At 45.7% G+C, this 114,298-nt stretch overlaps 5 protein-coding genes across 5 annotated transcripts; 1 reads left to right on the forward strand and 4 right to left on the reverse strand.

Moving 5' to 3' along the window:
• The first annotated feature begins 14,644 nt into the window (after nucleotides 1-14,644).
• Nucleotides 14,645-23,469, forward strand: LOC118080988 (zinc finger protein RFP-like). Its single transcript, XM_035107072.2, has 7 exons — nucleotides 14,645-15,138; nucleotides 16,460-16,555; nucleotides 17,594-17,830; nucleotides 19,289-19,311; nucleotides 20,329-20,447; nucleotides 21,653-21,685; nucleotides 22,398-23,469. The coding sequence occupies exons 1-7, from the start codon at nucleotides 14,692-14,694 to the stop codon at nucleotides 22,907-22,909; spliced, it is 1,467 nt and encodes a 488-aa protein (XP_034962963.2). The 5' UTR covers nucleotides 14,645-14,691; the 3' UTR covers nucleotides 22,910-23,469.
• A 1,984-nt stretch (nucleotides 23,470-25,453) lies between these two features.
• Nucleotides 25,454-53,234, reverse strand: LOC118080117 (uncharacterized). The gene is given in 14 exon segments (XM_060270947.1): nucleotides 25,454-27,845; nucleotides 30,751-30,897; nucleotides 32,420-32,538; nucleotides 33,265-33,287; nucleotides 33,947-34,177; nucleotides 34,572-34,667; nucleotides 35,783-36,328; nucleotides 43,876-44,390; nucleotides 46,201-46,233; nucleotides 48,812-48,927; nucleotides 49,570-49,592; nucleotides 49,896-50,126; nucleotides 51,753-51,848; nucleotides 52,284-53,234. Coding segments are annotated over 14 exon segments (3,240 nt in total). The 5' UTR covers nucleotides 52,716-53,234; the 3' UTR covers nucleotides 25,454-27,213.
• A 2,955-nt stretch (nucleotides 53,235-56,189) lies between these two features.
• On the reverse strand, nucleotides 56,190-76,134 carry LOC118080118 (E3 ubiquitin-protein ligase TRIM7-like). Its single transcript, XM_035105048.2, is given in 16 exon segments — nucleotides 56,190-58,044; nucleotides 58,460-58,492; nucleotides 59,365-59,486; nucleotides 60,557-60,579; nucleotides 62,367-62,597; nucleotides 63,290-63,385; nucleotides 65,908-66,387; nucleotides 68,203-68,336; nucleotides 68,339-68,542; nucleotides 68,545-68,745; nucleotides 69,945-69,977; nucleotides 72,143-72,264; nucleotides 73,681-73,703; nucleotides 74,090-74,320; nucleotides 75,486-75,581; nucleotides 76,107-76,134. Coding segments are annotated over 14 exon segments (2,424 nt in total). The 5' UTR covers nucleotides 74,294-74,320; nucleotides 75,486-75,581; nucleotides 76,107-76,134; the 3' UTR covers nucleotides 56,190-57,526.
• Nucleotides 76,135-81,830: 5,696 nt separating this feature from the next.
• Nucleotides 81,831-88,264, reverse strand: LOC118080119 (E3 ubiquitin-protein ligase TRIM7-like). The gene is made up of 3 exons (XM_060270801.1): nucleotides 87,137-88,264; nucleotides 86,321-86,442; nucleotides 81,831-84,545 (listed from the first exon to the last, which is right to left on the reverse strand). Exons 1-3 carry the CDS (start codon nucleotides 87,268-87,270, stop codon nucleotides 83,830-83,832), a joined length of 972 nt encoding a protein of 323 aa, XP_060126784.1. The 5' UTR covers nucleotides 87,271-88,264; the 3' UTR covers nucleotides 81,831-83,829.
• Nucleotides 88,265-90,945: 2,681 nt separating this feature from the next.
• On the reverse strand, nucleotides 90,946-110,108 carry LOC118080120 (E3 ubiquitin-protein ligase TRIM7-like). Its single transcript, XM_060270949.1, has 14 exons — nucleotides 109,687-110,108; nucleotides 108,513-108,608; nucleotides 107,901-108,193; nucleotides 106,813-106,914; nucleotides 105,573-105,694; nucleotides 104,863-104,895; nucleotides 102,894-102,958; nucleotides 98,299-98,844; nucleotides 97,581-97,676; nucleotides 97,037-97,267; nucleotides 95,986-96,008; nucleotides 95,277-95,389; nucleotides 94,608-94,640; nucleotides 90,946-92,772 (listed from the first exon to the last, which is right to left on the reverse strand). The coding sequence occupies exons 1-14, from the start codon at nucleotides 110,101-110,103 to the stop codon at nucleotides 92,258-92,260; spliced, it is 2,685 nt and encodes an 894-aa protein (XP_060126932.1). The 5' UTR covers nucleotides 110,104-110,108; the 3' UTR covers nucleotides 90,946-92,257.
• Nucleotides 110,109-114,298: the final 4,190 nt, after the last annotated feature.

Below are 114,298 nucleotides of genomic sequence, written 5' to 3' on the forward strand. Positions count from 1 at the left end.
TGCCACTGAATACCAATTGCTTAAGGGCAAGAGCCAGAGGGGGCTACAGTCTTCATGCCATGCTTGTGGGATTCCCAAAGGAATCCAGCTGTACACTCGGGGGGGGGGCAGGATGCTGGAGTACATTTCATTTCAGCTGGGCTCTCCAGATACACTCCTGCCATTTTACATAAGGCAGGTTCTGGACACAAGCCAACTATTAATAATGGCAACATTCAGAAACCAGTGAGAGAGCCTTGCTATTCAGTAACAGGATTGAAAAGTAGCCTTCATTCATTCATTCATTCATTCATTCATTCAACAGTGTTCCAAAGAGAAGATCCCATGCAAACCTCTTGAACTGGAATATGCAGGGTTGATACCATCAGAGTGGCACTGGGAGACCTCATTTGTTTTGCTGTGTAAGGGAATAAGATATTGTTAAGTATACAAGCAGGAATTGAAAACTAGACAGCCGAGGGAGAAGAGGAAAGGGAGGAGAAAAAAGAATCAAATAGGAAAATGTGCAATTTAGGATTAGATATAAGGGTTGAAATGTGAATTGGAATATAAATTTCTAATATAAAGCAGTAAATAGGAGAAAGTAGGGACACGGCTAGGAAGAAGAGCGGGAAGTCAACTTATCTGGGGGAAATGTATCAAATTTGATGTATTGATAGGTTAAAATTTGGAAAACCAATAAAACTATTTGGCACCAAACAAACCATCAGATTGGCTAGCTCACTACCAAAAGTAATTCCCCCTCTTTGCATGGTATTTGTCTTGCTTTGCCACCTCATTACCAGTTGGGAGCAGTAGTTCCATTTATTTGTCTGGCTCTCATCTGCATGGCATTGTGATGCCTTTGTCTCTTGCATTGCTACGCCTTCTCATTGTATGTGATGTCCACCAAGATACACTAAAGTTTCTGGCAAAATAAATACCTCACGCCTTTCATATTCCACGTGATAACTTTTTTAAAAACTGCAATAGACAATTAAGGCTACTCTTTCTAGAGTTTCAATCCTTGCCTGTCTCTTGCAAGGGAAGTAATAGTACCACTGTATTCTGCTCTGGTCAGACCTCACCTGGAACACTGTGTCCAGTTCTGGGCACCACAGTTCAAGAAGGATACTGACGAGCTGGAACATGTCCAGAAGAGGGCAACCAAAATGGTCAAAGGCCTGGAAATGATGCCTTATGAGCAACAGCTTAGGGAGCTGGGTATGTTTAGCCTGGAGAAGAGAAGGTTAAGGGGTGATATGATAGCCATGTTCAAATATATAAAAGGATGTCATATAGAGGAGGGAGAAAGGTTGTTTTCTGCTGCTCCAGAGAAGCGGACACAGAGCAATGGATTCAAACTACAAGAAAGAAGATTCCACCTAAACATTAGAAAGAACTTCCTGACAGTAAGAGCTGTTTGGCAGTGGAATTTGCTGCCAAGGAGTGTGGTGGAGTCTCCTTCTTTGGAGGTCTTTAAGCGGAGGCTTGACAGCCATCTGTCAGGAATGCTTTGATAGTGTTTCCTGCTTGGCAGGGGGTTGGACTGGATGGCCCTTCTGGTCTCTTCCAACTCTATGATTCCTGCTGTAAGAATAAATAACAAGGAGCAAGGTTGGGAAAAAGCAGGCTTTATGTGTATTATTACACTGGAGGACAGCATTCCCAAATGGGTCTTAGTTGCTTTCTTTGCCTACACAGCTTTTATGTTTACAATGCACACAAAAGCATGAGAACAACAAACTAAATTGTAATTACATCAAAATCCACTGTCATCTGTAGCATCTCCCTAAAATACAAATCAAAGTTGAACAAAGAGGGGGGTGGTAAAGAGGGGTATCAAAGAGGGAATTGGCCTCTGTGGCTGGTTGTGAATAAGCTGGTTGAGTGATGTTTCCCTTTATTGGTGCGCCTAATACTAACCTGATTCTCTTGCTACTGTTTCTTTCCAGGGCAGAGATACAGGCCTTTTGATCTCCCTTTCTGTTGGGGCTGCTTCTGAGTGCAGGAGAAAAGAACTCTGTTCCATTTGTGTCTCACTGCAATAGTAAAGCTATGGCTGAGAGCCCCAGGAAGAGGCTTCGGTTTGAAGCTACTTGCCCTATCTGCCTGTCCTACTTTGAAGATCCTGTGACTCTAGGCTGCGGACACAACTTCTGCCAAGCATGCATCTCTATATGCTGGGGGGAGGCTGGCACAGAAACCAGGTGCCCACAGTGCCGAGCAACTGTCGGGCGGGATTTCAAATCAAACTGGTCTCTAGCAAGCATTGCTGAAATTGCTCAACAGCTGAATTCCATGGGCCTAGAGGGGCCAAAATGTGTGACGCACAAAGTGCCCATGAATTTATTTTGCAAGGACCACGAAATCTTCTTCTGCCCTCTGTGTGACGCTGCGCAACAGCACCCATGCAAAGCTGTGGTTCCCATAGACCAGGCTGTTGAAGAATACAAGGTAAGAATACTACAAGAAGAATACACCAAAGTGTTGGTACTGACCTTTAAATCCCTAAATGGCCTCGGTCCTGTATACCTGAAGGAGCGTCTCCACCCCCACCGTTCAGCCCGGACAGTGAGATCCAGCGCCAAGGGCCTTCTGGCGGTTCCCTCATTGCGAGAAGTGAGGTTACAGGGAACCAGACAGAGGGCCCTCTCGGTAATGGCACCCGCCCTGTGGAACGCCCTCCCAGCAGATGTCAAGGCAATAAACAACTATTTTACATTTAGAAGACAACTGTTTAGGGAAGTTTTTAATGTTTGATGCTGTACTGTTTTTAATATTCGGTTGGAAGCCGCCCAGAGTGGCTGGGGAAACCCAGCCAGATGGGCGGGGTATAAATAATAAGTTATTATTATTATTATTACATTTGATAGAATATGGGCATATAACCAATGCTACATTCTGAGAAATATCCAGGGCCAGGGTTCGAGGGCAGTGAGAATTCATACTCTTGCTTGTGGGAAGGCTTTATTTCTGACCCCAGGTGTGCGAGGTGACTTTGCAGGTGCAATTGTATGGGGAAATATGTGCTCCCACACCAAGCTGCCTGTGTATTAAGGCCATCTTTCCCAGTGCCAGCACTATTATATATCACATTGCATATGATGTTTTGGGGATGGCAGTCTTGTGGGCTAAATTTCCCCAACACTGGGCACATGCCTCAGCAGCGGCGTAACTAGCTATTCAGGTGCCCGGTGCAGTGCACGTGTCCTGCAGGCCGGGGGCGGGGCAAGCCAAGGCAGGGTGTGCTGCGTGGAGCCTCTTGGCAGCCTCCCCCCAGCTGTAGGGTGGCTGCGGCAGTGGGCAGACGCAAGCAGCGCGCTGCTCGAAAAAGCAGTGCGGAGCTTGCAGGCAGTCTGCTCACCGCCTCCCCCTCAGGAGAGATGCGTGGCTTAGGCATGCTCCAGTGGCATAGGAAGGGGGATGCGGTGGGTGCAGTTATTAGTAAGTGCCATGAACCCAATTTTTATTTATTTATTTAAAAAACACATTTTTTGCCATTTTGTCAGCCCCCTCAGTGATGACACCTACCGCACCCCCCTTCCTACGCCACTGCGCCTCAGTAGGCCTCTCTGACTTTGCTCTGTGTTTCATGTGAGCTACTCTGACGTTGTTTGACACGCATTTAGTAAACCAAACTGTTTCATTCATTTTTTCCTGCTTTAAAAATATCTGAACTGTTCCTAAAGATCAGTGCAGCCTAATCTAAACATCTGATTAGCAATAATAATAGTAGTAATAAAGCCAAGTAATATGGTTTAAATATTATATTTAAACAATTTAAACTTTTTTGCGGTATGTGTGTGTGTGAATTATTTTTGGGGGGAGACCTGTAAACACATGTCAACTCAGTGGCATGACTTGGTATTGTTTAAATTTTTAAAATGAAGGTGCTACAAACTGTTAACATAATAATTCCAGCATGTACTGTAAGTATTTTTATATATATATTTTATGGATTCTGTAGCTGTGGTTCCTGCATTGTAAGGGGCTGAAGTTGGGTCCCTTCTAACTTGACAATTGTATGATTCTATATAGTGTTTGTATGTGCATTGATGGTCAGAGAAGTTGGGACTCAGAGAGTCCTTCTTACAGGCCCTGCCACATGAACAGGAGCAAGGTTATCATCATTTCTTTTTTCCCCTTTGTCAAATAAGTTTGTGTGTGTGTGTGTGTGTGTGTGTGTGTGTGTGTGTGTGTGTGTAAATCTCTCAAAATCAACTAAATTTGAACTTCTTTGAACTTCTGCTCTTTTTGCCAGGATCGGATTTTTCGCTGCCTAGAAGTTCTGAAGGAGGGGAGAGAAACCATTCTGCAGTATACAGACAACTTGGAAAATGAAAGCCAGGATCTTCTTGTAAGTGCCGATTTATTAATTAAAATTATATCTCTCTTCCTCCCAGAGGAGTCCAGAGACCACTATTTGTTGGAACTGAGCAAGTAATGGAACCAACAAGATGGTTAAAAGCCATGAGGCATCCCAGCCCCTCAGCGTTACGTGGTTTCTTTTAGAAATTATAAGAATATTTCACAGAAACATGGAGTGATATCTTAATGATGGACGTGTTGCATGTTTTTAGTAAATTCTTCCCTGCTGGACGTTGATGCCATTTTGTATGCCCTTTGTATGAAATCCTATCTCTCTTGATGGTGCAAACATGGATTATGCTGGCCTGATTTTCTGCTCTTTATATTCCGCTTTTTGCAGGAGCAAATGAAAAAAGTGAAGGAAAAAATAGTGGCAGAGTTTGAAAAATTATGCCAGGCTCTGAGAGATCAAGAGAAACTTCTTCTGCAGGATATGGTAAACGTGGAGAAGTCTCTTGCAGTGAAAAAACAAAGTTGCCTGTCCAGGTTCTCTGATGAATTGGCAAGTCTTGGAGGTTTCATTCAGGATATGGAAGAAGTGCGTCAGAAGCCAGAAATTGAATTCCTTAAGGTAAGAAGAGTAGAAACAAACTATCCATTAGGAAAGCAAACTCCATATTATGGCGTTTCTCCATCTATATATACCGTACCATATCAAGGAGCCCAGTTTTATGATTGTGGTTTATGAGGTTTGTAGCCAGTGTGGTATAGTGGTTAAGAGTGGTAGACTCGTAATCTGGGGAGCCGGGTTCGCATCTCCGCTCCTCCACATGCAGCTGCTGGGTGACCTTGAGCTAGTCACACTTCTCTGAAGTCTCTCAGCCCCATTCACCTCACAGAGTGTTTGTTGTGGGGGAGGAAGGGAAAGGAGAATGTTAGTCGCTTTGAGACTCCTTCGGGTAGTGATAAAGCGGGATATCAAATCCAAACTCTTCTTCTTCTACAACATCCCAGATAAATGTCTAATTTCACTTCACTGTGGATCAGTCTGATAGAATAGGTTTGTATTTTTTTTAACTCTCAGGTCATGTGTGTGCTCCTAATGCCCTCCTAATTAGATTAGATTAGATTACTGTAGATTAGATTTCTTTATTGCCATTGTCTAATTACAATGAAATTGGATGCTATCTCATAAAAACAAAAGCAAGAAACAAAATTTCAGCCACACATCACATGCCTACAAAACTCTTCAGGTCAATTATTTAGTTACAGTATTTAATTAGGGTATTTTTGCCATCATTCCCTGCTTGTGGCCTTCCTGGAGGCACCTGCCAACCTCATGTTGGGAAGAGGAGGATGAACCCTCAGTCTGGTCCAGCAGGACTCTTCTGATGTCCTGTTTCAGACTATTATTCTTACTTTATATACCATATTTACTCGAAATGTGCATCTTTTTGGCCAAATCATGTCACAAAAATTGGGGTGTGCATTAGATTTGATGGCACCAGCAAATACTTTTGGGGTTTCAAGGTTTTGAAAATTGAGGTGCGCATTTGATTAGATGGCATATTAGATCTGCTTAAATGAGGTAATGCTGTACTTTAGCTCTCTGACAGTAGCTACCCCCTACAGAGTCTGAAGGAGTCTTTATAGTACATTGAAATCTCTGTTCTTTCTCTCTTCTTTCCGTAGGAAGCTAAAAGCATATTGCAGAGGTAAGTGGATCCCACTAATTTCTTGTTTACACATTGTACTTTTCATCCTTGTACAGCATTCCTATTTCTACTAGTTTGCTTCTGTTTCCACTTGTTTGGGGTTTTTTGTTTTGTTTTTAACCTGCCTTAAGAAAGGCTTTCTAGTTATTTGCTGAATTCTACCCTACCCCCCATTTATTAATACAGCAGATCAGTGCTTTTCCCCCCTGGGGGAACGCAGGGGTACACATACCCCTAAACATTTTGTGAATCTAAGTTTGGCTTCATTGAGGGGAATTATTTTAATATGAGTAGGACAATGAGAGTACAGTGGTACCTCGGTTTATGAACACACTTGGTTCCGGAAGTCTGTACTTAACCTGAAACGTACTTAACCTGAAGCGAACTTTCCTATTGAAAGTAATGGAAAGTGGATTAATCCATTCCAGACGGGTCCGCGGAGTACTTGACCTGAAGCGTACTTAACCTGAAGTGAACTTTCCCATTGAAAGTAATGGAAAGTGAATTAATCTGTTCCAGACGCTCCACAGAGTACTTAAACTGAAAATACTCAAACTGAGGCGTACTTAAACCGAGGTATGACTGTACCCCTAAACATTATTTTAGGAAAAAAGCGCTGCAGCTGATGGTAGTCTGGGTGTCGTGTTCATCTTTCTCCTCTTTCTGTTCACATTAAATCAATCTCCAAGGGTCTTTTGCATGCACTTTATTTAGATTCCTTCTACTTTCAGTCTGTTGGTTCTATTGAATCTCTCAGGTGGCTTTTGTTACCATGTTACCCTTCTGGGTCACCTGGAAAAGGATGGAGATTGGGGGTTCTTTGTTGAAATGGCTCTGCTCATTCCTGAGAAATAGGACTCAGAAGGTAGTTCTGGGCTTAGACGTGAAGCTTTCTGCCATTCCATTGTAATCCAAACCTTTCTTTTGCTTTCCTTGGGGATTCTGAATTGCATCAATGGAGGGTTAATACTGTTTTCTTTCCAGATATGATAAGAAGAAGCAATTTGAGAATCCATTATTTTTCTATACCGTGCTGAAGTGGAGGATTGAGGAAATTCGTGATAGAAATGTCTGTCTGAATAGTATCGTGCAGGAGCTAAGGGGTATGAAAACAGGGGTGGGGCACTGGATCTTTCCACAGGAGCTGGAACCAAAAGTGGGAACGGCCGGCCACCTGTCAATCTTGTGATGTCATTTGGGGTTGGCTGGCTTAACTGCTGAGCTGCAGCAGCTTTGGCATGAATTGTGTTTGAGTTTTTTCTGTGGCTGATGTCATACAATTCTGTTTTGTTAAGTGCCAAACCTGGCAGGCCTAATAAGGTCCACTGGTTGGAGGCTCCCTGCAATTGTATTAACGAATAGCTGCAAGGATTTTATACTGTACTGGATATTATTTTTTATTTATAAACCGCCTGGTATTTTTGAAATCTCTTAATCAGTGCAAAATATAAAAACAGTTTCATTAAAACAATAGTACAGTCTAAACCCAATAAAATAGTAGCATGAAAGTATATATCTGACTAGGGCATGCTTGGAACAGGCCCACTGAAATCAATGAATCTAAGTTGGTCATGTCTATTAACTTTAACGGGTCTACTGTGGGTGAGGCTAGCACTGAACGCCACACAAATAAAGCAGGAATTCAGATTTCTCGAAACACATACAAACAAGGTCTGATGTTATGCATCAGGAAAAGCAAATCTTTACAAAATGTCTGAACTAAATAAAATAAAATTCTTTCCAGTAGCACCGCAGAGACCAACTAAGTTTGTCATTGGTATGAGATTTCGTGTGCAATTGATGATTCCTGCTTTGTCCAAGGCAGAGAAAGGACATTCCATAATATAGAGGCAGCGATAGAAAATGTCTGTTTCAGGGTCATCACCCTATGACAGGCATGTTCAAAGTCCATTTCAGGGACCTTTGGGTTTAATCTGGCCCCTGTGACAGTCTTATTTCCCCTAAAGTTCAACAACTTCAATCCTAAAAACAACAACTTTGAGGTAAAATTGTAAAAAAAAGCTCAACTTCAATCCCCAAAAAGGTCAACAACTTTGGTCGGCCCTCACGCTTCATCAAATCTGGCTCTCTCTGAAAAAAAATTGGGCAGCCTTGGCCTATGATATTCGGAACAGTTTGGTGCCATAGGTACAACTTCCAGATGATCTAAATGATCTTGCAGATGTAGGTGTGGAAAGCTCTAGGTTAGCGTGGGGCTTCTGGAAAGAAATGTGGCAGCATCCTTTCCTCATGCAGAGTGGTTGGGACCTGTGCATCTACCCCCCCCCACCCCCGTGTTGCTGGACTACAACTCCTATCATCCCTGACCATTGGCCTGGCTGACTGACTGAGGCTTGTGTGAGTAGTAGTCCAACAACTTCCGGGGGGGGGGGATTTCTAGCTGGAGTGTTCCTCCCAGAGCTGCCCTTTAGACCTAGCACCCATGCTTTCTCCCACCCCAGCATAATTTACATGGGCAGGATGGTCCTTGGACCTGGATGAGTGATGGGGAGGCAGCAGAATTCAGGGAAGAAGGATCCAAGAGTTGGCAAACGATGCTGAGCACTCATATGGGCCACACAGAAGGCCTTCGTGCGCTTTTGGGCTGCCAGTATTTACTCCTAAACAGAGGGAGCAGGACATTCCATCCCACATATATTCTATTTTGTTTGTTTTCTAACAGAGACTCAGTATTCTGAAGCTATTGAGTGTGCATACTTTTCCTCGGGTTTCTCTTTTTGTGCGTGTGTTTTAAAATTTGTGCTTTAGCAAACCCCAGAGTTACATTAAGCATGCTGAAGCCCCTGTCTTGTTCCTTGTAGGCATATTCTTGTTTCAGTCAGCACTCAGTTTATCTATTAAAGGGAGTGATGGATGGATTTTAAAAAAATATTTTTGTGACAAATGCAATTGTGTGACATTTTATCTCTGTTTTCTTTTCTCTCATTCCCCACCCCCACCCCGGCCCCCAGGTGGTCTAACTGAATTTAATGCAGCCACAGGTAATTTTGGGGACTGGTGGAGGACCAAATTCACAGAAGGGATAGGGAGGTCTTTTTTTTGCAGAAATTTGTTTGATTTGTGTTTCATGGGGGTTGCCAGTTTAGGAATGTTAAACAGATTAACCCATAAGTCAGGCACCCCCAAACTGCGGCCCTCCAGATGTTTTGGCCTACAACTCCCATGATCCCTAGCTAAGAGGACCAGTGGTCAGGGATGATGGGAATTGTAGTCCAAAACATCTGGAGGGCCGAAGTTTGGGGATGCCTGCCATAAGTTGTTCACATGCAAGAACATAGGAAAAGCCTCATAGCCTGCCTTGCTTGGGAATTCCATGAAACCAAATAAATCAGTACAGCTTTTAACATCGGTGCAGTTTTGAAAGATTCGGTCTACCATTTTGGTTCAAAACGGCATCCAACTGTATAAAACCTTCCTTCATTTCAGGAACCATAATACAAAGTTTGGTTGCGATATCTTAAGAGCTGCCCGAATGCAAAGCTAAACAGAGAAACCAATATGACAGATGAGGGCAAAAGCCATTTTCTGCTCTTGCTGTCTAGCAAATGGTACTCGGAGGTTTGCCCTTTTGATCCAAAATGATTAGTAGCCATTGTTAAACTCATTCCATAAATTTGTCTAATCCTCTTTTAAAGCCACCTAAGAGCTTATTGTGAGGGCTGGGCCCTGCTGAGGCCGTCACTTGCAGTCTTGCCTGTACTCCTTTGTGGCAAGTGTCTTTCCTTGACTGAGAGACGTTTCTGTTGAAATTTTACCTCAGAGTTTTACCTCAGAGGAATGAGAGTTGTTGTAAAAGGACTAATCAAAAGACATTGAAGAAGAATTAGGTTACCTTGGTAATCAATATATCCCATAGCACATACACCTAACTATAAATCTTGAGACTTGAGTCTCTCTCTTTGGACTCATCTGCATTTTTCGACTTACGATGTTATAAATGCGTTACAACAGTGTGGCGCCAGATGGTGCCATAGAGCTGAAATCCCAAGTCAATGAGAATTTCCATTGTAAGCTTTTATAACGTTTCTTTTCATAGTGTTTCTATAGGTGTATAGATCCAGCCCTTTGCATTCTCTTTCCCTTCCCTCACAGATTTCAAATTCCTATTTTCTAACTGCTCTTCACTCACTCTTAATGGATTCTTTACTGCTTTGGAATGCTCCTGTCAATCACAAGCACATCCTCACAGACTTTCTAGCATTTTCCCTCAGCCCAGCTCCGTTTGCAGCATCAGAGCTGGGCTGTAAGAAAAGTGTCTGAAGCAAGAGAACATGAGAAATGTGACTTGAGCTTTTAGGTAGCATCTGATTTCCTTCCCAAAATATCTGGTATGTGGCAATGCATAATTTTGTCATTCACGTATATACGTATGGCAAACAGATTTGCACACATAGAATCACAGAATTGTAAATCTGGAAGGGAACCAAGGGTCCTTTATTCCACCCCCACCCACCCCGCATTGCAGGAATCTCAACTGCACCATCCATGACAGATGGCCATCAAACCTCTGCTTAAAAACCTCCAAGGGCAGGGAGTCCACCAACCTTTGAGGAAGTCTGTTCCACTGTCAACCAGCTCTTACTGTCAGAATTTCATAAGTTGAAATAAAGCCCTTAATTATGTTTTTTATTTCTCTCTCCCCCCCCCCCCGGCCCCAATCCCTCCAGAACCTATAACGTTGGATCCAAAGACAGCTAGTCCACAACTCATCGTGTCCAAGGACTTCAAAAGTGTGAGACATGGAGGCAAAGATCCAGATCTGTCCACAAATCCTGAGAGAATCTATGACGACTGGCCTTTTGTGATGGGCTCCAAGGCCCTCACAGAGGGCAGATATAGCTGGCAGGTCTTTTTGGGAAGTGGAGGAGACTGGGCTGTGGGAGTCTCCCAGAAGAATGGTTCCTCAACTCCTAAGAGAAATGAGATATGGCAAGTTGGGAAGTGGGATGGGGAACATTGGGCCTCCTGCCCCTCATGTTATCAGGATCATTCTCTGCCTTTCAGTGAGGAGATCCAGAGGATCCAAGTTGTTCTGAACTGCAGGGTGGGACAGCTAGTGTTTTATGACGCCGATTCGGGAGCTGAGCTCACTGAATTCAAAGATGTCAATTTTGGTGGGCGAGATGCATTCCCCTTCTTTCGACTGTCTGAAAAGGGGTATATCGCCCTCATTTCCTAAAGGTCTGCTCTCGTAGGATTTTCTGATGTTATTGTCCCGGTTGTTGTTGTTTTTAAGTCAAACTTTTTATTGGACAAGAGCAGCTATGATAGTTCTGCAAAGGCCCAGACCAGCTTCTAGTCAAAGTCTCTGAAGCTAACTAATTGAAACCGGAGTTTGTTTTTCTTTGCCTGCCCTTTCCCAGATTTCCCCCGGCAAATTATTTCTTTAAAAAGAAGACGTAATCTTATTGAAAATAATACTTTATCCTAAGCAATGACAGAATAGTTTTTATACAGGCAGTCTTTCAGGACCCCCAATTCTGCTTTTAGAGTACACATTTTGAGGTAAAATCCTGTTCAATATGGCTTAGCAATGATTTCAGCCTGTTTCACTTTCCTCTCCAATATCTCGCCCTTCCCTCAAAACGCTTGGGTGCATTGGGTTGTACATTATTCCCCCCTACCCAATTCAGTTACAACTCTGTAAAGGAGGATAGGCTGAGAGAGAGAGAGAATGACTGGCTCAGGGTTCACTTTATTTATTTTACCATTTGGGAGTAGACCCCACACCAACAGGATTTTCTCAGGAGCTTTCTTTTTTTCTTTCCAGATGTGTTCTGGAGACTAATGGGATGGAGTAATTCCTTTTGTAATGACAATGTCCCCCTCCCTTCTTGATATGTACACCCACATTGTGGCTGAATAAAAGGATTAGTCTTTTAAGATGTCTTGGTGGTGTTTTCGTTGCAACAGACTAAAACTGCTGTTCTATTCACGGAGCAGACATGGGACAACTGGAGTGGAGAGTTACCTTCTTCAAACATTAAAAACTTCCCTAAACATGGCTGCCTTCAGATGTCTTCTAAAAGTCAGATAGTTTATTTCTTTGACGTCTGGTGGGAGTCCGTTCCATAGGGCAGGCGCCACTACTGAGAAGGCCCTCTGCCTGGTTTCCTATAACCTCACTTCTTGCAATAAGGGAACTGCCAAAAGGCCCTCGGACTTGGACCTCAGTGTCTGGGCTGAACGATGGGGGTGGAGGCGCTCCTTCAGGTATACTGGGCCGAGGCCATTTAGAGCTTTAAAGGTCAGGACCAACACTTTGAATTGTGCCTGTGAGTTGTTACAATGCTTCGAAGGAAGGACAAAGTGCCCCGTGTTCACACCTAATCCTAACTACTGATTGTTGAAACAAGCAGACTTCACAGCCCTTGGTTTTAATTGGGCTTGTTTTCTCTCCTATATTCTGCTCTGGCTGAAGCCTTCAGCTAGGAAAACACACAACCCGAATCTGGATCTCTGAGTAGCAATCTTCACACACATGCCTGAGATAGGACCAAGCCGAAGCACTTATCCAAGATGGCAAACAAACAATAAGAATAAATTCGATAAAATTAGACATTCTCACATTCAAAACTGCTCAGCCTCTTCCTCAGGTCTAGATGTGCCAGTGAAAGGCACACCATCCATTTAAATCACATGCCTCCCCCCCCCCCGAATTCTACAAACTGGTTTGTTAAGGGTGCTGGGAATTGCAGGATAAACAATAGTTCTCAGAGTTCCATGTTTCCCTCTGCAAAAAAATAAAATAAAAAACTATGATGCGCTGGTAGAACCCCGAATACAGTATGCAGGGGGAGCAGAGGGGAGCTGCTTCTGTCAGGCAAGTCCATTTGCTTGCATTGATGGAATGATGCTAAGCCGAATACAATGGTACCTCTGTTCAAGTACACAATTGGTTCCAGAAATCTGTACTTAACCTGAAGCGTACTTAACCTGAAGCGAACTTTCCCATTGAAAGTAATGGAAAGTGGATTAATCCGTTCCAGACGGGTCTGTGGAGTACTCAACCTGAAGCGTACTTAACCCGAAGTATGAGTGTAATTGGTTCTGGAAGTCCGTACTTAACCTGAAGTGTACTTAACCTGAAGCAAACTTTCCCATTGAAAGTAATGAAAAGTGGATTAAACTGTTCCAGATGGGTCCGCGGAGTACTTAAACTGAAAGTACTCAAACCGAAGCGTACTTAAACAGAGGTATGACTGTACAACCCATTGTTCTTATAGTATGGTAAAAGGTAAAGCAGTGTTTCTCAACCTTTTTTGGGCCACGGCACACTTGTTCCGTGAAAAAAATCACAAGGCACACCACCATTAAAAAAGTTAAAAAATTTAACTCTGTGCCGCCCTATATTATAATTATGACTGTAAGAAACACTTGCCAAATATTGCTTTCTGGCGGGTCAGTGTTGTGTATTGGCGGCCGCCAGGCTCGTTTGCACTGAGCTTTGGGAAAGAGGAGAAGAAATATTGCTTTCCGGCGGGTGAGCGCTGCATATTGGCGTCCGCCAGGCTCGTTTGCACTGAGCTTTGGGAAAGAGGAGGAGAAATATTGCTTTCCGGCGGGTCAGTGTTGTTTATTGGCGGCCGCCAGGCACGTGACAATGCAAATCGCCCTTCTCGTCGCCGCACGCCGCGGTACACCAGCCAGCGTCTCGCGGCACACTAGTGTGCCGCGGAACAGCGGTTGAGAAACGCTGAGGTAAAGGACCCCATGACGGTTAAGACCAGTCAAAGGCGATTATGGGGTTGTGGCACTCATCTCGCTTCAGGCCGAGGGAGTCTGCATTTGTCCACAGACAGCTTTCCGGATCATGACTAAACCGCTTCTGGCGCAATGGGACAACGTGATGGAAACCAGAGTGCACTGCAGCAGTTTGGTCATCAGGTTGTAGAAGTCCATTTTTGCTCCTATTGGTAAGGGTAAAGTAAAGGGACCACTGACATTAGGTCCAGTCGTGACCGACTCTGGGGTTCCTGTGCTCATCTCCTGTTATTGGCCGAGGGAGCCGGTGTACAGCTCCCAGGTCATGTGGCCAGCATGACTAAGCCGCTTCTGGCGAACCAGAGCAGCACACGGAAACGCCGTTTACCTTCCCACCGGAGCGGTACCTATTTATCTACTTGCACTTTGAAGTGCTTTCGAACTGCTAGGTTGGCAGGAGCAGGGACCAAACAACGGGCGCTCACCCCATCATGGGGATTCGAACCCGCGTTCCTATTGGTAGATGGCAGCAAAAAACAAACAAACTCTGCAGCTCCTGTAACAAAATAGAAGTTAAAGGCTAGGCGAAGCAAAGTTGACATTCTATGCGCAGTGACTGACAGCTGGAAAGGTGTGCATGGCGCCAGTGGCCGAGCTTCATGCTCCAGCACGGGGGCGTGGCGGCGGAGAGCAGGCGGGGGCGGGGCTGGCGCGCGTCCTGGGGGCGGGGCGGGGAGCCCCATGGAAGCCCACCGGGACTCCTCTTCCTCCGCCAGTGCATGGGGGATCATCTGAGTGGAAGGGGCTTTGCTGGAACAATTTGTTGGCTTTAATTTAAAAATAATGGGTGAGTTGTAACATATAGACAGAATTTTCTAAATGTTTCTTCTCTTCATTCATGCCCATCATTTGAACAGGAGTCCCCTTTAAGAGGCTGGTCGTTGGCTGTGCTGGCGATTTCATGCCGGGCGGGAGAGATCCTGAGTCATTCACAGCCATGGCTGCTGCTGCTGCTGCTGCTGCTGGTGGTGATGCAAATCCCATCCAGGATCTCTGTCATGAAGCCACTTGCTCCATCTGCCTGGAATATTTCAAGGATCCAGTGATCATCTCAGGGTGTGGGCACAACTTCTGCCGAGCCTGCCTGACCCGGTACTGGGGGGAGTTGGAAACTGGGGGATCCTGTCCTCAGTGCAGATATACGGCTCAGCGAAACAGCGTCAAGCCAAACCGTCAGCTGGCAAATGTGGTAGAAATAGCCAGGAAGCTCAACCTCCAGGGGGGAAAGGGAGAAGGAAGAGAGCAGGGAGTCTGTGAGACGCCCCAGGAGCCCCAGAAACTCTCCTGCAAAGACCACAAACCCCTCATCTGTGTGGCATGTGATAAATCCAAGGAACATGGAAACAAGGTAGGAGAACTTCATTCTGGATCTTGGTGATTTGTGCGAATAGCTGTTGATCCTTTTTGGGAAGTTTTCTGAGGCTGCAGTTTACATTCTTGTGTTTTGGTATGTAAATAAGTGCATGGGGAAGCCTTAGACAGACAGACAGACAGACAGACAGATAGATGAGAGATAGATAGATTCTTTCCCTCCCTGCTAGTTCCCAATTGGTGCCAGGGTTCCAAAGTACGAAGATCACAGGATGGTTCACAGCATAAAAATACAAAGCGAGAACACAAAATAAACAAGAACAAAAACAAACCAGTAACCCTCCAAGCCAAAGGCCTGGCTATAGAAGAACGTTCTTTTGTCTGGCTAGTGACAAGTGCCCTCTCTTCCACCATGTCTCGAAAAAATCATGTCACCCTTTCTTTTTTCACTCAATTCCTATCAGCAATAGAGAAACAGGGAGGTGGTGTAATGCCCTTGTGCTCTGTGGGGAACTGTGTTACAAAGATGTCTGCAAAAATGGCATGAAGGCTGGCAACATTAACCCCACCACCTGGGAATCCCTTGCAGACGATCGCAGAGCCTGAAGAGAGTCAGGTTGTGTACACCGGCTCCCTTGGCTAATAACGGGAGATGAGCACCGGAATCCCAGAGTCGGTCACGACTGGACCTAATGGTCAGGGAGGAGCGCAGAGAGAAGAAATGCCATGGTGCATTTGTAACAGCAAAACCGGACGCCTTCATCTGCCCCAGTTGCAACAAAACATGTCTCTCCCATATCAGTCTCTACAGCCACAGCTGGCGCTGTAACACTCCAACAGTTTGACTTCACCCCCGAAGGCGCACTCCTCCGTTGTTTCCCGAGACAGAGGGATGCCATCAACAACAAGCTCCCTCAACTGCTTTGGGTTGATCTCTCACCTGCTGCTGACTCCTTCCCACTTTTTAGCAGTCCTTCAGGGCTCTACCTGCAAACAGGGAAGTCTGTCGGGGTATCTCTCTGTATGTATGCATTTTGTGTTCTGTCTTTCCCTCTGTGCTGGGAATGCACTACTGAAGCAAAACTAGTGTCGGTTTCCCACAGGCATTTGGTTGGCCACTGTGAGAACAGGAGGCTGGCCTGATCCACTGGGCTGATCCAGCAGGCTCGTCTTATGTTCATAATTCTTACCTAATGGAAGAAGAAGAAATTCTTACCTGATGGTCAGTGTCTGTTTCCAGAGGCTGTAAGGCCTGAGTTATCCCCAGGCACTGGAAGGGATGGCAGGAAGCAAGCCTCTTTTCCACCTCCTCTCTCCTCTTTCTCACCCACCCATTTGAGCTCATATTTTCTCCTCAGGATCTGATCTGTACTCGCCTGGAGGTACTGAGAAAAGAGAGAGAGAAAATTCTGGGATACAAAGCTGACATGGAAAAAGAAAGCAGAGACCTGCTTGTAAGTGTTGCCTCATTTTCAACTACTGCTGCAAGGGGAACAAGCAGGGCCGTCTTAAGTATATTTGGCGCCCTGGCGCAGTGGTGCGGCGGATCCCTCCGGCGCCCCTGCCCCGCCCCGCCCCATTTCCCAGCGTGGCGGGCGGACGGGTGCAGTGCACAGCGCGGCTGCCAGGGGCACAGCTCCGCGGCGGGCGGGCGGGCACAGCTGCGCGGCGCCCCCCTGGCAGGCGGGCGCCCTGGTGCCCTGCACCACCCAGCCTGGCCGTAGAGCCGGCCCTGGGAACAAGTACTTAAATCAACAAATGTTATTCTTTTCTGGAGTAATATAAAATGAAGGCATCCCAAAAGTTCTTCTGTCCTGCTTTGCAGAGCTATCGGTTGTTTGGAATTGTCCTGGGGCACATCTACACTCGTCGTTTATAACGTTAAAATGTGTTATTAAAATGTGACACCAGAGCGAGCCTTCAATAATGGAAAATTGCAATTCAGGATTTGTTGTTGTTTAGTCATGTCTGACTCTTCGTGACCCCATGGACCAGAGCACGCCAGGCACTCCTGTCTTCAATTCAGGACTATAGAACGTTATTTTTTATTTATAAAAAGTTTAGCAGATCAATGTATATCCACCCCTGGTCTCCTGTAAAAATTCTTAATGAAAGGCCTTTCTAAGTTTGGGCTCTTGTAAATCTTTAGGAAACACCAACCCTCTTTAAGTGTTAAAGTAAATATGTGAGGGGGCTGAGGACCCTGGATTCCCGCCTCCCCCCTCAATGTGGAAGGCAGTACTTTTGTAGCAACACTTATGTCTGTGTAGGTTCCCATCCCATCACCAGCATTTACTGAAGTGCCTGAATAAGGCCTTATTGTTTTGATTGTGGTCTGTAGAATATCTGAGGTGCCCTTCCAGTGGAATTCTCCCCTGGAATCTTCAGATGAATGAAGGGCAATATGCATATTTAACAGATGATGATGATAATTCCCATAACCTACCTCTTGATGTTCTGCTTTTTCTCCTCTTTCCAAATGCTTCTTTTAGCTTTTAACAGAAATGGAAAAACAGAAGACGGTCGAAATGTTCAGACAATTACGGCAGTTTCTGGAAGAACAGGAGCAGGTTCTTCTGGCTCACATGGAAGAGGTGGAGATGGAGATTGCAAAGAATAGGGAGGAGCAACTGGCCAGGCTCTCCTGGAAACTCTCCTCTCTCGAAAGGATCATGCAGGAGATGGAAGAGAAACACCAGCAGCAGCAGCCAGCAAGTAATCTCCTGCAGGTCAGAAACAGCCTCGTCATGGAGAGGCACCTTGCACTGATTCCAAACCTTGGAGCGCTTGTTGTTTAGTCGTTTAGTCGTGTCCGACTCTTCGTGACCCCATGGACCATAGCACGCCAGGCACTCCTGTCTTGCACTGCCTCCCGCAGTTTGGTCAAACTCATGTTCGTAGCTTCGAGAACACTGTCCAACCATCTTGTCCTCTGTCGTCCCCTTCTCCTAGTGCCCTCAATCTTTCCCAACATCAGGGTCTTTTCCAAGGATTCTTCTCTTCTCATGAGGTGGCCAAAGTATTGGAGCCTCAGCTTCACGATCTGTCCTTCCAGGGAGCACTCAGGGCTGATTTCCTTAAGAATGGATAGGTTTGATCTTCTTGCAGTCCATGGGACTCTCAAGAGTCTCCTCCAGCACCATAATTCAAAAGCATCAATTCTTCGGCGATCAGCCTTCTTTATGGTGCGCTTAATTCACTTAAAAAAGCAGCGGAAAGGAAGTGGAGTCTGGAGCTGAGAGCCAGGTCTCTCATCAGAGTGAAGCAACATGCCTTGGTAGCAAACTCTCCTAGAGGCCTATGGGATGCCCGCTTCTCATTGCCAAGCGCCCACCACAGGAAGTGGCGGTAGTAGCTGGCTGGGCAAGGAAGCGTCAACAGCGGTGGAGGTTTCCCAAGAGCTGCTGAACCTCTCGCCACCTCCCTGCCACCACATCACCAGCACCACAACTACCCACACCCTCATATCTCCCCCATCACAGGCGCCGCTCCCGCCACAACAGCCACGTCCTTCCCTTTGGCCCCAGTGGCTGTGGCGGTCCTCTCCTCTCCTCACCCCCGAGGTGCCATCTTCCTCCTCTCCCTCTTGGGGGCAGCCCAGGGGTCGCCCCCCCATTCCCCCTGTTTTAAGTCAACCACCTTCCAAGTCATTAAAAGGGCACCACTTTCCTTGTTGACTTAATTACCTCATGTGGTTTCCCACCCAACCCCATGGGAAAGCAGGAAAAGCAGCAGCAACAACAACAACAACAACAAAAACTGCCCTCACATTTGGGGGAAATGACACCCCCAGTCCTTGTGTGGTGTGTGCTAGGCAGGCCAGAGGGCCAGAGTGAATCCTAGTCAGGGTCTGAGGCAGGGGTCCCCAAACTAAGGCCCGGGGGCTGGATGCGGCCCAATCGCCTTCTAAATCCGGCCCATGGGCGGTCTGGGAATCAGCATGTTTTTACATGAGTAGAATGTGTCCTTTTATTTAAAATGCATTTCTGGGTTATTTGTGGGGCATAGGAATTCATTCATTTATTTTTTTCAAAATATAGTTCGGGCCCCCCACAAGGTTTGAGGGACAGTGGACCGGCCCCCTGCTGAAAAAGTTTGCTTACCCCTGGTCTGAGGCATCTTCATAGCATGGCCTGAGGCAAGCACTGAATTCCTTCTCCTCTCTCTCTCTCTCTCTTTCCTTCTAGGGTGTTGGAAGAACCTTGCCGAGGTAGGTGGATCCCACTCACGGTGGATATCCTGCTACCACCAGTCACCCCCTCCCTTGCTTCCCTTACCTGTCACTATTTCCCTCCACTCTCAATTGCTAGGAGGGGAGACCTCACAAAAAAACCCCACACAATAAAACAGCTGTCTAAAGCAGGCACCCCCAAACTGCGGCCCTCCAGATGTTTTGGCCTACAATTCCCATGATCCCTAACAGGACCAGTGGTTGGGGGAGATGGGAATTGTAGTCCAAAACATCTGGAGGGCCGAAGTTTGGGGATGCCTGGTCTAAAGCAACATTGCCTTCTCTGTTTGCTCAACGTCTAGGTCCAAAGTCAACATGGGGGTCCCCTGGATGGGCTTTGGACAAATAATTTGATTTGGTTGTACTTCTGTGGAAGGTCCTGCTGGACCTCTGCTCTAAAACCAGTTTTCAAAATATATGTAGCTTGTCAAAGCCAAGGTCCCTCAAGAAACAAATATTTGAGCTTAACTGTCACCAAGAGGAAGCTGTTGGTCTCCATGAGCACACCTGTCTCACGAGGCATCCATGCGGTGGGGCTACTCACAAGGGGGTGGACTATATTCATGGTGTAATTTGCAACTTCAAGGTGCCACTCATGTTCAGGACGGAGGTTATAAGGAACACCTCAGTTTTGCCAACAGCAACCGCCATCTTTCTCTTCTCCACATCTCACTGGGGTGGGGGGAGGGTGTCAAATAGAGAAATAAACTGTGATGTGCTGTCATAACACAGTGAAGTTGGAGCAGAGATAGCCTGAGCAGGGTGGTAGTACATGACAAGTGTTCTTTCAGGGGAGTTGCAGAGACATGGGGTGGTCGTTTTGGCCCTCAGGTATCTAGCTTTAGAGTACAAACTGCTGCAGTGATGAAGAATCTCCTCCCCTCAGTGTCTCACTCCCCACCCTTGACTTTCTCGTTTTTTCTCCCTCCTCTCAATTCTTTTCCTTTGCCAAGAATTCTGTGTTTGTAGGAGTTAATATTGGTTTTTCTCCGCCAGGAGTGAGAAAATGGAGACACTTGTGAATCCAGCAGCCTTCCCTCCAGAGCTGAAGCAGAGAATCACAGAATTCCATTATAAAAATTCCTCTCTAGAGGAATTCATGAAGCAATTCAAAGGTAATGAAGAATGACTGAAAGGATTTTGTGCCGGGCCTTATTTGACTTCCAAAATTAATGTCTCGGGTTCTTATCATATTTTATTTTGTTCTTCCTACAGACAGCAGTAGCACCAGCAAAGCTTCCTTTTCAGGGGCCAAGACACCATTTTCACCCAGAATGCCTTATATACGTTGTTGTTCTGGGGCACTGAGGGAGGGGGGGAGAAATTGGGGCTGCCACAAATCAAGGCCGTTTGCACTAAGCATATAGCAAAGCCTAGGTATTCTGCTCCAACATGTGTCAGTTTACATTTACAAATAATCTCCTGTACCCACACTGAATTCCAATCCTCATAATAATTGCAAGCCCAGATAATCTTTAGACCTCCTTTCTGCCCATATTTCACTGTACAATACTGACATCTGCTAAAAAGAGCTTCAGAGGGAGCCACGTGAAACTTGTTTACATATCCTGACTTTTGCTATGAATGACTGCAACTTGCTATTTCAAGTTTCTGCATCCCGGAAAAGATCTCCCTCCATTCCCTTCCCGTCACGGGTTGCATTCCATTACAGAAAGATTTTGGGGCAAAATACCCACCCACCCCACTACATAGCAACAGAATCACAACCCCTATCCTAACTAATAAATCCTGGATGAGAACGAGAACCTGCGGAACGAGCAGTGAATACTGGGCAGTATCTTTACCATTCTTCATTTCCAAATTTTTAATACAGTGGTACCTTGGTTCTCGAACTTAATCCATTCCGGGAGTCCATTCAACTCCAGAAACCATTCGAAAACCAAAGTGTGGCTTCCGAGTCGCTGCAGGAGCTTCCTGCACTCAAGTGGAAGCCGTGTCGGATGTTGTTTCCAAAAAACGTCCGCAAACTGGAACACTTACTTCTGGTTTGCAGCAATCGGAAGCCAATTTGTTTGACAACTAAGCCATTCGAGAACCAAGGTACCACCACAGCTTATTTTATGCTGTTGGTGTTAAGTACACTTTGCCACTTCTGAGTTACACATTTTTAGTTAACTTTAATCTGTTCTCCCTATGCTTTTCTTGTTGTTAATTACGTGTTCCACTTTATATTTTACTCAAAAGAAGGAAACAAGATATGATTTGTTGCGAAGTGATTGTTCTTGTACAATATTTATTTCAGGTGCAACCTCGTAGAGCTTCTGATTTACCGTATAACCTATCTTTATTTTTCTCACAGACACTCTGTTAATGAGACAACAGTTTCAGAAAGGTAAATTTTCTATGGAGGATGACACTTGGGAAGGGAATGGAGACTGGTGTTTCGTTGGTGTCAAACAGATTTCGGAAACACCAACTGCTTTATTATCGTTATGAGCCCTATAGGGGTGTTTAGAGGGGATGTGGCAGAAAAGGAACTTACTGGCACAACATGTATCCAACTGTTGAGAAATGGTGATAAAGGAGATTTCTGGGGGGGAAATAGACCCCAAATTTTGTCCTTCATCAATTTGGATGGATTGAATATGGACTTAATATAAAAACAGCTTACAATCCAGCTCCATGTTGCTTTGCTGGATACTGTCTTCTCCCATCCCTGTGGATCAGCCATGACAAGTGGGTTGGACCATCCACTTACCACTCAGATGACTGACACTTGCTCCCGCAGAAGAGCTGAGTAAATGTTTTCTAGGTGGTTTTGCTTCTTGTATAAGACCGCTTGATGGACACAAGGGGCACATTATAAATATTTCGAATAAAGACAACAGAAACCCAATTCACTGAGATTTATTGTGGGCAGGTCTTGGAAGGAGGAAAGGAGAATCCCAGTCCTGGATGCAATGCAAGAAAATCCTGCTGATTTGAGGTGGATTGTGATTCCTGGGGTGTGTTATGTATCCAGATGCCTGTCTGTCTCTCAAACTGATTCCGCCTCTCCTCCTCTTTTCCTCTTCTCCCCCCGCCACCCCTCCACCTTTCAACAGCAAATATAACTATGGATCCAGACACAGCTCATCCTCTGCTCATCCTGTCTGAGGGTGGTAAAAAGGTGGAATGGGGAAACAGACAGCAAGAACTGCCCGACAACATTGAGAGATTCAACAAACTGACTTCGGTGCTGGGACGTGAGGGATTCACAGCAGGGAGACATTTCTGGGAAGTCATTCTGGGAGGGGAGGGAATGTGGGCTTTAGGGGTCTCCAGGAAGTCTGTGAGGAGAAAAGGCTTCTTTCCCTTCAGTCCCGAGAAAGGATTCTGGGCTGTAGGAAAGATTAATCATGGGTATTGCGTCTTGAACCCTCCTGATTACCTTCCTCTGAGTGGGGAGCCTGAGAGGATCCGAGTGACTCTGGACTATCAGGGGAAGCAAGTGTCTTTTTTCAATGCTGAAACAGGAGCCCTGATCTACACATTCATGGGAGCCTCATTCTCTGATGAGACCCTCCTTCCTGTGTTTTGGGTGAAAGAGAAAGCCTACCTCAGAATTGTGGGATAGCCAACCTCATATAACCAACATGCTTAAGTCTAATTAATGTACTAAGGCAGGCAGCCCTCCAGATGTTTTGGACTGCAATTCCTATCATCCCTGACCACTGGTCCTTTTAGCTAGGGATCATGGGAGTTGTAGGCCAAAACATCTGGAGAGCTGCAGTTTGGGGATGCCTGTACTAAGGGGTTAATGTGATAGAGTAAGCTGTCCTGCCAGGCTTAGCTAGGGCACTCCTTCGGAAGAAGATAGGCCAATCAAAGCCTTTATTCAACATCAGTCTACCCGAGAAGCTCAATGTGTAAGGTCAGAGCAGGTTGCTGCAGCTCAGGCCGCATGGCTGTTAGAATCATCTCTTGAGTTCCTATACCAATAATTTAGGAGCTTTCACCATTGTAACAAAGCCAGGTTTTACCGCCTGTGTTTTCTGACTGATGTATGGAAAAACACATGAACCTGACCTCTGAAGAGTTTGTAAGTAAACCAATTTTTAACTTACCAGACGTGTGGCCTTTTTCTATGCTAGGGGAAGAGGGGAACTTTAGAAGGAACTTAGAATGACATATTGTAAAGGTCTAACAACCTATATTTCCATGCTTTACTTTGCAGCAAATTTTGCAGTTTTAAATCTCTGCTGGGAGATAACTCCCCAAAGAGTACTTGCCCCAGACTTGGACCTTAGCATCCAGGAACTCTCCTCTTATTTTTCCTTGCCAGCCAGCAATGATTACTTAAGGAGACCCAAGATATCTACTAGGCTTAGATGGAGTTTCTGTCCAGATCAGAATGAATGATAAAATCAAACATTTGCCAAGAGCGTGCGCACACACACACGCACACACGTGCACACACATATATAATGGGGGGATACAAAGATTAATGTCAAACATATTTTTATCAAAATGAAAAAAAAAAACCTAAATAAGAACACAGACCCAGAAAGAGATAAGAAGAGAAAAAGATGAAGGAAAAAGGAAAGAGGAAAAAGAGAACTTGCGGTTCATCATCTGTCAGCTATATACAGAAAATTATTCTACACATCCACTCCAAGAAATCACCCCAAAATCCACTTTCTATAAGCCAACATTATTTTCAGTCCTCAAACCCAGTTATCATAAGTTTGTTTTCTTTGTCACGCAAAAAGTCTATGGCATTTCCAATCTTTAGTAAATGTGGACAATGATTTAAATACATCATTTTTGCTAAGTCCAATAATTTTAACCACCATTCCTCCATGGTAGTTAATGTTGAATTTTTCCATCTTTGTGCATATGAAAGTCTCACCACTGTGATCATATATTGAAATAAGGTTCAATAATCTTGCATTTGCTAAGAGCGTTTTTGACAGCTTTGTATAGCATCTTGGGAGAGGATTGGTTCCAGTAACAATAATGTAATAACAAAAATGGGCTTTGCTTTTTCATTCCCTTTTGTGGAGCTCCTTTTGCTTAGTTCTTAAAGAGATGGCAGTGGTTTTAAAAGTCACAAATAACCTCCCCCGTCCCTAGGGCACGGCCTCTAGCCTATGAATTTCAACGTTGGTTTTATTTCCCCACCCCGTCTCTCCCAATAAGACTTCCATTAGCTGTTAAAGATGCACACAGTGTCACAAAATTGTAGAATTTGAAGGGACCCCAAGGGTTATCTAGCCCAACCCCCTGCAATGCAGGAATCTCAGCTAAATCGTCCATGACAAATGGCCATCCAACCTCTGCTTTAAAACCTCCAATGAAAGAGTGTCTTTATGAATGGAGGAGCTGTGAACCTCTGGAGTTCCACCTGCTGATGTAATTCAATGAGTTCATATCATTCACAAGGGCTTAGCTCAGTTTAGCTTATTGTACAGGGTGTCTTCCATATATATGGAATATATATATATATATATATATATATATATATATATATATATATATATATGGAATAGTGAACCAGTTGGACGACTTTAAAAGATTAGGCCAATTCATGAAGGAGGCTCTGGGTGTTTTCCTCCTGCATTTTGAGACAAGTTTTTTTTCCCTGCTTCTCTCTCACCCCTCACTCAGTTCCCCCCAAAATGAGGCTCTTTTTCTAATACAGTGATACCTCAGGTTACAAATGCTTCAGGTTACAGAAATAGTACCTCGGGTTAAGAACTTTGCTTCAGGATGAGAACAGAAATCATGCTCTGGTGGTGCGGCGACTGCAGGAGGCCCCATTAGCTAAAGTGGTGCTTCAGGTTAAGAACAGTTTCAGGTTAGGAACGGACCTCCAGAACGAATTAAGGTACCACTGTAGGTTGAAGTGCTCCCCCGACACAGAATAATGTTACCACCAAATTTACTCTTAATTCTACCTAGCACACTAGTTTTGTTTTAAATACTGAGTTTAGTTTCAATATTGTGGCCTATAGGAACAGGAATTGTGAAGTTGGCTTCCCAATTCTTGCTCAGCTCCTGGTGTTCAGTAGGTGGCCTTGGGCTACCCACTCTTCTCATATGGTTGTTGCAACACTAAATTGGGATAGGAGCATTCATGGCTTCTCCCCTCCCAGAGTTTGGCAGAGGAAGAATAAGACCAGACCGACATTTTTGTGAGGTGGAAGTGTGACACAAAAACCATGCAAAGAGAACCCTTTTTTTAAATGTAAGTAAACATCTGTACACATTTAAAACATCACCAAAACATGTTTATTATACATTATGCAAAGGAGTAATCAGAGGTTCTCTCTGCAGGTAAATATCTGGATCTGCTCAGCTGTGGTTCACCTGTTAGAAATCTATGAAACTGTTGCTGGCACCAAAAAATACCCATTTCGCAGGGGAAAAACCAGTACTGCTCACCGCCCCCAAGGCAAAATATTCATATATAACCCCCCCCCCCGAACAAATAAAACACGGACCAAAATAGCTAATGCTCCCTGCCGAAACAAGAAACCTCCCCAACCAACCCAAGACATTTTTAAAAAAATGAAAATCAGGAGGGACATCCAGGGACCCACAGCAGCCATGCTGGGGGCCCAGTAGGGATGTATTCTCCCACTGTGAAATAATGTTCCCTTGCATCAATCAGATTTAGCTATACCTGCTTCAAAATAGGTATCCCCTTCTCTCATAGGCTACATCTCATTTGGTGCTTGCTAAACAGACGCGTGTGGCGCTGTGGATTAAACCACTGAGCCTAGGGCTTGCCGATCAGAAGGTCGGTGGTTCGAATCCCCACGACGGGGTGAGCTCCTGTTGCTCGGTCTCAGCTCCTGCCAAACTAGCAGTTCAAAAGCACGTCAAAGTGCAAGTAGGTAAATAGGTACCGCTCCGGTGGGAAGGTAAACGGCATTTCCGTGCGCTGCTCTGGTTCACCAGAAGCGGCTTAGTCACTCTGGCCACATGACCTGGAAGCTGTACGCCGGCTCCCTCGGCCATAAGAGTGAGATGAGCGCCGCAACCCCAGAGTCGGTCACGACTGGACCTAATGGTCAGGGGTCCGTTTACTTTAAACAACAAATAAGTAGGCCTCTTTGAAGAAAGGTGTTTTGCCTAGAATGTCATGCTGGTCTGCCTGCATAGAAACTATGAATGTTTTCTTTCCACTCCATCTCACTAACAGCTTGTAAAGGTTTTGTGAGGTAGGCAGGTAGAGAAGAAAAATAGAAATTAAGATCGGGGTGAGAACAGATACATGGATCTTCTCAACAACCATGATGCGCAATTACTGCCACTGTAAGAAATAAAGGTATAGCAGGAATTCTCAGATTGCCTATGAATGGAAGCTCATGTTGGCTTTTTCAGTTCTGTATTTGGACCAATATATACCAAACTGCAGGAGGCAGTGGAAGACAGGAGTGCCTGGCGTGCTCTGGTCCATGGGGTCACAAAGAGTCGGACACGACTGAATGACTAAACAACAACAACATATAATTAATCAAAGTAATGTAATTAATTTGTGGTATTAATAGTCACTCCTGGGGGAAAGCATCAATTAAGTCTTTACAAGCCTGGTTCCACCATGAAGTACATCAAGGAGCAAATTGATGGAGGCAGTGTTGCTGTGGCTTTTTGCCCAAACTAGAACTTTGAACATTGCAGTCTGGGTAAAAAAAGATAGCAGCCATAACCACAGATACTTTAAGAGTCCTCAAAACCCTGGAATGAGTCCTGGGTCTTAAATAGAATAGTTTATTATTATTATTAAGCACTAAGTAACAGCTGCTCTCTCTCTCCTACTAGGACTACTTGGGCCCACGAAGGGTGGATGTCCTTGAATCTGGGGCCTGGTTCTCTCAGACCTATAAAGAAGGCGCCCTGAGGAGCACGTTCCCACATTGAACCAAATAATTATCAGGATCCCAACAGAGCGATATCATCATGGCCTGTGAGGGAGCCATCTCCAGGTGACAGAGTGAGGTGGGCTTTGTCCCTGAGAAAAACCAAAGGCAGAAGTGTCTCTCCAGAAAGTGAGGCACCGGAGAATGTGAAGAGGGGAACTCCACTGTCAGCGTCGAAAAAGGCCACCCGACCCCCTTCAACGTTCAGAAAAACTCGGATCCTCTTGAGCTCCCCGCTCAGGGTCAGAGGAGAATAGTGGGGGTTGTTGGTGGCAGAGTATCTATTGCCCAGCTTCCCCACAGCCCAAATCCCTTCCTTCGAATTCAAGGACAGCACACCCTTTCTGCTCAGAGATTTCCTGGTGACCCCCACAGCCCACCCTCCGTCACTTCCCACAGCAAATTCCCAGAAGTGTCTGCCTGAGGTAAACCCCTCGCGTCCCAGCACAAAAGGAGTCTTGTCGAATCTCTCCGGGTTGTCCGGCCGCTCTTGGCACTCATCTCCCCATCTCAAGCTTTTGTGATCCTCAGACAGGATGAGGTTGGGATGAGCTGTGTCTGGGTCCAGAGTTATATGTTCTGTTGGGGATTCGGTGGGGTTATGAGGGAAGGAAAGAGAAGTCACTTTAACCAGGAGACAGATTTAAGACCTGATACAATCTCAAGAATGCTACTCCCTCTCAAATCAATAGAATTTCCATACAACCAGGGCTGGATTAAGACTTTAAGAGGCCCTAAGATTTTGCCGCCCCAGGATGCGGGTCATAATATTAATTATGAGCTATGGGAGAATTTATGGACAGTAAATATGAATCTTATGGCATGTTATGCAATAATAATAATAATAATAATAATAATAATAATAATAATATATTATTTATACCCCGCCCATCTGGCTGGGTTTCCCCAGCCACTCTGGGCGGCTTCCAACAGAAAAATGAAATAAAATAATCTATTAAACATTTAAAGGCTCCCTAAACAGGGCTGCCTTCAGGTGTCTTCTAAAAATCTGGTAGCTGTTTTTCTCTGATGGGAGGGCATTCCTCAGGTCGGGCGCCACCACCGAGAAGGCCCTCTGCCTGGTTCCCTGCAACATGGCTTCTCACAACGAGGGAACCGCCAGAAGGCCCTCGGTACTGAACGATGGGGGTGGAGACGCTCCTTCAGGTATCCTTCTTCATTAAAAGAAAATATGATGAAAATGACCCACTTATGGTACTTAAACACCTGCCAAACTAGTGAAAATATATAAAACAGAAAAAGCAAATGTTGGAAATGCAATGAAGTACAGTGGCACCTCCAGTTGCGAACAGGATCCGTTCCAGAGGTCCGGGCAGATCCCGAGGTTTATGCAACCCGAGGATCACTGTTATACGTGTGAGTGCAGCGGTAGACCGCTTCTGCGCATGCACGCAGGGCGAAACCTGGTCAAATACTTCCAGGTTTGCCGCTTTCACAACCTGAAGTTTACATAACCCGAGGGTTGCATAACCTGAGGTGCTATTGTAGAGGGATCTTTTTTCCACATGTAGTGGTCCTGTAATTAGGGAATTCTGGGAAGTAATTTACAATGTGTTTTAAAAGATATTTAAAAAACACCTTCCCCCCTAAAGCCTGAGACATTCCTCTTGGGAATGGTAACAACAGAAGTCCCTAAGAAACAAAAGAATTTATTATTATGTGCCACCACTGTGGCTAGAATCTTATTGGCACAAAGGTGGAGAACGAGTATGGCGCCCACTAAGAAAGAGTGGCAATTTAAAATGCTTCAGTATGCTGAATTGGCAGGTATAGGATAAGAGAAAAGGATAAAAGGAGGACTGGAAAATGTTTATTGAATATTTTAAGAACCAGTATAAACAAGTAAAGAACCTAGCAGGTATTGAGTAAATCCAGCAGAATAGGAGCTAACAGAAATTAACAGAGGAAGAAATGTGAAGATTAAAGATTTGGAATACCTGAAAAGCAAAGAAACCAGGGGAAGGGGAAATGGGGGGGGGGGTCACCAGGTATTTAGTTGTATGCAGTGATTGGTATGAATAATTGGTGGTGGCTGGAGGGAAGGGAATGTGGGATGTGAGTATTTTGTTTCTGTATTAAAAATGCATGAACGATTTTGGTGCTCTCACATCTATCCAATTCAAAATAGAAACACTAGTAAACCATATATCATTTATTATTACTATTACAGTATTACTATTTTATTATTATTATTATTATTATTATTATTATTATTATTATTATTGTGTGTGAATATATGCAATTTTTCCATTAATTGTGGGAGCCTTTTTTGTGGAACGTGGTTTTGCTGCACCACGTGGTCCGTGGCAAATCCAGCAATGGAAAATTTCTGTGGTGCCTGCCTTTCCTTGAAGCCCTAAGCAGGCCCTTATTTAGCTTAATGGTTAATTAAGGCCTGCATTCAATGCATTCAGGATTGGGGCATTTCCCACAATTACCTGGACAGCCACTGTTAGGAGTGGATTCGATGAGCTTGGACCCCCTTTGACCTCAACAATGTGCTGCCATTAATGTCATGCTACGGAATTCAAACTACGATTAGGATGTAGCATGCAGTTGTATCACTGATCCCCCCCTTTACTCCAAAGAAAGCACAGCCTTCGAGACCTGGATTAGGTCTGGTCCGTGTGGAATAGTGTTTTAACCCTTTGTCGCCTATTGTGGCCCCAACCTGAACAGAGACCTCCTCCCACAAGCAATTTGTTGGTATGCAGGTACGCCTCAGGTCAACAGCAAAGGGCAAAGTCCCCACAAACTTCCTTCCCAAAGCTGCCCCACCACCACCATGGCTGAATCCTAAATCAGATCGGGGGACTGAGCTTACTTCTGGAGCCGGAAAAAAGCTCTGGCACAGCCGCCAGAGGAAAATATAGCTTGATCCTTAGTCTGATCCAGTAGAATAAGTTCTTTTATCTTCCTGACAAAGGGCTTCTTTTGGGATGAAGGGTGGGATAAAAATATAATTTTAATAATATTAATACAGTGGTACCTCATGTTGCAAACAGGATCCGTTCCGGCGGCCCGTTCGCAACAAGGCTGCAACATGAAGCGCCACATCTGCGCACGCACGTGACGCAATGCAGTGCTTCTGCGCATGCGCAAAGCGCGATTTAGTGCTTCTGCACAATGCACACAGGTTACGGATGCGCCAAACCCGGAAGTAACCCGTTCCAGGACTTCCGGGTTCGGTGAGTCAGTAATGTGAAAAGACACAACATGAAGTGGACGTATCATGAGGTATGGCTGTAATGATACTTATACAGTGGGACCTCAACTTACGAATTTAATCCGTTCTGAATGCACACTCGTAGGTCGAAAACTTCGTAAGTCGAGTTTCCCACAGGAATGCATTGGAAACGGAAAAATCCGTAAGTCGAGGAAACCGCATCTAAAAATTTGTTAGTCGAGGAAACCGCATCTAGCCGCGAACGGGTTTTCCGTTCGGATGTCGAAAAAATCGTAAGCGCGTCGGATGTCGAGTAAGTCGAGGTCCCACTGTATATCAATAGCCATGGAACTTTCCCTTAACTTTCCACGGATGGTTTCAGAGCCACCAGGACAGAACCATGAGATGACAATGAAAGTTCTCTCACAAGATTCACCTCCCGTAAATGTTTTCCCTCAAAAGCCGCCAAAATTTTACCTTCTTGCACCTTGACTCCAAATACCAGAGTGTCTGCGAAGGGAAAAAGAAGAGTGAGAGATTAAGATCACACTGCCGTGCCTAAAGCAAATCTTGTCAATATCATTTCATACATTTCCCCCCCCCCCCCATTTCAGTGGGAGGGTTAAGTAAAAACTGGAACATGTTTTTGATGGCGGAGAAGTATTCCCCTCAACTCTAATGTGACTCCTCCATCACCTTAAATTCAGCTCAGCCTCCTGAATTCCCATTTCCTCTCATCAGACTAAGAAAAGTCTGCAGCAGGCAGGGCCGGCCCTATGGCCAGGCTGGGTGGCGCAGGGCGCCACGGTGCCGGCCCGCTGGGGGGGGGCGCCACACAGCTGTGCCTGCCCGCCGGCCGCTCCGCCGCATTTTCGGCAGCCGCGCTGCGCGCTGAGCCCACCCGCCCGTCGTGCAGCAGTGCCCGCGGCAGCCACGCTGCGCACTGCACCCGCCCGCTGTGCTGGGAAACAGCGCGGGACGGGGCGCCGGAGGGATCTGTCACACCACGGCGCCAGAGGTGCTTAAGACGGCCCTGGCAGCAGGCCTGGGTCATTGTTATTTATTTATTCATTTATATACCGCTTGCTTGCCCAAATGGCTTCTCAGTGGTTTACATGTATGAAATCAATGATAAAAATATAAGCAATAAAACAATGTCATCAAAACACTGAAACATACATTCTAAACTAAAATATAATAACAAACGAGGCTAGGAGTAATGTCTCTTGATAGAGATTGTAGTTAATAAGGAAAAGGTAAAAGGTAAAGGACCCCTGGATGGTTAAGTCTAGTTAAAGGCGACTAAGGGGTTGTGGTGCTCACCTCGCTTTTCAGGCTGAGGGAGCTGGTGTTTGTCCACAGACAGCTTTCCGGGTCATGTGGCCAGCAAGACTAAACTGCTTCTGGTGCACGGGAGACTGTGACGAGTGCCAGAGTGCACAGAAACCCTGTTTACCTACCCGCTGTAGCGGTACCTATTTATTTACTTGCACTGGTATGCTTTCAAACTGCTAGGTTGGCAGGAGCTGGGACAGATCAGGATTCGAACTGCTGACCTTCTGATCGGCAATCCCAAGAGGCTCAGTAGTTTAGTTAATAACACCTGGCTGGAGCCTGTATTCACTAGTCAAGGTTGAACAGCCAACACAAGTGGTTAATGTTCTTTAAACGTATTATAAATTAAAGAAACTAATTATTAATTAGCAAGCAGCAGTTCTATTATATTTTGAAATAAATGCCTAATGTCCCTCAGTTACCTCAAGCCCTTTTCACCTCTTAGTGAGGAAGCAGGAGGCAGTTTTATTTTATTGGGTAGAAAAATCCCTACAGGTTTCCCCTTTTATCTCCACAAGGAAAAGGAACAGAAACTTACTCTTCTTTAAAAAAAATAAGGGAAGCCGAAAATAACTTTCCTTGCCACCCTTATAAGCTGCAGCTATGACTGAGAGCCGCCCCCCTCCCCCGGCCTCAAGCTCACTTTTGGACATGTAAGATGTTCTGTATCAAATCTTTGCATCCATTTCCCCCTTACCTTTGAACTGCTTCATGGCACCCTCTAGATAAGAGGTTTTATCGCAGAAGTCCCAGATCCTCCACTTCAGTTCAGGAGAAAAAGCCTCGGGATTCTCGAATGCCTCCTTTTCCTCACACCTGGCAGAACAACCATGTTAACCCATTGTCCATCCAACCCCGTATTCCCAAATAAGCCGAAAAAGAAAAGGATGTGTTGGGGAGACACTTCAGAGAGCCTGGAGGCAGAGAGGGGGGTGTATTGGCAAGGGGGCAATTGCCCCTCAATGATTTTTTCATTTTGGGGGGAAATGTAATGAAATTTATATACCACTTAGCTTTTTTTAAAGCCTCTAAACAGTTCACATAACATAAAACATTCACAGGAATATCAGCAGGCTTATAGAAAAAAGTAGACAACCTAATACCAATAATAAAACGGACAAAACACAGATAAAATAAACGGTTTTAAAAACAAATACACATAATAAAATAGCGCGGTCGAACATGTGAGGGAAAAATAGTAGCTCCATATGACACTGGCATGCTCAAAACTATTTAGCTGCCACCTACAGTCCAGGAGAAGGAGAGTGCCGTATATTCCGCCATATAAGACTGGGCGTATAAGACGACCCCCGACTTTTGCAGTTAAAATAAAGAGTTTGGGATATACTCGCCGTATAAGAAATATGACCTGGCATATAAGATGACCCCCGACTTTTGAGAAGATTTTCCTGGGTTAAAAAGTAGTCTTATACGCAGGAATATACAGTATCTACACACACACACACCACACACACAAACAAACACACACACACACCATGAATATGATGGTTGGTAGTGCCAATTGCCAGTTAAGCCACTTACCTCTGCAAGAAGCTTTTAATATCCTGCAGGTGAAAAGAGAGAGGCAAGGGAGAATTCAGTGTTTGCAGCAACCCACACTACAACGACCCTTTCAGCATTGAGACTGGTGCCCTCTGGGGACAAGGTGGCAGGACTTGCCAAGACAGCCCAGTCAAAAGCTGTAAGCCACCTTGAGTCCCATCAGGGAAAATGGTGGGGTATAAATATATAAATGTAAATATATACAGTAGACGGCTTTGGCCCTATATACCTGAAGGAGCGTCTCCACCCCTATCGTCCAGCCCGGACACTGAGGTCCAGCTCCGAGGGCCTTCTGGCGGTTCCCTCACTGCGAGAAGTGAAGGTACAGAGAACCAGGCAGAGGGCCTTCTCGGTAGCGGCGCCCGCCCTGTGGAACGCCCTCCCAGCAGAACTTTTAGAAGACATCTAAAGGCAGCTCTGTATAGGGAAGTTTTTAATACTGTGGATTTATAATTTGTTGGAAGCCACCCAGACTGGCTGGAGCAATCCAGATAGGCGGCAAATAAAGAATAAATTATTATAAATTATGTCTGGCCTGTGTCTTGAAATCTGGTAGTGCCTCTGACTTTCCTGAACCGGGCCCCTTCATTTCTTGAGTGGTTGAAGGAGCCACACAATTGCTAACTGGAGAGCAGCCCAGGCTGCGCTTCCACCATTTTACCTGCAGGAGCTCGCCGGCTGTCTGCTGGCGCTTCTTCTCCACCTCCCGGAGGACGCACTCAAGGGCAAAGAGTTCGCCGGACAGCTGGGCCATGCGCTCGTCTCTCTTCCACCTGATCTCCATCTCTGCTTGTTTCAGCTGGGCCAGCATGAGCTTCTCTTGCTCCTCCAGGAACTTGCGCAGCTGCCTGAACTCAAGCAACGTCTTTTTCCTCTTCGCTTTTGTTTGCTTCTGAAATAGGCAGACAGGAGGAGGAGAAAAGGAGGCGATCCCCCCCCAACAATGCATCCAGGGAGATCAACCTGGCAGCCCCACCTCCGGCCTACACCAGCTCCTCACCCCCAATACAGTCGTACCTTGGATCTCGAACAACTTAGTTGCCGAACCTTTTCGGCTCATCGAAAACTGGAAGCGAGTGTTCCAGTTTCCGAACTTTTTTTTGGAAGCCAAATGTCCAATGCGGCTTCTGATTGACTACAGGAGCTTCCTGCAGCCAATTGGAAGCCGTGCCTTGGTTTCCGGACGTTTTGGAAGTCGAACAGATTTCCAGAACGGATTCCGGTCAACTTCCAAGATACGACTGTACAGATATAGTCCTTCACTTCTCAATAAGAGCAACACTTACAAGCAAGACTTCGCTTTCCCTTTTTGTGTCTTCTTTGTACGACATAACTTTCTCCCTCTCTTTCTTCAGAGTCTCCAGGCAGCTGTAGAGACGATCCTGAAAAGAAACGAGGGAATGTTAATTTAATATACGTGCAGGAATTGATTGATGGATTGTTGTCTGAAAAGAAATTAAGTTTTATTTTTTAAAAAGCAAGTATATTATAATGTAAGGTTATTTTTAGTGTTTGAAGTTAAACTAGGATTAACTGTACCCCTTTCCCTTCCAATGTCTCAATAAATGAAACTGATCTGTAAAAATGTTACGAGAGACATTGCACATATTTCTGTAAACCAAGAAAATCCTTAATAAAAAAAACTAGGATTAACTGGGGAATACGATGCAGCACCAGCAACCACTGACACATCCAGTGGGGCATGTGGGAAGTCAGTTTTTTTTGGGGGGGGGTGTTTAATTTGTTTAGATTTAGGAAAATATTAAATTTGTTTTAATTTAATTTGTTTCAATTTGGCAAAAAATGAAAATCAATGAAACAAATGTGTCCAAAGGAACAAGGAATTTCATTTTGGTCAACTCTTCATTCACTATATATAGTCAAATCAAAAGCATCACTTAAAAAGACTTAAAGCATAGGCCAATTTAGGGCATCTTGAAATTTTCAACCTTCAAATTCTAAGAATGAGGGGTGTTAAAAAGTTTTAACATAACTTGGGGGTTCAAAAGGTTTCTGTTGTTGAATTAATATAATTTGGTTTCCCTTGGTAAGTAATATATGTGTGGCGTGGCATAAAAATCATTAGAAATGATTGCCAAGTAATTGCAGTTATATTATTATTATTATCAAGCATTACCTGACATTTTCAGAAGGCAAAATTGGAAATCTATGGTTTCCTGAAGCAGTTTGTGTGCAGCTGCTTCAACAAACGTAGACCTACCAAGCTAAATGTCGTCCAATCACAAAAATAATAGCACACACCCAAAAATATAACTTTAAGACCACTCACTGAAAGTTTTTGCAAAAATTAAGTTTCACCCCCTAAAATGACACTCCCTACCGGACCATGCCTGTAATCAGACCAATTGATCACAGCAAAACCTGCAAGAGTAGCTTGGATTTTTTTCCCCCAGCAAAAGATAACAAGAATCAACATGAGCTATATTTGGCATTCCCAAGAAAATGAAATGGATGCCATTATCAAGTTATTTCCCACCTTGTAACCTTGGACAGACTCCTCCGGCGGAAGCAGTGTGTGTGTCCAATGTTCTCCGGATTCTCGACAAAGCGCACACACCAATTTCTCGTCCTCTTTGCAGAACAGGCTGAGCTTTTCACCGTGGCTCTTGCACAGCTCCCTCTCCCCCAAATTCAGTGGAAGGAGTTTAATCCTTTCCACGATATTTGCCAGCTGCCAGTTTGCCCGGAACTTCCCTTTCTGGAGGATGGTGCTACAGACGGGGCACCTCAAGGTCCACAGGACGTTCCAGTTCACCGTGTGCTCCTTGATGCAACCCCAACAGAAGCTGTGGCCGCAGTTGACGCTCACAGGATCTGTGAAATACTCTTTGCAGAGGGGACACCTGGCTTCCTCCACTATGTAAGCGGACGGCTGAGCTGAGGCCATGGTGGGCAGAGACCCTCTAAGCCCCGTTGCTAAAGGATGTAGCTTGCGGGCCCTGTTAAGAGAACAGCAGGATAGCAACGGACTAGAGAAGGAAGAAATAACTCTTGTGAGATAATATTGTCCCCCATCCAACCACTACAAAGGCTCTAATTCTGCATGTTATTTCTTTGCCAATTTTATTTGCAACCTGTTCCTCATTGTTCACACAATCCCAGAGCAAGGGACAATATTAAAATACAGTGAAATAATATTTAGTTTAACTGCGACGACTGCATGCAACACACAGTCGTACCTTGGATCCTGAACCCCTTGCGAATCAAAGTGAAAGGTTTTCTGCTGCTCCAGAGAAGCGGACACGGAGCAATGGATTCAAACTACAGGAAAGTAGATTTCACCTAAACATTAGGAAGAACTTCCTGACAGTAAGAGCTGTTCGACAGTGGAATTTGCTGCCAAGAAGTGTGGTGGAGTCTCCTTCTTTGGAGGTCTTTAAGCAGAGGCTTGACAGCCATATGTCAAGAATGCTTTGATGGTGTTTCCTGCTTGGCAGGGGGTTGGACTGGATGGCCCTTGTGGTCTCTTCCAACTCTATGATTCTATGAAACGTTTTGTCTCCCGAACGCTGCAAACCCGGAAGTGAATGCTCTGGTTTGCAAATGTTCTTTGGAACCCGAATGTCCGCCGTGGCTTCCACGGCTTCCAATTGTCTGCAGAAGCTTCCTGCAGCCAATCGGAAACTGCGCCTTGGCTTCTGAACGTTTTGGAAGTTGAGCAGATGTCCGGAATGGATTCCATTCGACTTCTGAGGTACCAGAATGGAGAATGATGCCTCTCTACATCCCTAGCACATCCCTCAAGATATACCTCTCAGGCCACCCTCTCTCTTCTTTCTCGCAGGTTCGATGCACTTTTCCTGCTGTTGTTCCCTAGATATATGGGTAGCAAAGCTATTGAAGAGGTGAAAGAGTTCCAAGCACAGAAAATGGGGCCTGTGAATGACCATCAGCTCTGCTATCTGGGGCTGATAAGAGCCAATGGTCAACAATGTCTGGAGGGGGCCAGGTTGGGGAAGGATGAAGTTTTTGATGGTAAGAGCAGTTCCTACAGTAAAATGATCTCCATCGGAAGATGGTGGCCTCTCCTTCCTTGGAGGTTCTTAAGCAGCAGTTGGAGAGCCATCTGTCATGGATGCTTTGGCTGAGATTCCTGTACAGTAGGGGGTTGGACTAGTTGACCCTTGGGGTCCCTTCCCACTCTACGATTCTGTGACTCAATGAAAACGGCGTACCCAGAAATTCAGGGTTAGGATTTAGGTACTGGCTGACTGTAGCAAAACCTCTAACCTCATCGCTCAGCCTGGACACTGAGGTCCAACTCCGAGGGCCTTCTGGCAGTTCCCTCACTGCGAAAAGTGAGGTTACAGGGAACCAGGCAGAGGGCCTGCCTTGTGGAACGCCCTCCCATCAGATGTCAAGGAAATAAACAACTGTCTGACTTTTAGAAGACATTTGAAGGCAGCCCTGTTTTGGAAAGTTTTTAATGTTTGATGTTTAATTGTGCTTTTAATTCTGTTGGGAGCCGCCCAGAGTGGCTGGGGAAACCCGGCCAGATGGGCGAGGTATGTATGTATGTATGTATGTATGTATGTATGTATGTATGTATGTATGTATGTATGTATAAATTATTATTATTATTATTATTATTATTACTGTATTCCAAATATTTAATTAAGTATTAAACAAGAAATGACAGTTGAAAACATTTAACAATAATACATCAAGATAACATAGAGAGGCACGGCTAAACAAAAATATTTTAAGCTTATTCAGCGAAGGGACCTGCCTGGTGTCAATAGGTTTCACAATGAAAGCTGATCTGGAGATCTCCTGGAAGAAATCCCCAAGAACTGACTTCCTGCAGTAAGGAAGGCAAAGGGGAAAACAGCACTTGCTTTAGGCAACTGTCATCTGGCCTCCCCGCAAACAAACCAAGAAAAACACCCAGCACCGCAGTTGACAACGACTAATCCTCGCAGCAAACAAGACAGAAGGAATGCTCAGCAGCAGGTGACTGGAAGGGCTTCTTTGCAGAGAATGAGCACACAAAGGCCTCTTGTGATCAGCGCTGCTGACCCACCAATCAGCGTGCAAATCGGGACTAGCCAGCGGCAACTCTCCGGCGCGATCCTAACCCCACTTACCTGGGTAGGCACAGTTAGGATCCCACCGCTGAGCGCCCCTCTTCTCTCAAAGAAGGGCAGGGCAGCGGTTCTGTCGTATCCCCGCCCTGCCCTCGGGTTCCAAGAGAGGCGCTTACGCATACGAATACATCTTGGCAGCGGTGTTAACCACAGAGTCATAGAATTGTAGAGCTGGAAGGGATCCAGAGGGTCATCTAGCCCAACCCCCTGCAATGCAGGGATCTTTTGCCCGGTGTGGGGCTCGAATCCCTAGAAAGCATCTATTCCATGGCAGAACCAGTACTGTCGAACCAGTAATGTGATGTAATAAATAAGGCACCTTCGTGGGTGCCTGCTTACCTGCGTGCAACCTGTTCAATCTAGGGAGACTTTCTCCTCGCTTCTTCCGCCCTCCTCTGCTCTTGGGCTACAAGAAGAGATACGTTCTCCGACCTGCACCCCCCCCCCGCCTGCTGCCCCTGTTTCCTCTCTCCAGATCTCTTGGATCTGCCGTAGCTCCTGCTTCCTCAGTTCTCTGGACCCAGCCCTCGCTTGCACTCCGCCCCTGGACCGGTTAACCCCTTCCTAGCACTCCCTCCCGAAACAGGAGAAGGCGTGCATGCCAACAGCTCTTTTGTTCTGTTCATGGAATCGGAGAGTTGTAGTGCTGAGAGGGTCCAGAGGGTCATCTAATCCAACCCCCTGCAATGCAGGAATCTTTTGCCCGATGTGGGGCTCGAAACCACGACCCTTACTGCCTTTGCATCCCAAGGAGCTTGGTCAAGGTGGCATGCATGATTCTCTCCCTCTGTCTTATTATTTCCTGCAACGGCCCGCAAGGTTGGCTTGACTGAGAGACTGTGGCTGGCCTCAAAAGTCACCTGGTTTGAGTGGGGTTTTGAACCCTAGTATCTTGATGTGGGTGGCGCTGTGGGTTAAACCACAGAGCCTAGGGCTTGCCGATCAGAAGGTCGGTGGTTTGAATCCTTGCGACGGGGTGAGCTCCCGTTGTTTGGTCCCTGCTCCTGCCAACCTAGCAGTTCCAGAGAAGTGGACACGGAGGAATGGATTCAAACTTCAAGAAAGAAAATTCCACCTATACATTAGGAAGAACTTCCTGACAGTAAGAGCTGTTCGACAGTGTAATTTGCTACCAAGGAGTTTGGTGGAGTCTCCTCCTTTGGAGGTCTTTAAGCAGCGGCTTGACAGGCATATGTCAAGAATGCTTTGATGGTGTTTCCTGCTTGGCAGGGGGTTGGACTGGATGGCCCTTGTGGTCTCTTCCAACTCTATGATTCTATGAGTTCGAAGGCACGTCAAGTGCAAGTAGATAAATAGGTACCGCTCTGGCAGGAAGGTAAACGGCGTTTCCGTGCGCTGCTCTGGTTTGCCAGAAGTGGCTTTGTCATGCTGGCCACATGACCTGGAATCTGTACACCGGCTCCCTCGGCCAATAACACGAGATGAGCGCCACAACCCAAGTCGGTCACGACCGGACATAATGGTCAGGGGTCCCTTTACCTTTACCTCATGTCCATCAACTCTTAAGCCACTGTACCATTGTTTGAAGCCCCCACTCATTTGCAACCATAATTTACAGTTCTAGACAGGGAGAAACACTTTATTTTTAAAAAAATAATTGCTAAAGGTAATTGCTAAAGATGATTAAATTTGAAATTCAGAAAGGGGGGACTCGAGGAAGTCACTCAAAGAGGTGAAGGAAAAGGATGAATTGACAAAAAAACATATATATTGTTTGTTTTGTTGTTTTGTAGTGTAATTAGATGTTTTTATGTACTCGTTTGTGTTGTTATAAAATGAATAAAAAAACTGGGGGAAAAGAAAAAGGGAGAAACCCTTTAGACTTGCTGGATCAGACCGAAATACAACAAATTGTCTCTGAAAACCTGAAGGTGAGGGTGATGGGAACCCCCTGTTACATTCCAAGCGATGAGAGAAAAGAGCTGACCCTGCTTTTTGGTGAGTTTGTGGTGTCTACGGCTGTCTCTATTTTTTAGAGAGAGAGGGAGGGGGGGGGAATAGACATTTACTGAGATTAGGGAAAAGCGAGGCCAGCCTGCCCATGAGGCAAGGTGAGGCGATCACCTCAGGTGGCAAACCCAGCCTCCTCCACACACCTGCCTGCCTCCACCATGCCTGGTAATATCCCAGAGATGGCTTCCTTTGCTGCAGCCCCTACATTGTGAAATCGCCTCCCCTGAGAGTGATGCATATTTAGTTATTTCATTTATATTTCACCCCTTCGCCCAAGAAGCTCCATGTAGCATGCATGGCTCTCCTCACCCTCAACTGAATCCCCATAGCAGCCTTGCGAGGTAGGCCACCCAAGGCCTACCCTGTGAACATTGTGGTGGACTGCGGGTTTGAACCCTGGCCTCTCAGGTCACTGCACTCAGAAGCAGAAATGTGAATTCACCCTAAGAAATCACAATATACTTTTAACGTGGGCTCCCCCCCCCCCGGCAGTAGCTCTCATGTGATTGGCTGACTGTGAGTCACATGAGAGGCATTCCGTTCTGTTGTGACTGTTATTCTAGTAACTGTCGTTTTTTAAAACTGCCTTCTCTCTGTGTATGTGAGAGAGGCTGGCTGCTGAGAGAGGCAATGTTGTGTCACTGATCTGTCTGATGTGTCTGATGTGTCAGTTCCCTCGCTGCGAGAAGCCAAGTTACAAGGAACCAGGCAGAGGGCCTTCTCGGTAGTGGCACCCGCCCTGTGGAACGCCCTCCCACCAGATGTCAAAAAGAAAAACAACAACGAGACTTTTAGAAGAAATCTGAAGGCAGTCCTGTTTAGGGAGGCTTTTAATGTTTAATCGATTATTTTATTTTTCTGTTGGAAGCCGCCCAGAGTGGCTGGGAAAACTCAGCCAGATGAGCGGGGTTTAAAGAATAAATAAATAAATATATTATTATTATTATTATTATTATTATTATTATTATTATTATTATTAGAAACCTGTGCAGGAGCTCTCTGTAAGGAACAAAGAGAACACTGCTGAGGTGAAAGTAAAACTCTGACACAAGTCTCAACAGTTATGTTCTTAAGTCTAAGTAAGAAGAATTTAGTCTACAATTCAAGTGGGAGCATACCCATGTTTGAATAAGCATGAGATTGTAAATATATTCTTCTCATATGTTCATGGAAGCAAAGTTCTTCTGAATATAAGTCTGGACATTGTATAATGGTGTAGTGGTTAAGAGCGATGGACTCGTAATCTGGGGAACCAGTTCGCTTCCCTGCTCCTCCACATGCAGCTGCTGGGTGACCTTGGGCTGGTCACACTTCTCTGAAGTCTCTCAGCCTCACTCACCTCCCAGAGTGTTTGTTGTGGGGGAGGAAGGGAAAGGAGAATGTTAGCTGCTTTGAGACTACTTCGGGTAGTGATAAAGCAGGATATCAAATCCAAACTCCTCCTCTTCTTTACAAAGAAGCTATCAATCACCTAGAAGAGTTATTTAGCTTCTTAGATGTAAGCTACTCTGTTACTTTGGATATCATTAAAATTTGTGGAATCCCCTCCCCCGACAGTGATGTTTATTTATTTATTTATTTATTTATTTTTTAAATTAATATCCCATCTCTATTTATCTTCCTGTCATCATGGGGTTCCTTGGAGGAAGGGTGTGTGTGCAGCATCTGTGGCTGCTGTTTTTCTGAGTCTGAAATGAAACACGAGCATATATACTTTTGCGATGCTGCTTCTACGAGGAGGTGCGAGGTGAGCTTATCGACACTATACTGGCAGAGCTACCTGGACGCTCAGATAATTTCTATATAGAGTGGCTTCTTTCCGACGCTAACTCTAATGTGTCAGCGGAGGTAGCCAAATTCTGTGCTAGAGTCATAAAAATTCGGTCTAATCTAAATAGCAGTGTCCAAATATATTCAGAACATCTTCAGGACTAGCTAAAGAGGACCCAGTGTTATTAATTGCTGTAGTATACCTCCCTAAGTAGTAACACTCATTTTAATCTGTTTTCTTTTAAACAATTTTTAAAACCTATAATTATTGCCTATTTTTAGATTATTACTGTTTTTCTTTTATTGTTTTATGTATTGCATATTTATGTGTGCTGGTCAAGAACCATAATCAATCAATCAATCAAAACATGAGCAATAGGAAGCAAAACCTTTAATAAAACTAAACATCTCAAACACATGAAACACACCCCAGAGTCATATATATACAAAATATAAAAGCAGAAGTGCTCCTTGAAAATCTGTAGAACGGATTGCCTAATCCTGAACTACCAATTATACTAGGGAGATGTCTCACCATCCCCTAGAATTTGCTCTGTCTTCTCAATATAACTTTTATTTAGCAGGCTCTTCATTTCCAGAGGGACACTGGCGCAAGAGCCGGCAATAAACCCAGATGCCAACTTTGCTGCCCCGTACACCCGGACAACATCATTATTGGCCCCAATAACAACAAGCATACCATCTCAGGCCTATTTAATTGTCCATCTTCCAACATTATATATGCCATCAAATGCCAACAGTGCTCTCTATATTGCACAAACAGGACAAACCTTACGCCAGAGGAAAAATGGCCATAAATCTGACACCAGGAATCATAAACCAGAGAAACAGGACTTCAGTTTCCCAGGATATTCTATACAAGATCTTAAAGTAGCTCTAAAAGAATTTTAGAGATACACTTGAAAGAGAAGTTGCTGAATTACAACTCATTACCAAACTAAAAACTATGGAGAGACCTGGTCTGAATAGAGAGATTGGATTCATGTCCCATTATACATGCTGAAGGTACCGGTAATTTTGGTCATCTATCCCTTTAAGAATCTTGTAACCAACTGTCATCATTAACAGTCATCAATAGTTATAAGGTTGTAGCGACCTCTGCTTCAGAATATCTGAAGAAGTGTGGATACACACGAAAGCTCATACCTAGAAAGCTTATACTTAGTTGGTCTTTAAGGTGCTACTAGAATTATTTTTTAAAAAATTGTGAAAGATTCTTTTAAAGACTGTCTTAAGACAAAAAAGTCTTGATTCTCTTAAGGGAGTTCTTTTTGGATCATCTTTTAATATTTTTTTTTAAAAAAAACAAAAACAGACCAACATGGCTACCTATCTGAATCGTTTCCAGAGGGGACGCTGATGTAGAAAACCACATCGGTGACTCTGAATAGAATGGAAGAAGACTGACTTTTTAGTTTTTGCACTTCAGGATCTGCCTCAAGAGATTAATGTTCTCTCCAAGGAGAAGCCAGATTTGCAGGTGAGCGATTGGCTAGTATTTGTGTCAGTCATGATACACCTTCCCATTTTCAGGCCGGTGACGTGGACGGTAATGATTGGGTGACTCTTGTGTCAGTTAAGACACCAACCTGTTGGCCCTCCCTACTCTCCAGTCATGCTCACTACATGGGTCAGTGAAGGAGCTAAGCAAGCAAAAAAATAATAATCAAGTCCTGTTTTGATGTACGTCTTATGTTTGTTTTTCCCCCGCCCCTTAGGCAGAGAGTGTCAGGTGGGCTTTACGGGGCACCCAAAACAAAGGCAGGAGGGTCTCTCCTGAGAAGGGGGCTGCAGAGAATGTGTAGAGGAGGGCTGCCGTATCTGCATCGTAAAAGGACACCCGTCCCCCTTCACAGTTCAGGGTCACTCGGATCCTCTCAGGCTCCTCGCGGAGGGTCATAGCAGTGTGGGAGGTGTGGGAGGCGGCCTTGTATTCGCCTGACCACTTCCCCAGACCCCAGACCCCTTCCTCAGGACCGAATGTGATCTGACCCTTCCTCTTCACAGACTTCCTGGCCACCCCCACAGCCCAGCCCACCTCACTCCCCACAACGACCTCCCAGAAATGTCTTCCTCCTGTGAACGCCTCACGTCCCAGCACATAGGGATGCTTGTCGAATCTCTCGCAATTGTCGGACAGATCTTGATCCTCATCGCCAAATCTCACTCTCTTACGATCCTCAGACAGGATGAGGCGGGGATGGGCTGTGTCCGGATCCAGAGTTACGTTTTCTGTGGAAACAGATGAGGAAAGGGAAGAGAAGCCGGGAGACGGGCTTATGTCTCGACACGTGACAGGAATAACATTTCCTCCCGAATCAGCAGGGCTTCTATGCACTGCATTTGGAAACGAGATGCTTCCGTTTGTTAAAAATAACAATTCACATTTACACGGGGCTTTTTAGTTCTTCAAAGCATTTCACATATGCTATCTACTTTTAAACCTTACAAAGACCCTTAAGGCAAATCCGTATTATTATTCCCATTTTTCAGATAGGAGGACTGAGGGTGACAAGATCAATCGGTGAGTAGGTGGCAAAGGGGGAGATTCAAAGCAGGGAGTCCCTGATTCATAGCTCAATCTTTTCAGCCAATGTTCCAACAGAGACCTCGCTTGAAACCTCTGGAAAAACTGCCAGCGAAAGATATCCTCCTTGTGAGGAAGACCCAGGTTTCAAGTATTCATTTAAATTACTTTCTAACCTGCTATTTGAGGCAGTTCACCAAAAAAAAAGTCAACAGAGCTATTTCTGTGCTTTCCCACAATGGGGGTGGGTGGATTACTTAGGCTCTCTCGACACTCCCCAAGTGAAGTGGCCAATTTGAGTCTCCGTAAGCACCTGTTTGGGTCACCAGCCCCCAGGTTATGTGGCTGGGCTTGGGCATTTTATTGCCAAAATCCAGGTCTGGGGGGGCTTGCACTTGGGGAGCAAGTCTTGACGCTTCCCTTTTCTGGCTGTTGGAATATCCCTTTTGTTGGTGTACAGCACTAGGCCAGGCTGAACGTCTGCCTCCACATCCAGCAATTTCTCCCTCATGTTGGGAGATTGGGGGTGTGGGCAGGGGAGGGTTAATGGAGCCAAAAACGTCTGCCTTCATAGTCCTGGCAAAGTGCCTGCACACAGGTGAAACTCGGAAAATTAGAATATCGTCGAAAAGTGCATTTATTTCAGCAACACAACTTGAAAGGTGAAACCAATATATGAGATAGATGCATGACATGCAAAGCAAGATATGTCAAGCCTTTATTTGTTGCAATTGTAATTATTTGTCATTAGGCGGGTCAATTATAAATGGAATGTAATTAATGAAATGTCGTAGCGATGTTTATTTTTGTATTATTGTAACTATTTGTTTTATTACTGTGGAATTTCCAAAAGAAAGCATTTGTAAAAATTAGAAGAAAAATAAAAAATAAGAAGTTGCATTACTGAAATAAATGCACTTTGTGACGATATTCTAATATCCCGAGTTTCACCTGTACATGGTTTTTCTTAGAGAGAGACCAGGCTAAATGATTATGGAATACCTGGAGATCCTGAGAGAGGGAATGTTCCCCCTGCGAGTGATTATGTCATCCCAATGTCTTGGCATGAAGAAAAACTGGCATTTGAGTGAGAGACAGAAAGACCTGAATTTTGGCTGTGTTGGTGCTAGCTGCCTCTTCCTGAAGGTCTGATGCAGACTTGGCTGCTGGAGAACTAAAGCAGCGAACCTATGCTCAACCCATGTACATTGGTGAATGAATTTAAAGGCCCCCATTGAGAGACTCAAAGGAAACCCATTGGACTGAACTGTGCCAAAAACGCATGTGAAGGATAAATCCTTGGAACTTCTCTTTCCCATAGTGATGTGGGGGTGATTGTACCACACCCAAATTAAAATATATAGGTTCTTCTGAACAGTGAGAAGCCTGCGAAGGCAGACAGGGAGCACATTTTGGGAATAGAGCCCCACTTTGTCCAGCGGCCTCGTCTTTTGAGAGGCGGATATCATCTCCTCTGGAAATATGGGCCACCATCAGACTCCAAAAATAACATACCTTGCTGCAGCTGAAATCCAGATCCCAGAGATTCTGTGGAAGAAGAAAAAAGAACACTGTCATCCTCACAACGAATCTGGTAACAACACCACAATATTGCAGCATGCAATAATAATAATAATAATAATAATAATAATAATAATAATAATAATAATAATTTTTTATTTATACCCCGCCCATCTGGCTGGGTTTCCCCAGCCACTCTGGGCGGCTTCCAACAGAAAAATAAAACACAGTAATCTATTAAACATTAAAAGCCTCCCTGAACAGGGCTCCCTTCAGATGTCTTCTAAAAGTCTGGTAGTTGTTTTCCTCTTTGACATCTGTTGGGAGGGCGTTCCACAGGGCAGGCACCACCACCGAGAAGGCCCTCTGCCTAGTTCCCTGCAACTTGGCTTCTCGCAACGAGGGAACCGCCAGAAGGCCCTCGGTGCTGGACCTCAGTGTCCGGGCAGAATGATGGAGGTGGAGACTGGACCTGAGGTATACTGGACCGAGGCCATTTAGGGCTTTAAAGGTCAGCACCAACACTTTGAATTGTGCTCGGAAACGTACTGGGAGCCAATGTAGGTCAATGTAGGACCGGTGTTATATGGCCTCGGTGGCCACTCCCAGTCACCAGTCTAGTTGTAGTTTCCAGGTCACCTTCAAAGGTAGCCCCACGTAGAGCGCATTGCAGTAGTCCAAGCGGGAGATAACTAGAGCATGCACCACTCTGGCTAGACAGTCTGCAGGCAGGTAGGGTCTCAGCCTGCGTACGTATAAGTGAGGACAAGGATGATATGTTGGTGCCAAGGTTCAGCCCTAACCTTAAAACATCACGTTTTCTCAGTGAGAGAGCAGGTCCTCCACCCAGAAAGTCCCCCCCCTAATCTCCAGCATCTACAAGGAGCCTCTTGCTCTTTTACAACCCCCCCCCAAGGTCATAATAAAAGAGGGGGCAGCAATCCAAACAGAAGTGACAGGGTTCCACTGCCCAGCTACCAACAGACTCACAGAACTGTAGATTTGGTACCCCAAGAAGTCATCTAGTCCAACCCCCCTACAATGCAGGAATCCTGCCTACAGCCATCCCTGGGTGGGCTTGAACCAGCCACCTTCTGGTTAACAGCCAAGATGCATATTGCACCACCTGAGATTTGTGCTTGGGAAATGTGAGACTTGGGAAATGCATGAGATTACGTCTCAGCACCTGTGCAGATCCAAGGCCTGGATGAGGCCTTGGGAAAGGACGGATCCTCCAGCTCATGAGCACAGGGGCTAAGTGATTTGAGAAGTCCCCTCTTCGGCAAGGGGATGGGGTGTTTTGGCTGTTTCTTCGAGATGTTTGCTGCCGTTGGGAAGATGGGCTGTTCTTTAGCAGTGCCCACTGCTCATGGCAGGGAATGGCCGTGGCCTCGTAGAAAAGCACCAGCTTTTACACACAAAAGGTGTGAGGGACAGAAGCTATAGGCAAGTCCCTCCCATCTTGAGTACCAGCTCATCTCCCAGGGCCAGTACCAGTGGGGAGGGAGAGAGCTATAGCGGAGATTCAGGAAGTGGTGTCCGAGGCTCAGGCAAGGTAGCGGAGCCCATGCCCAGCGTGGGAAGGGAAGCGGGAGGCAAGGGAAGGAGGCCGATCCCGCCCACCCCGGAATTGCGCCGTAAACGAAGGGGGCGGAGATTCAGTATTCCGAGACTACTTTGCTGGAAGAAAATGCGCGAACCTCCATTCGGAGGTTCTGACACCTGACCGACAATATGTACATAGTACTGCTCTGCACTGTAAATACTCAGCACTAATAAAAGAATGAAAAGACAACGCGTGGAGGAGTCGTTACTCTAGAGTAGCCGCTAACGCGCCTGTGACAAAAGGTCTCAGATTCAATCCCTGGAATCTCCAGGAAGAGATGGGAGAAACCCCTGCCTGGAATCCTGGAGTGGCTGCCACCCAGTGTAGACAATACTGAGTGAGATGGAGCAATGGCCTGACTCAGCCTGAGCCAGGTCCCTTTGCCGATTCACTCCCTGCTCCTATCCTTAAGCAATGGCAGATGCCGAGGGACTAATTGGTATAAAGGTAAAGGGACCCCTGACCATTAGGTCCAGTCGCGGACGACTCTGGGGTTGCGGTGCTCATCTCGCTTTACTGGCCGAGGGATCCGGCGTACAGCTTCCGGGTCATGTGGCCAGCATGAGTAAGCCGCTTCTGGCGAACCAGAGCAGCGCAAGGGAATGCTGTTTACTTTCCTGCTGGAGCGGTACCTATTTATCTACTCGCACTTGATGTGCTTTCGAACTGCTAGGTTGGCAGGAGCTGGGACCGAACAACGGGAGTTCACCCTGTTGCGGGGATTCAAACTGCCGACCTTCTGATTGGCAAGCCCTAGGTTCAGTGGTTTAACTCACAGCGCCATCCGCATCCCTACTAATAGGTATAAATGAGCAGAATCAGTTTTGTAGGAGGGAGTTTTGACTAGAGCCTTTTTCCATAATGGAAGATGATTGTCTTTTCTTTTGCACTCAGCTCTTTCATTTTCCTGGCACTGCTAATATTACAAGCAACCTGGAGCCTTTTATGAACATTTTTTCTTAAATGCCCACTATGAACCATGGAAGCCATTCTTGGTACCTCTGAACTGCTTCATGACACCATCCAGAAAGGGATTTATATCGCAGAAGTCCCAAATCCTCCACTTCAGGGCAGGAGGAAAAGCCACAGGGGGATCCTCAAACTTCTCCTGATACCTAGGGGAGAAGAACAAGGTCAACTCACCATCCCTCGAACACAAAGAGCTTTCTGAAAAGCCAGGTGCCTCATCTTGATGTCAGCTCATCTCCACATTAGGGATACATCATGGTGAGCTGAGATCAGGGTTTTTAGCACATGATGAAAAGCAGCATGCAGGTGGCTTGCAGATCTACAGTGGAACCTTGGTTCCTGAACATAATCAGTTCTGGGAGTCCATTCGACTCCCGAAACGGTTCGGGAACCAAGGTGCAGCTTCCGATGGCCGCAGGAGCTTCTTACAGCCAATCAGAAGCCGCACCAGACATTTGGCTTCCAAAAAATGTTAGAAAACAAGAGCAGTCACTTCCGGTTTTTGATCATTTGGGAGCCGAGGTTCCACTTTACTGCACAAATTATGATGCAGCCCCAAAAGCAAGGACTTATTATATATATACGTAGAAGCAAAAGGATTATGCTACAATGTAAAAATAGATGTTATTTCATTTTCTGGAAGTGAATAAAAAATAGGGTCTTTAGGCACCAAGGACTAGAATAATTTAACGTGAACCATTTTAAAAGAGAGATCAGGGGGGAAACAACAGTTTTTCCGCAAGTGCAATGAGTTTTCCGACCAACGTGAAGTGCTTTTGTTTGCTTACCTCTGCAAGAAGCTTCCAATGTCCTGGAAGGAAAGAAGAGATTGAATTCAGTGGAGGCAATTCGGAGCAACAGAAGGAGGGAGAGAAAGACAGGGCGGGAAAAGAGAGGGGCTTATTCTCTCAGTACTTTTATACTGATTGTGAGCTGGCCCAGGGAGACGGAACCTTCTGCTTTTTCATTAACCTTTAAACATCAACCTTCAAGATGAGAAGGATGCCAAGTGATGGAAAGTCCACCCCATCTATGAACTGGCAAGCAAGGGCCCTCGGACTCAGCATCCCACAACCAGTTAGTTAGGAAGCTCAGAAGCAAGACCAGGCCTGACCTGCAGGAGTTCACTCGCTGGTTCCTGAAGCTTCTCCTCCATCTCCCAGATGAGGCTGTCAAGAGAGGAGAGTTCCCCAGAGAGTCTGGCTAGGTGCTGCTCCCTTTTCTTGTCGATCTCCTTCTCCACCTCTGCCATCTGGAACAGAAGACGCTTTTCTTGTTCTTCCAAAAACTGGTGTAGACTTCTGAACTCAGCCATTGTCTTTTCCATCTCTGCTTTCATTTGATTCTGCAACAAGTAGGCAGAAAAATAAGGACAGCTTGCCAACAGCAGGATTGAATATAGCCTGACTTTGCAGCTTCAGGTCAGTTAAGAGAATTCCCTTAAAAGGGCTCTTTCGGAGACATCACACCAATGTTCACAAAACCTTGCACACACACACCCAACACTTAGGAATGCTCTTTTGTGAACTTTTTTAGGGTGGGAGTTCTGGCCACTCCAAATAGTAGAGAAACACATACGGTATTTATGCATTTCATTTTTCCAGGTATTGATTCTTGGTTACAGCATACCCGTCAACTCCTGGACTGAAAAATCCAGGATCAGCAGCGGCGGGACACCGGAAGTCGCTTCTACACATGTCCAGACATGCGTAGAAGCGACTTCCGGTGCTGCTCTGCTCGATTTTTGAAAATCTGGGGAATTACGGGATATTTCGCCATTCGGGACAACAGCGGGAAATGCCTTTAAAAACAGGGGTTTCCTGCAAAAAACGGGAGACTTGGCAGGTATGGGTTACAGGTCTGTTATAGAAATGGTGGTGGTTTGGATGATATCTCATAATTTGTTGGAAGCCATCCAGAGTGGCTGGGGCAACCCAGATTATCAGTGTTTGTGGTTTTTGTGTGTGTGTGTGTGTGCGCGCTGTCCTCTTCCAAGTCTACGTTTTTATAACATAAGATGGGGGTCTCTAGTAGAAGAAACTCTTGAAGTGATTAGTCTAGTGTCTGTTTAGTTACTAGCCCCAGCCCAGCCCGTTAAGCATTATTTTTACATGTCTAAGGAGTTGGTGAAGTACAGGTACCATGCTACCATGAAAACAACTAGCTAGTGATTCCAGGGCAAGCCAGGCCCTCCTCCTCCCTCACCTGACTGGAGGGCAACTCATCCTAGGGGAAAGATAATAACAGGCCAGGTGGGAAGTCGGGAGATGTCTGCCTTGCTTTCTGTGCTGAAACTAAAGCTACGAATCTGGGGTCCCCCTTGAAACTTAAGAGGGGAGCAAGATCCATTGGTGCTGGGCCCATGAGCCCTTCTATCTTATGCTCAGCTTACAGGTGTGTAATAGGGACGTGGGTGGCACTGTGGTCCAAACCACAGAGCCTAGGGCTTGCAGATCGGAAGGTCGGCAGTTCGAATCCCCATGACGGGGTGATCTCCCATTGCTTGGTCCCTGCTCCTGCCAACCTAGCAGTTCGAAAGCACATCAAAGTGCAAGTAAATAAATAGGTACCGCTTCGGCGGGAAGGTAAACAATGTTTCCGTGCACTGCTCTGGTTCACCAGAAGCGTCTTAATCATGCTGGCCACATGACCTGGAAGCTGTACGCTGGCTCCCTCAGCCAATAAAGCGAGATGAGTGCCGCAACCCCAGAGTCGTCCGCAACTGGACCTAACGGTCTGGGGTCCCTTTCCCTTTACCTTTACCTTCTGATCAGCAAGCCCTGGGCTCAGTGGTTTAACCACAGCGCCACCTGGGTCCCTACCTTTACCTTTACAGATGTGTAAATAAAACCATGTATCACAAATACCAAGGGGGGGAATCAAACTGAACCAGAGGGAAGTGCTTTCACTGCTCAGAGAGTGGGGTGCTTGTAACAATACTTTTCGGCTTCCTGGGGATGTTGACACTTACGAGCAGGTCTTGGCTTTCCTCTTCAGTGTCCATTTTAAATGCCACGATCTTCTCCTTCTCCTACCTCAGATGGCCTAAGCATCTACAGATCTGGTTCTGAAGAGAAAACAAAATTCCAGTCTGGTTCTATTTTCTTTTCCTGCTGAGTTTTAGGGTGCATGCAAGAGGGAAGTTGAACAATATGGCTGCCCTGCGTTCCAGGGTCTTTTGTGGAGATTCCCAGGCTGGCTTATTTATCCCAGTGGATTAAAGAAGACAACCAGATCCAATATGGGTTTAACACAACTCCCTCCATCCCCTTGAGAGACTGCTTCAGACCAACTCAAGCTCCAGGTTTTGAAGAGCTGTCCTACATTACAGCACAAAAAAAGTGTGTGTGTTTGTGTTTTGGGGGTGTTCCTCCTCGGAGGAAAGCAGAGACATTTACAAATCGAATCATAATAAATTATGAGCATTTCCCACAATTTTTGCTCTCTCACGTCACCCAGCCCTGCCCTCCTCCATCATTCAAGACCCACTGCCTTTTCCTACCTTGTACTCCTGGGACACCTCCTCTAGCGGAACCACCTCGTGGCTTTTGTGCTCCTTGGATCTTTCACACACCAGACAGATGGGGCTTTCGTCCTCCTTGCAGAAGCACTTCAGGGCCTCCTTGTGCTTCTCGCAGACTCTTTCCTTTCGTTCCTCCCGCTTTCTTCCATAGAAATCCCCACGGAGCATCTTGGCTTTTTCTGCAACATTTGCCAGCGACCGATTGGGGATGAGGTTCTTGTGCTGAAGTGTTATCCTGCACTCAGGGCAGGAAGCCTCTCCTTCGGATTTCTCCCAATACTGGTTCAGGCAGGGCTGGCAGAAGTTGTGCCCGCACTCCGGGATGATCACTGGATCCTTGAAATACTCCAGGCAGATGGAGCAAGTGGCTTCCTCGAAGAGATCCTGCACGGGACCCGCAGAAGCAGCCATGGCTGCTGCTTCCCCAGGAAAAGAGAGTTGCTTTCGTTTTCTTTCTTGCCTGCCAGCAACTGGGCGTGTTTCCTTTGCAGGAAGGAGATGACGCAAGATCTCTCCGGAGTCTTACATGAAATTTTTTTTTAAAAAAAAAACACAATAGGGAAATTGTTCGTGGCTGACTGCTCATTTAGGCAGGCATTTTCCGATGACAGCTGGAGATAAGTGAAAATTTTGTGTTGTTATGAACTTCACAACATCCTCAAATCACACTGAAAGCCAGTGAATGAATCTGAACCTCTTAAGCTCCTCCCACCTATATGCCCCCCTCCTCTGTGTATACATTCAAAGCAAAATAATCAGCAGGCGACTAAAATATCATCTTAAAGATGTCCAAAGAAAACATTGCGAAGGTCAATTACAGAGCGCATTTAATGCAGCAGAGTTAACGAAAAATTTAAAACATTTCAAAAGAAAGCATTGCTAAAGGAAGTCAAATATGAAATGCACATTTAAAGCAGCATGATTAGCAGTAAAATATTACTCTAGAACATCCCTGCCGCTGTGGCTGCCAATCCTGCCCATGGCGGGTCCTGGTGGGCAGTGGCTATGGAAGCTCAGGCTCAATGACCTGAGACTGCGCTAAGAGACATCCAAGATCTCTGGCCTTTCTTAAAATCATAGAATTGTAGAGTTGGGAGGGATCCTGAGGGTCATCTAGTCCAACCCCCTGCAGTGCAGGAATCTCAACTAAAGCATGCAGGACTCCCAGGCCAGGTGGGAAAAGGCCTGCAAGACAGGGAACAGCAGGTCTTCCAGGACTCACAGCCAAGGTCTCTTGAGGAAGAGAGTGCCTCTGAGCATGCGCTCAGCCTAGGAATTTGTGATCAGCACCAGAGCCAAGCGCAAGAGATGCGCACATTAATCCACTCCTGGTTTCCTCACTCTCGCAGCTTTTACAGTGATGGCGAGCTCTTCGAGTTGTTGCTGTGTTAAGACAATTGACAGCTAGAAACCACTGGTGATATTCTGCAATCACTGGAGATCTGTCAGTAGATTCCAACCTACCTTTGACCCAGCCCTGCAATAAGCATCTTGTGGGAATGTTCAGGGTAGCAGACGAGGATATATTGTTTATTAATATCTTTCCTAACTTGCATTAGCAAGTTTCTTTACTTAGCATAGTGCATTCCCCTTTACACAGCAGAAAACTAGTTGCAAACTCATGTGATTTTCTAACACAATACGCAATTCAATCAGGCTTGTCCAGATTGAAATGTGTTCTAATATTTTCCTGGTAAGACTCCTTGAATCCCTCCTAAAAGAATAAAGACACCGCAGTCTTGTTCATAAGCAATAAAATATTTTTTAATTAAGATCAGGTAGAGCACAATGTGATCCCTGAAGGCAGGCTTTAGGCTTAAAGTTACAAACGTATACAAACAGGTTTACCCCATATGTAGGTAGACCTAGTGACTGCGGTTAGCAGTCTCAGAAGTTTGCAGGACGGAAGGAAGATGGAAAAGGCAGCATGCCTTGTCCTTTTACCAAGTCTGGAAAGGTCACGCCCACCCTCTAGTCACATGCAAGGAAGGATGCTCCAGGCCAGGAGGAACAGGAAGTTTCAACTGGCTGGACCAAACATTCCCTTGCATGCCCACTCTAGCAAAACAAGGAATGTTGTACTTGACTGCTCTCAGTGGATTACATCCCACGTTTTATAACTCCGAATGCTTTCCACTTGCATTAAAACACTGCTCATAGTTTGTTTATTCAGTGGTGATAGAATCATAGAGGTGGAAGGAACATCAGCAGTCATCTTATCAATGAGGGATCTTTATGGTATGGATGGTGTATTCCCCCCCCCCCCAGCAAAATAAAATAAAATAAGGAATTCATTGCTTTTCTCTTTCTACATAGAGAACAGCTAGTTTGGGAAAGGTGGTTGGCCAAAAGTTGAGTTAACACAAATCCCATTTAGGGACTCGAAGCCCTTCTCCTTACACTTCCTGTCGAGTGGGAAGGTCTGAGGGACGTGTGGCACATTCAAGTGAAGGCCTCTCCCCATGCCTGCCAATGCTGCCTCATCGGCATTCCTGATAGCAAGGGATTGGGGGGTTTCTGCGAGGCCCTGCCTAAGTCAGCACCTCTCCGCTGAGCCTGTCCTACCTCACAGGGCTGCTGTGAGGATTACATGGGATATCATACTCTGCCTACATCACTGCAGTTTCTGGAGGCAGGATTATGTGGTGTATGAGGCTGTTACACTTCTCTTTTTTTATATTTTATTAAAGATTTCTTAGTGTACAGAAACACATGCGTTTCCTCTTTTCTCAGTTTGTGTTTTCTACAATTCAAGTTTCATTTGTTGTGAGACAAGATGACAAAAGAGCAACAGGAAGCAAAATCTTTAATAAAAGCAAGCATCTTAACCAGGCATAAGCAACCTTGGCTCTCCAGATGTTTTGGAACTACAACTCCCATGATCCCTGACCACTGGCCCTGTTAGCTAGGGATCATGGGAGTTGTAGTTCCAAAACATCTGGAGAGCCAAGGTTGCCTATGCCTGGTCTTAACACACAAAAACTCCAAACACAAAAGTACAAGCAGAGTACAAAGTACAAAAATCTATAGACTGATCTGCCCAACTGTTAGCTGCAGATTATTTCAATGGAAATAATTATATACTACATGGAAATGCACCCCCCCCCGAGTTCCCTAGATCAGTACCATTCTGGCTTCCAGCATCACCTGCAAGGTAAGCGTGACCACCATAGCTGCCAAGTTCTCCCTTTTTTTAAGGGAAATTCCCTTATGCTGAATAGGCTTCCTCACGAGAAAAGGGAAAACTTGGCAGCTATGGCGACCACCTTGGGAAAATTACTGAAAGACCTAGGCGGACACAGGAATTTCTTTCTTTCATCCGAGTTTCATAACCAACCCAGGCCATAGACTCCCGAGGAAACACTGACTGAAGCTTGGGACAGGGTCTACAGCACAGGTGTCAAACACAAGGCCCGGGGGCCAAATCCGGCCCGCCAGACCTCGTCATGTGGCCCGCCGAACGCCCCAGCCAGCGGGACCCAGCAGCGGGACCTTGCTGCTGAAGCGCCGCGCCGACAAAGCACCGACAAACAGCTGGGGGCAGGGGGGGGTAGAAAGGCGGCCAGAGCAGCGCTGCGTGGAGCGCCCCGAGCCACAGCAGGAGAAGGAGGAGGCAGCTTGCCGGGTCAGCGCCCGGCAGCGCCGCACGGAGAGTCCCGAGCCTTTGCGACGCAGCAGTGCTCTGTAGCACTTTGAATCCTCCTCCTCCTGCCACGGCTCGGCGCCTGGAAACGGTTGCTGAAGCACAGACAAAGCACCCAGCAGCGCCGTGTGGAGGAGGAGGAGGATTCAAAGTGCTACAGAGCACTGCTGCGTCCCAGAGGCTCGGGACTCTCCGTGCGGCGCTGCCGGGCGCTGACCCGCAAGCCGCCGCCTCCGCCTCCTCTTGCCTCACCTCCTCCTCCTCCTGCCGCGGCTCAGCCTCATGAACGTGAGCTCAGCAGCGGCTCAGCCTCACGAATGTGCAACTCTGAGGCTTTACGCATTTCTTCTAAAACGGACATCTGCTGCCTCATGCTGCACGGGAAATGCTTTTTGCCCCTGGGTCCCTTCGCGCTCTTTTCTGGCGCTGAATCAAGGCAGCGACCCCCCCCTTCCCTTTCTTTCTTCCTCTCTCTCGTTCTTATTCTTTCTTTCCCTCTCCTTCCTTCTTTATCTCTGTCTTCTCTCCCTCTTTCTTTTTATTTCCTTCTTTATTCCTTCTTTCCTACTCTTCTTTCTGTCACCTCTTTCTTTCCTCTCTCCCCCCTGCTCCCTCCTTTCTTTCTTCCTTCCTTACTTACTTCCTTTCTTCCTTCCGTCCTTCCCATCTTTCTTCCTCTCCCTCATTCTTATTCTTTCTTTCCCTCTACTTCCTTTCTTCTTTCTCCCTTTCCGTCTTCTCTCCCTCTTTCTTTTTCTTTCCTTCTTTATTCCCTTCCTTATTTCCTACTCTTCTTTCTCTCCCCTCTTTCCTTCCTTCCTCTCTCCCTCCCACTCCCTCTTTTCTTCCTTCCTTCCTTCCTTCCTTCCTCCCTCCCTCCCTCCCTCTCCCTCTCCTCAGAAACATAGGATGCTGCTTTATACTTCTGGCCCTTAAACCCTGGAACCAGGAGAGCAGCTCCAGTGAGTCAACCTCAGCCAGTCCCTTTGGTGAAGGGTGGTGGCTCACTGGCAGAACATCTGTCCTGCATGCAGAAGGACCCCAGCATCTCCAGGTACTAGTAGCTCTGCAAAGGTCCTGCATGAAACCCTAGCGAGCCTCCACCACCCAGTGCAGTTACCAAAAATCATTTTTCAATAAATTGTACAATAATTGTACATTCAAATATCCACTTGCCATTATTCTGACTATGTTTCTGCTTTCAGAGCTAGTTATTACTTACATTATTACAAAAAACAGTAATAATTGAATGCAGTGACAATAATTTATGATAATAAAGAGTGGACACATAGTCCTACAGATACAACCGGCCCTTTGAGGGTGACCAAACTGCTGATGCGGCCCCCGATGAATTTGAGTTTGACACCCCTGGTCTACAGGCTTTCTGGCTGGCACCACTAGCCTTTCCTAGACACACCTGGCCTGAGCAGGACAAGCGGCGAAAGAGCCAGCCAGCCACTGTTCTGCAAATAGGGCTTCTTCTCCGGGAGAAAGTAACCTCTGAGCTCATTCCTGGGATGGAGGCAGCATGCATGTGGCGACAGCAGGGGGTTCCCCCCTGTCTTGCCTGCCTCCACCATTAGGCAGCCAGGGTTAGATGGCCTTTACTGAACACAGAAAACAAAGGATGGAGGGTCTCTCCTGAGAAGGAGGCTGCTGAGAACGTGCAGAGGCGGGCTGCTCTATCAGCATCGTAAAAGGCCATCCGCCTCCCTTCACAGTTCAGGGTCACTCGGATCCTCCCGGGCTCCCAACTCAGGGGCAGAACAGTCCGGGAACCGAGACAGGCAGCCCTGTATGCGCCTCCCCACTTCCCCAGATCCCAGACCCCTTCTTCGGGACCGGCAGTGATCACCTGCTTCCTCTTGATAGACCTTTTGGCAACCCCCACAGCCCACCCCTCATCGCTCCCCACGGTGACTTCCCAGAAATGCCTGCCTGCTGTGAACCCCTCACGGCCCAGCACATAATAATAGTTGTTAAATCTCTCAGGTCTGTTGGGCAGGACTTGACGTTCTCCTCCTCGCCTCACACTCTTACGATCCTCAGACAAGAGGAGCCAGGGATTCGCTGTGTCGGGATCCAAGGTTACATTTTCTGTGGGGGCAGAGAAGGAAAGAGAAGACGAACAAGGTCAGCTGGGAGACTGGCTTTTGTCTAGACACGAAACAAGGAAAAACACTCCCTCTGAAATCAGCAGGACTTCCATGGGCCTCATCCAGGATTGGGATGCTTCCTTTGGTTTATAATAAAGATTTACATGTGTGCCATGCTTTCAAGTGTTTAAAAGCATTGCACATGCATTATGTAATTGAAATGTTTGTAGCAACTCTGTAAGGCAAAACAGGATTATTATTATCCCCATATTTCAGATGGCAGCGGCAGAAACATGTATGGCAGACATAGAAAGTGCTAGCAGGGAAAACAGACATAGACAGAGGAGCCCCAATGGCCTGGTAACTTGGAATCTCTCCCGGGAATTGTGGTTCCAGCAGACCCTGAAATGACATACCTTTTCTCAGCCGAAGTCCTGATCCCAGAGAGTCTAGACAAGAAAAGTAACATTATATCAGAGGTAGGCAACCAGAGGTATCATCCAGATGTTGTGCACTACAAGTCCCATGATCCTTAATCACTGGCCATGCTGGCTGAGGCTGATGGGAGTTGTTGTCAAAAACATCTGGAAGCCACCATATTGGCTATCAGAGCATTACAGCTTGGATAAGTCAAGGTAGGGGGGATGTATTAGTGTCCAGAATAAGGACATGGTGTCTCTTTGAAAAACTGCCCCCCCTTCAACAGATCTTTCCATCACCAGCAGCCTTGAGGAGCTGTCGGATCCAGACACCCCTGCCCCAGGATCAGAGATCTCACTTGCCAGAATTACTGCCTGGATCTTGGACACCTCCTGCCCCCCCCTTGGGTGCCCAGGAATTGAATAGACTGGAGCCCAAGCATGAGCTTTGGGGCCCTCCAGCCCTTGGCTAGCAGTATGAGAGGCTGTGAGGTGTATTAAAGCACCTGCATGAATCAAGGCCTGTTAGAGAGAAGGGAAGGGGTGAAAAGAAGTTCTTGGTCTGAGCAACTTGATGGCTGAAACAGCCACTCCAAGCAAGCTCAGCCTTCCTGAACCAGGAGAATGAACTGCAAGTCAGTGTAGACAATACTGAAGACAATACAATGTTTTCTGACAGTGCAAGGCTCACTCTTGCACTGTTAAGCAATGCTGGGTAGTTTGTAGTTTGCAGGTTGATTACTGACCTTTTCATCGTGAAATAAAATTGCTGCTTTTTCAGTTGGCCGTCACATCTTCCATCTTCCTGGCCCAGCTAATATTACAAGTGACCTGGAGCTTTTCACGAACATTGTTGTTGTTTTTAATACCCACTATAAAACCAATGAAGCCATTCGTAGTACCTCTGAACTGCTTCATGTCACCTTCCAGAAAGGGATTTATATCGCAGAAATCCCAGATCTTCCACTTCAGTGCAGAGGGGAAAGGCACAGGAGGGTTCTCCAACTTCTCCTTTGCCTGAGACCTGATGGAGAAGAACAACATCAACCACCTGCCTTCCAGTCAGGGCCGGCCCACCCATGAGGCAAAGTGAGGTGACCGCCTCAGGTGGCAGAATCCAGAGGGGCAGCAGATCTCAATGTTGATCTTCCTTCTACTCTTGTTCCTGACTTAGATCTTCACTCACCCCTTTCTCCTTGGCAGGGAGGAGGGCGCTGTGTTTTGGTTCGCCTCAGACACCAAAACATATTGGGCCACCTCTGCTTCCAAGGCAAGTAGCTTTCTGAAAAGCCAGGTGTCTCTTCCTGGTGTCAGTTAATCTCCACATCATGGAATGTGTGATAGGAAGTGAAGAGCAGGGATTTTACTGTGTTCAGACATCTTGTAAACACCTATCTTTTTAACCAGATTCTACCCGAGCCCCTGGATTAGACCCTCTTATTACTGCATTCCTGTTATTATGATGCTGCTTTATTATGGCTGTTATGTTGTATTTTTGCACACCCTTTAGAGATTTCTCAATATTTAGCAGTTTTAGAAATACTTTTAAATAGAATTGGACAAGTTACGGTGGACTCCTAGGGGCAAATAAATAGAAGCAAATGTACAAAGATATATAGAAGAAATATCTAATTTGTTGGAAGTGAATGAAAAATAGAATCCTTGGACAGCGAGAGATTTTAGGGTTAGGCCCATTTAAAATTAATCATTTAAAAAGAGAAAAACAGTGTGTGTGTTTAAATATATATATATGCACAGACTATATGAGGGTAAGGAAGGCTACCCAGTGAAAATTTGCTCTCTATTTTAAGACATTATTATGATATTTTAAAATGAAATAATACTTGTAAATCATGTGGCATATTTCCATAATTAATACCGTAGTATGAGTGACTGGGTATTTCAACATCATAAAGTGTGACTGTATATTTTGTAGATGAGAAAGAGGTTGCAGGAGTCTGAAACATGTTGAATAGTTGAAAATTAATTACTCTAAGGGAATATTTAAAGATTGATTACCCTAAAATTTAAATATTATTCTCACTAGTGAGAGAATAATTAATTAACTAGAATTTTCTTTTCTTTTATGCTTACCTCTGTAAGAAGCTTCCAATATCCTAGAGGGAAAGAAAGAAGTCAGTTGGGTCACTTCTCTGCAGAATACTGTGTGGGTCTGAATGAATGAATGAGGGAGGGAGGGAGAGACAGAGAGGCATATCTATCTTTTGGCAAAACACTCCCCTCTTAAACATGCAGAGAAACTTAATTCTAATTGAGTCAAACTGAGGCACACCTAGAATCAAAGAACCACAGATTCAAGATTGTAATGGAAACAAATAATTTCATTGATCCAGAATGCTTCTTTCAACCCTTGTGCTCACTTTTTCTGAATATTTGGACTTATCCAAACATCCTCCTCCCCCATCTAGTTGCTAAACAGGATGTCTAAGTTCCCTAGAAGGACCTAACTTCTAAGTGTCTTGGCATCCTAGCATTCATGAAGTGCAGTTCGTAGTCACCCAGCCAGAGCTATGGGCCAGGAAGGACCATGCACACTTGGCCACACGACGTCAACATGCCGTGCTTGCATAACCCGCAACATGCGCGCATGACATCAGCATACCCCAAAGAAGAAGAAGAAGAAGAAGAAGAAGAAGAAGAAGAAGAAGAAGAGGAGGAGGAGGAGGAGGAGGAGGAGGAGGAGGAGGAGGAGGAGGAGGAGGAGGAGTTTGGATTTGATATCCCGCTTTATCATTACCCTAAGGAGTCTCAAAGCGGCTAACATTCTCCTTTCCCTTCCTCCCCCACAACAAACACTCTGTGAGGTGAGTGGGGCTGAGAGACTTCAGAGAAGTGTGACTAGCCCAAGGTCACCCAGCAGCTGCATGTGGAGGAGCGGAGATGCGGACCCAGTTCCCCAGATTACGAGTCTACCGCTCTTAACCACTACACTACGCTGGCTCTCAGAATGCTGGTGCCATGCTCACAAACCAGGGATCATGTTCACATGCATTATAAGCAGTCAGTTCCAAAAAGACCTGGAAGTGACTGGGAGTGACCGCTGAGACCATATAATACCAGTCCTAAAAGGCCTACATTGGCTCCCAGTACGTTTCCGAGCACAATTCAAAGTGTTGGTGATGACCTTTAAAGCGCCGAGAGCCTTCTGGCTGTTCCCTCACTGTGAGAAGTGAGGTTACAGGCAGAGGCAGAGCTAGCTGCTCTGGCACCTGGAGTGGTGCACATGCTGTGCCCGCGGGGGCAGGGCTGGCATCCGGGGGGGGGGGGGGCTTCGCCTGTGGCGAGCATCCCGGGGAGGCGCCATCTGCAGTGAGCGACCCAGGGGCGGCGGCGCTGCAATGTCACCCCCCCTTAGGGATGACACCCGCGACGAGCCACACCCACCACACACCCCATCCTCTGCCACTGGTTACAGGGAACCAGAGGGCCTTCTCGGTAGTGGCACCCTCCCTGTGGAACACCTTCCCACCAGATGTTTAAAAGACATCTGAAGGCAGCCCTGTTTAGGGAAGTTTTTAATGTTTGATTGTATTTTTAATATTATTTTGGGAGCCACCCAGAGTGGCTGGGGGTACCCAGCCAGGTGGGCAGGGTATAAATAAATTATTAATTATTAATTATTATTCTTATTATTATTCTTAGGACAGAAAGGAAGGAGCCAGCCTGGCTTCTCCAGGGAGGGTGTTCTTAAGTCTGCAGCAGCCCCTCATATATGACTGCTCCCCTGTAGAACAATACAACAGTTCCCGGAAGTTAAAAACTAAGTGGCGATGTGCAGGGAGGAAGTAGCCAAGGTGTGCTACTTGGCTTCTTCTTCTCATAAACATTTTAAAATGTGGGGAAGAATTCCGAAGTGATTTCCCCGCATCAGAAGGAGCCTGACCTGCAGTTGTTCATTTGCTGGCTGCCGACGCTTCTCCTCCATTTCCCGGATGAGGCTTTCAAGAGAGGAGAGTTCCCCGGAGAGTCTGGCTAGGAGTTCATCCCTATTCTTTGCAATCTCCTTCTCCACCTCTGCCATCTGGAACAGAAGAGGCTTCTCTTGTTCTTCCAGAAACTGGTGCAGTCGCCTGAACTCGGCCACCAACTTTCCCTTCTCTGCTTCTATTTGTTTCTGTGATAAGTAAGTGGAAGGAAAAGACAGGAGGACAATATCAGGACTATAGTCTGGCTTTGCAGCATCCAGAAGTCAGTTTTGAGAAGGATCAGGCTAAAAGTAACTTTCTCTCACAACATCTACCTGTTAGAACAGGGTTCCCCAAACTAAGGCCCATGGGCCGGATGCGGCCCGTGAGGCTCATTGATGCGCCCCCCAGGCAACCCCCGCTGCCGCCACCCACTCTTACCAGCGCGGCAGAATATTGGGGAAATTGGAAGTGTGGGAGAAGTTATGGTTCATTGAATATGGTAGGTTTACATTTAATTCAGGGATAACAGAAAATTGCTATAAAATAATGAGCAGGTGGTACATTATGTCAGTAAAGAGGAACAAAATATATAAAAATTATCCCACCCCTGCCACATGTTGGAAACGTCAGAAAGAAAAAGGAGACCTTTTCCACATGATAGGAAATGTGAAACAGCAAAGAAACAATGGAGTTAAATAAATGTTCATTTAGAAAGAATTATGGGATATGTCTCTCTCATTTTGAGTGAAGCCACACTCCCCATGGCATCCATTTTGTGAAGAGCACCCCCAGCACTCTCCCAAAAGTTGAAATGTGCCCACTGGTCCAAAAGGTTTGCCACACACCCCCTTGTTTTAGACAATAGCGCTTTTCCACTTCCCAGGAACAGTAAACTTACAAGCAGGTCTTGACTTTCTTTTTCTACGTCTGCTTTAAATGCCAGAGTTTTCCCTTTCTTCTTCCTCAGATTGCCTAAGCAGCTGCTGATCTGATCCTGAAGAGAAAACAAAATTACAGTCTGGCTCCTTCTTTTAGTTATTACAGTGGAACCTCGGTTTATGAACACCTCGGTTTACGAATTTTCGGTTTACGAACGCCGCGGACCCATCTGGAACGGATTAATTCACTTTCCATTACTTTCAATGGGAAAGTTCGCTTCAGTTTATGAACACTTCAGTTTAAGTACTCCACAGACCTCCTGGAACAGATTAATCCACTTTCCATTACTTTCAATGGGAAAGTTCGCTTCAGTTTATGAACAGGCTTCCGGAACCAATTGTGTTCATAAACCGAGGTACCACTGTACAGTAATTGTTTTAGTATACAGTGGTACCTCGACTTACAAATGCCTCGACTTCCGAAGGTTTCGACTTCCAAAGTCCGCAAACCCGAAGGTATTTTCGCCCTGCACGCATTCTTTGCACATGCGCTAAATGGACGCTTCGACTTACGAAGGATTTGACTTCTGAAGAGCGCCGCGGAACGGATCGCCTTCATAAGTCGAGGTACCACTGTACATGGAAAAGGCAAGTTGATTGATATGCTTGCTCATCCCACGGTGTTTTTGCTAAGGTCTCCGAGGTGCCCTCTTTCCCCCACTGTAACACAGAAGTGGGGTGAGGAGGCTACTTACTGGATTCAATATGGGTTCAACACCTCTCGAGATGGGGCAGACAGGGAGCATACCTGCCAAGTCCTGGACAGAAAAATCCAAGTTGCGTAGACGCAACCTCCGGTGGTGCTTTGCCCTTCTATGGGCACCAGAAATGGTGGCGCCAGCACCAGAAGTCGCTTCTACGCAAGTCCGGAAACGCGTAACAACGACTTCTGGCGCCGGCGCTGCCATTTTCTGGTGCCCATAGAAGGGCAAAGCGGCACCAGAAAAATGGCCGCCGGCAGAAGCGGATTTAAGGGAGAATAATGAGATAAAAACCTATACGGGAGACCGCCGGGAAACGGTAGGAAAAAAGGGGGTTTCCTGGCAAAAACGGGATACTTGGCAGCTATGACAGGGAGCTCCTTCCCATGTCCAGATTCTAAATAATCATCTCATGCTTGAGCAGAGAAACTTGAAATTTTCTATTTAATCCACCCCTCCACTTTTGACACATCTCACACAATTCTATAAACTAGGGTTGCCATATGTTTGTTTTCCCCCAGACATGTCCGGGATTCCAAGGGCGGAATGTTTAGGTTTTGCTCAGCAACTTTTTGTGTCTGGATTTTTACTTCGTGAAATATGGCAACCCTATTATAAACCTCTATAGTGTGCCCCACTTACTGGTGGAGTTGCTCCAGCCCATATGCAGAGGGGCAATGTGGGGTAGTAATTGACTGAGTGTTCAGTTGCCTACATATTTTTTTGTGCCCTAACTAGCCACATATAATCAACCTGCTTAAATCTAAGTCAGGCTTCCTAAAACTCGGCCCTCCAGATGTTTTTGGCCTACAACTCCCATGATCCCTAGCTAGCAGGAGCAGTGGTCAGGGATGATGGGAATTGTAGTCTCAAAACATCTGGAGGGCCGAGTTTTAGGAAGCCTGATCTAAGTAATGCATGAAGGGGTTAATGCCATAGAGTAAAGTGTCCTGCCAGGCTTAGCGAAGTCACTTCCACTCACAGGCAGAAAGAAGACAAGCCTATTGTTCTCTCAGTCTACTACGGTATGTGAACTCCAGCGTGTTAAGAGGTCCAAGCTGGTTTCTCCAAACTGAGATGGCATGGCTTTTTGCAAAGTCATTTTGTGTTGCCTTCATCCTGCTTTAGTGTCCTTTCTTTGTTTTTGTTTTTTTGCAACTTAACCCCCAACCCCCTTCCTTGGGAGATTTGCTTTGGTTGCTTTCGTCTATACTTCTTTGGGGTACATTTCCCAAGTATTAAGTGACATCCCAAAATTTCTTTTGCTCTAATCAAAGCCTCAGAACAATTGATTCATTATACAAGTTAATGCATCAGGCAATACTTAACTTTTAAATCACTTTTTTAGATTTCAAATGAGGCTTTGTGCACTCTCATAGAGTGGTTAGAGCATGGTTAGAGCTGATTGGTTAGAGCTTGGTGCTGAGAACAGCACGGTTGAAGGTTCAATGCCCGTAGGGTACAGCTGCATGCGCAGGGAGCTGGACTCGATCCTCAGGGTCCCTTCATTCCAACTCTACAATACTGTGATTCTATGTTATTTTTTTAAAAAAAATTAAATTCAACAGGCTTGCAGGATTTTACAACGCTGCACAGGAATTCCTCCTGGAGAAATCACTCTATGATTCAGCTCAGTACATAACAGTAATGTGGGGAAATTTTGTTGTAGGTACTCTCATTTTGACTGACGAAAATCACCATTTTATAGTTCAATCCGGGAAAAATAAATACAGTAAATGGACAAAAGTACAAAGATTCACAATTTTTTTAGGGGTATGCATACCCCTGCGTCCCCCCAGGAAAAAAAAAGCCCTGGTCCTACTTGTCTACAGCTATTTCCATTGTCGACAAAATCATGATCCAGAGTGATTTCCTACCTTGTATTCCTGGTAAGCCTCCTCCAGAGGAATCACCTTGTGGCTTTCATGATCCTTGGATCTATCACACACCAGGCAGATGGGCGTTTTGTGGTCCTTGCAGAAGAGTTTCAGGGGCTCCTGGTGTGCCTCACACCTTCTCCCCTTTCCTCCTGCCGTTTCCCAGCCCTGAAGACTGAGCTTTTTGGCTATCAGCGTTTCCAAAACAGTTGCCAGTGGCTGATTCGGGATGAGGTTCCTCTGCTTAATTTGCTCTCTGCACTGAGGGCAGGATGCCTCCGCTTCGGATTTCTCCCACCACTGGCTCAGGCAGCCTCTGCAGAAATTGTGCCCACACTCCGGGATGATGACTGGATCCTGGAAATACTCCAGGCAGATGGAGCAAGTGGCTTCTTCGCAGAGATCCTGCACGGGGCCCCCAGATGCAGCCATGGCGGCTGCCTCTCCAGGAAGAGAGAGAGATCTGGTTTCGTTTTCTCTCTTTTACGTCTGCAAATGGGCGTGTTTCCTAGATGAGAATTCAGGTGAGGTTATTTCAATCTCTGCTGCCTTGGAGCTGCGGATTCAGCTGTGACACAGAGTGTCTTTGACACGGGAATGTTTTGGACAATTTGACACCCATCCCCAGCCACAGAGAACACGTGAAAGAAGACCGACCCTCCCCTGCTGTGATGCACATTCCCACGGGACCATGGGACACCCATCCACAGCCACTGAAAACAGAAGATGGAGGCTGGATGGGGCATTTCTAAGCCGCTCCTCGGCTCCAGCTCCTTCCCAGTCCTATCCTTCCACTGACCCCATCTCCAGCCTGTGTCCATGCTCTCAGATGGATTAAAATTTAAAACTTTAAAAATATTTTTTTACAGGCTGTCCCAGAAGGGTGAGCTAACTCATGGCCAGCATTTGATTGGGGGGGGGGGGGGGGAAGAGTGTTTTTTTTCTCTCTCTCTCTCCCTCTCCCTACTTGTAATATTTGTAGATACTGCTAAAGTTATTATTGCTGGTGGTTGATCAACATTCCTAATAAAAATATATTACAAATAGATTGTGTTGTTCAGTGTTGATGCTTTTACAAATTTCATATGATCCATGCTGAAGTGAGGATTTTATTTTCCCTTAATTTGGGTATATTTTTAAGTGTAGAAATGAAGAGAAAAACCATTAATGCCATTATAAATCCACCAGAAACTGCTTTCAGATTCAGATTCTGGATCCTTGTAGATTCTGGTTCCTTTTTGCAGAAGGGTCCAGAGCTTAAGAAAGGGCTGAGGTTTCCCTGGGGACACTTCTGAAAGCTTTTGGAGGTGGGATATCCTCAGACCATGCGTTCTGGGAGGACACACACAAAAGTAGTGGGGGAGTAGACATTGTTTTACTTATATCCATTAAGCTTATGTTAATCATTAAGATATGTGTTATTTGCACAAGCCCTGTGGCAGCAGCAGCAGGTCAGGTCAGAGGGGAACTGTTTCTGGGGCTGCCAGAACACAACATCCTGCTATGAGGAACCTCCTGGTGCAGAGGTAGTCTACCTCTGAATAAGCTGAAGCTGTGTAGGTGAACAACAGGAAAGGGCTTTGGGTCTCAAACCCTCCTTTTGTTTCACACCCTTTAAGAGGATATGCAAGTCAGTGGCCGCCACCACACAAAGTGCTGTGTGAAGAGGAGAATCATCAAAACCAGTGAGCTAATCCTTTTCGTCCTTGCGTCCTCTTGATATTTTTGTTTTGATGAAGCATGCAAGGCAGTGATCGTGTAACTAAGTTGCGTGCAAATTTTGGGCCTCTTTGGATATAGAGATTTTACTGAAATGCCACATAAGCATCCCTGAGCAGCAGCGAAGAAAAAAGGGATTTTGGTTCTTGCATCTCCACAACTAGTGAAGGTCTTGGGGGAGGGAAAGGGAAACTGAAAACAGGACGGAGGCTGAGGGAGGTTTTAAGAAATGCCTATTCAGAATTCTGCTTTTATCAGAAGTGATGAAGGTATTCTCCATAGAAAGACTTCATTGACTTTTGGGAGACTGGAAAAAGTAAAGCATCAGAACAAGCATGAGGGTAGGGTTGATTTTTGTTTTTATTATTAGTCTGCTTCTTTTCCCCTTTGCTCCTCCTGCACCAACTGAAGCCGCTGATTCCCAAGGGAGACCATGAGGAACAGGCAGGTTTCAGGACTGACAGGAGACTCAACCAATCAGTGCCATTTACAAAAGTGGCCTGAGAAGAGAGAGCTGCATCATGACAGACACTCGGGTCAGCCAATCACTGTTCTGCCAATACGGCTTCCCCTTTAGTGCTTCTGAGAAAAGAGAAAACTTAGATTCATTGTATCTGCTTGTCTGTCTCTACCCTCAGAGAGTGCTAAGTGGCCTTTGGCAGACACATAAAACAAGGGCTGGAGGGTCTCTCCTGAGGAGGCTGGCGAGAGGAGTGGAGAAGGGCTGCTGTATCTGCATCATAAAAGGACACCCGTCCCCCTTCACAGTTCAGGGTCACTCGGATCCTCTTGGGCTTCTCATGGGGGGAGCAGAACTTGTACCCACCGTCCCACTTCCCCAAACCCCAGATCCCTTCTGTAGGATCAAAAGAGCAAACACCCTTCCTCTTCACAGACTTTCTGGCAACCCCCACCCCCACCCACCCTTTCTTCCCACAGAGACCTCCCAGAAATGTCTTCCTGATGTGAAACCCTCACATCCCAGCACATAGAGGTATGGGTCAAATCTCTCAGGGTTGTCTGGCAGGTCTTGACGCACTTTTCCCTGTCTCACGCTCTTTCGATCCTCAGACAGGAGGAGCTGGGGATGTGCTGTGTCTGGATCCAAAGTTACGTTTTCTGTGGGGGCAGATGAGGAAAGAGAAGAGAAACAACATCAACTGGGGGCTTTGCTTTAGACAGTAATGTAATTCCCTCTGAAATGAACAGGGACTCAGTTAACTGCGTTCGGGACTAGGATGCTCCACAAGTTCTTAATAATAATTCTTGAAACATCTGTCCGGTTTTGGGGGAGTTGTGCCATCAAAAGGCACCCTCCTATTTTCTGGTAATGAAAGCACTGTGCACAGATACCTTACACCAGCCCTGTAAGTAAGGTCAACTTTATTATGCCTGTTTTTCAGATGGGAGGACTGAGGCTGAGAGTACTTACCCACAAAGCTCATGGCAGAAGGTGGCTTCAAAGCAGGGTCCCCCTGATTCACAGCTCAACCTTTTCCCTCACATCACATAACATCACATACTATGCTTGAAATGCCAGGTAAATCTGGCAGCAGGACAGAGCAGAGAACACACCCTTCTCATGGCAACAACCCAAGTTCAGTTATGTATTTAAAGGATGTTTTACCCCACCTTTCCAGGCAGTTTATAAAAAGTAAAAACACCGACACCCATAAAACTGTCTCTATGCTCTGCTGGTAGTCTCCCTTGACCCTCTGTGTGTGAAATGACCTGCTTGGGGCTCTGAGAGCGAATCGGGGGGGGGGGGCTCTGTTTTGATGAGCAGACGTTGTCAAGCAGGCTGCCTCTCTCTGCAGATGCCAAACAATGGACTTGCCTGTTGGGAATGTTGAAGCTCTGCTCACCTTCTTTATATTGGTAATTAAAAATTAAACAGGACCAAAATGCATTATCCTCCAATAATATCCTTCAGAAGATCATTTTAATGAAGGCCTGGTGCCGTCGTTTTACACCTTTAGGTGCCAGGCAAAAACATTCCTCTTTAACCAGGCCTTTGGCTGATTGACATCCAATGCCCTTTTAAAATGTGTTTGTGCGTGGGGGGGGGGCGGCGGTTATTGGGTTGTTTATGTTTTTATTTTGATTATAGGATGGTGGACACCTGGCTTATGAGTAGTACCGTGTTTCTCCAAAAATAAGACACAGTCTTATACTTATTTTTACTCAAAAAAAAAACCACTGACTTATTTTCAGGGGGTGTCTTATTTTTTTCCTCCTGCTGCTGCAATAACCTCATCTTTTGAGAAGCAGATTCCATTTCTCCTGAAATTGTGCCTCCCTTTGACCCTGAAATTTACCTTCTTGCAGCTGAAGTCCAGATCCCACAGTGTCTGGGAAAGAAAAGGGAACAGAGATTTAACATCACACCATCATCCTGGTAATGACAATATGAGCTCATGCAATTATAGCTGGGGAAACCAGAATGGTGAACTTTAAGTATTGTGGACTATAGTTCCCATCATCCCTATCCATTGGCCTTGCCAGGTGGAGCTTAAAATGTCTGAAATCCACCATGCTGACTATCCCTGCCAGGGCAGGGGCAATGACAAGATTCAGGCCTGCTCAGACCTTAAAGGAGGAGAAGATCTTCCCATCAGCAACAATCTTGAGGAGATGTAATAATAATAATAATAATAATAATAATAATAATAATAATAATAATAATAATAATACCCCAGCTCACAGCATATAGTGAAACATAGTAAAACATCAAACATAAAAAACTTTCCGATACTGGGCTGCCTTCGGATGCTTTCTAAAAGTGAGATGCAGTAGTTGATTATTTCCGTGACATCTGATGGGACAGCATTCCACAGGGCGGGTGCCACTACTGAGAAGGCCCTCTGCCTGGTTTCCCTGTAACCTCACTTTTCGCAGGGAGGGAACCGCCAGAAGGCCCTCAGTGCTGGACCTCAGTGTCCGGGCAGAACGATGGAGGTGGAGGCGCTCCTTCAGATATACTGGGCCGAGGCCTTTTAGGGCTTTAAAGGTCAGCACCAACACTTTGACTTGTGCTTAGAAACACACTGGGAGCCATTGTAGGTCTTTCAGGACCGGTGTTCTATGGTCTCAGTAGCCACTCCCAGTCACCAGTCTAGCCGCTGAATTTTGGATTAGTTGTAGTTTTCGGGTCACCTTCAAAGGTAGCCCCATGTAGAGTGCATTACAGTAGTCCAAGCGGGAGATAACTAGAGCATGGCAGGACAGGCTGCAGGCAGGTAGGGTCTCAGCCTGCGTACCAGATGGAGCTGGTAGACAGCTGCCCTGGACACAGAATTGACGTGTGCCTCCATGAATAGCTGTGAGTCCAAAATGACTCCCAGGCTGCGCACCTGGTCCTTCAGGGGCACAGTTACCCCATTCAGGACCAGAGAGTCCCCCACACCTGCCTGCCCCCTGTGTCCCCCCAAAAAACAGTACTTCTGTCTTGTCAGGATTCAACCTCGATCTGTTAGCCGCCATCCATCCTCCAACCGCCTCCAGACACTCACACAGGACCTTCACCACCTCTGCTCCTGGGTGGCTCTTTGACAGCCTCAATTCTTCCCTCCTTCTGCCCCCTTATATCATTCTCAAGGCCAAAGATGAGGCTACTTGGGAAATGGGTGAGGAGTGTGAAAGCATCTAAGGGCTGGCTGAGAGATGTGAAGCGGTTAAATACAACTTTTTACAAACAACTCACAACGTATGCAAGGGTTACTTTCCTGGGGATTGTTCATAAAGTCATGCAAAATCAGAATTACCTCCTGAATCATCCCGTCCCATTAAAGATCTTGAATGGCCCCACAAGAGTCGCTCAGAGCCTAGTAAGCAATGCAGAGGGCTTTAAAGCGATTTTCGTGGCGGGATTAAAAGCACTATTTCTCACGTGAGCCTCCACAGCCCAACAAGTGATTGTTTCCTCCCCACTTCCTATTTATTTATTTATTTGTGATCCCCATCCAGCTGTGATTGTGTAAGTAAAATTAGCGTAAGTTGTAAGTCATCTATATACGAAAGGGTGGTGCCTGGATATTGAAAGAGGATAAATACATAAACCTTTCATTTCCCTGGCATTACTAATATTACATATGACCTGGAGCCTGTAATGAACACTTTTAAACATCTAAGTATAGCATCCTTGTGGGTGGCGCTGTGGGTTAAACCACAGAGCCTAGGGCTTGCCAATCAGAAGGTCAGTGGTTCGAATCCCCGTGACGGGGTGAGCTCCTGTTTGTTTCCTGCTCCTGCCAACCTAGCAGTTCGAAAGCACATCAAAAGTGCAAGTAGATAAATAGGTACTGCTACAGCGGGAAGGTAAATGGCGTTTCCGTGTGCTGCTCTGGTTCACCAGAAGTGGCTTAGTCATGCTGGCCACATGACCCGGAAACTGTACGCCGGCTCCCTCAGCCAGTAAAGCGAGATAAGCGCTGCAACCCCAGAGTCATCTGCGACTGGACCTAATGGTCAGGTGTCCCTTTACCTTTATAGAATCCTTACAGCCCTTCTTTATTACCTCTGAACTGCTTCATGGCAGCCTCCAGGAAGGGATTTATATCACAGAAGTCCTTGATCCTCCACTTCAGGGCAAGAGGAAAAGCCACAGGAGGATCCTCTAAGTTCTCCTTCTCCTGAGACCTGGGAGAAGAACAAAGTCAAACCACCATCCTTCCAATGCAAGGAGCTTTCTGACAGGGCAGGTGTCTCATCCTGACGATAAAGGCATGATGGATATATCATGAAGTCTTGGGAGCAGGGTTTTTCCTATGGCAAAAGGGAGCATCTAGATGACGTGTGAATCTAGAAAGCATCTAAGTTGAAGGAAAACCGATACACACCTGCTTCCATAATACATGGAAGGGAATATGTGATGATAAGATTGAATGTATGCAAATGAATAATTTAGAAGAAAAATTAACACTACAAGCTCCTTAGAAAGAGATCTAGAACTGCATCAGTTTTAGTGAAGCATTTCAAATGATTAAAGTTACTGATATTTTTTAGCCCTCTGGTTACATTTAAAGTGGGGAGAATTATTAGAAATTAAAGCTGTATTTTCTAAACATGGAAGATTTTAAAAATATATTGAAGTCATTTGGAGAACAAAGCTATCAACACTTATTGGCCACAATAGCTGGGTCAAAGGCAGTGGCACCTCTGAACTCCAGTTGCTGAAACCACTGGAGGGGGGTGTCCTCTGGGGCTCGGATCCTGCTCACGGGATCTGGTTAGTCACTGTGAAAACAGGATGCTGGACTAGATGGGCCACTGGCCGGATCCAGCAGGGCCCTTTCTCACATTCCTATGTCTGAGGAAGAACCTGCAGGAGCCTGAAATATGTCAAATATAGTGAAGGTATTTTATATGCCTGTTGTCTTTGTCCATAGAGTTTTCTTGGCAGGGATACTGGAGTGGCTTGCCAATTCCTTCTCCAGGTGGATCACGTTTGGTCAGAACATAACTTCTCTAAGTTATTTAAGCCCCTTCGCCACGACAAGGCAGTGATCCATGAAGGATACTTTGGCCACCTCATAAGAGAAGAATCCTTGGAAAAGACCTTGATGTTGGGAAAGATGGAGGGCACAAGGAGAAGGGGACGACAGAGGACGAGATGGTTGGACAGTGTTCTCGAAGCTACGAACATGAGTTTGACCAAACTGCGGGAGGCAGTGGAAGACAGGAGTGCCTGGCGTGCTCTGGTCCATGGGGTCATGAAGAGTCGGACACGACTAAACGACTAAACAACAAACAACAGTGAAGCTATTTACAAGGACCTTTGGGATGTCCCCCCTTTTCTGTACTTATTCCACAGTAAATGAATCGGGAAAAGGGAGAAATATGTAATGGAGGGGAACAAGGACTGGCTTCCTTCCTATGATTGTAGATGAGACCAATAGCTACAAATGGCTATGAAAACGTGTCCCTATTTTTGTCGGTGATTTTGTGAAATGGACGATGGAGTTATAAGCTAGCTCTGGGAGGAGGAACTGGAGAGTGAGTTCCTCTCAAGAACTTTTTTAGCAACAAAAAAAGCAGGGTTTTTTCATCACTTACCTCTGCAAGAAGCTTCCAATATCCTGGAAGGAAGGAAGGAAGGAAGGAAGGAAGGAAGGAAGGAAGGAAGGAAGGAAGGAAGGAAGGAAGGAAGGAAGGAAAGAAAGATATCAGTGGAGCCATTTCTGCAGTCAGTTATGAATACCAAGCAGCTGAGTTCCAGCTTCTGGGAATCACAGGTTTGTTTTTTAGGCTTCTCAGAGACCCCTGGTTGGATGATGCGAGAACACAATGCTAGAATAAAGGGGTCTGTTGTTTGATCTAGCAGGGCCCCTTTTGCGACACCAGGACTGATGCCTTTCATTCTTCATGTACTGCTGTTTTCCCCAGCAACATTTTTATGTGACTAAGAAATGCCTATAGTTTGAAACAGCACACTTCACCCTCTCGCATCAAGACCAGGCCTCACCTGCAGGAGTTCACTGGCTGGTTCCTGAAGCTTCTCCTCCATCTCCTGGATGAGGCTCTCAAGAGAGGAGAGTTCCCTGGAGAGTCTGGCCAAGTGATCCTCCCTTTTCTTTGCAATCTCCTTCTCCACCTCTGACATCTGAGCCAGAATACGTTTCTCTTGTTCTTCCAGAAACTGGCGCAGTTGCCTGAACTCAGCCACCATCTTTGCCCTCTCTACATCTGTTTGTTTCTGCAGCAAGGAGATTGAAAGAAGAGAACAGTGGGCCAATATCAGGCATCTACAGTAGTCTCCTGTTGCAGGATGAAGAGAGCAGTTATCTGAATTCCCTTGGAAGGCAACTTCTGACACACAGTGGTGCCTCGCTAGATGAATGCCCTGAAAGACGAATTTTCCGCTATACGAATAGGTTTTGCGATCGGAGGTTGCCTCGCAAGACGATGAGTTTTTTTTATGGCCACCGCTTCGTCTTGCGAAGTGAGGCCATAAAAACCTCCGATTGCAAAACCTAAAGGGGCATTCGTCTAGGAAAGGGGAACGAGCTGCAAAGGGGAACGCGCTGACCCGCCTCTCAGCTGATCGTCCTTTGCAGTCTTCCGGCGCTGCAGTTCGTTCCCCTTTGTGTTACGCTGGTCTCTGCCGGTGAGGGGCAACCGGCAGAAACCAGCGGAACACAAAGGGCTGTAGCGTGGGAAGAAGGGGGGGAGAAGTAGAGGAACTGATCCGTTCCGCCACTACTCCTCCCACCAGCACGCCATGGACACCAGGGAGCATCGGACGGGGCTTTGGAGAAGCGTTTCCCAAGGGAAAAGCCGGCATGGGGTGCAGTTTCGGAGGCTTCCGAAGCTGCACCCCACACCAGAGAAGGCAGGCGGGAGGCGGCGGCGCCGCTTCTCGCAGCGCGAAGCCGGCATGGGGTGCAGTTTCGGAGGCTTCCGAAGCTGTGCTCCATGTCGGGGCAGTCAGGCAAGGCGGTGGCTGGGAGAAGAGAACTTCTCCCCCAGCCGCCTCGCACACAGCCGGCATCGGACTGACCTTCTCCGAAGCCCCGTCGCATGCCGCCGCCAGTCCCCCAGAGCCTATAGGAACGCATTGATTAAGTTTCAATGCATTCCTATGGGAAACTGGGACTCGCTAGACGAAAAATTCGTTACACGAATTGACCCGTGGAACGAATTAATTTTGTCTAGCAAGGCACCACTGTATTCAGCAGAGAAAGTGCTTCGTAAAAACTTACAAGTCTACCACCTCCTTTAAATGATCTTTCATGCTCTGTGGGAGATCAGACTGTTCAAAAATAAGCCTCTTTCTATATTCCATATTCACACACACACACACTGATATTGATTCTAGAGACTATAGCACTTGTTCACCTTCAAGTAACAATGATGCTTACAAGCAGGTTTTGGCTTTCCTTTTCTGTGTCTGCTTTAAGTACCAGAATTTTTTCTCTCTCCTTCCTCACATTTTCTAGGCAGCTGCTGATCTGATCCTGAAAAGAAAAGAAAATCAAAGTCTGGTTGCTTTTTTCATTGTTGGGGAGTTTAATATTCATAATAACAGGAACATTGAACCATACCCTTGCTCCCTGCCCCCAAGTCTGTGGTCTTTGCCTTTTTTCATCCAGGGAGCCTGTGGTGCAATGGGCCAGTGTGTCTGGCTGTTAACCAAAAGGTTGGTGGTTCGAGCCCAACCAGGGACGGCTGTGGGCAGAATTCCTGCATTGCCGGGGGTTGGACTAGATAGCCCTCAAGGTCCCTTCCAATGATTCTATTATTCTATCCCTGCCACCTGCATTGCTCCTCCCTCCAGCCTTTTCATAAGGGAGCTGCTTCTGGAGGAAGGACTGTGGGTGAGTTACTCCTGCATACAGGTAGGGGGACATTGGGGGCACTGTAATCCGGGGGGGGGGCGGGTTAGAAATGTTTGTTATAGAAGTTTAGTTACTCTTTAGCAGCTGGAGTGGAGAATATTTCACCCTCACCAACCCCAAAGGAAACCCTGATAGATTTCATACCTTGTACTTCTGGGACGCCTCCTCTAGAGGAATCACCTCGTGGCCTTTATGCTCCTTGGAAACATTACACACAACACAGATGGGGCTTTCGTCCTCCTGGCAGAAGAGCTTCAGTGGCTCCTGGTGCTTCTCGCAGACCCTCCCCTTTCCTTCGGCCTCCTTTTCACGGAGTTTCTCGGCCAGTATTTTCAAAGCACATACCAAAACGCTATTCTGCGCCGAATTTAGTGCTGGCGACTCCTGGTGCTTCTCGCAGACCCCTCCTTTTCCTTCTCCCTCCTCTTTCCCTCCGAGATGGCTGAATTTCTTGGCTATTTCCACAACATTTGCCAGCTGCTGGTTTCTCCTGATGCTGCTTTGCTCAACCGTTTCCCTGCACTGCAGGCAGGAAGCCTCTCCCTCGGATTTCTCCCAGCACTGGATCAGGCAGGATCGGCAGAAGTTGTGGCCGCACTCTGGAATGATCACGTTGTTGTTTAGTCGTTTAGTCGTGTCCGACTCTTCGTGACCCCATGGACCATAGCACGCCAGGCACTCCTGTCTTGCACTGCCTCCCGCAGTTTGGTCAAACTCATGTTCGTAGCTTCGAGAACACTGTCCAACCATCTTGTCCTCTGTCGTCCCCTTCTCCTAGTGCCCTCAATCTTTCCCAACATCAGGGTCTTTTCCAAGGATTCTTCTCTTCTCATGAGGTGGCCAAAGTATTGGAGCCTCAGCTTCACGATCTGTCCTTCCAGGGAGCACTCAGGGCTGATTTCCTTAAGAATGGATAAGTTTGATCTTCTAGCAGTCCATGGGACTCTCAAGAGTCTCCTCCAGCACCATAATTCAAAAGCATCAATTCTTCGACGATCAGCCTTCTTTATGGTCCAGCTCTCACTTCCATACATCACTACTGGGAAAACCATAGCTTTAACTATACGGACCTTTGTCGGCAAAGTGATGTCTCTGCTTTTTAAGATGCTGTCTAGGTTTGTCATTGCTTTTCTCCCAAGAAGCAGGCGTCTTTTAATTTCGTGACTGCTGTCACCATCTGCAGTGATCAAGGAGCCCAAGAAAGTAAAATCTCTCACTGCCTCCATTTCTTCCCCTTCTATTTGCCAGGAGGTGATGGGACCAGTGGCCATGATCTTGGTTTTTTTGATGTTGAGCTTCAGACCATATTTTGCGCTCTCCTCTTTCACCCTCATTAAAAGGTTCTTTAATTCCTCCTCGCTTTCTGCCATCAAGGTTGTGTCATCTGCATATCTGAGGTTGTTGATATTTCTTCCGGCAATCTTAATTCCGGCTTGGGATTCATCTAGTCCAGCCTTTCGCATGATGAATTCTGCATATAAGTTAAATAAGCAGGGAGACAATATACAACCTTGTCGTACTCCTTTCCCAATTTTGAACCAATCAGTTGTTCCATATCCAGTTCTAACTGTAGCTTCTTGTCCCACATAGAGATTTCTCAGGAGACAGATGAGGTGATCAGGCACTCCCATTTCTTTAAGAACTTGCCATAGTTTGCTGTGGTCGACACAGTCAAAGGCTTTTGCATAGTCAATGAAGCAGAAGTAGACGTTTTTCTGGAACTCTCTAGCTTTCTCCATAATCCAGCGCATGTTTGCTATTTGGTCTCTGGTTCCTCTGCCCTTTCGAAATCCAGCTTGCACTTCTGGGAGTTCTCGGTCCACATACTGCCTAAGCCTGCCTTGTAGAATTTTAAGCATAACCTTGCTAGCGTGTGAAATGAGCGCAATTGTGCGGTAGTTGGAGCATTCTTTGGCACTGCCCTTCTTTGGAATTGGGATGTAGACTGATCTTTTCCAATCCTCTGGCCATTGCTGAGTTTTCCAAACTTGCTGGCATATTGGGTGTAGCACCTTAACAGCATCATCTTTTAAAATTTTAAATAGTTCAGCTGGAATGTCATCACTTCCACTGGCCTTGTTATTAGCAATGCTTTCTAAGGCCCATTTGACTTCACTCTCCAAGATGTCTGGCTCAAGGTCAGCAACCACACTACCTGGGGTGTATGAGACCTCCATATCTTTCTGGTATAATTCCTCTGTGTATTCTTGCCACCTCTTCTTGATGTCTTCTGCTTCTGTTAGGTCCTTACCACTTTTGTCCTTGATTATGGTAATCTTTGTACGAAATGTTCCTTTCATATCTCCAATTTTCTTGAACAGATCTCTGGTTTTCCCCATTCTATTGTTTTCCTCTATTTCTTTGCATTGCTCATTTAAGAAGACCCTCTTGTCTCTCCTTGCTGTTTTTTGGAAATCTGCATTCAGTTTCCTGTATCTTTCCCTATCTCCCTTGCATTTTGCTTGCCTCCTCTCCTCCGCTATTTGTAAGGCCTCGTTGGATAGCCATTTTGCTTTCTTGCATTTCCTTTTCCTTGGGATGGTTTTCGTTGCTGCCTCCTGTATAATGTTACGAGCCTCCATCCATAGTTCTTCAGGCACTCTGTCCACCAAATCTAAATCCTTAAACCTGTTCCTCACTTCCACTGTGTATTCATAAGGGATTTGATTCAGATTGTATCTTACTGGCCCAGTGGTTTTTCCTACTTTCTTCAGTTTAAGCTGGAATTTTGCTATAAGAAGCTGATGATCTGAGTTACAGTCAGCTCCAGGTCTTGTTTTTGCTGACTGTATAGAGCTTCTCCATCTTTGGCTGCAGAGAATATAATCAATCTGATTTCGATGCTGCCCATTTGGTGATATCCATGTGTAGAGTCGTCTCTTGTGTTGTTGGAAGAGAGTGTTTGTGATGACCAGCTTGTTCTCTTGACAGAACTCTATTAGCCTTTGCCCTGCTTCATTTTGAACTCCAAGGCCAAACTTGCCAGTTGTTCCTTTTATCTCTTGATTCCCTACTTTAGCATTCCAATCCCCTGTAATGAGAAGAACATCCTTCTTTGGTGTCATTTCTAGAAGTTGTTGTAGGTCTTCATAGAATTGGTCAATTTCACTTTCTTCAGCACCGGTAGTTGGTGCATAAACTTGGATTACTGTGATGTTAAAAGGTCTGCCTTGGATTCGTATCGAGATCATTCTGTCATTTTTGAGATTGCATCCCATTACAGCTTTTGCCACTCTTTTGTTGACTATGAGGGCCACTCCATTTCTGCTACAGGATTCTTGCCCACAGTAGTAGATATGATAGTCACCCGAACTGAATTCGCCCATTCCCTTCCATTTTAGTTCACTGATGCCCAGGATGTCGATATTTATTCTTGTCATCTCATTTTTGACCACATCCAGCTTACCTCCACTCATGGTTCTTACATTCCAGGTTCCTATGCAATATTTTTCTTTACAGCATCGGACTTTCCTTTCGCTTCCAGGCATATCCGCAACTGAGCGTCCTTTCGGCTTTGGCCCAGCCGCTTCATTAGCTCTGAATCTACTTGTACTTGTCCTCCGCTCTTCCTCAGTAGCATGTTGGACGCCTTCCGACCTGAGGGGCTCATCTTCCAGCGTCATAACTTTTATATGCCTGTTGTCTTTGTCCATGGAGTTTTCTTGGCAGGGATACTGGAGTGGCTTGCCAGTTCCTTCTCCAGGTGGATCACGTTTAGTCAAAACTCTCCACTATGACCTGTCCATCTTGGGTGGCCCTGCATGGCATAGCTCATAGCTTCTCTGAGTTATTCAAGCCCCTTCGCCACGACAAGGCATTGATCCATGAAGGGGCTGGAATGATCACAGGATCCCTGAAATACTCCAGGCAGATGGGGCAAGTGGCTTCTTCGCAGAGATCCTGCACGGGACCCCCAGAAGCAGCCATAGCTGCTGCCTCGCCAGGAAGAGAGAGCGAGAGTTGGTTTCGTTTTCTCTCGTTTGCGTCTGCAAATGGGCGTGTTTCCTTTCCGGGAAATTCAGACCCGATGGCTCGAAATCACTGCTGTCTGAAGAGAGTGAGGCGGGTTAGCTGGAAAACAGAATCTTTGGGGCATGGGCGTTTATATTTCAAAAAGAAAGGGCGTAATTCCTGGCTGCCGATTTAAGGTGCCACTTTCCAAGAAGAGGTGGAGGAAGCGAGTTTTTTATGAGCTTCATGTCAGCCTCAGACTCATTCCAAAGCTAGTGAAAGAATCTGAATCTTGCAAGCCCCTCCCACCCAACTGCTCAAACTCACACACCCTTTTCCAGCTGCAAGACACAGAAGTTCAGACTCCAAGGAGAATCTCAGCTGGAGCCCAACCCTCCCCTGTGATGCACATTCCCACGGGACCATTAGGCTGGGGGATTTCTAAGCTGCTCTTCAGGTCCAGCGTCTTCCCAGTCCTGTCCACCCACTCCTCCCATCTCCAGCCCCTCTGTGCTCTTGGGGGGAAATATATCATTTAATAATAATAATAATAATAATAAGGCTTTTGATTGGTGGGGTGAGGGTGGGGGAGAAAGTGGGCACAAGGCTGCAGCAATTATTTCCTCTTTGCACCACAGAGCAGTCTACCTCTGAATAAGCTGAAGCTGTGTAGGTGAACAACAGGAAAGGGCTTCGGGTCTCAAACCCTCCTTTGTCTCACTGCCTTTAAGAGGCAGGTACCGTAGGTAGCTGTGTTGGTCTGCTGTAGTCAAAATAGAAAAATACATTAAAAAATCTCAAAAAAGATAATAAAAAACTCTTCCAGAAAAAAAATCCTCCAAAAGAATCAAGTCTAAAAAAAAATTTCCCTAAAAAAAGTCCTTAAAAGAATCCTTCCAAAAATTGTTCAGTAGCACCTTTGAGACCACCTAAGTCATGGGGCATGGGTGGCGCTGTGGGTTAAACCACAGAACCTAGGGCTTGCCAATCAGGTCGGCGGTTTGAATTCCCATGATGGGGTGAGCTCCCGTTGCTCGGTCCCAGTTCCTGCCCACCTAGCAGTTCTAAAGCACATCAAAGTGGAAGTAGATAAATAGGTAAATGGCATTTCTGTGCGCTGCTCTGGTTTGCCAGAAGCGGCTTTGTCATGCTGGCCACATGACCCGGAAGCTGTCTGCGGACAAACGCCAGCTCCCTCGGCCAATAATGCGAGATGAGCACCACAACCCCAGAGTTGGCCACAACTGGACCTAATGGTCAGGGGTCCCTTTACCTTTACCTAAGTTTGTTGTCGGCAACCGCTCTTTCAATATATGGGTCTGGTGACTTCTGTTATCTTTTTCAATAATTTTTTTATTTTGCCTTTAAGAGGGTGTGCAAGTTAGTGGCCAACACCACACTATGTGCTGTGTGAAGAGGAGAATCACCAAAACCTGGGAGCTAATCCTTTCCCTCAATCTATAAAAACATCAGCACTCCTATGTCTACTCAGAAGTAAATCCCATTAAGTTCAAAGGGACTTGCTCCCAGGGAAGTGGGCCCAGGGCTGTAGCTTTAATTTCCTCTTCGCTCCATAGAGCTCAAAGGAGATTAGAAAGACCCGCTGCCTTCACTTTCTCTTCCCATTTGAGAATCAGCATTTGGGTGGCAGGACTATGGCAGAAATGTGGAAATGAAGTGCCTCTCCTTATGTGTGATACCCCATCCGCTTGGCACGGGTTGAAATTGAGATAGGAAGCTGATTGTCTCCCCAGTTGAAGGGGTTCTGACTCCGGTAGGAAGTCCAAAACCTCCGGAGAGAGCAAACTTGAATGCTCCTTTCTGGTAGGAAAATGACAGAGACCAAACCAGAATTAGAGAAAGCAAGGCAGCTGATTAAGCATGATCTTTATTATTAAGGGGGGGGGAACAGCTGTTGGCAACAGGGTTCCCACTCACGCTGCAGGCGTTGGAGGAGGAACCCTGAACAAAAGATATCCTTTACATTTATACCCTTCAATCTCTATACAGTAGATGTCAGAAGAGGCACGGCTGCAAAATATGTTGAAGAGGATTTTTCACAGGTAAGTGGTGTGTTGAGGAAGGGTCAAATGGTGGTGTTAGTTTGTGATTGCTACGGTATACAAGAAGTGTTTGGGTTGTATTTGACAAGTGTTAATTTGTTTTTCCTATACAGTGGTGCCTCGCTAGATGAATTTAATTCATTCCACGGGTCAATTCTTATAACGAAAAATTCATCTAGCAAATCCCATAGGAATGCATTGAATTTTTTTATTTTTATTTTTTGCCCATAGGAACGCATTAATTGAATTTCAATGCATTCCTATGGGAAACCGCGATTTGCTAGACACATTTTTTGTAAAGCGAATTCGTCTAGCGAGGCAACCTTCACTCGAAAAATAGATTTGTTAAGCGAAAAAATTGACTTACAGGGCGTTCGTCTAGTGAGGCACCACTGTATCTACAGGAAAACAATGGAACTGTCTGAAGATGAGACAGGAGATTGGGAGCCGCTAATCAGTGTGGGTGTGATGTCCTAATCACACGTGTTGCATGCACACGAAAGCTCATACCAATGACAAACTTAGTTGCTCTCTAAGGTGCTACTGGAAGGAATTGTTTTATTTTGGTCCTAATCAGTGTTTCCTTTATTTCAGTTACAGGTAGGTAGCCGTGTTGGTCTGACATAGTCGAAACAAAATTTAAAAATTCCTTCCAGCAGCACCTTAAAGACCAACTAAGTTTTTTATTTTGGTATGAGCTTTCGTGTGCATGCACACTTCTTCAGATACCTTTATTTCAATACAGTAAAATATTCTAAACTTGTATATTCATGTGTCTTCATTGTAGACCCAGTAGGTGGCGCTGGAGAATACATTTTGACAACAGTAGCAGCCAGCGTGAAACCAAGTTTCCTTATAATTTGGTTACAAGGAGATACAGGTTTTATACAAAGGATAAAATTTTATGAAAACAGGACATGGCATGGTATATTTGATTACAGTGCATGCATTAAAACAAGAATATAATAAAACAAAGGGAACAAAGAATACAGACAGTGTTAGTCGGAAGCTGGAACATACGGGGTATATACAGATACTTAGTGTCCCCTCTTTGTTCATGGAAACATTGTGAGCATCTGTTATTCTTACAACAAAATGGTTAAGTAACAAAGTGGGGGTGGTGTGGCAAACTATTGCTGTGGGGATCAGATGGGATATCACCCTGTTTATATCCGGGGGGGGGGTGTCATGTGGGGTGGATGGGGCTATTACACCACCGAGTCTGAAATAACATACGGTAGGAGCAACAAGAAGAAGCATATTTAATAAACTCAAGCAGGTTAACACATGGAACATTTGTTCAGACATGTTACACAAAAGGATAAGAGGTGATCTCTAAAAACATATGCAGTCATACATCTAGATACATTGCCTTCAGGTAATGGAATTTCACGTTACGGAGAATTTCATGTTCATTCTTTCCAGAACTAACTGAAAGTTCTCGAAGATTCCAGAGGATTCAGAAAGCTGGACCTTTCGTCAAGGCCACATCTGCGAGAGGAGCTGCTTCTGTTCTAACAGAAGCTGTATAAAAACTATGTTTAGTCTGCATTTATCTGGCAAGCCGACAGAATGCAAGAGAGGGAAGAGCAGGGCATTGCGGGTCGCGAAAAGCAAAGCCTGGAAAACTCTAACTAACAAACGCTTAAGGATACAAACACTGTAAATGGGAACCATTATGCTTTTGACCCGGTAGTAAAATACTTTTGTCTGTGCTTAATTGCCTCTGTGATTTATTGCTTTGTTGTCTGGGTCAGGGCTCCTGAAGCGCTTTGATGTTGTGCATCTCTCTGATGATTTAGGACTGCTGGCACTGAAAAGCAGGGAACTGGGGAACTTGTCTGTCTCTACACTCAAGAGACTGTCAGGTGGCCTCTGGCAAACATGTAAAAGAAGGGCTGGAGGGTCTCTCCTGAGAAGGAGGCTGCCGGGAATGTGCAAAGGAGATCTGCTGTATCTGCATCGTAAAAGGACACCCGTCCCCCTTCACAGTTCAGGGCCACTCGGATCCTCTTGGGCTCCCCACCCAGCATCGAAACAGGGTGCCCATCGTGGGTGGAGACCCTGTATTGATCACCCCACTTCCCTATGCGCCAAACCCCTTCCTTAGGACCAGGGATTAAATTGCCTTTCCTCTTCACAGACTCTCTGGCCACCCCCATGGCCCATTCCCCCTCTCTCATCAAAATCAACTCCCAGAAATATCTGTCTTCCTTGAACGCCTCACATGCCAGCACATAGACATGTGTGTCAAATCTCTCAGGGTTGTTTGCCATCTCTTGACACTCTTTTACCCGACTCCTTTCCCTAGGAGCAAAAGAGAAAAGACACTTCCTCTTTATAGATCTTCTGGCAACCCCCACCCCCCATCTCTCCTCTCTTCCCACAGTGACCTCCCAGAAATGTCTGCCTGATGTGAACCCCTCACATCCCAGCACATAGCCACGCATGTCAAATCTCTCAGGGTTGTTTGGCAGGTCTTGGTAGACTTTCCCCCGAATCACTCTCTTTCGATCCTCAGACAGGATGAGGTAATGATTTGCTGTGTCTGGATCCAAAGTTACGTTTTCTGTGGGGGCAGATGAGGAAGGAGAAGAAAAACAATGTCAACTGAGAGCTGACTTTTCTTTAGGCACATGACAGAAATAGCATCCCCTCTGAAACGAACAGGGACTCCATGGCTCTGCATTCGAGAGAAGGATGTTCATCAAGTTCTTAATAAGGATTCTTGAAACATTTGCTGTTATTTCAAGTGTTTGAAGTACTTAAGACACATTATCTACATAGAACCGTTGCAAGGACCCTGTAAGTTAACTCAAATTTACTATTCCTATTTTTTTCAGATGGGAGGACTGAGGCTGAGAGACTGGCTTGTCTAAGGCCACCCCCACCGTTCATGGCAGAAGGGAGTCAAAGCAGGGACTCCCTCATTCACATCAATCTTTTACCTCATATGGCAGAACATGCTTGACAGGCCAGGTAAAACTGGCAGCGGGTGCTCTCACCCTCCTTGTAACCACCATTCAAGTTTCAGTTGTATATTTAAATAATGTTATATTCCATCCTTCCAGGTAGTGTATAAAAGGCAAGAAAGTGGTTAGGCTTCCCCATCCCCCATGTGCAATGTCCTACTTGGTATTCCTGAAAGCACATTGTATAATTGTAGAGTCGGAAGGGACCCCAAGGGTCATCTAGTCCAACCCGCTGCAATGCTGGAATCTCAACTAAAGCATCCATGCCACATGACCATCCCAACGTCTGATTAAAAACCTCCAAGGAAGGAGAGTCCCCTTCAACAAGAAGATCCAGATGTTCCAGGATGGAAGGCCTCAACCCCAGTCCCCCCCTGCTCCTGGCTCGCTCTTTGACAGCTCCCCTCCTCCTGCCCCCCCTTACATCAATCTCACGGCCAAAGGGACAGAAGAAATGCCTGAAAAGCTGTAGGTGAGGCTACTTGGGAAATGGGTGAGATGTGTGAAATCACCCAAAGTCTGGCTGAGAGATGTGCAGAGGTCAAGTACAACTCGCAACTTAAGGGAGGGTTACATTCCTGGGGGAGGGACGCGAGTGGCGCTGTGGGTTAAACCACAGCGCCTAGGGCTTGCCGGTCAGGAAGTCGGCAGTTTGAATCCCCACGACGGGGTGAGCTCCCGTTGCTTGGTCCCAGCTCCTGCCCACCTAGCAGTTCGAAAGCATGCCAAAGTGCAAGTAGATAAATAGGAACCGCTACAGCGGGAAGGTAAATGGCGTTTCCATGTGCTGCTCTGGTTCGCCAGAAGTGGCTTTGTCATGCTGGCCAAATGACCTGGAAGCTGTACGCCGGCTCCCTCGGCCAATAATGCGAGATGAGCACGCAACCCCAGAGTCGGTCACGACTGGATCTAATGGTCAGGGCTCCCTTTACATTCCTGGGTAATGAGAATAAGGCAAATTGTACAAAGTCAGAAAACCCCTAGAATCACCCCTGCCATTTGAGATCTCAAGACGGCCCCATGAGATTTCGCAGGAGCCTCTCAGAGCCCAATAAGCATGGCCGAGGTCTTAAAAGCAATTTGTGTGGTGGCTAAACCCTTCATGGCAAAAGCTTTCAAACACCCTTAACCTTGCTGACTGGAATCTGGGAGGCTCCCCGAAGATCCCAGCAAGAAGGGTTTACCGTCCCCTTTCAATTGCCTAAGTAAAATCAGTCATCTACATATGAAAGTGCGGCTTCTAGATATTGAAAGAGAATAAATAAATAAGCCTTCTATTTTCCTGGCTTGGCTAATATTCCCTATGACCTGGAGCTTGTCGTGAACATTTCGAAACATCCAGCTAACAATCCTTTCAGCCCTTCTTTACTACCTCTGAATTTCTTCATGACAGCCTCCAGGAAGGGATGAATATCACAGAAGTCCCAGATCCTCCACTTCAGGGCAGGAGGAAAAGCCACAGGAGGATCCTCTAAGTTCTCCTTCCCCTGAGACCTGGGGGGAAAAGAACAAAGTCAAGCCAACATCCTTCCAATGCAAGGAGCTTTCTGACAGGGCAGGTGTCTCATTCTAATGATAAAGGCATGATGGATATATTATAAAGACTTGGGAGCAGGGATTTTCCTTTGGCAAAAGGGAGCATCTAGATGACGTGTGGATCTAGAAAGCATCTAACAAGTTGAAGGAAAACCGACACAAACCTGCTTCCAAAATATACTGAAGGAAATATATGAATATGAGATTGAAGGCAAGAAGCTGATGTATGCAAATTATTATTTTGAAGAAAAGTGAACAATAATGGGTCCTAATAAAAATAAAAAATCATTCCAGTAGCACCTTAGAGACCAACTAAGTTTGTCATAGGTGTGAGCTTTCGTGTGCATGCACACTTCTTCAGATACTGGGTCCTGACGCAGAGATTTTAGGACTACATCAGTTTTAGTGAAGCATTTCAAGTGATTAATGGCAAAATAAAATAGATCTGGTATGTGCTGTTGGGATATTCCGTTCCACCTTAAGGCAGATGTGGGACTGTTGCGTGTCACATGTCTGTAACACACACCAGCATTGCATGCTGGGAATTTCCGTTTGTGTATTACTGTTCTGTTTTGCTTGGACAAGAAAGAGTTCGGACATGTTTTCTCTTTGTCCTCACTTGCTTCAATAAACTGCTGTAAATTATGCTTACACAAGCCTCACGGTGCCACTTCTGCATTTCTGACACATTTCTGCACCAAGGAGCGGACATCCACTAATGAGATCGGCCAGCAGAGCTGGAGCCAGTTTGGGGCCTGCCAGTTGTCCCGGTTTCCTTGGTGGCATGCTAACATGTGCATTTCTGAAATATAAGGAAGTGCAGAATGCTTTAGAATGGCTTTTGCAATTAACATTATAAATGTATTGTAAAGGTAAAGGGAACCCTGACCGTTAAGTCCAGTCACAGACAACTCTGGGGTTGCGGCGCTCATCTTGCTTTACTGGCCAAGGGAGTCGGCGTTTGTCCGCAGACAACTTCCAGGTCATGTGGCCAGCATGACTAAGTCGCTTCTGGTGAACCAGAGCAGCGCACGGAAACACCGTTTCCCACCAGAGTGGTACATATTTATCTACTTGCACTTTGATATGCTTTTGAACTGCTAGGTTGGCAGGAACTGGGACCGAACAACGGGAGCTCACCCTGTTGCGGGGATTTGAACCGCCGACCTTTCGATCGGCAAACCCTAGGCTCTGTGGTTTAGACCACAACGCCACCCGCATCTGAAATGTATTGTAGCAGAGTGGTTATATTTTAAAAATGGAGAAAATATTAGAGTATTTTCTAAACATGGAAGATTTTCACAATATAAAATTGTTTGGGGACAAGACTCTCAGTGGCTACTATTCACGATGGCTGGGTCCAAGGCAGTGGTTCCTCTGAAACCTCAGGAGGGGAGTGTCCTCTGGGGCTCAGATCCTGATCACGAGTTTCCCAGGGGCATATGGTTAATCATGGGGAAAACAGGATGCTGGACTAGATGGGTCACTGGCCTGATCCAGCAGGGCCCTTTCTCATGTTCTTATGTCTGGGGGAGAACCTGCAGGAGCCTGAAATACACTAGATATTTAGGGGCAAGTTATAGTGAAGATATTTGCTATACAGTATGTCCCCCCTTTTTTCTATCCATTGCAGAGTAAATGAATCCTTCACAGAGAAGGGCCTTCAGAGATATGCAATGGGAGCGGCTTCCTGTCTGTGATTGTAGCTACAAACTACCACAAAAATGTGTCCCTACTTTTGTCTGTGATTTTGTGAAATGGACAATGGATTCCTAAGCTATCTCTGAAAGGAGGAACCGGAGAGTGAGTTTCTCACCCTTTAAACAGGAACTTTCCCAATAGAAGTATCTTAAAGCTGCAGATTTCCATCACTTACCTCTGCAAGAAGCTTCTGATATCCTGGAAGGAGGGAAAGAAAAAGTTATATATGTGGAGCCATTTCTGCACAGAGCCATGCAGCTGAAGCAGAGAGAAACAAAACAAAAGAACCTTGATAAAATACACAGTGCCACATAATTTTGGAATACCATCAGATGTCAAAAGTCAGCCATTCCAGTGATGAGGAATAAAGGGTCCCTTTCTTCTCTTTTGACCAAGTCACCCAAACACCTGAGAGATTCAATCCTACCACCCTGATCTGCCATTTTGCCCCGCAGTGTGTGCTGGTTCCGGGTTCACCTGTGACCAATTTGTTCACTGCTATGTGCATCCCACACACAATCACATCCTATGAACCACCCTGAGACCTGTGGGTATAGGGCGGTATACAAACTAATAATAATAATAATAATAATAATAATAATAATAATAATAATAGGTCACCCCCTCTCTGGCTGGACCCAAGACAGCATCTGAATGAAAAGGTGATTACAATGCCAGTTTGTTTTTATTTATTATTATTATGCTTTATTATGTTTACACACCAACAAAATACACAAAAAATTCAACACTTTATGTTATTTGTTACAAAGTACAAAGTGCCAATTTGGAATGCCTGTGTTGGAGGAAGTATCGGTTGTATTCAACTCGCTTTTACTCAGGCACACTGAAATTAATGAACGTAAGATAGCCATCGCCCATTAATTTCAACCAGTCTACTCTGAGTAAAGGTTAATTGAATACAGAGCTCTATTCTGTGTGAGAATGTTGATATGATGATTGACTGCACCGAATTTCCACTGAAGCGCAATTAAAGTTACCGCCCTTTGATCTACCGTAGCCCTGACTGACGCAGAGGAAATTAACCTCGGAGAGTAGGACCAGAAGAGAAAGCGAAACTGTGGAAATGAAGGTGTCTTTTAAGACTGGAATATATCAGGAAAAAGAAGAAATAGCTGGAAGATTACTATCTCACACAGGAATCTTACTGGACATAAACTCCTCTTGCAAACATAAAAGTCAGTAAATTTGTAACAACGAATGAAAGTCAAGAAATATGTGGCTGTCAAATAAGGGACTAAGATCAGAATGGTGGTAATTGGATTAATCAAGATTATGAAAGCAGTAAGAAATAAGATCATTTGCATCCTGAAATCCAGAACATGGGAAGTCTTCAAAAAATGTTTTAATTTGGCTTCTGAATAATTGGTTGTTATTGTTTTTAATTGGCATTATGATAATGTTGCCTCTATTGGAATTGTGTTGAAATTAAAACAACAACAACCACAATAAAATTACAGAGCTCTATTTGCCTGTGGGCTTCCCAGAGACCTCTGGTTGGCCAATGTGAGAACAGGATGCAGGACTGAAAGGGCCTGAAGTTTGTGTTAAAGATTTGTAGGCTGTCTGTAAATGCCAACTACACCAGTTGGACTTCAGCAGAGTAAGCGCAGGCACAGCAGAAACTTCTTGGTTGCAGGTGAAGGCAAGTAGCTTGACACAGGAACTCACTGCCACAATACTGAGTAACTATATACAAGTTTATTTACAGAAATACAACAAACAGTACATAGATCAGTAATTCTAATTCTCTCTCTACCTCTAACAAACTCCAGCATAACCTCTCACCAGTGGCGTAGCGTGGGTTGTCAGCACCCGGGGCAAGGCAAGTAATTTGCGCCCCATAACCCGTGGATTTTAGCACTAGATTAGTCTCTTCCACTAGATTAGTTAAAGAAACCCTTACCCCCTAAGCACATGTATTGTTTGTAATGAAAATACTGATGTATGGCCTGCCCAGTCAGTGACGGAGAAGAAGTGGGCAGGCTGCTGGTGGTGTTACACAGGGGATACATCAGAAGCATGATCGAGGAGGGCAGCAAATCTCTTAGGGTCTGCCATCTTTAATAGAGGCCTTTCCCAATGGCATGATAGATGGATGGTCATCTGTCATGGATGTGTTAGTTGAGATTCCTGCATTGCAAGGGGATGGCCTAGATGGCCCTTGGGGTCCCTTCCAACTCTATGATGCTATGTTTTAGGGCCTTTCTAGATGACAGTCTCTGGGAATTTACATTTCCTGCTCAAATGATGGTCCTAGCTAAGGACATTATTCAGAGGTTGAATATTCTCAGCTAGTGCCACTGAAGCAAGGAAGCTTGAGCAGCTATTTAAGCAAAATAGGGGGTGGGAAAGAACAAGGCTTCCCTTCCCCCATGATTGTGACCTCAATGTCAAAACCTCCCACCCCGTTGCTTCTGCTTTTCTGAATTCTTCTGAAGTTGCACCCTTCCCCTCCACAGCACTGGAGTGCAATTGTCTCCTGTGATGCATCAACAATAGCAAAAGATAAGAGGGAGCAGATTTGCATGAACTCTGACAGCCACCAGAAGAAAGTGCATATTGTAATATTGCTTGTCAGAATTTATTAAAAATTACTGCCTTTCACTTGTACTCTGTGTACACCATTCTGCACAAGAGTTGGTAAGCAGCTTGCTTGCTTATTTGGATATCCTCTGCTTTTAATATTTGAAAAAGCGATTTGCCTCAGTACATCTGGAACAAAAGGAACATGCTGCAGCGGACTGGCAAACCATTAATGCCTTTATTGTATATAGGTTCAGGAGATCACAACCAATAAAGGCTAGATTCCATACTAATCAACTACAGCCACACATCATGTCATGCTCCTTAATATGATAGACATTGAAATGTATACACAGAGTACTGCACTTGGCTTGGAAATTCCAGCTTAAAATAACAGATACAAAGGGAGGTCTTCCACACAGAGCCATAGTGGTGTCCACACTCATGCCCCAAATAAGAGAGGCCTGCATTAACCATCTCTCAAAGGGTGGATGCTCACAAATGCTGCAAATACATTTTTGACCAAACATACGAAGGGACCATGACGACACACACAAGGAGTAACACTTTATCTCTGGGGAAATCATTCAAGAAGCCACAAAGCTTTACACGTCTCGGAGACAGGGGTCAGCATATGAAGGCAATATAGTGCAAATCAGGAAGACCCCCCCAAAATGCCCCCAAGCAACCATCTATGCTTGTCCCAAGGCAGAGATCTTGAGAGGCTTTATGCAACCTTTCTAGAGGCCGGGAAGCAAGGTGAATGTAGAAACTCTTCCCCCCCACTGCCAAAGCCTCCCCCCCCCCATTGCCTTCTGGGCTCTGAAGACTCTTGTGAGATCTCACACAGTCCCTTCCAACAGTTTTCCCCAGTCTCTTGCCCTTGTATCACAAACGAAAGGCTCCAGGCCTCCATCACGCTGTGAATTTTGGGCTGAATGTACTCAACTAACAAACAGGTCTCTTTGGATATGGAGATTTTGCTGAATTGCCACATAGGCCTCTCTGAGTAGCAGCAAGAAAAGAGATTTTGGAACTTCCATCTCTATGGTCAGTGGAGGTCTTGGGGGAGGAAAAGGGAATCTGAGAGCAGGATTGAGGCTGAGGATGGTTTTAAGTTTTAAGTGATTCTATTCATAAAAGTTGATGGTATTGTCCCTAGAAATCTTAAGTCAGAATTGGAAGTTGGAGAAAGAACTACACTGAAACAGGAATGTGTTGGGGGGTAGCTGTTGTTTCCTAAATTATTTTCTTGCTTCTTTCCTCCTATACACCTCCTTGACTGACAGAAGTAGCTGATTCCCAAGGGAGAGAGAACAGGCAAGTTTGGGGACAGACAGGAGACCCAGTCAATCAGTATCATTTACAAAGCTAGCTAGAGAAGGGAGAGTTGCATCATTGACACAAGGGATGGCCAATCACAGTTCGGCAAATATGGTTTCTCAAGTTCTTGTCAGCTCAGTCCTGAAGAGGAGACTGAATGTGCCATGATGGCGATGAATATAAGCTTGTCTATCTCCACCCTCTGTCAAGAGAGTGTCAGGTTTGCTTCCTCGCTCACGAAAAAGATGGGCTTGAGGGTCTCTCCAGAGAAGGAGGCTTCTGAGAATGAGTGGAGGAGGACTGCTGTATCTGCATCGTAAAAGGACACCCGTCCCCCTTCAAAGTTCAGGGTCACTCGGATCCTTTTGGGCTCCCCACCCAGCAAGGAAACAGGGGGCCCAGCTAAGTTGGAGACCCTGTATTGACCATCCAACTTCCCTATGCGCCAGATCCCTTCCTTAGGGCCAGGGATTAACACGCCTTTCCTCTTCACAGACTCTCTGGCCACCCCCACTCCCCATCTCTCTTCACTCCCCACAGCGACTTCCCAGAAATGTCTGCCTTCCTTGAACTCCTCACATCCCAGCACATAGGCATGTTGGTCAAATCTTTTAGGGCTGTTTGGCAGGTCTTGACACACTTCTCCCTCTCTCACACTCTTTCGATCCTCAGACAGGATGAGCCAGGGATTTGCTGTGATTGGATCCAAAGTTATGTTTTCTGTGGGTGCAGAGGAGGAAAGAGAAGAGAAATGACGTCAACTGGGAAGCTGACTCATTTTTAGGCACATGACAGAAATAGCATCCCCTCTGAAATGAACAGGGACTCCATGGCTCTGCATTCGAGAGAGGGATGTTCATCAAGTTCTTAATAAGGATTTTTGAAACATTTGCAGTTCTTTCAAGTGTCTGAAGTACTTAGCACACATTATCTACATAGAACCCTTGCAATAACCCTGTAAGTTGAGTCAATCTTACTTTGCCCATTTTTCAGATGGGAGGACTGAGGCTGAGAGACAACGGCTTGTCTAAGGCCAGCCCCACCCCCCACAGTTTATGGCAGAAGGGAGTCAAAGCAGGGACTCCCTCATTCAAATCTTAATATTTTACCTCACATCACATGGCAGACCAAGCTTAACATGCCAGGTAAATCTGGCAGAAGGTGCTCTCACCCTCCTTGTAACCACCATTCCAGTTTCAGTTACATTTTTAATGTAATGTTATTCCCCATCCTTCCAGGTAATTTATAAAAAAGCTAGAAAGTGGCTAGGCGACCCCGACCCCAAGTGAAATGTCCTACTTGGGATTCTTGAAAGCGCATCGTATAATTGTAGAGTTGGAAGGGACCCCAAGGGTCATCTAATCCAATCCCCTGCAAGGCAGGAAACATTATCAAAGCATTCCTGACCCAACGTCTGATTAAAAGCCTCCAAGGAAGGAGAGTCCACCACCCTCCGAGGGCCTCCCTTCAGTGCCATGCAGGAGTCTGGCAGCCTTTGGGCCTGTGATTTGTTTCCCCCAGCCAAACTATGAGCAGTCAGCCAAGAACAAACTTGATTATCTCCTGTGGTTTGGTTAGAGTGATGCAGAATATGTATACTTTTATCTTTTAAATTGACAACTATTACATTGTTGATACTATGAATAGCTTTCTTTTCCTATGAATTGTGTTAATGCATTTGTTGTTGGAATCCCAAGATAAAAGGTGAGAATATGAATATAGATATTAAATGTGGATAGATAGATAGAAGCCAAGTAAGAGTTTCCTTTATGCTACCATCTGCTGTACTTTTTTCAGCTCTTATGATTCCATTTTTGTGGTGTCCAGGATCAGGCCAGATGGGACTTCTGTCTTCCCATTGAGCCTTTCTCCCTGGTCTCTGGAGTAATTCTGTCCTGCTGTGCCCTGCTCTTTTAAGTTTACTCAGGTTTCTCTAGTCTGCCATCATGTTGAAGCAGAGAAGTCATGTCTCCCCTCCAATACAAAGGCTGAGGGAAGACCCCCATCTTGCAGGGAAGCCGGGCCCCTGGAGTTGACACTCAGGCAGCCCCCACCTCCCTGCCATTGACACCAGAACACAATTAGCTTTTCGCCCTCAAAGGTTGTTGCAGCCATTTTCTGAGCTATTTTTGATCATACATTTCCCACTCTTACACCTTACTCTTACATAAACTCCCCTAAAAGGGGTGGGGATCTTGTATGGCTCAAAGGGATATTTCCCCCTCATGTGCCAGGAGCATTTGGCTTCACATCACCCCTGTGTCTTATTGAGATTCGGCACCGAAAAGCCAGCCATCCTGGGCTGGGGGCTTCCTAAGAGTCTGCAGGCTCAGGCCAAGAGCCCGTCTAGCCCAGCATGCTACTCTCACTGAACAGATGCCTCTGGGAAAGAAGGGGAAAGAAGGCATGGACGGAAGAGCTGCAGTGGCCTGGTCTTCTGAGAAGCGGATCCCATCTCTCCTGAACTGGTGCCTCTGTTTGACCCAAAATGACTAGGGAAACCCAGCCAGATGGGCGGGGTATAAATAATAAATTATTATTATTATTAAATGTACCTTTTCGCAGCTGAAGTCCATATTCCATAGTGTCTGGAAGAGAAAAGGGAACAGAGATTTAGCATCACACCATCATTTAGAGCACAAACCTGGCAACAACTATATGAGCTCATGAGATTGTAGCCAGGTATTGTGGACTACAAGTCCCATCATCCCTAATCATGGGACATGCCAGCTGGAGATTATGGAAGTTGCAGTTAAAACCATCTGAAACCATGCTGGCTATCCCTGCATAACCAGGGCAAGGGTGCTGTTAAGGTTCAGGCCTGCCCAAATCTTGGGAGGAGGAGCAGGACCCCCAGAAGATCTCCCCGTCAACAAGAAGATCTAGATGTTCCAGGATGGGAGGCCTCAACCCCAGTCCCTTCTGCTCCTGGCTGGCTCTTGGACAGCTCCCCTCCTTCTGCCCCCACCTTACATCAATCTCAGGGCCAAAGGAACAGGAGAAATGCCTGAAAAGCTGTAGGTGAGGCTACTTGGGAAATGGGCGAGATGTGTGAAAGCACCTAATGCCTGGCCGAGAGATATGAAGAGGTCAGTGACAACTCACAACTTAAGGGAGGGTTACATTCCTGGTGATTGTGCATCCTGGCACTGCTAACGAGCTGGAGCGTTTCATGAACAATTTTAAATATTCAGTATAAAATATTTTCAGCTCTTCTTTACTACCTCTGAATTTCTTCATGACAGCCTCCAGGAAGGGATTTATATCACAGAAGTCCCAGATCCTCCACTTCAGGGCAGGAGGAAAAGCCACAGGAGATTCCTCCTTCACCTGAGACCTGGGGGGAAAGAACAAAGTCAATCACCATCCTTCCAATTCAAGCAACTTTCAGACAGGGCAGGTGTCTCATCCTGATGATTAAGGCACGATGAAGACTTGAGAGCAGGATTTTTTATGATGACAAAAGGGAGCATATTGTTTACGTGTGGATCTAGAGAGCACCTAACAAGTGGAAGGAAAACCGACACACACCTGCTTCCAAAACATACTGAAGGAAATATATGAATATGAGATTGAAGGGAAAGAAGCTGATACATGCAACTTTTTTTTTTGAAGAAAAGTGAACAATACTGGGTCCTTCCGCAGAGATTTTAGGACTACACCAGTTTTAGTGAAGCGTTTCAAGTGGCCTTCAGAGATATGCAATGGAGGGGAACGAGGAATGGCTTCCTTCTGATGATTGTAGATGAGACCAATGACTACGAAAACGTGTCCCTATTTTTGCTGGGATGTTGTGAGATGGACGATGGGAGACCTAAAGCTGTCTCTGTAAGGAGGGACTGCAGAGGGAGTGTAACACCCATTAAACAAGAATGTTCCTAGCATCATAATAAGGCAGGGGTTTTCTTAAAGCAGCAGATTTCCATCACTTACCTCTGCAAGAAGCTTCTGATATCCTGGAAGGAAAGAAAGAAAAAGATATCCATGGAGCCATTTCTGCAGAGAGCCCTGCGGTCAGTTATAAATACTAAGCCGATAAAATACTAAGCCGATAAAATATGCAGTGCACATAATTTTGGAATAACCATCAGATGACAAAAGTCAGCCATTCCAGTGATGACTAATAAAAGGTCCCTTTCTTCCCTTTTGGCCAAGTCACCCAAACACCTGAGAGATCAATCCAATCACCCTGATCTGCCATGTTCACCTGCAACCAGTCGGTCCTCTGATATGTGCATCCCACACTCAATCATATCCTGAGAACCACCCTGAGACCTGTGGGAATAGGGCGGTATACAAAATTATTTTAATAATAATAATAATAAGTCATCCCGTCTCTGGCTGGACCCAAGACAGCATCTGAATGAAAAAGTGATGCAGTGCCAATTTGGAATGCCTGTGTTGGAGGCAGTATCTGTTGTATTCAACTCGCTATTACTCAGACACACTGAGATTAATGAATCTAATTAATGAACCTAAGATAGTCATCCACATTAATTTCAATCAGTCTACTCTGAGTAAAAGTTAATTGCATACAGAGCTCTATTGGCCTGTGGTCTTCCCAGAGACCTCTGGTTGGCCAATGTGAGAACAGGATGCAGGACCAAAGGGGCCTGTGGTTTGATCTAGCAGGGCCCTTCGTGCCAACCCCGGGGGCTCAGGGGTGACGACTTGAACAAAATATTGGGGGGGAGGGAAGCAGGTAATCTCCGCCCCACATAATCAATCACAGGATGCAGTACACACACCCCATTTCAATAGAAATGCCCATTATTAGGGGGGCTGGCCCCCTCAAATATTTTATTGGGGCGTCCAAGGGACCTCAGCCCCTCAGAGTTAGCTCCTATGCCAGGGCTGACACTTTTTACAATTCATGTACTGCTTGTTTCTCTTACAAAAAGTATTTTTATGTGGGGGAGGACTAAGAAAAGCCTGTAGTCTGAAGCAACACACTCCACCCTCTCTCATCAAGATGAGGCCTGACCTGCAGGAGTTCACTGGCTGGTTCCTGAAGCTTCTCCTCCATCTCCCAAATGGCGTGTTCAAAACAGGAGAGTTCCCCGGAGAGTCTGGCCAGGTGCTCCTCCCTTTTCTTTGCAATCTCCTTCTCCACTTCTGCCATCTGGGCCAGAAGAAGCTTCTCTTGTTCTTCCAGAAACTGGTGCATCTGCCTGATCTCAGCCACCATCTTTTCCCTCTCTGCTTCCATTTGCTTCTGTACCAGCAAAAACAGAAAAAGGAAGAGAACCTATCAGGCTTGCATATAGTCTAATGTTGCAGGATGAAAATACCAGTTATCAGAATTCACTTGGAAGGGCAAGTCTGACATTTTAGAGAGATCATTCCAGCAGGAAAAGAGTTTCATAAAAATGTAGAAGTCCATCCCCTCCTTCAAATGGTCTTCCATGCCCTGTGGGTAATCAGACTGTTCAAAAAGAAACCCCTTTCTATATTCCATATTTATTTCCCCCCAGATATGGATTCTAAACTATAGTACTTTTCCACCTTAAACTAATAATGATGCTTACAAGAAGGTCTTGGCTTTCCTTTTCTGTGTCTGCTTTAAATACCAGAATTTTATTTCTCTCCTTCCTCAAATTGTCCAGGCAGCTGCTGATCTGATCCTGAAAACAAAACAAAATCAAAGTTTGGTTGCTTTTTTCATTGTTGGAGTTCAATATTCATAATAACAGGAAAGATGAATCATATGCTTGCTCTCTGATCCCAAGTCTGTGATCTTTGCCTGGGTCTCCCAAGTGCCTTCTTCATCCAGGGAGCCTGTGGCACAATGGGTCAGTGTGTCTGGCTGTTAACCAGAAGGTTGGTGGTTCAAGCCCAACCAGGGACGACAGTGGGCAGAATTCCTGCATTGCAGGGGGTTGGTCTAGATGGCCCTCCCTCAGGGTCCCTTCCAACTCTACAATTCTATCGCTGCCACCTCCATTGCTCCTCCCTCCAGCCCTTTCATAGGAGAGCTGCTTCCAGAGGAAGAGCTGTGGATGAGTTACTCCTGCATGCAGGTAGGGGGGCATTGGGGGCACTGTACTCCCCTGAAAGGGAAAAAGAAATGTTTATTGAACAGAGTTTCAGAAAATGAGTTTTATAAGGCTGCACTAAAGCTCTTGCTGTGAGTGACTCTTTTGCCGGTAGAGGGGAGAATACCTTAAAACTTTTTCTTGCAAGACGCCTTCTCTGTAGCTATTTCACCCTCACCATCCCCAAAGGAAACCCAGAGAGATTTCATACCTTGTACTCCTGGAAAGCCTCCTCCAGAAGAATCGCCTTGTGGCTTTTGTGCTCCTTGGATACAATACACACGACACAGATGGGGCTTTCGTCCTCCTTGCAGAACAGCTTGAGGGGCTCCTGGTGCTTCTCGCAGATCTTCCCCTTTCCTTCCGCCTCCATTTCTCCATGAAGACGGAAATTCCCGGCTGTAAGTCTTTCCACAACATTTGCCAGCGGCCGATTGGGGATGAGATTCCTGTGCAGAATGATTTTTCTGCACTGAGGGCAGGAAGCCTCTCCCTCGGATTCCCCCCAGTACTGGATCAGGCAGGATCGGCAGAAGTTGTGCCCGCACTCCGGGATGATCACAGGATCCCTGAAATACTCCAGGCAGATGCAGCAAGTGGCTTCCTCGCAGAGATCCTGCACGGGACCCCCATAAGTAGCCATGGCTGCTGCCTCACCAGGAAGAGAGAGATGGTTTCGTTTTCTCTCGTTTGCGTCTGCAAAGGGGCGTGTTTCCTTTCCAGGAAATTCAGACGATGGCTCGAAATCACTGCTTGCCTGAAGAGAGAGGGAGTGAGCTGAGACGCAGAGTCTTTGCAGCATGGGAATTTATATATTAAAAAGAAAGGGCATAAATCCTGGCTGCCGATTTAAGGAGCCATTTCTCAAAGGAGATGGAAGCGAGTTTTGTTTTTTTAATTGAGCTTCATGTCAGTCTCAGATTTATTTGAAAGCCAGTGAATGAATCTGAATCTTGCAAGCCCTTCCCACCCAATTGCTCAAACTCACACACCCTTATCCAGCTGCAAGACCCAGAAGTTCAGACTCCAAGGAGCATCGCAGCCGGAGCCTAACCCGCCACTGTGATGCACATTCCCACGGGACAATTGCACACTCATCCGCAGCCAGTGAGAACATGAGATGGAGGCTGGAGGATTTCTAAGCTGCTCTCCAGCTCCGGCGTCTTCCCAGTCCTGTCCACCCACTCGTCCCATCTCCAGCCCCTCTAATGGTCTTCATTTTTAGAGGCTTTCCCAGAAGGACATACAGTATTTGATTATGATTTTTGCCGAGGGGGGGGAGTGGGCACAAGGATGTAGCATTTATTTCCTCTTTGCTCCACAGAACTCAGAAGAGATTAAAAAGATCTCCCTTCACTTCCTCTTCCTATTTGAGCAGTGGGACAATGTCAGAAATGTTTCTTTGATGCCCCCTTGGCCCTGTTCCCAGTTCTTCAGTTGTCTCATTGCCATGGCAGATAAGGGTGAGTCTCACTTGCCCAAAGGACTTGGAATACATGCTGAAGTTGCGGAGACAAACATCAGGAAATGGTTTAATAAATACCCCCATCACCTTTCTCCAAGTAGCCCTTGCAGTTCAATGCAGTTCAACAAAAGCCTCCAGAATTCTCTCTTCAATCCCCTCCACAGCCCCCCTACCGTTGTCATTCTTTATTCTGGCAAAAGTCCTGCTCAGAACAGACCCATTGAAGTCAATAGGCACGGCTAACAGGCTCATTCATTTCAATGGGCTTACTCTGAGTAGGACATACCTGAAACCAACCCAGAGTGTATATAGGATTGCTAGCCATCCTAGCCGAGAAGCGGCTCCCATGCATTTCAGGAGAATCCACCAGAATTCTCTCTTCTCCACCTGGCAAGTTATGCTCCACCAAACCTGAATGGGAGAACTTGGTTCTCAATATGTAGGCCCTTTTTCTCACAACCTAGCTGATGACGCAGACACCATGGGTGTAGCCAGGATTATTATTTTGGGGGGGGTAGGACTTTGGGGAGGAGAGAACGAAGCAATCTGTGACAATGTTTTATTTATTTACTTGATTTAGGGGGCAGCTGCCCCCCCCCGCCTCTCTCTGCCTACACCCATGACAGACACCCTTGGGGGGAAAGACAAGAACCCAAATTGGATTTAAATCCCCCTTCAGAGCCTCATTGTTGTCACAAGAATACCTGAACATGAGCTGAAACACAGAGTACATGCAACTGCGAAATGGCACTTCACTGGCACTGCTGGGCAGCCCTCTGTTTCCCTTTCCCTCAGGTGAAATCCCCCAATGGAGAATGAATCACGAGCAACAGTGGGTTTTCTCCGGGAAAACAGGTTGCAAACAAACTTTATTATAACAGATGTAGACAAGGAGTTTTGGTTCTTCTTCCACCAAAATGTAACAAACATTGCTATTTTGTTTTTCCCCAAAAAACACAAATACGGCTTCAAATTGTAAGGTGTATGCTGTTCAGGCCTAAAGTTACTTTCTTTTACGCATCTTCCATAGATCAGACTTCTCCACACACACTTCAGGAACCTAGGATTTTAAGTGGACTGTTTCCTTAAAAGGTAAAGGGACCCCTGACCATTAGGTCCAGTCGCGGACGACTCTGGGGTTGTGGCGCTCATCTCTTAATGCCTGCTCCAAAGGTCTTATCTTACTCCACTAGGGATTATATAGCTATATATGAACTTTCATGCATATCAGTTAATATCTTGACCCTCCTCCATGAAAATAGCTGTTTACCTGGCCGTTTTCCTATGTTGTGAAGGTTCACCTGGAAACCAAAGTCCCCACTATGGACTCATTGTTAAGATCGTGTTTATGGAAGACAATGTTACTCGGCTACAAGTGATCGCCAAAGAAGAAGAAGAGAGAAGACGACGGCATACAGGAACTTTGCAAGGAGGGCTTTCAACCACATCTCTGAAGAGACTTGTTGCCCTTGTTAAGATTTCACATTCTGACTGCACAGTGTGTTGTTACTTGGGGTGACAAGGCCTGTTGACCATAAACTTTAACATGTCTCCTTTTTCTAAATCTCTCAGCTCAGCCTCTTCTACCTCACAGAGTTTCTGATGATAAAACAGGATACCACCCTCCTAAAATCCCTGGAGGAAGAGTCATGGGGATTGGATATTATACCGTTGAGTTTGAAACAACACAGTAGCAACAAGAAGTACAATCTTTAATAGAATCAAACGTGTTAGCACATGAAACATACGGTAACCCCAAATTATATAAAAGGATAAGAAGAGGGGATCTCTAAAATTACAAGTATCTGACTGTTTGCTACAATGCACCTTGGAGAAAATAATTCTATACATGGGAATTTACCACCATCACCCCTGAAATCCTCTAGAATAGATTGTCACTGTTTTCTCTTTATGACTTCTAACAGAGGCTCTTCAGTGTCAGAAGGGAGTTTGTTACGTCGAGAGCCAAAACCTACGTGGGGTTATGTTTTTGGGGTCAGCATGCAAAGGCAATATTGCGTAAGTCAGGAATACCCCCGAAAATGCTCCCCAGGCAACCATCCCTACTTGTCCGAAGCCAGAGATCTTGAGAGCTTTATGCAACCTTCCTAGAGGCTAGGAAGTAAGGTGGATTTAGAAACTCTTCCCACCACTGCCAATGCTCCCTCCCCCCCAATTGCATTCTGGGCTCTCACACAGGCCCTTCCAAGAGTTTTTCCTTGGTCTCTCAACCTCTTTCTATTTATTAATTTGTGTTTTGACAAAGGGTGCCAGGTTGCAATCACGCAGGTAACTTCCACTTGAGTTTTGGGCCGACTGAATTCAAACTAGCAAACAGGTCTCTTTGGATGTGGAGATTTTGATGAATTGCCACATAAGCTTCCCCGAGTTGTAGCAAAAGAAAAAAGAAAAAGAAAGGGGGGATTTTGGAACTTCCATCTCCAGGGCCAGTGGAGGTCTTGGGAGAGGAAAAGGGAATCTGAGAGCAGGATTGAGGCTGAGGAAGGTTTTAAGTGAGGCCATTGCATAATTCTGATTTCATTCAGAAAAGATGGTGGTATTCTCTCTAGAAATCTTAAGTCAGAGTTGGAGGTTGGAGAAAAAACTACGTCAAAAGAGGATTGTGATTAGGGATGCTGTTGTTTCCTAAATTATTTTCTTGCACCTCCTGCACTGAAGGGAGAGAGAACAGGCCAGTTTGGGGACTGACAGGCGACATAATCAGTCAGTGTCATTTACAAATCTGACCCGAGAAGGGAGAGTTGCATCATGATTGACACAAGGGATGGCCAATCACAGTTCTGCAAATATGGGTTGTTCACAAGTGCCTGCCAGCTCAGTCCTGAAGAGGAGACTGAATACGTCATAATGGCCATGAATATGCACTTGTCTGTCTACACCCTCAGTCAAGAGAGTCTCAGTTTCTCTTCCTTGTTCACGTAAAAAAGGGGCTTGAGGGTATCTCTTGAGAAAGAGGCTTCTGAGAATGTGTGGAGAAGGGCTGCTCTATCAGCATCGTAAAAGGACACCTGTCCCCCTTCACAGTTCAGGGCCACTCGGATCCTCTTGGGCTCCTGACTTGGAACAGGGGCCTCAAGGGGTCTGTACTCACCGCCCCACTTCCCCAACCCCCAGATCCCTTCTGTAGGATCAAAAGACAAAGCACCCTTCCTCTTCACAGACTTTCTGGCAACCCCCACACCCCATTCCTCCTCTCTTCCCACAGTGACCTCCCAGAAATGTCTGCCTGTTTTGAAGCCCTCACATCCCAGCACATCGCCATGTGTGTCAAATCTCTCAGGGTTGTGTGGCAGTTTTTGACGCACTACTCCATATCTCACTCTCTTTCGATCCTTGGACAGGATGAGGTGGGGATTTGCTGTGTCTGGATCCAAAGTTACGTCTTCTGCGGGGGCAGAGGAGGAATGAGAAGAGAGAAAACATCAATTGGGAAGCTGACTTTTCCTTAGGCACATGACAGAAATAGCATCTCCTCTGAAATGAACAGGGACTCCATGGCTCTGCACTCGAGACAGGGATGTTCGTCAACTTCTTGAAACATATGCAGTTCTTTCAAGGGTTCAAAGTACGGTAGTTAACATACATTATCTACATAGAACCTTTGTAATGACCCTGTAAGTTAAGTCAATGTTAGCATGCCCATTTTTCAGATGGGAGGACTGAGGCTGAGAGACAGTGGCTTCTCTAAGACCACCCCACCCCCCACAATTCATGGCAGAAGGGAGTCAAAGCAGTGACTCCCTAATTCACATCAATCTTTTACCTTACATCACATGACAGACCATGCTTGACAGGCCAGGTAAAACTGACAGCAGGTGCTCTCACCCTCCTTGTAACCACCATGCAAGTTTCTGTTACATATTTAATGTAATGTTCTCCCCCATCCTTCCAGTTAGTTTATAAAATGCAAGAAAGCGGTTTGGCTTCCCTGACCCCTCTGTGTGAAATGTCCCTCTTGGGATTCTTGATAGCACTCATATAATTGTAGAGTTGGTAGGGAAGCCAAGGGTCCTCTAGTCCAACCCCCTGCAATGCAGGAATCCCGACTAAAGCATTCATCACAGGCCCCCCAACCTCTGCTTAAAAACCTCCAAGGAAGGAGGTGATAATTTCTGAACAAATAGTGGGCTAAAGAAACCTAAAGCCCATCACTGGACTTCCCCTGAGGTCTAGATGTGCAAAGGAAGCTCTATTGTACTTTTGGTGGTGGGTACATGTTGAAACATGTTTGTCTATGTTAATCTTGTACCTGGCGACTTGCCCCAACATGTCTGCTTATTACAGGTAGGTAGCCGTGTTGGTCTGCCGTAGTCGAAACAAAATAACAAACAACCCTTCCAGTAGCAACTTAGAGACCAACTAAGTTTGTCATTGGTATGAGCTTTCATGTGTATCTGAAGAAGTGTGCATGCACATGAAAGCCCATACCAATAACAAACTTAGTTGGTCTCTAAGGTGCTACTGGAAGGAATTTTTTGTATTTTGTTATGTCGGCTTATGTTAATCCTGTATAACCCTTCCCCTTTTGACATTTTAGTGATGTAACCTTGACATTTCAGTGACTCTGTATGCTATGCATTATGGGCATTCTTGGGAAGTTTTAAAAGTGAATGTCACCCCATGCTCGGGGTTTATACTGCCATTTGAACCTGTTGCACAACAATTAAAGATCTCTGTCTACTCTACTGACTGCTGTTTTGCTTTGGTTTGTGGCTGGGATCCCCTTCTTTCCTGACCGCAGGTACTGGCGGGCTCTGCCCAGGAGCTGGGCTGTTCACACCTGGAATTTTCCCTTTCAAATGCAAAAGATGAGGGAAGACCCCCATCTTGCAGGGAAGCCGGACCCCTGGAGTTCACACTCTGGCAGCCCCCACCTCCCTGCCACTGACACCAGAACCCATTTACCTTCTGGCCCCCCAAAGGTAGTTGCAGTCATTTTCTGAGCTATTTGTGTTCATGCATTTTCCACTCTTACACCTTACTCTTACATAAACTCTCCTAAAAGGGGGGGGGGAATCTTGTATGGCGCCAAGGGATATTTCCCCCTCATGTGCCAGGAGCATTTGGCTTCGCACCACCCCTGTGTCTGATTGAGAAAAGCCAACCATCCTGGTGTTAGAGGATTCCTAAGTCCAGCATCCTGCTCTCACTGAACAGATGCCTGAGGGAAAATAAGGATATTTCTCTTCTGCATTCGTGCCTCTGTTTCGTTTGACACCAAAATGGCTGGGGAAACCCAGACAGATGGGCGGGGTATGAATAATAAAATATTATTATTACTAAATGTACCTTTTCTCAGCTGAAGTCCATATTCCACAGTGTCTGGAAGAGAAAAGGAAACAGAGATTTAGCATCACACTGTCATTCAGATCACAAACCTGGAAAGAACAATATGAGCTCCTGAGATTTTAGCCAGGTGTTGTGGACTACAAGTCCCATCATCCCTAACCACTGGCCATGCCAGCTGGAGATTATGGGAGTTGCAGTTAAAACTATCTGAAACTCAGCATACAGGCTATCCCTGCATAAGGTGATGTCAAGGTTCAGGTCTTCTCAAATCTTGGGAGTAGAAGCAAGACCCCCAGAAGATCTCCCCGTCAACTACAAGATCCAGACATCCCTGTTCCATGACAGGAGACCTCAACTCCAGTCCCCTCTGCTCCTGGATGGCTCTTGGGCAGCCCCCCTTCCTTCTGTCCCCCTTCCATCAATCCCAGGGCCAAATGAACAGGAGAAATGCCCAAAAAGCTGTAGGTGAGGCTACTTGGGAAACAGGTGAGATGTGTGAAAGCATCCAAAGCCTGGCTGAGAGATGGGAAGAGGTCAAGTACAACTTTTTACAGACAACTCACAACTTAAGGGAGGGTTACATTCCTGGGGATTGTGCATAATCACCCCAGGATCACCCTGTCATTTTCCGGGCACTGCTAATGACCTAGAGCCTTTCATGAAGACTTCTAAACATCCAGTAAACAATCCTTTCAGCCCTTCTTCATTACCTCTGAACTGCTTCATGACTCCCTCCAGGAAGGGACTTATATCGCAGAAGTCCCAGATCCTCCACTTCAGGTCAGGAGGAAAAGCCACAGGAGGATCCTCTAAGTTCTCCTTCTCCTGAGACCTGGGAGGAGAAGAACAAAGTCAAGCCAACATCCTTCCAATGCAAGGAGGTTTCTGACGAGGCAGGTGTCTCATCCTGATTATATAGGCATGATGAATGTATCATGAAGCCTTTGGAGCAGGGTACTTCCTATGGCAAAAAGGAGCATGTAGATGACGTGTGGATCTAGAGAGATCCTAACAAGTTGAAGGAAAACCGACACCTGCTTCCAAAATATACTGAAGGGAATATATTAATATGAGATTGAAGATAAAGAAGCTGACATATGCAAATCATTTTTTTTGAAGAAAAGTGAACAATACTGAGTCCTTACGCAGAGATTTTAGGACTACACCAGTTTTAGTGAAGCATTTCAAGTGATTAATGAGCAAAAGAAAATAGCTCTGGTATGTGCATTTCTGAAATATAAGGAAGTTCAGAATGCTTTAGAATAGTTTTTGCAATTAACATTACAAATGTATTTTAGCCCAGTGTCTACATTTTAGAAATGCAGAAAATATTAGAAATTAAAGCAGTATTTTCTAAACATGGAAGATTCTCAAAATTCATGAGTGTCTGAAGTTGGAGGACAAGGCTGTCAGCGGCTACAATTCACGATGGCAGGGTCCAAGGCAGTGGTGCCTCTGAAATCCTGCTCGTGGGTTTCTCACTGGCATCTGGTTAATCATTGTGAAAACAGGATGCTGGACTAGATGGGCCACTGGCCGGATCCAGCAGGGCCCTTTCTCACATTCTTATGGCTGAGGAAGAACCAGCAGGAGCCTGGAATATACTGGATATTTAAGGGTAAGTTACAGTGAAGATATTTACAAGCCCCTTTGGAATGTCCCCGTTTTGTATCAATTGCAGAGTAAATGAATCCATCACAGAGGAGGGCTTTCAGAGATATGCAATGGAGGGGAACGAGGAATGGCTTCCTTCCCCTGATTGTAGATGAGACCAATGACTACGAAAACATGCCCCTATTTTTGCTGGGATCTTGTGAGATGGATGGTGGTGTACTAAGATATCTCTGGAAGGAGGAAATGGAGAGTGAGTTCCTCACTCATTAAACAAAATGTTCCTAGCATCATAATAAGGCAGGGTTTTTCTTAAAGCAGCAGATTTCCATCACTTACCTCCGCAAGAAGCTTCTGATATCCTGGAAGGAAAGAAAGAAAAAGATATCAGTGGAGCCATATCTGCAGAGAGCCCTGTGGTCAGTTATAAATACTAAGCAGCTGAAGCGGAGAGAGGTTAGGCAAGCACAAAACAAGAGACCCACAATAACATACACAGTGCCACAGAATTTTGGAATAACCATCAGATGGCAAAAGTCAGCCATTCCAGTGATGACTAATAAAAGGTCCCTTTCTTCCCTTTTGGCCAAGTCATCCAAACACCTGAAAGATTCAGTCCCATCACCCTGATTTGCCATTTTGCCCTGCAGTGCATGCTGGTTCCATGTTCACCTGCAACCAGTCGGTCCTCTGATATGTGCATCCCACAATCAATCATATCCTGAGAACCACCCTGAGACCTGTGGGTATAGGGCGGTATACAAAATTATTTTAATAATAATAATAATAATAATAATAATAATAATAATAATAAGTCATCCCGTCTCTGCCTGGACCCAAGACAGCATCTGAATGAAAAAGTGATGCAGTGCCAATTTGGAATGCCTGCATTGGAGGCAGTATCTGTTGTATTCAACTACCGGTAGCTTTTACTTAAGACACACTGAAGTTAATGAACCTAAGATAGTCATCCCCATTAATTTCAATCAGTTTACTCTGAGGAAAGGTTAATTGAATACAGAGCTCTATTGTGCATGAGAATGTTGATATGATTGACTGCACCAAATTTTCACTAAAGCGCAATTAAAGCTATGGCCCTTTGATCTACCGTAGCCCTGACTGATGAAGAGGAAATCAACCTCGGAGAGTAGGACCAGAAGAGAAAGCATTAATTGAATAAAGATTTCTATTGCCTTGTAGTCTTCCCAGAGACTTCTGGTTGGCCAATGTGAGAACCGGATGCAGGACAGAAAGGGCCTGAGGTTTGATTTAGCAGGGCCCTTCTTGTCAGCTTGGGGCTCAGGGGTTACGACTTGAACAAAAGATTGGGGGGGGGGAGCAGGTAAGACCCGCCCCACATAATCAATCACAAACCATTCATGTACTGCTTCTTTCTCTTACAATAGTATTTTTATGTGGAGAAGGACTAAGAAATGTCTGTGGTCTGAAGCCGCACACTCCACCCTCTCACATCAAGACCAGGCCTGACCTGCAGGAGTTCACTCGCTGGTTCCTGAAGCTTCTCCTCCATCTCCTGAATGGCGCTTTCAAAAGAGGAGAGTTCCCCAGAGAGTATGGCCAGGTGTTCCTTCCTTTTCTTTGCAATCTCCTTCTCCACCTCTGCCATCTGGGCCAGAAGAAGCTTCTTTTGTTTTTCCAGAAACTGCTGCATTTGCCTGATAATAGCCACCATCTTTCCCCTCGCTGCTTTCATTTGCTTCTGCACCATCAAAAACAGAAAGAGGTGGAGAACAGTAGGCCAATATCAGGCATATAGTCTGACGTTGCAGGATGAAAAGACCAGTCATCAGAATTCACTTGGAAGGGCATGTCTGACATTTTAGAGAGATCATGGCAGCAGGAAAAGACTTTCATAAAAATTTACAAGCCCACCCCCTTCTTCAAATGGTCTTTCATGCCCTGTGGGTGATCAGCCTGTTCAAAAAGAAACTTCTTTCTGTATTTCATATTCATTTTCCCCAAGATATTGATTCTAGACTATAGCACTTTTTCCACTTCCAAGTAACAATGGTGCTTACAAGCAGGTCTTGGCCTTCTTCTTCTGCATCTGCTTTAAATTCCAGAATTTTCTCTCTCTCGTTCCTCACATTATCTAGGCAGCTGCTGATCTGATCCTGAAAAGAAAAGAAAATCAAACTTTGGTTTGCTGTTTTCTTTGTTGAAGTTTTAGCATTCATAATAACAGGAAAGTTGATTTATATGTTTGCTCTCTGCCCCAAAGTCTGTGGTCTTTGCCTTCTTCATCCTGGGAGCCTGTGGTACGATGGGTCAGTGTGTCTGGCTGTTAACCAGAAGGTTGGTGGTTCAAGCCCAACCAGGGATGGCTGTGGGCAGAATTCCTGCATTGCCAGGGGTTGGGCTTGATGACCCTCAGGGTCCCTCTCGACTCTACTATTCTATCCCTGCCACCTGCATTGCTCCTCCCTCCAGCCTTTTCCTAAGAGATGCTTCCAGAGGAAGAACTGTGGGTGAGTTACTCCTGCATGCATGAAGGGGGACATTGGGGGTACTGTACTCCCCCAAAAGGAAAAAGGAAATGTTTATTGAACAGTTTTAGAAGTTTAGTTACTGTTTGGCTGCCGGAGGGGAGAATACACTAAAACATTTTCTTGCAAAGAAAAAAGAAATGTTTATCGAACAGAATTTCAGAGGTTTTGTTTTCTATTTTCTTATTTTATAAGTTCTGTTACATTTTCTGTTTTTCAATTTAAAATACTCATTTTAACCTCCTTACAATATCAGGGACTTAACTTCTTCTCTCTTCATATCATAAATCCCTGCATATTTTACAAAAACTAAACCATTCAGCATTCCATTATTGCATCCATCAAAACTTAAGTTGAATGCTGCCAACATATTCAAGTGTACACATCCCCCCCCAGATATTCAATAAATATTTTCCAATCTTCTCTAAAGGTATGTTCTTCCTCTCTTATTCTGTGTTAGGTCAGCAAGCTGCGCATATTCTATCATTTTAAGTTGCCCTTCTTCTTTAGCTGGGACCTCAGTTGTTTTGCATTTTTGGGCTATGAGTTTACTGTAGTTTTATAAGGCTGCTCAAAAGCTCTTGCTGGCGAGTGACTCTTTGGCTGCCGGAAGGGAGAATACATGAAAACATTTCTTGCAAGACCCCCTTCTCTGTAGGTATTTCACCCTCATCATCCCCAAAGGAAACCCAGAGAGATTTCTTACCTTGTACTCCTGGGACGCCTCCTCCAGAGGAACCACCTCGTGGCTTTTGTGCTTCTTGGATACATGACACACCACACAGATGGGGCTCCCGTCCTTCTTGCAGAAGAGCTTCAGGGGCTCCCGGTGCTTTTCGCAGACCCTCCCCTTTCCTTCGGCCTCCTTTTCACCTTGAAGACGGAGTTTTTCCACAACATTTGCCAGCGGCCGATTGGGGATGAGGTTCCTGCGCTGAATGATTTTTCTGCACTGAGGGCAGAAAGCCTTTCCCTTGGATTTCTTCCAGCACTGGATCAGGCAGGATCGGCAGAAGTTGTGCCCGCACTCCGGGATGATCACTGGATCCCTGAAACACTCCAGGCAGATGGGGCAAGTGGCTTCCTCGCAGAGATCCTGCACGGGACCCTGAGTGGCAGCCATGGCTGCTGCCTCGCCAGGAGGAGAGAGCTGGTTTGGTTTTCTTTGATTTTCGCGCGCGAATAGATATGTTTCCGTTTCCTTCCCAGGGGAAGATCCTACCCAGGTGACTCGAGATTTCCCTTCCGCTCCGCAGATGTAGCGTTAGCAAGCAGATCTTGGGTATTGCTTCCCCCGCCCAGGAAATTCAAGCAGGAGGACTCAGAATCTCGGCTGCCTTAGGGACGTGGATTTAAGTGGAACAAGGTCTCTTTGATATGGCGATTGATTTTTTTTAAAAGAGAATGGGCAGAATTCTTTGCTGCTAATTTAAGGAGCCATGCGCTTACGAGAGGTAGAGATAAGTGCGTTTGTTTTTCATCGTCAGCCTCAAACTCCTTTGAAAGCCACTGAATGAATAACTCAGACTCTGCCGACTCTTTCCAGCTTCAGGGCACAGTGTTCATACTCCATGCAGCTTCGCAGCCTCTCCACGGTGATGAACATTCCCACGGGACAATTGGACACAGACCTGGTGAATTTTAAAGCTGATCTTCAGGTCCAACTTCCTCCCATTTTTTCCCCATCCACTGATCCAGTCTGTCCGTCCTCTCAGGAAAAAAAAAAATAACCACGTATTTTTTTTTGTTTTTTGGTGTGGGGGAAGTGTTCTCTCTCTTTTTACCTGTGATAGTTTTTATCTTTATAAAAAAGTATTAATGCATGGCGGTTGATACATATTCCCCATTTAAAAAATGTCATCGTTGATGCTCTGAACATTTTTCTCTGATGTTCTGGGAGGAAACCGAAAAAGTAGGAGGTCTTTAAGCAGAGGCTTGACAGGCATACTTCAAGAATGCTTTGATGGTGTTTCCTGCTTGGCAGGGGGTTGGACTGGATGGCCCTTGTGGTCTCTTCCAACTCTATGATTCTATGATTCCCCCCCCTTCCAATTCCCCACAACTGACTGTGTGTTAAAAAGTAGGGTGTCAATAGGGTACCTGCTCTCTCACTGACATGGAAGAAACGGCTGAGACTCACTTCTCTCCTGGTTGTGGGATTCCCATCAATTAAGGGATGGGCAGACTTAAGACTTGGGGGATTTGCTTTCATTTTTAATCGGAATGCTGAGATCCAGAAATGGATCCAGGTGTGAAATATGAGCTTCTGCAGGAAAGCCCCTGAAATACGTTATAAAAATTAATAAATTTTCTTAAAGGGGATCAACCTCATAAGGAGGACTTGAACCCTTTAAGAAGCAGATTTACCTAGGCTCCTTTTGGTCGGGAAAAATAACAAAGACCAAAACCCAGGGCTTGTAAAGCAAATCGTGATCTTTATATATATATATAAAAGAGTTCTGTGTTATAAAATCATATTGGGGGGGGGGGTGTTGCAGGACACCATTACTAATGAACAGAGAGGGGTGACCGAATTTGACAGCTGCAGTTACCCAGAATCCCTCGCAACACCACCTTCTTCGCCTCTGCTCCACTCCAGAGACCCGCACCCCTCCCGCTTGGACTCAACCCTGCCTTAAGGAAGGCTTAAGGATCAGCATATGCACACATTTCCACATGACTAGCAACTTGGGAGCCATAATTCCCTGTCAATGGTATCTCATTCACAATGGAAGACTCCTCTGAACAAAAGACAGTGATCAACTCTTATGAAAATGTTAATTTCTCTTTGTGTTTAGGAATTCACACCTGGGAGGGGTGATAGGAGGACTAGGAGAGGTGTCAAAAGTGCTCAGATTTCTACCTTGAACCCTCCTTTTTTGTGAGGTATTGATTACGTAGCTGTGATGTAGGAATGATGTATTTTGGGGGTGTTTCTTGGTGATGGGAAAACTGATAAAAGTGGAGGTTCTCTTTTGTTCTGGGTTCCTTCCTTGTTCTCCTGCGTGAGGGGAAGGACCCTGTTGCAACAGCAAATAAAGGCTTTGCTTCTCAAACTTCTCTGGTTGGCCTCTGTTATATATTCTCCGACCGATGGAGAACCCAATGGGCTCTTGTGTACCCCATAAGGGAATAAGAGCAGTTTTTTTGCTTAGAACATTCTGTTATAACAGAAGGTTCCCCCAATAGCAAAGGTGGCAAGAGGAACCCTGGACAAAAGAACATTTTCCCTTATATACCTTTGGCTGTGCATGTAAGTGGATGGAGGGACAAAAGGCGGGAAGGGGAGATTAACATTTTCAGTAAACAGAGTGCTTGTGAGCTTTATCTGTGAATCTTCTGGAAATGGCACCCTGATTATTCTGGAGATGTCCCTGAATTTAAGAATATGTAAATGCAAGTATTGTTGGTAAGCGGTTGGGTGTGTGGAGGCATTAACATGAAATCCTGTCTATCCTGTTTGCTATGTGACTTATTCATTTAACAAAGTTCTTAGTTTGCCTTTTCCTGGGTAGCCTGGCCATTCCTTTGAGATGGAAATCACTTTAATCCTTGAGACAATGAGAAAGTTCCTTCACCCCCCCTTCTCTCCTTGCAGAGAAACACCTGGTCAGAGAGAGTCAAAATGGTGTCAGTCAGGCCTGTCTTCCTGTGCTGCTTCAGACATGTGCCTGTACATTCATGTACATGTTTATGAACAATTATTATATATTAAAACCCTTAAAATTCTTACCACAATATGAGCTTATGCAGGGAAGCTCCTTAAATCTGCCACTCACTCAATCTTTGATCGACTCCTCCTGCAGACATTCACAGTCAACACAGGAAGATCTGAAGAGGAGCTACCGTACAACATACAGGAACTTTGCAGGGAGGCCTTTCAAGCACATCTCTGAAGGGACCCTTGTTAAGATTTCACATTCTGAGTGCAGAGTGTGTTGGACTTGGGATGACAAGGCCCAGGTTCAAATCCCTTTTCACCATAAACTTTAACATGTCTCCTTTTTCTAAGTCTCTCAGCTCAGCCTCTTCTACGTCACAGGCCTTCTCTGAGGGTAAAACAGGATATCACCCTCCTGAAATCCCTGGAGGAAGTGTCATGGGGAATGGATATTATACTGTTGAGTTCAAATCAACATAGGAGCAACAAGAAGTACAATCTTTAATAGAATCAAACATGTTAGCACAGGAAACATATCCCCAAATTCTTTCAGGCCCGCTACACGATAAGAAAAGTGGATCTCTAAAAATACAGATAATTAGAAGTATCTGACTGTTCACTACAAAGCACCTTGGAGAAAATAATTGTATACATGGGAATTTACCATCACCCCCAAGATCCTCTAGATCAGGCATCCCCAAACTGCGGCCCTCCAGATGTTTTGGCCTACAACTCCCATGATCCCTAACTAACAGGACCAGTTGTTGGGGAAGATGGGAGTTGTAGTCCAAAACATCTGGAGGTCCGAAGTTTGGGGATGCCTGCTCTAGATTGTCACTGCTCTCTCCTCAGAACTTCTGACAGAGGCTTTTTACTGTCAGAGGGGATTTTGTTGCATTGAGGCCCGAAACCTACGTGGGGGTGACATTCCTGGGGTCAGCATGCAAAGGCAATATTGCACAAGACAAGAGAACCCCCGAAAATGCACCCCAAGCAACCATCCCAACTTGTCCGAAGCCAGAGATCTCGAGAGCTTTAGGCAACCTTTCTAGAGGCCGGGAAGCAAGCTGGACTTAGAAACTCTTTCCCCCACTGCCAAAGGCTTTCTGGGCTCTGGAGACTCTTGTGAGATCTCACAGTCCCTTCCAACAGTTTCCCCCGGTGTCTCGCCCTCTTTCTATTTATTAATTTGTGGTTTGAGGAAGGGCTCCAGCCTGCGATCATGCGAGTCAAGTTGCACATAAGTTTTAGGGTCGATTGTACTCAACTAGCAAACGGGTCTCTTTCAATATGGAGATTTTGCTGAATTGCCACGTGAGCTTCCCTGAGAAGTAGCAAAAAAGGGAGGGATTTTGGAACTTCCATCTCCATGGCTAGTGGAGGTCTTGGGGGAGGAAAAGGGAATCTGGGGGCAGGATTCTGGTTAAGGAAGGTTTTAAGTGAAGCCTGAGCATAATTCTTATTTTAGTCAGAAAAATGACGATATTGTCTCTAGAAATCTTAAGTCCAAGTTGGAGGTTGGAGAAAGAACTACATCGAAAGAGGAATGTGATTAGGGTTGCTGTTGATTCCTAAATTATTTTCTTGCACCTCATGCACTGACACAAACAGCCGATTCCCAAGGGAGAGAGAACAGGCCAGTTTGGGGACTGACAGC

The sequence above is a fragment of the Zootoca vivipara genome, chromosome 2 (genome assembly GCF_963506605.1).
Source record: "Zootoca vivipara chromosome 2, rZooViv1.1, whole genome shotgun sequence".
NCBI classification, from domain to species: Eukaryota; Metazoa; Chordata; class Lepidosauria; order Squamata; family Lacertidae; genus Zootoca; species Zootoca vivipara.

Coding starts and splice junctions, on each gene's coding strand:
- LOC118080119 (XM_060270801.1), bottom strand. CDS start 87,270: ATGCCACCAAGGAAACCGGGACAACTGGCAGGCCCCAAACTGGCTCCA. Junction 86,443..87,136: donor AGTGGCACCGTGAGGCTTGT/GTAAGCATAATT, acceptor TTTTCCCCCCAG/GTCTCAGGGGAAGGAGAACT. Junction 84,546..86,320: donor TGTCATGAAGAAATTCAGAG/GTAGTAAAGAAG, acceptor CTGCCCCCACAG/AAAACGTAACTTTGGATCCA.
- LOC118080120 (XM_060270949.1), bottom strand. CDS start 110,103: ATGGCTGCCACTCAGGGTCCCGTGCAGGATCTCTGCGAGGAAGCCACT. Junction 108,194..108,512: donor AAGAAGGCCAAGACCTGCTT/GTAAGCACCATT, acceptor TTGATGGTGCAG/AAGCAAATGAAAGCAGCGAG. Junction 104,896..105,572: donor AGTCATGAAGCAGTTCAGAG/GTAATGAAGAAG, acceptor TTTCTCTTCCAG/ACACTGTGGAATATGGACTT.
- LOC118080988 (XM_035107072.2), top strand. CDS start 14,692: ATGCCGGGCGGGAGAGATCCTGAGTCATTCACAGCCATGGCTGCTGCT. Junction 16,556..17,593: donor AAGAAAGCAGAGACCTGCTT/GTAAGTGTTGCC, acceptor TGCTTCTTTTAG/CTTTTAACAGAAATGGAAAA. Junction 20,448..21,652: donor ATTCATGAAGCAATTCAAAG/GTAATGAAGAAT, acceptor TTTTTCTCACAG/ACACTCTGTTAATGAGACAA.